The 127,894-nt window shown below is 40.0% G+C and overlaps 3 protein-coding genes across 7 annotated transcripts; all 3 read right to left on the bottom strand.

The window, feature by feature from the left end:
* Window positions 1-4,781: 4,781 nt before the first annotated feature.
* On the bottom strand, window positions 4,782-86,283 carry LOC136677102 (protein lava lamp-like). Of its 4 annotated transcripts, XM_066654513.1 has the most exons (14): window positions 86,144-86,283; window positions 72,554-72,670; window positions 71,459-71,508; window positions 71,250-71,349; window positions 70,720-70,808; window positions 68,915-69,026; window positions 53,582-53,704; window positions 47,056-47,286; window positions 35,287-35,445; window positions 33,620-33,767; window positions 30,942-31,076; window positions 23,707-24,250; window positions 6,504-6,546; window positions 4,782-4,859 (listed from the first exon to the last, which is right to left on the bottom strand). In XM_066654513.1, the coding sequence occupies exons 2-12, from the start codon at window positions 72,668-72,670 to the stop codon at window positions 23,709-23,711; spliced, it is 1,806 nt and encodes a 601-aa protein (XP_066510610.1). In that variant the 5' UTR covers window positions 86,144-86,283; the 3' UTR covers window positions 4,782-4,859; window positions 6,504-6,546; window positions 23,707-23,708. The 4 variants fall into 4 exon arrangements, with proteins under 4 accessions (XP_066510610.1, XP_066510609.1, XP_066510608.1 ...); XM_066654512.1 differs by lacking the exons at window positions 4,782-4,859; window positions 6,504-6,546 and adding an exon at window positions 16,922-18,606; XM_066654511.1 differs by lacking the exons at window positions 4,782-4,859; window positions 6,504-6,546 and having other exon boundaries at window positions 23,620-24,250.
* A 3,169-nt stretch (window positions 86,284-89,452) lies between these two features.
* On the bottom strand, window positions 89,453-97,444 carry LOC136676855 (myogenesis-regulating glycosidase-like). The gene is made up of 3 exons (XM_066654122.1): window positions 97,382-97,444; window positions 92,251-92,688; window positions 89,453-91,762 (listed from the first exon to the last, which is right to left on the bottom strand). The coding sequence occupies exons 2-3, from the start codon at window positions 92,559-92,561 to the stop codon at window positions 89,971-89,973; spliced, it is 2,103 nt and encodes a 700-aa protein (XP_066510219.1). The 5' UTR covers window positions 92,562-92,688; window positions 97,382-97,444; the 3' UTR covers window positions 89,453-89,970.
* A 1,354-nt stretch (window positions 97,445-98,798) lies between these two features.
* On the bottom strand, window positions 98,799-118,612 carry LOC136677250 (MAM domain-containing protein 2-like). 2 transcript variants are annotated; one of them, XM_066654735.1, is made up of 14 exons: window positions 118,484-118,612; window positions 118,073-118,198; window positions 111,765-112,015; window positions 110,605-110,689; window positions 110,249-110,386; window positions 109,270-109,526; window positions 107,377-107,470; window positions 106,410-106,556; window positions 105,181-105,446; window positions 104,389-104,485; window positions 102,786-102,941; window positions 102,136-102,395; window positions 101,869-101,953; window positions 98,799-99,295 (listed from the first exon to the last, which is right to left on the bottom strand). In XM_066654735.1, the coding sequence occupies exons 1-14, from the start codon at window positions 118,602-118,604 to the stop codon at window positions 99,234-99,236; spliced, it is 2,145 nt and encodes a 714-aa protein (XP_066510832.1). In that variant the 5' UTR covers window positions 118,605-118,612; the 3' UTR covers window positions 98,799-99,233. The 2 variants fall into 2 exon arrangements, with proteins under 2 accessions (XP_066510832.1, XP_066510833.1); XM_066654736.1 differs by lacking the exons at window positions 98,799-99,295; window positions 101,869-101,953 and having other exon boundaries at window positions 102,181-102,395; window positions 102,790-102,941.
* Between the last annotated feature and the right edge of the window lie 9,282 nt (window positions 118,613-127,894).

Here is a 127,894-nt window from a genome sequence, read left to right on the forward strand (position 1 = left end):
TGATCAGAAGATAGATGTGTTTAAAAGATGGGCCTCCTGTGTCCAGGCTTGAATTTGGTCTCCATTTGTCAGACAGAGCATATGGGATTAAGACAGGTCTTTTGTTCGTGTCAAAATGTCTGGCAAAGCAATTTCCCCCTGGTTTCCAAGCAGAGATGCCGGAGTGACCTCTGTGTGACGTCCAGTGTCTTCGTCTGCAAGGAGAGGGGGATCTCGGCTGTTCATCTGCCTTCTCTGCTCTTTGTCCTCAATTTCACCCACACAAAATGGCTAGGAAATTAGATTCATGTCACAAACATTGCATTTAAAAAAAGGCAGCCCATCCACGACAGACCATCCCAGAGAGCACTGCTTCATTATTCACTAGTCAATGAACTCTGCGGGACCTTCTTGTGGTGAGTGTGCATTCGTGTGTGTGTAAGTGTGTGTGTGTGTGTGTGTGCTGCAGGAAGCAGATGAATTATTCACCAACTACTTTTAAGGAAGCATTTATACCATCTCAAGAGTGGTTCTGGGTGCTTTACTCTTAACTCCTCCACCTTACCTCCATCATATCCAAGATTATTCTAAACACTTTAAAACTTCCAAAATATTTTCAAATTTTAAGGTGAACTAAAAGTAAAAATCAAAACTAAAATTAAAAAGTTACAAAACTTTCCCCAAACCTCAAAAGCAGTCAGTTAGACAGAGTCCCACATTTAATTAACGTTTTACACTGGAACTACAAAGCTAACGTAGCTAACAAGCAACGGAAACTTTTTTTTAAAATAATATTATTATTATTTTTAGCTACACTTAAAAATCAAAGGTGCTACAAAGGGTTATTTGAGCGATGCCATAGCAGAACCACTTTTTGTTCCATAAAGAACCATTTTTACTAATACGTTTAAATGGGTAAAGAACCTTAAGATTGAAGTGGTTCTTCTAAGGCATTGCTCGAAGAACCCTTTGTAGCACTTCTAATTTTAAAAATATATTCAACATAAATTTCCCATTTAGCAGAATGTTTTTCTTTAAAGGGGTCAGCCAGGTTTGCCTGTTGCTTGTAATATCAGAAAGTGCTGCAAAATAACTTTTTCTTTTACCATCAATGTCATTTCAGAGGCAAAATCAAGGAAAAAACTGACCACCTTGGAACATTTTTCCAAAAGTGATTACTACACTCCCCAGGATTCACAGCTCCACAGGAGCACGACAAGCACAGTTTATAGATTCTCCACCAATCCCTTCAAACCCTTCAAATCTACACACAGCAGAAATGATATTTACTCAACTATACACTAACACAACTCTTTCAAACAGCAGTCTTACCGGCTGGGAATATACTCCTGGCCACACAGCTTGAGCAGATTATATATTTACTTTTATGTGACCAGAGTCTGGGCTCAAACCCACAACCACAGGACCCTAGGGCTGTGTGACAGTGACACTACCTGTTGCACCACCATCTATTTACCGCAGTATGCTTTAGGTAAATCTACTAACCTGTTTCACACATTGTAATCTCAAGCAATCATGTTTTCCAGCAGCTAGGAATTAACAGTGTTAGCTCTGTTAAAGGAACACTATGTAATATTATTACCTTAAAATTACAGCTTCAAAATCATTATATACTATATACTATATACTATACTATGTACAGTTTTGAAAGCAGGTAGGAGACCATCCCAACTCGCTCCCCCTCCACACAGATTTTACTACAGTGCAACAAGAATTAATTACTATAGGAAGAGCCTAAGAAATCTAACCTAATGTTCCTGTTACATACTGATCTTTCTTTTTTCCAGTCTTGATTTTTTAAGAGGAAACAAAACAAAAAATAAAATTAATTTTGGGATTTGGAGCCTTCCAAACCACAGAATGTGAAATAAGACCACCCACTCAGTTTCTTGTAAGCTGACTAAGTCAGAAAACATGAGATAACATGAATAGTTATCTCATCTTATTACACAATCCTGGCCCTCGTGGGCCTCTGCCCTGCAGGTTGTAGTTTTCTCCATCACACCCACTTCAACCTTGGAAGGGATGGTTAATTAGCTCATTACTCTGCATCAGGTGTGTTGGGAAAAGAGAAATCCCTAAAATGAGCAGGCAGCAGCCCACCAGGACCAGGACTGAGAGCCACTGTATCACATAATAAGGGGGGTCTTTAGAATTGTACACAGTCACAACTTAGGACCTGTATTAATGCAAGTATGAAAAGGCTTCATGCTTTTTTCTTACTGCTGCTCGTTTAAGGCTGTAGTGAACTGTGAATGGCTCATTGTCATTTAAAGGAATAGGTGCTGAAACTGGTCATTCTGAACAGGGCTGTTTAAATCTGGGACAGTGGTGCTGTGATGCTTGATCTTTGTGGTATTTTGTTGTAAGAATTTATTTGGAGATCTAGGAACAACACAGAGGTCCAAAATGTTTAATTGACCAGGAATATAGTCCAAAATATGTATGGACATTCATTCATTGTCTGAAACCGCTTATCCTGTTCAGGATCCTGAGCCAGTCCGTCACAGGGTGACACACACACATTCACTCACACCTACGGACACTTTTGAGTCACCAATCCACCTACCAACATGTGTTTTTGGACCATGGGAGGAAATCGGAGCACCCGGAGGAAACCCACGCAGACACAGGGAGAACACACCAAACTCCTCAAAGACAGTCACTTGGAACAGGACTCGAACCCAAAACCTCCAGGTCCCTGAAGCTGTGTGACTGCGACACTACCTGCTGTGCCACTGTGCCGCCCATGTATGAACATGTATAGTCAAAAAAATGTAGAAATTTGCACAGCATATTCCACGGTCCTAATCTAAACAGTCTATGCTCTGTTTCTCTCATTTAGATTAAATACTGAGCAGCTTTTCATATAGATATTCTTGTTGAAAAAATGTTTGCTGTACCAAATATCCTGCCTATAAATTTCAAGAGTCACCTCATTAAAATGCTGACAGAAAATGTGGGGCAAAGATGCATTACCTTAAGAGCAAACACTCAGAGCCAAACACATTTGCAAAGAGATTAACATAAAGTTGAAGGCATGAAAAAAATACAGCTTTACTTTAATTAAGCTTCTTTTTAGACTCTGCATATCATGCTCCGGGCCTTTTGTTATGGAGGCATTAGGACTATTCAAGCAGAGGGCCAGAGTGGCTAATAAGCCGAATACATCTGCATGCATTTCCGAAAAGGCCCTCTCCCAGAAGCGGGGCTTACACACAGGATCAGCGCTGGAGCAGGACGATAATTCCACATCATCCCCACCGAGCTTTGAAGTTGAGTTCCTCTTCACTTGTTTTGCCTGCATTAGTGCTGTTTCAATGAAGCAAAGCCACCCAAATTACACTTGTGAGTGGCCAACACCTGGGTAGCACCTCCCTCCTTTGCACTAATTGGTCCATGGAGTAAAGCATAAGCTGTCTTAGACGTCCCATGGGACCACGGCAGCCAATCAGAAAGATCCTCCTCCGGGTTATGTGCACAGGCGAAGACGGCACTTTAGCTTTCTTTCTGCACCATTGGCACCAATTACCACAACATGGGACCCCACTGAGCCAGCAGGGTGTGAATTTTGATGGCATCAGCTTTGAAGTACCTTGAAGACGAATGTGGTGAAACTTATGGAAAGATGTGGCTAAGGTCAAAAAGTATGATAATAACTTATGTTCTCACTGTGGTAATCTGTATGCTTTCAAATATTTGAGGACAGAAGAGCATTATAACCATAGAATAACAAAATATAAGATTTGGAGCTTGTATTTGTAATAGGAAAAAATCCCTCAAAATCTTTTGAAGGTTCTCCTGTTTCTTAACATTCAAACATTTGCATTAAAAAACATTCTTTAACTGAAAGGTTCTTCAGGGTTCCTCAAGTTTTTCCGTGGTATTGCTCCTTAAAAGACTTCTGGCAACTTTTTTTTTCAAGGAGGTAGCTCTGCAGGTTCCACTTGTTCATAAACATAGACAATTCACTGGCCAAGTTCATGCAGAAGGGAAAGAAGTACTGTAGTTTGGGAATTGCGATAGCACCCTTGTGGACATCTGTATGTGAAAAACTTACAATGGACGAACAGGCTTTCCTCATGTAGCTGAGCAGAACTGATTCACATACTGGGAAGCCATTTGCATGCCTATTAAACAAAAGCCTTGGTAAATCTCCCTAAATCCTTTCTCACACCCTCGCCAAATGGCACCATGAAAACTGCTCAAGGAAAATATTTACAGAGGCTGCTGGGCCTGAAAGTCAAATCAGCACATTTTGGGCCTTTTCTCCAAGGGCTTTGGGGAGGCTGTTTGTCCATCTGTGCTCCCAGAAAACCCAGTTCAAGATCCCAAACACAAACTCACTCAACGGTTTAGCAGAGGAGTCCTGCTTGTCGAAGTCTGACGTAAAGTCAGAAACCCACAGGAGGGCTAGGTATAACGTAAAATCAGACATTTCTGCATTTGAACCATCCTTTGATTTTGTGCTGAACACTGGATTTGAAACTGCAATGCGTACACTTGTTCTCAAAGACAAAAAAAAAAAAAAACACAGCATAGCCCAGACTTGGAGGTGAAACAAGGATTATCTTATAAACAGCAGTTCTTTTGCTAATTCAGAAAGAGCACTAGTATTAATTCAAGTCAAATATAGAGTTTATTTAAAGTTGAAATTCACAATTTTAATAATAATAATAATAAAAACCTGTTTGTGCACTGGAAGCTGGTCTAATTTGTTTACGAAACCCTAATGTCCGTAAACAAATAAAAAACCAAAGGGGCTTGGTCCGATATGCTAGGCTTCCTCTCTCTCTGCTCACAGCAGAGAAACTAACTCTAGGTGGAACTAACTCTAAATTCCAGAGTTGGCTACCTGCCTGAAAGTAAACACAGATGGAAGTGGAGTTACAAAAGAGATTCCTTGGTAATTCAAACAGTGAAAACTTCAGATACGTATAAACAAGGCAATTTTTCTCATTAAACATACTTTCCCTAGAGCTGGATGATGTGGCTAAAATTTATTTCACAATATATTTCTTAATTTCGTTCAATAAGATAAAAGATTTTCTTATTTACAATAACAGCCTTTAAAATACACAAAGCTTCGGAATGTACACAAGAGAAGAGCGCTTCTCCAAAATTGTTGATGTTGCCTTTAACTGTTCATTTATTACCTGATGTCCTGATTCTCCTCGTTTATTTCATAAGGCAGGTAGTAGGAAAGCCTACTTACTAGAAACCCATCATTACCCAGGCCAAACAATGACATTTATGCCAAGGTCCTTTCTCCAGATACGCAGGTTAATCAATTTAACAGATGAAAAATAAAATATGTTCATTTTGGTGATGTTCATGGTAAAATTGCATGTGTCGATTCATTAATCACAGTGGAAAAATTCAATTATGCACATCCAGTTGAATGCAAATTGCTTTTGTTTCATTCATCTCCCTCCAATAAAGCAAAGCAGTAATTAATAAATTGCTTTAATTTCTGCCATGTTAATTAAATGATGAGAACTGATTGGTTCGGAGACTCATCTGGAGAGAAGCCCCTTCCATTGTCTTCTCTAGCCTATTTCCTTTGTCTTAGTGCTTTTGATAGACCACAGTAGCTCATTCATTACAGATGGATAGGGCTTTTTAGGCCGCTGATATCTTCGATGTGTGTCTATTTTACAAAGGCCTAGGCCCAGCTGAGCTGCTCCCACATTAATCCTCATCACAGCGGCAGATCTGTAAACACCTTCTTTCCATTTCAGCCGCAGATAGAGGGGCAATGCACATGCCAATCAATCCTTTCCACCGTCTTTGCTGTGTAAAGAACGCTGGCTCCAGACACCTACGTCACCACATCCCTGTTTACCAACCTTTCGGCAAAGTTGTTTGTTCGAAAATTAGTCCACCATTGAGCAAACCATTTAATGCCAACCCATCATTTTATGGATGAATTCATCTTCGTTCCTGAGAGCAAGAGAAAACAGCAGCTGCCAAAAGCAATCATTTAGTGCTTTAGCCGGGCACCCGTGAAGCAGGCCACCTCTCCAGACCAGTGTGCATTTTAAAACCATCACTGCTGCTTCATATTCAAATGGCGCTCACACCAGAGCCCACTCTAAACCATACCAGCTGTCCACTTCAGCTCACATAAGAGGCTCTATTGACCTCAGACCTTTACCTACAGAGCATGTCCACACGTCTGAAGAACAAGGCTCCAGCACCCTCTACACTGAGAACTGAAGAAAGGCCAGTAAAAACTCGTTCTGAGCTCAGAATTTGAAATCTGCTCCTCGAAAAACATTGTCCAGACATTAGACATGCTAATAACAATCGTGCCATTCAGACTGGATTGGCAAGTCACAGATTTAAAAATTGCATGTAATTACTCCGAGAGGGCCTCAAAATGTTAATTTCAGTTTCAAATGTCTTCCATTTTCAGCATTTGAATGACCACTACAGATTCAATAATTGAAAAACATACCTCTGTTTTGTATAGAGAGTGAAAGGCTCATAAATATTCTGACCTGTGTCTGGCTTATCCTTGGCATTTTAGAACAAGTCTTCTTCCTAAAAAGGAGAAAATGGAAGCACATTAAAGATATGGGAAAACTAACATTGCCTTCAACCAACCAATCTGCTCTAATTCAGTCCTTCATTCAGGAATGCCCTGTTGTCAGGGGAAACATCAGACCTACAATTTTAATTGCCATTTAACAACAAGACATATGTCAATGCTAATACATGGTTTTATAATCCATCCATTTGATTTGATTTTCAGTCAAAATAGCCTTTGTATACAAGCTATACATTGCCAGAGGATACAATTAACCTCATTTACAGTATGTTAGGGATGTTAGCGATACTGTGGGTGATTGAGAGCTCAGTGGTTCAATCTCACCTCCACATTTTTCACATCCCACACCTGCTTCAGCATTTAAAATCCCTTCTAATATTCACCTACTGCATTTGTACTGTTCATTTCATGCACAGACACATAGAGACACAGGAGCATGGTATTTACTTTATGAGAACTGTTTCTTGCTAAGCAGTTTAGTCAGACAGCTATTAGCATGAGTATGCAGGTTTTTTTAAAGTTTATATTAAAGGGAACATATTATACCTCTTTTTAAACAAGTTAGAATAGGTACATGTTCATGAAGTAATTTGCACAAAATCAGTTTCAAAGAGATATCACCCGCTCTATTTTTGCAAGTTTGTCACCAGTCAAGTTTCGGTGACCAGACGTCCTCATTTACCCGGACATGTCCTCTTTTTTAGACTTAAAAAAAAGTCCGGGCGGAATTTCACAAACGTCCGGGATTTTGTTTTTCTAGAGTTTAGATAAAACTTCGAGAAGCGTTTCGTTCACAAACTAGTCCCGCCCTCCCCTACTCCGATTGGTTCGCTTGAGTGAGAAGGGGGAGTGGTGAAGTAGCCTAAACTCTTCTGATTGGACGGTCTGACTGTAGAGCTACCGTTATTGGTCGATAATCTTCTCTCTAAACATTTAATTGGTCAGTCTGCACGTTAGGCAAAGCTCATGAACCTACACCCACCAACCCCCCCAATAACATCAGTATATGTTCATCTTCAAAGTTTGCTTCATGACACTGTGGTCTTTTAAGGTTGTGGAGAGAAGCTGCGCAGTGCACTCCACCTCTAAATATATTCACATGGCTATGTACGTAGACTATTATTTATTAACACTCCTACCTCAAGAAGAACAGTCACAGGTTTACCTGTTTTTCATTTCCTAAAGGATAGGTTCTCTTCATCTTCTGATTATACACAAACAACTCTCCCTAACTTCAGATGAGGAGGGTCTTCGTTAATTTGCATGGCCGTACCCAACATGTGTAGTGAGCGTATAGAGCGGTCTGGCCCTGCCTGCACAATGCCAGGGTGGAGTTATGCAAATTTCCTTAGTGTGACATTCCAATCCCTTCAGCTCGTAGAAGCCTATGATTCCTGACACCAAACTCTTTCAACTGACTCACAGAAAATGCATATGTTTTTTTTAGCACTTGGAGTGTTTAAAGGAGCAGTAGAGACCCAAGTGGAAATACAAAAGCACTCAAAAATTAAGTTTTGCATAATGTGTCCCCTTTAACATTTTAATATGGTTCTCCAGCGTGATCATAAATATGATATATTACCTGACAATAAATCATATTCTTCTTCTAATAAATATAGAGAAAACCAACACAGGATTTTTACAAAGCTAATGCTGGTGTCACCCTGTCCATAGCGTATAGGTAGTTAGCTGCTACATCTTATGACCTGCAATTAAAATGCCAATTTCAGCATGTGGTAACTACACTCCAGAATTAGATCAATCAGGAAGATATCAAGCTTACTGCTGTCCACCTGTTCCATCTGCAGACAGACCAGCAAAGTCTCAGAGAGACAAAAGAGCAATATATTCAGTGAAAAAGATAAATTTGGGTGTTATCCCCTACACTATTCAGTGTATTGACTCCTCCTCCTTTGTGATACCCCTGGAGCAGTGCTTATTTCAACAGCATCATGAATTAACACAAAACCCACACCCATTCCAACACTGCTGACTGGGCCCACTAGTCTGATATTGTTAGCAAAACATCCTTGCATTCCTGAAACATTGTGTGGGCCTGAGTGAATATTCTGGAATATCAGTGATGACAACTTAATCCAGGCCTCACAGCAGATAAAGTCAACATTTGGCAGATAGCAATAGACGGTATGACAATAGTTCCCACACCCTGTAAAACAGCAACAGGATGGAACTCTGTCTGCTTTTTCTCTCCACACCAAGCTGCGCTTATCTGTGCAAGCTACTAGGAATTTTCCAGCACGATCGGTGTGGTACACGGATAAATAAAGTTCCCCCTTTAGTGAGTCAGCCCACAGGAGGCAGGCAGAGGGTTCCATCCCTTCTACTCACAAGTCAAGCAATCTGAACCAGATGTGTGTTGCGGTTAGAGTGTTAATATAACTGTCTGACTTGAAAAGAACTGGATGAGAAGCGTCATATGAGTCAGGCTTCATTCCAGGGCCTGATGTTCTCTTGTTTGTGTATCAAGTGTGACGGGTTTGCATTTGTTGAGCTGCACTTCGAAGAAGCGGCCTATTCATACTCATGAATATTGTGCCATGTTGTGTATAATTGCATACACACTAGAGTAATCAGCATTTCACTCAGAGAGCAGTATTCAGAAATATAACCAAATATGACTGTAGAAACCTAACTCAATTACAGTGAATTAAATTCAGTCTGAGCTGTTGGAAGAACGACAACTGATGGCAAAAACTGAAAAAACTGAACACATGACGAGGAAAGGACCTTTTACTGGACTGATGTCTTTTCAGTCCGTCCTGTACGTTTCCATCCAGACCATTTAAACTGTGAGTGATGTCCACAACTGACTTTTATATGGCTACGAGCTCTGACATAAAGGTGCTCTAGAGGTTACAAGCTGTATTGAATAATAGAGCAATAAGTAAAACTTCACCTTGAGCACTCTGCTGCTGTATCCATCATAATGCAGTTCAGTGCAAGTGCCTTCAGTCAACACTGAGGAAAAAAGAGATCTGGTCCATGCCATGTGTGATATATGTCACCAGGTGAGAAAAGAAGGGGTCATTTAAATAGGTTTAAGAATGATTCCAGGGAGCTAATTATGGGCTAGCTTGTGCTACATGACTGCTGACCTTCCAATTAAATTAAAGAAGCCTGCGTCTTTCACTTAATTTGAAAGATGTCCTATGACAGCTGGTAACGTTTCCCTGACCTCAGCGTCTTAATCTGTCTCAGGCAACAGACATCCCATCACACCACTAAGCCACTGCTAGCGCTAACACAGATGACACTGCGCAGGATGATATTTAAAATAGCTGTGTGATATATGATGAGGCCGCGGGCCGTCAAAGGATTCCTCAACCGTGGTTTATAAATCCTGACGAGCCTGGCTCGGCATATCTGCAGATATAATACTCCCATAATGACATTCTCACCTTGACTCATTCTTTACACCTGACAGTGTAATAGAGGCTTCTATATGAAGCTGAAATATGCCGCATCACACCCAATGACTTATGAAAGTAGAGTCACAGGGAAAAGTCAGATGATACTGCGAAACTATCACACTTTCATCTGCCTGTCGGTGATGAAACAGCTTGCAGCTTCGTATCCTCAGTAGCAAGAGATGCAGAGCAAAACAATAAGAAAATATTCAAAATCCTAGCAAAACTTGTTTTATTTAGTACTGAAAAAATTATTCAGTAATAAAACCAAACTTTTTTATTAAGCAATAGAATATGAAAACATTAAAGAGACTATTGAATTCTTGTTAGAGCTGGGCAATTAATCGAAAATGAATCAACATTCAGATCTTCTAATCAACATACTCTTGTTTATATCGATTATATCAATTATTTTTATTCTGTTATGTCCTCACTGTGTGTTCATGCACTGTCCCTTTAAAACCACGCTACCAAGCTGAGGTCATGTGGTTCTGCCCCTGTGTGCCACATGGAAGCAACCTAAACACGGAACATGCGACTTGAGAAACAAGAGTGGAAGAAGCTCCTAGCAACATTAGAAAAAATATCCCATTTTTTACAGTACAAGCCTCGTCACTGAACTATGAGGGTCAAAAATATAAAACCAAAAACAATCGTTCATTAATCGTAATTGTGGTAAAATATACAATTATTTGTAATACTGATTTACGATCATATCGCCCAGCACTACTCCTTGTGTTAGGTTATTAGCCTTATAGCTCCAGATGTAACTACACAAGTACCTACAAAATTCAGAATGGAAAAATATATATAATAAGAATAATAATAATAAATAAATAAATAAAGTTGAAAAAAAAATAAGTTGGAAATTACTGGAAGCCTTCCTATTTTTTTCTGCATTTTCTCCATTTTTTTAAAAAGATACAGCTTTACCTGAAGTACGACTGTACTGAGCAGCTGTCACTGAGCCACTAATAACTCTTATTTTGGTCTTCTTTCTTTAACAATGTTCCTTCTATTCTTCATGTTTTTGTAAGTGCACACACTCATCTTCGCCTTTCCAGTCTTACCCCAAATAAATACCAAGATACTGAAAAAACTGGATAAATGAGGAGTTTTGTGATTGGCATGAGCTTAACTTGAAAGCTTCGCTAAACAAAGGGGGCATCTTTAACATGGCCTCTGCCCAAAAGGGATTAATTGCCCATGGTTATTTGACCTCTGCAATCCTCTATGGCTTTTTTAATCAGCCACAGCCTATTTCATCATGTGAGCCGTAGATCAATACAACTCAACTGCAATAAAAATGGTTTTGGTTTTGAGGATTGGGGGTGGGGTGTCTCCTTGAAATTCTCAGGTAGGTCAAAAGCCATCTCCTGTCTGGATGAAAATCCAGGGAATCCGTTTGGTGTCAGAGCTTTGGTGAAAGACGAATTGGTGGGTGATACGCTGGCTTTGTTCTTTTCTTTTACCTTTCATCATTAGTTTCCAAAACAGGAATGATAAAACAGTGGTTTCTAAAATGTGATTGGCCGAGCTAGTTTTTCACTTAGTGATACTTGAGAGTGGCTTAAAGAAAGGTCAAACTCTGTAATATTGATTAACAGTTTTGCCTCACTTGCTGGAATAATAAAAAACATAAATCATTTCATAGGAAAGTTAAAAACCATTACAATGATTACATTTAAATATCACACAAAAAGAATAATTCTGAACCAGGCTAATCTCAGTTTACAGTGACTATAAACAAAGAACTAGTGGAACTAGTAACATCTCATGAATTCACCCTGGCGTGAGTATGAACCTAGTTTATGATTGGAATTGGATGCGAGTGGTCCCTATAAGTTGCTTTGTCAAAATATGGACAGGTGAGTTTATTGCCATTATTTCTAATAAACAATTTAATTATATATTTAACACTGGTTTATTTAATTATAGTGTATTTTGCCTGCTTTTGAAGGACGTACGTGGCAATAACATGTAACACTGTTAAACCCCACCTCTGCTGTGTTACTGGTTAAAATTAATCACAGTTCAGTAGGTCCAAGGCCTCTGAAGCCTTGTTTTTGGTTCACAGTACAGCGACAAAGAAGTCAACGTTTCACAGGATGCAGGCAGCTCTGAAGCTTTAAGCGAGTTGTCACCGATTCATGTCTTTGTTAAAAGGAGACTGTACTGAGCGTCACAGACAAAGCTCTGAGTCTAGACAGCGCCAGGAAATGTGACACAATTTCAACAAAAATGGGTGGAAAAAAAAACTGTAAACCTCAGCAAAAAAATTCCATAAAAAGGGCACAACAGCAAGGTCAAACCAGGGAAAAAAGCCCATGGATTGTGTTAAAATCTGACAGTGCCATCATTAATTTGAACCAGGGTCCTGAGCACTCTTTTAATTGAGCATCAGCACTGACAGCATGACAGATCTGGTGTGGGCCTGATGCTGCTGGCTGGGGGTCTGACAGAAATGTGTGTGTGTAGGGGGGGTTGGTAATAGAGGTAGAGAAGGGGGTGGAGAGAGAGAGAGAGAGAGAGAGAATGTGCACAGTACGCCAATCATTCTCTGCCTATCAGTGCCAGCTTTTAGTTCAAAAATATAAAAATTCATCCCTCGTTCACTGAGGCTCTCTCCCCTTCCCCCTCTCTCTCATTTACACTTCACTGCCAGCATCAGGTTCTCTGGTCCTGCTACACAGAACTAGCTCTATTCCATGTGTGTATATGAGTGTGAATACTGTTCTGAGCAAAGCAGACTCGGAGCATCAGAACTGGTATTTTAGTTTAAGGGGCTGTCGACACATACACACTCTTCTGATTAACGAGCTGCAGGTATGAGGAGCCAAATGGTGGATTCTGAATAATTTTGCAGGTAATTGCTGAGGAGGATGAGAGAGGATGATTAATAGTTTATCCATAAAGAGGCTGTGGGCCATTGATTTTGCATGGCTCTAATTTGGAAAGATGGGGAGACATGTGTGGTGGTGGTGGGGGGGGGGTACTGATTATAATATTTTTAAAGTTAAGTTTTTAAAGGAGCACTCCCTCATATTTAAATATTTATTTTTCCTCTGAAATTAATTGTGTGATGTATTTGTGATGCCTGTAGGCATACAGACACTGGGCCTACTGTGTCTCTCTGTACTCTACATATGCAGAAATGTTTATCCTGTAAAGGCAGATGGAAGCTGGATCAAGGCATGTATCCCACTGGCAGTAAAGAGAGATATACAGATGAAAGCTGCTCACCTCAGCAACACTGCCAGGCCACTGCTGCATTTGTAGACTCTCTCTATTTCAGAAATAGTGCACTACATGGTGTCAGCTATTTCACAGAGATGTTCCAATTCTCAGTGGTCTGAAATCTTTATTTTCTCGCTCACTATCAAAGACCCACAACAAACAGCAAACAGTGGTGCACTACAATTCTGAATGCATACCACGATGCAATGTGGTTTAAAGATGGCACCAGTAGCAGTGGCTGAGGAAGAAAAACTAATAAATAAACAAATTACCTTTGTAATGGTCATATGGAGGTATAGAAATGTAGTGTTCAAAATCAGCGTAGTTAACATCATTGTTAACATTATGGCAGACTAGTGTTCAGTTCCCAGCTTATAACAATGAGATACATACTTAAGCAAAACTCCTTATACTGCAGTCTACATCTGTAACACAACTGGGGAAAAAACAAACAGTAAGTGACTTTGGATAACTCTTTATAACGAATGCCATACATGTAAAAGGCATTTAATTTTGAGTTAATTAAAATTAGTAATGAAATCACTTAAGCTAAAGTGCCTGGGATGATTTTACACTCTAAATCTGTCCAATAAAGTAGTGAACCACTCTACCACAGCAGCAGTTGCCCTGGCACCAAAAAACACAGCAACACCCGAGCCGTGGAGACTTTGAACTGTTGCTATTAATGGCAATTTGTACAGGTTTTCCTCAGAGAGCTGACATCTAAACACAGGGTTAATGATTGGCACCAACTGAACTGGTCTCAACTTAGAGACTGAGAACTGAGGAATTATATTGACAAATAAAAATATCAGTTACAGGAGACGGTCACTGGTAGATAGAATCACAAGGCCACAGTTTGAAATAAAAGAACGCAAAATTATGTGACAATACTGGTCCAAATTACACCAACATCAACAGCCAGGCTTTCATAAACGAGAATAGGAAAAAGCAAATGGCAGGGAAAAAGTGAGAATTTGATTCTAAAGAGAGAGCAAACTTGAATATTTCCATCTAACATATCTAAAGAAATCCCCTGAAGGGGGTGCCCTTTTGGACATTTGCTAACAGCTGTTGGCTGCAAAAGCCCACATACACTGCTTTACATTCAAACACACAAATACACTCTCATACACAATGCGCAGCTGCAGTGGCTCTAAAATTGGCAAATGAAGCATTTCCCCGGTGGACTGGAGGTCTGGAAGACCAGGCTGAATGCATTAAGGCTGAGTTGGTCTGGAGCAGTAGGTCATCACTCAGAGCCAAGCTGCTAAAGCTGCAGCTGAACACATAGGGCTTTGCATTTATGCTAATTTGTTTCACTCTCCAGCCCTGGCCAGGTCTATTAGAAGAGGAACTGTGAGACTAGAGACCTTTCATAATAAAGAAAAGATTTTCTATATTAATATATTTTTTTTATATTTCTGCTTACCGTATATTTGATCGAAAACTTCCAAGTCCTTAACGTAGAAAAATGAACCAAAATTTAAAAAAAGGCAGACAAAATTATTTTATCTGATCCTTAATTGATTGAGGAAAATGGTCCAGTATTACAATAGTTGGACCTTTGCTTTCAGTATGAGGTGTGACCCCCTTGTGTGGTATGTGTTGATTAATCCTGCACATCTGCTTGGAGGAATTTTTGCAGTTTCCTCCCATGAACTGCTTGCTCCAGATTCTTCCCCAACATTTCTATTGGATTAAGGTCAGGACTTTGACTTGGCCATTCCATTCCAAAACATTAACTTTATCTCCTTTAACCACTCTTTGGTGGAATGACCTGTGTGGGCTTAGGGTGGTTGTCTCTCTGCATGACCCACAATCTCTTTAGATTCAGCTCATGGACGGATGCCCTGAAATTTTTCTTTAAAATCCGCTGGTATAATTCAGAATTAGCAAACCTTCCAAACCATGATACTACCAGCACCATGTTTCACAGATGGGATGATGTTTATCCTGTTTCTCCAAACATGACACTTTTCATTTAAAACAATTTTGTTCATCCACAAACTTTGATCCTGTAGCCTCCTGGCTTGTCCATGTGATCTTTAGCAAATTGCAAGGTCTTTCTCCTTGCAACCCTGCCATGCACACTATTTTTGTTCATTGTTCTCCTAATGGTGGACTCCTGAACATTAACACTGGCCAATGTGAGGAAAGCCTTTAGTTGTTTAGACGTTACCTTGGGTTCCTTTGTGACCTTGCGCACTATTACATGTCTTGCTCTTGGAGTGAACTTGGCTGGTCAACTATTACTGGGCAGGGTTACAATGTTCTTGCATTTCCTCCATGTGTATGCAGTCTGTGGACTGGTGGAGTTAAAGACATGGTCAAAGAGATGGTATTGTGAACAGCCTGATCATCAACAACTCAGAAATCTCCTTTGTTTGTGTCATGCATTCCACAAACATGTACTGTGAAGATCAGATTTTGATAGATCCATGTTCTTTAAATAAAACAGGGCACCTACTCTCACCTGTTTGTCATCCCATTGATAGAAAAACACCTGAATAATTTCATCTTTAAATTATCTGCTAATCCTAATGAATCACATTCTTTGCCACTCACAGATATGTAACATTGGGTTATTTATTTCTCAATAAATAAATGACCAAGTTTAGTGTATTTTCCTCATTGGCATTATTTAGTTTTATCTAATATTAAGACTTACTGTATGTGAAAATCAGATTCATCTAAATTTTAAGTCAAATACATATGAGGAAATATGGAAAATTCAAAAGGGTTCACACCATTGTAAGGCAAGGCATGATAACCAACTTGCAAACTGCTGATTTTGGCCTGGTGCATTTTACTATCAATAATGAGAATACATTGGAGCAGCCTATGCATACCAATAACTATTTCCACTTAGCATTCCCAACTGTTTTTAAATGACACGATAGACATACAAGTCCATGTTAGATTATGACCTTGTTCTAGACTCGGAATTAAAAGATGATTATTAACAGAGAGAATTTAAAGTATTTAAGTGGAGACAAACTAGCTAGCTCGCTAAAGTGGCTTAGCAGGTCACATTATCATCATTCAGTTAGTTAATGATTAATTAATGATGAATACTAATCATTACACTGAGGAAAATAACAATGTGTTTGGGCTGTTTAGTTGTTTTTCAGTGTGCCAAAGCCATCTCAGAATAACTCAAAATGCAAGTTAGATACTCAAGAATTTTCACTTTTTTTGACATCAAAATGTAGCCAAGGCCTAAAGTTGTTTTTTTTCTTCACTAGAAAGTACAAAGAATAGCCACACTGCAGCTTGAATTTTGTCAATTGTTGTGCATGTACAAAACTAAGGTAAAGGTTATGCGACAAACTGTGAATAAATTCTGGGCCTAGTCTTTCTTCAGTATGTCTGACTCATCTCATCAGCTAATTCAGGCTACTGGGATTTGAGTTTAGTGTTCCTGAGAAGGTAAACAGGGCTGCTGCTCTTCAGGATCTGAGTCTGACTGACATGAGGTAGAGAAATCCGTCCTGGAAGAAGAGCAGCTGCTTCCCCGTGCTAAAACATGGTCCTCCTCCGCCTCCTCAGCAGATGCTAATGTCATGTCGTCCTGCACAGCTCACACTGCAGGGCATGAATGATGTAAACTGAGAGAAATCAGGACGCACAGCATAAAGCTACCAGTTCCCTGTTCAGTGTTTCCTTTTTATTTTTTTTCAAAGAAAAAGATAGACGGACATTCAACGTAAACGATTTAGAAATATCTAACCTTGAGTGAGAGAGAGAGAGAGAGGCACAGACAGACAGCTGTGGGAGTTTGCAACTTGTCATCTTTTCCACTCAGTACCATCTGGAATAACACTCACAATATGTTAAGGCCCTTCCTCTTCTTCGTATTTTTTTTTCCTCTCTCCAGCAGCTACACTGCTAGACTTTGTATTCTGACTTCAATTCGGACCACGGACAAAAACCACAGCCAGAGTAATGCCATTCTTCCTGTGAAACCACCTTCCAAACAAGCTAACACACCACTTTCTGGAAAAGTAAACCTACAAGGACCTTCTGGTCAAAAGCTGTGAAGTTCTACACTCAACCAAAACCCAACACATGCATAAAATATGGGCAAATTAAAACAGTTCCACACATTAGGCCTTATGTTTCAGCAGAAAGTTCTCCAAAGCTTCCCCAGACATGGCTAAGAATAGCCCAGACAGACTCCAAACCAAACAAACCGTTAAACATTTCTACTTCACTCAGGGGACGCCTTGGGTTTAAACACCTGCAAGGTGTCGAAAGCTCAATATTTTATTTGAGAAACTCATAATGCAAGATATAGCGCCATTCCACTAAAATTATTCCCCCATTGGCTAAATTACTAACTGCCTCGCAAGGTACTAACTTGTAGGAAATTTATGGCGTCCTGAAGAAAAGGCACACGTGAAGGATGGCCTGAGGCCCTGGGAAGATTTACACAGGCATTTTATTCCTGACAGAATTCTGAAGTGTAATGATTTTCCCCATTCCCTCAATTTTTCCCCCATTTTGATGTGATGACTTAATGAGACAATGACTCAAAGATGGCAACCCCAGCATCAGCAACATCATTTACCATCCAACTGAATGGCTTCTTGATAGCCTTGTGCAGTACTGCCTTGAGCCCAACACTGCCTGCTGTGTCAAACATAGCAATTACAACAGGAAAAAAAAGTAAAACACAGCATTATATGATCTTTGTTTTTGAGGCATTATCAGTTTGTTCAGTGGCAGAAGCATCAAACAGAATACTGCATTTATTTGCCTGGCCTCTTTCTTAAGGAAGAGAAGAATTCATTACTGTCCATACTAGAGCCTTCAGCTTTTCCGCACTATCCATGCCCCTTACTTAGGAAATATTCTTGAATTTCATATTAAGTGTTCCAAAGCTCCTCATATACACATCTAATGCCTATCCACAGCTTTTAAACTATACTCTTCATTTTCACTTACATTACTTTTAAGACCAAAATGTACATGAACCCTAACTCTGGAGGCAATGCAAGCAGCCGTTTTCTCTTCTGAGATTTCTCATACAAGGCAGAACTTATCTGGCTGTTCTTACTGTGTTCCAAACTTTCCTCAAGCTTTGCTGACCTCTTCTTATTATCCTCGTCTACAGAGGTCAGTTTGGCCTGCTTCTTGGGGGAGGGAGCTAGTCAGATTCATACCACAGTCTGAACAGAGTGCTGTCCACAAGGACCACACAGATCTTCACCAAGGTCTTGCTTCTCAGCTCCTTATTGTCAGAAGCATTGGAGACCACATCAAAGAACAGTGCAGCACTTCAAGCTCCAGAAGAAGATGCCCATGTGCTGCTTCAGGATGCTGTAGGTATAATTCTTCTTCATCCAGCCACCCTCACTCTGTGGAGTAGTGCAACCGTGTTCTCTGCAGTGATGGAGCACACAGAATAACTTTGGGATGAGTTCAAGTGGCTTTGATTCAGAACAAATCATGCAATATGACCTCACTGATATTCTTATGGCTAAAAGCAAACACATACTCACAGGAATGTCCCAGTATATTGTGTAAAGCCTTGTCAATAGAATAGAAGTTCTGGCAGCAAAGATGAGTAAAGGCATGATTTGAGAAAGGTATTATTTGCAAATATTAATATCTTTTAAAAACATATTACTGTTCGCCCATTTTCATGTTTATGAGTAGAGACTCTTTAGGCTCTTCCTTGGACTGGCAGCTGCTGCTGGACGTAACCCAGATTTGTTCCTTAGCAGACACTGAAACCCAAGCCCCAGAAGCTGCCCAGTACAAGAAATGAAATGAAGCACTTATTGCAGCTGTAATCACAGGTAATGAAACAGCTGCCAGTGAAACACTGAATTCACTGAAACCTTAAAGGAATAACCCAGCATTTTTCAAATGGATATGTTTGCTGCAGTTTAACTGTTACAGATGATGCATGTGTTGACCGTACAACACAAATGTGGGAGATAAAGAAACACTGGAATAATGCTTTAGCTTCTGAAGCAACATGAAAATATTTTATCTCTTAAGTTCTCAAAACTGTGTCAAGGAAATATAATTTTTTTTGTTAATTACTAGCAACATTTCCCCAAAACCAGAATTCATGCTCTGTAATCATTATGAGGATACCAGGTTCTCATAAAGATAGTAAAACTGATTACACATACAGATTTTAACAGAAATAATATCTGTAGGGTAAGCATTTCTGCTGCCGCTTCATGTCCCATAAAGCTCAATAATTAATACTGTGGATTTTTTAACCCTTGCACACATTTTTGGTAACGAGTCTGTGCCGGAGGATAAAGAGTGATGAGCCTGGTTAATTATCTGCTCCATTATTAAAACAGGAACGATGAGATCTAAGAGAGATTACAATAAGTATAATTATTACAAATGATTATTAACTCTGTAGTAGAATGTCGAACACAAGTTCTAAGGGTATGATACATAAGAAAAACTTCCCAGAGGCCTGTGGAATGCTAATGAAATCCCTCTCTCCATTGCCATACACTCGTATCTTATTTTCTCACTCTCAATTTATAATGGGTAATCTTTCTCGGCTCAATTTGTTGGGTCCATTTTCTCCCCCCCTTAGCTTCAAAAAAGAAATGAGCACGAAAGCTTGGAATCCCATTTCAGAAATTTGGGATCACTGACTTAATTTAATGAAAAAGGTTGCTAAAAATGTATAAAACAAGTCTATTACTACTGCACCACTTCACAGATCTGCAAATAACTGCAAATAATGAATGAAACAAGAATAAATTGCTCTAAAAACTCTTTGTTGCGATTAATTTTGTATTATCACGATGTCTTAAAGACAGGGCCAGCATTTTGACACTTGTGCCACAATCCTCCCTGCTTTCAGTCCCCCTCCACCAAGTTCAGTGGAGTGTAAATCCTGTACACTGAATATACCAATGATGCTTTGGGCCCTCGTAAATAAACCCTGCATACATCAGGCTGATTCAATCTGAGTCTCTAGTTCTGAATGCAGGATTAGTGGGACACTGCAGTAGACGGCGCTGATAAAGAGAAATCCCTCCACACCAAGCCAGAAACAATGAGAGCTGAAATTTGGTTTTGCGCTCAGCGATTATTTCTGAATATTATAGCTGATATAGTATCATATGGAATTCATCAGGGGGCTGACAACGAATTGTTTCATAATAGAAAGATACCAGATATCTGCAGCACATTGCTATGGGAGTTGAGTAAATAAATTAATTAGCTGGAACACGCATGTGCATAAAGAGCATGTTACAATCAGCTGCAACGCAGATGCCACGTTCACCTTGGTGCACACAAGTTATTAAAGAGCCCATGTCTAGCACTTTCTTTATAATGTTTTGTTTTGTATCAACTCCATTTGTGATATGTGTAGGTTCAAGTACCAAAAGCCATAGTTACAATTTAAGACTAAATGACTTAGGTGCCCTGTATTGCTTTACATTTCAAAAAGTATTCCAGGTTCAAACACTCCTTATATCTTCAGTCTAAATGGGCAATGCATTGGTTTTGGTGACCTTACAAAAACAGTCAAATCCAACTGGGTGGATTTTGCAGCTTAACACGACAGAGAATTGCAAGAAATTTTCAATGAGATGAGTAATATAAATTATGGTGCGTCACATCAGCCATTTTGAATCCAGCTTTCTCTGTGTCGCTAAAGTTCATCAAGTTCCACAACACTCAGAGCCATCCCCTGACCACACTGGCAGCATTTGCGTCAGATGTTTCAATACACTATTTTTTTTAAAATACTGAAAATATGTAATTAAAAATCGACTGTGGCAGGGGTAGCAGGGTGCTTTGGGCATTTTCCATTGATGGTGTGCTGGAGAGGTTTATTAAATGAATGCTTTCTTTCCGACAAATTTGTGTACAGGACAATGATACATAAAAGGAGGAAAAACAAAACAAGGGCGAGCACAAAAACAGAGTAATCAAGTTAGCGTTCGGAGAGGAAATGGCTCATGCTGTGCCATTTGTGCGCTCCTGCAGGGAGTAGGGACTGAGTGGAGGGGGAGAGACAGAGAGAGAGAGGGAGTGTGTGTGTGTGTGTGTGTGTGGTGTGAGTGAGAGAGAGAGAGAGAGAATATAGAGAAATGGAGAATGGAAAAGTGAGATGCGCTTACAGCGAAAGGATAAAAGCAAAAGCAGGGCCAAAGCGCAAAAGCGCACATGAGGGGGTGGGGCAACTCATGCATAATGCATGAGGGTGGAATTTTTTGGGGAAGAAAAAGAGAGAAAGAAGCTCCTTTTTCCCCTCCCTCTACCTAAAAGCTGCCGGGGCTCTGAATGAGAACAATGACTACACTTGCATTTTGGCTCGTCTTATCTCATCTCTTCTCTCCCTCTTTTTCTGCCTTTTGTTTTCAAATCTGAAGCTGTCGGAGAGGAAGACAGATGCAGGGAGGTGACTAATACATCCCCAGACTACTTTTGTCTGGAGAGAGAGAGCAAGAAAGAGAGAGAAAGAGAGATGGAATGAAAGAGAAGGAGGAGGGGAAGAAATTGTTTTCCAGTGCCACAGATGCCATACAGTATCTTACAACAACCGAGAAGACGACGGGTTCTCGGAGGGGCTTCTGTTATGAGCTCTGCTGCGGGTGTCTGGATTCATCCAGAAGAAATATGCTAATAGTGGTACTAATAAACATTCAAATGGCATGAATATGCAATGAATTCTCATGGCCTATTTTAAAGGCAACAAATCACACAAAGAAAGTGTTGAATAAACAAGAAAATACCACGGCTCAAAGACTATAACACGAATGTGAAGTTGTTGACATGTCGGGTGGATATTAATTTAGGCGTTTGTGGATCATTACCTGCTTTGAGAGATGACATTTTAGAACAAATCTATTCATTATCTTCACAAATACAATATATAGCCAAATGTTTGTGGACATGAAGGATATTACTGGGGAGTTTGTTCATCCTTTTACCGCGTCAATTGCCTGTACTCTTCCGGAATAGATTGATAATAGATGTTGACACATGGCTGTATGGATTTAATAGCATTCAGTCACAAGAGCAACAGTGAGCCCAGATACTGATGTAGGATTATTGGTTTTGGATCATAGAGGCACTCCAGCGCATCTCAGAATTATTGGACGTCCTAAAGCTCAAGCCAACAGCTGGTACTGAACATTGTGACCATCTCCTGCTCCAGAAAGTCTGATTTTGTTTCAGTTGAATATCTGTGTCCAACTCAAATTAGCTGAAAGGAAAGGGTGTTTACAAACCTTTGGTGAATCTTTGACGAAATAGTTCCTAAGCGTTGTACTTACTCAAAATAATAACAAAATAAACAAAATCAATTAAAAGAAAGCAGTCTTGAGGCTTTATATTAGGCTCAGGAAAAAAAAGCTCAGTGCACCTGCCTCTACAGCTTCTTTTGAAGAACTGCATAAACTCACAGTGTAATGGTGTCTGGTTTACCCAGCCATTCTTGTTTTGGGCTTCTCCTGCCACAACAGCAGGTCTGAAGCACAGAGAGCAGACAGGAATAGACATGGACTTTGCTTGACACCAGCAGAACAAGGCTCTCTAAGTGCTTTCATTTCCTCCAGGTCTGTGTGGCTGGAGAGGCTTCTCTATGGGCTATTAGCCCCCGCCCAAGCCCCCTAACCCACTCCTCCTCTGATCCACCTTTTCCCCCAAAACACTGGTCGTCCTCCCCACCCCACTTCTCAGTGGATGGTTCTACAGTGGATGGTTAAGTAGTACAAAAGGAGGGGTGTTGAAAAACATGCATACATTATTTTTCTCTTTCTCTCGACACTAAACCGAAAACCGATACAAAAAAAATATGGCTGGATTTAATTCTCATTTACTTTGCTGTTTGTGTTGCAGAATTATATAAACATACTTACTTACTGGTTTTTAAATAACAGATGTTAAACTGGTAATCTAAACCCTCTAAATGATGCATGTCTATATGATGTGCATATATTATGTAAGAAAGATTATATTTTAATTACACATTGTCTTAAAAAAGGGGAGGGAGCTGTGCACTACATTTTTTCAGAAAAATCGCACCTTTAAAGTTTGATTACTGTAGAGGGTGTGTTAATGAGGTTTCAGTAAAGGGGGAATTATGCTTTTGTGTTCAATGTGAAGTCTACACCATAGTGTTTATACTTGCGTGTTAATATGTCTGCCTCGCTCTGCAATTCACGCCAGGAAAGAAACAAATATCCTGGACCTTCTTAGAGAGTTTTTTTACGGATTCTTCCACAACATAGATATAATGAAGAAGCATAAACTGACTGTTACGTCACAGATTCAACATACTGTGCTCCCAAAGGGAAAAAATTAAAGAAATGTTCTCCCAAAGATTTAGTTATTTGTTTTTAATTTTAAATTTTTATATTCACTTAATTTCATATTATATTTTGTTAGAAGCTTGCCTTTATTATTGTCAATTTAAAAAAATGTAAAACACCTTGTACTGCCTTTGTTTTTAAAATGTGCTGTAAAAAACTTGCAATTCCTTACATCTAGCTCTGCCAGTCTGGTCTGGCTGCTACCTTGCTGCACTTGCCCAGGGGAGAACTCCTCCTTCTCAGCCTCTGGTTGACCCCGGCTGGTAGGGACGGACCATGTTTGGAGGGATCTGATGTGACATCCACTGTCAGGGCCTTTCTCAGGATTCTATGCCTCTGTTGGGCTGACAGTTGAGAGAGCTGTTTACCCTGAGCTCTGCTGTTGGGGTCTCCAGAGCCTCCAGACAGAGCCACAGCTTCAGGACTGTCCTTCTGAGTGCACTCAGGACAGGCTGGGTGGGGCTGGTCTGCAGCAATGTGGGGCTGGCCTGAAGGGCTGAGGGAACTGTCTGAAGGGGTATGGGCCTTATCTAAAAGGGTTTTGGTCTCCTTCCTCTGAGACCTGAGCTTGTTTAAGGTGTGAATGGCTTGCTGCTGCTCTTCCTGCAGGGAGTGAAGCTGACTGGACGCTTTCTCTCTCTTCTCTGCACAGTCTTTCAGGAGGGCTTCCACATTTTGGAGGAAATGGTGGCCATACTGTGCCAAGGCCTCATCACCTAAACACACACACATACACACACACAGAGAGTTCTTAGCATGTGATCGGCAGACACCACAGGAAGAATATGCACCTCAACATGCATCGCAATATGGGTTGAATTTGACATTTAAGTCCAACTAAAGCCTAATACAATTCAATCGAAATCCAAGTTGCCATGATATTATCATGTTTTCAGTCCAGGAAAAATGAATTCATTCATTGTCTGTAACTGCTTATCCAGTTCAAGGTCGTGGGGTCTGGAGCCTACCCGGAATTACTGGGGTGGACATTTATATATATTAAAAATATATTTAAAAATAAAATAAAATAAATAATTATTCTGTATGAACCAACCAGAACCAGTACCTTATCCCCAAGGTGCTGAGAAAAAAAACACTATGAAGCAACATTTATAACTGTCATTATGTCAAAAGAAAAAAAAAAGAAAAAACTATTTAAAAATCAGCCAATAAAACAATATAAATAACAATTAAATAACAATTTCCATGATTGTCAAACATCTTTAACACATTGTGATGTAACTCTAAACTAAGGTAAGGTAAAAAAAATACCTTACATACTAATAATCCATTACACAAATCATAAGTTTTACAGAAACTAAGACCTTGTGCTGGAGTGCTGTGTGGCTGCTGCTTTCAGCTGCAAAGCTTTATGGCATGTGTTTCTGGTGAAAAGTAAGCGCAGATACAAGATAGATGTAATACACTTCCATTACAGTTTCTATATAACTGCAGTTCTGCGAGGTAGCAGCAGAATACTCAATCACCTGACACCTTACATGTGACGGGGCGCAGTGTCTGTTATAATGCAGTGTAATAAACTAGACTTGGTGTTGGTTCCCTAAGGTCTTCTCCATGCATACAGGCCTCACCCTGAGTTTACATTAAACCCATAGATAACCAAGGCAGGTAGTGTGCACTGAGACTGCTACAGAATAGATTAAGCCCATTCCTTGTGGAGAGAAAGAGAGGGGGAGGCTGGAAAGGTAGGAGTGTGAAATGAAGGCAAGATTAATGAGGAGTGTGCTCTGATGGGGAGAGAGAGGTATGTGTCAGGAACGCTGCTGTAAATCTCAGATTTCAGGCCTCAGCACAGTCACCTGGCCAACAGAGGAAATACTTTCTCAGGGTTGCAGCTGTTGCAGTGAAACTGGCTCACTTTCATACCGTAATGCTTTAAAGGGGAAAATATCACCTGTGTCTAACAAACATTAAGTGTAAATTACAAGTACATAAATCTAATGATGATACTTGTACATAAGTATTGAACTACACTGTGAAGCCATTTAGCATTCCACAGTCTGTAAACACATCAGTCACGGGATATATAGTTGTGTACAATAAATAAAATGCCCCCCTCCAGAGTAGTATAAAATATGATCTTACAGCAAATGTAAATGTAAGCTCTATATTATCCTATGTTGTCGTTTTTGTGTCTGCACTTTTCTCCATGTTGTTACCATTATGAAGCAGGCTTGGGACTGACAAATAAACGCATATTTATTCATTCATTCATTGTCTGTAACCGCTGAACCAGATCAGGGTCGAGGTGAGTCTGGAGTCACTGGGCATTTTGAGTCACCAATCCATGTGTTTTTGGACCCTGGGAGTAAACCGGAGCACCCAGAGGAAACCCACCTGGACACAGGGAAAACAAACCAAACTCCTCACAGACAGTCAACCACTGCAGGACCCCAGGACCCTTGAGCTGTGTAACACCGACACTACCTGCTGCACCGTCTATGCACTTTTATTTTTACATTCCCCACCTCCCCCCCCAAGAGTTATAAAAATATATGAATATTTGGAAATATATGAAAAATATAAAAATGAAACATCAACAATAGGGGCTCACTTGGAGTCAGATAACATTCCTCCAGTCACTGTCGAGTGTAGGTACCCTGCCATATCATCACCTAACCATGGAGCAGTATGGTGGCAGGCAACAGTACCAATGTGAGATAAGAAGGTGCAGGGGCAGCTCCCCTGACATCCTCACCGACACACATAGATGTGGAGATTACTTGGCAAAGAAAACAAAAGGACAGCACAGCCTGATAACAAAGGCCAGTACTGTCACCTATGGCTAAAGAATAGGCTGTAGCACAATGCATTATATTAGAATGTCAGAGAGCCAGATAACAGACACTTGTAACAGGGAGACGGAAGGCACAAGACCTGGCATTATCTTGTTATGAAGTAAATTGTATTTTGTCAAGGTAACAAATGGGGATGGTTTCAACGGTCAGCACTGAAGAATGGCGCATTCCAAAGGTCAGCGATATATTGTGGCGAACTGGAGTGAACGTGGAGACATCTAATTCATCCCTAGTGTCACAAGTCAGACTTCTATCACTAGAGTGTCTAATGTGTTTTGTCGCCCAATGTGGCCACAAGCCATCTACTTTGACATGAAGAGGACATTTGACCGACAAGTAAAACAACCAACCACTAAGTATGTGTTTGGGAAAGTGATTGTGAAAGCGTTCTAAAATAGGAATCAAGAGGAGAGAAATTACACCATTAATTGCATCCAAAATTAGGAGGTTTCTTTGCACTTTCTGACTTCCTAGCATGTTTGTGGCAAAGTCAGAATTTAATGGTTCAGGAGATAGAGTGAACCCCTATTTCTACAGGCAAACACGCTTTGCCATAACTGCTGACACCCTTTTTGTGATATAATAAGAATATATTTCTGCCATTTGAATAAGGTCAACAGCTGAAAATCCTTAAAAAAAAGGCACACTACACATGATTAGCAAAACTGCTTTGCTCCGTGAGAATTATTATTTCTATGGTGTGATTTAATTCAAGCTAAAGGCAGCTCTGCACTAGGCATCATGCACTGCTTGGATTACATGCTTTGCCACTGTCAATGGCTGACCAAAGCACAACTAATGAGATAAACTGCTGGATGTGTACATTTTGATGATGTTGCACATTCCCAAAAGCAGTTCTAATCATCTGTACTGTGCCTTAAGTCTGGCAGTGAGCAAAGTACAGATCTTTTAAGGCTAAAACTTTCCAAACTTTGCAAGTCTGCGAGTGAAAGGCTGCATTCCACCCTTAGAGAAGAGAACAAAAAAAGCCTCTAGCGACAAGTGTGAAGGCAAACACATCTCTAACGGAATCATTTCCTTAATCACAGGCTCTTTTCCGCTCCCCTCCTCTGGTACAACTCAACCCTTCAGCTTCAGAGCAAATGAGCCTCTACACTTTTACAGATATTTGCCAGACAAAAGAGGAGATGGCTGGATAAGAGCATTTCCATATAATAAATGTCTCTGAGAGGAGGCGTCACACGGCTGATTGAACACAATGACGCGTTGCCACCACATCAAAAGAAACCTGCGACGGGTCCGAACACCTCCAGCTATTCTAACGATGGGACGCTGCTATGAAACCAAGGCATTCCACCAGCCCCTTGTGTAAATATTTGCCGTCGGCATCTCCAGCGAGAGCGTTTTTCGCAGGGAGAGAGTGCTTGGCATCCGGAGAGTGAGAGCGCTAGTGAGTAAAAGAGAGGGAGAGGCAAAGATACACTGGAAAGAGCTCAGGAAAGCCTCAGGGCGGGTGGTGGCTGCCCTGCTGAAGACCACACACGCGGAGGGCCTGGAGAAAGCAGGCCACCTAAGGAACGGCTGGAATGGCAAAGGAGAGAAGCAGACGTGTTTGAGTTGGAAAGGCGCAAGCAAATTCGACAAACATGAGGGAGATTATTCCAGCGTTTAGAGTGGAAGAAGGTGAAGCTGGTTTCTGGAGGGTGGGACAGAGATCACATTTCTGATGGCTTTTTAGCAGATATTACAGGCGGTGATGGAAAGCCAAAGAATGTGTTGTGTTTGGAAGGAAAGCACAGGGCCGGTGTGAAAGCTGAAGAGGGTCCATAGTAATACAAACAGGAATAGCAGATAAGACAGAGAGAGTAATAGGCAAAATATCTGCTTACCTGCTTTAAATAGGAATATAAAAAAGCATCAATGCATCATTAATTCCAAGTCACCAGTTGTCTATGGTTATAGTAATATTTTATAAGTATAATTTTTAAAATATAAGTAGTCTTTTCAGGTTAAAATAGAAAAAATGTTTAATAATCTGAGGAAAATGTATTTGTTTGGCTTTTACAGTCAATGCTGCACTACTTTGTTACATGTTATTCTATTAGCATTTATATATTAAGTTTATAACTGTGTTTAAATATGAGATCTAAGCACAAAATTCAATGAAACCACTTTTTCTTCTCTAATTCAAAATTTGAACCAATAAGCACCAGGTCATACCAATATCAGGGCACTGGATGCTCAAGTTTGTTTGGTGCTCTCTCGACTCAAACTCTGACTGGCCCCTCTCTTGTCTCTTGCCATCTCACTGACTGCATCGCTCATCATGGTGAACTGTGAGGACTGACAGCAGAGAGAAACCTGCAGGTGCTTTGTCACTCTTGGAGAGTTGCATGTCTGATTTTACTGTATCTGTCTATATCAGGAGAGTGGCTGCAGCTTGATGAAGTGTTCTAATTATAACAGATGCATTTGGATAATTATAGAACACTGAATATAAATTTTAAAAGGAGCTGGACAGGACCTATTTTGGCCTCACCTTTGAAAAAACTTAGAATTGCCAGTGTAATGAAGTCACAGATTTACACCACAGTTGGACAGTATTAACATATGCTCTGGTTTCAGTAGAGGCAAATAAAGGTGCAAGCTGGCATATGGAATGTGTGTGTGTCTGTGTGTTTCAAAATGTGTAAAGCAGGAGATTTGTGGCAGGTGCAGCCCCAATCAGTGCCACACTGCCCTGGGTGTCACATTTATTATCCCAGAGTGTGCAGTAATGGGGAGTGTGTGTGCGGTGAGGTGGTTATTAAGAGGCTGATGTCAACACTCAGTCTGCAGAGTGCAGTCTAATCAGACAGCACTGCTCCAAACACACACACACACACGCCTGGGCTGCAAGCCATGCCTGTCACACACATCACACACGCTCTCACATGCACACACAATTTTGCATAACCGCACACTACAGCAGAGTATGCTGTGCCCACACACACAAACCACACACTAATACAAACTTAGGCACAAACACAGGCTCACACTCACACGCACACACACAGACACACACACATATACCACACAAACACATTATACATCACCACACACTTGCAGATTGCCACACACTAACACAGGCTGCTTGTTTATATTCACACCACGTCACAGCTGCTCACACACTTGTGTTGGTTTTGTGTTGAGTCATTCCATTACGCCCGTCCTCCTCCACCTCCTTCAACGTCTTCTGGTGCACACTAGTATAAGTCTGCAATCTGTGCTTTCACTAAATACAAACTGTTTTACAAACATTCATAGGAGAGTGAAGTTTTGGGCTATAAAAATAAACCTGTAAGATTAGGCCTCTGCTGGTAACAGTTTTATTCTTCCGGTTATTGTTACCACATTGAAAATAATAGTGGTATATGGTATAAATGTTTGAGTGGGAGATTAATTAGAGGATATACACAAATTTAAAAATATAGTTATTAATAATAAAATATAATTGTTTAATTTAAATAACAAACAAACCAACATGGCTAGAAGGTGGGCTTGGGACTGGAAGGCTGCTTGTTTGATTCCCGTGACTGACAGGGAAAATGGGAGTGGTAGAAGTGAAGGAACAGTACTGTCCTCACACCTCAATCCAGAGCTGAGGTGTCTCTGAGCATGGCACACAACCCCAATTGCTCCTCGGGTGCCGTTTATGCTCCAGGTGTGTGTTCACTGCCTCTAGTGCAATAGTGTGAGTGTGTGTTAACTGTCACGTTTGTACAATGACAAATGATTGCACATTTGCATTTGGAACCTGAGACCCTGGAGCTGCCACTATGCAGCCAGTGCGGTAATCTAAGGGAGTGGTAGAATAAATAGAACATGAGCAAATATACAGCATTAAGGGTGTGTTCAGACTTGTAGTTCGGTTCTCTTAGTCCAAACCAAACAATAAAATAACACGTTGTTGCATTTTAGTTCTGGTTTGGTTCAAGTTCTCACTCAAAATTGAACCAAAGTAAGCAAAAAGTGACATATGATGCACCATTTAATGCACCTTAGACAGTGAAGTCATCAGCTGGGCTTAATGCACCTATTAGGGTTGTGTGTGTTTACCTGGAGGTAATTTTACCAGAGCGGCAACTCTGGTTTTACCAAGTGGAAACAAAGCAAGAGGTGGGGAAGTGGCACCAGGAATTCCAAGGGAAGCAACGCTACAGAAAGAAGACTTTAGGAGGTCTGTCCTTCGTAGGTTGTTTTAAACGCAATCTGTTCCCTCATGGTGCGATAATTTTTCACCTTGGGAAATCACATCCTGTGTTCGGTTAGTTTTGATGCCTTTGGTTCAAGTTGCATTCATACTTGAAACAAACTGAACCAGAGTTTAGAAATGGACCGAGGCTCATTTGTTCAGACGGCCTGTGTCCACTTGTTTGGTGCACACAAGAGTTTGTAAGGGAGCGATCACGTTTACTCTAACGAGCCAATCGCACCAAGGTTCGTTTTTAACAAATCTGAACACATCCTAAAAGATACAAATTGGGATCCAGACCAAAAAACTGGACAAAGACAACTCTAACAATGAGGTAATAGAGAGAGAGAGAGAGAGAGTGACAGAGAGGGTCTGAGAAAGGCATTGATCTACCTTGACTCTTTGAAGGGCCGAGGGCCTCCACTGCCTCACGTATCTGCGTCGAGCTACTCTTAAAAGCTGACAGGAAGCGGCGGAGAGCAGCCTCAGATGCAGAGGCCCTCAGATCCTCATAACATGAAAGGACATCTGCAAAAAGAAAGAAAGAGAGAGAGAGAGAGACTGCTGCATCAAAAAGGCCCTGTGGAGATGTTGGAGGCTCGTCTTTTTTAATCCGCGCAACGGAGCGTCTCGGGATGGCTCAGACGTTCGCTCACAGCCTAATTCATCTCAAAACACAGAGGAGCCAGGCATTTGCAATTCAATGTGAGGAGCAGATGATCAGAATAAAAATTACACACCAACCCTACTGAAGTAGGAAAATGGACACTAGAGACTTGCGTTTAGAGTTCTCTCTATATACACTGACACAGTTTGCATTTAAATCCCGCTGGATACAAATTTATTACAGAGGATTTTATTCCATTAAGGCACCCCACATATAGATGAACTTTGTGGGTTTACTATTACTGAGTGTCATCCAATTGTTGCTCCACAGTTTATCAAAAGACCACCTTTGATCAGATAGTATTTGGAAGAGTGGACTGACAGTTCTGTGTTTACAAGCTGGTATTAGTGTTCTGAGCAAAACAATGCTATTGAGATCTGTAAAAAGGAGTAACTCAGATTCATCCAAATTTCTTGAAAGAATAAAAACTTAGAACTTGAGAAATTCAGAATTGTTTGCACTGGTGATGGGAATCAATCTGAAATGCAGAGGGCTATCATATGAAATTGTTATAAATATCCTGCCTCGAATCATGGAAACGAATTCACAAATGACAGCCAAAGTGCATAGTATACAGTGGTGCCCACATCTGCACTTCAGGCGTCTCAAGCACAACTGATGAAACTAATCAAGGGCTTCATTTTTTGCATCAGGAAAAACACTTAAATTACTTGGACTGGCCAGAGGTTTGCTGACTGTGATGATTAGAAATATGGCTTTATTTCCCCACAAGAAATCATTACTGTGTTTGTGTCCTTTTCCTTATTCGTGCAAGCCAAAGGCACTGTGATACAGTTGGAAGCATAGTTTGCAAGTTCAAATTTAAAATACCCCTGGCTACACTACCCAGACATGGACAAAAGAGGAAACCAGCTGCCACCAGATTCCTGAGGAGTTGCTCCACTAAGCATTAAAAATGCTTGTCATGAAGGAATTGAATATTCTGAGACTGCAGTGCTCATTAAAAGTGACATTTAGTGTAGAATTTGGAAAGAATTCTTGTTGAGCTATTTAAATTGAAGTTATTTGACGGATTTCTGGGCGGCACGGTGGCACAGCTGGTAATGTCGCATTCACACAGCTGCAGGGACCTTGGGTGGTGGGTTCAAGTCCCACTCTGGGTGACTGTCTGTGAGGAGTTTGGTGTGTTCTCCCCGTGTTCATGTCAGTTTCCTGCCACAGCCCCTACGCTGGTAGGTGGATTGGCGACTCAAAAGTGTCCGTAGGTGTGTGTGTGTGCCACCCTGTGAAGGACTGGCGCCCCCTCCAGGGTGTGTTCCTGCCTAGCAACCAATGATTCTGGGTAGGCTCTGTGTCCACCGTGACCCTGAACTGGATAAGCAGTTACAGGAAATGAATGAATAAATGATTGGTTTATTGTAAACAGCTAAAGGTTTGTAAATTTTGCTGTATAATTAATTCAAAAATTTTGATACCACCTGTAACTGAAGCTAACGTTGTGAAGCCTTTACATTGTTGTAGAGGTGAAGTAATGTAATTGCTTTAAATGTGTCAAGATTCAAATAAGAGACTTCAGAGAATTTATTGTGTTGGATGATTTTTCATATACTGTCACCCATACTGTAATATAATCGTTTTTGGTTTATTACATGTATTTCACATATTTTGTTTTCATTTATTGTCCAATTTTTTTCTTTTTGTGGTGTTATATGGTAGTTTTTCCTCATAAAACAGCCAAATGAAAGAAGGTAGGTGTATTTTGTTTGTCTAATAAACAGCCATCTCAGAGTATAACACACATTAGCAGATAGCAGACCTGTGGCAACCTCATAAGTCCTCTAAAGTGCAAAGAGCAAAGTAGGTCAGCAAAGTAAGTCCAGCATTCAGCTTTTAATGAGGAGTTATGACTGCCAGTGAAATGGAGTGGAGAACGCACTGTTCGTGCTTTACTTGAAAATCAAACAAGTCTTCAGGTGCAAGGTTCAATTCAGAAGTCACAAACACTGGCCACACACACACACACACACACACACCCAACCATCAGCATAGTGCTTCCGCCATCACCTGAATGGCTTCACTAAGTGGTTGTTCTCAAAGAGCTCTCATACTGCAGCACACACACACACACACACACACACACCATTTGCTCGGGACCTGCACTGCATTCTGTCCCAGCTACGGATGAAAATGAGCTGACACTCTGCTGTGGCAGCAGAAAAGTAGAGCAACATCATGTACAGTCTAAATATTACACACTCCATCATACCGCTCTTACCCTTATATCCAATTACACATAAAAAAAAATAAAAACCTTGCTATTCTGCTTAAATTTGCAGGTCAGGGATCAGAAGCTTTGGATTATGTCTAGTGGAAATCTTATAGATGTACTGTATTAGCATGAAACTGATGTGCTGCTGTATGTTTTCATTTTTTGTTTTAATACCTTGCAATGGAGCACACAAACTGTGAAAGATATTCTCCTGGAAAGTGTGGTAAGCCTGACGGATTCCCTGCACCAGATCCTCTATGGTCCGCACTTGGAGGCTGTACAAGTTCCTGTGGAAATCCAACTCACTCTTCAGAGCTTCCACCTACACCACAGCAGAGATAAAAAAAAAAAAAAGATCCAAAACAAGCCAAAAGGTTAGCTCACATTCTGAGAAAAGCTGATTTCACTGGAGGTGCAGATGTTCAAAAAAGAAAAAAAAAACAATTTTCTAAGGTAAAGTTAAGAGGCCACTATACCGTATCAGATCTTGTCTTTATAAAAGGCAAGCACAACATTTCAAGAACACATTTAGTGAGTAATGAGGGAGAGAGGAGCACTCAGTCTCTCGAGTGTGTATTCCCTCATCCAGCGCCAGCAATGGTGGGTCTTTAAAAATGCATTATGGGCCCATAACCTGGAGTCAGGAGGTGCCTGGGCCATGCCGGCCCTGACTGTAGCGAGGCGTCACAACAAGTGTTGCATAAATCATTGTGTTTTTCCTGGCAGGGCGCAGTGTATCATGAATGATTCATGTCCTGGCCTCTCTCTGCCACCTCCTTGCGTCTGATCAGGGCTCTTTTCCTCAAATAACAGTGCAGATGACCCATGAGGCTGGAGTGGGAGGGTTAGACAGGAACACCCTGGCCGGGTTATTTTAGTATGAAATATTGATTGGCATTGACGGACCGTTAGCATACGGAACAAGATAGATTACCGCAAAGAGGAAGCATGAGCCTGGATATGTCTGTGGGAACAGGAAAAGGAGATGAGCAGGGGCCTATGGGGGGGGGGGGGGGGGGGGTGAGAGAGAGACAGACAGACAAACAGAGGACTTACAGGCTTTGAGGATCTGATTGCATTCAGATTGCATTGCATGATGCTTGATGATTAGGTCTACATCAACCTCCTCTCAAATGTACTGAACGGAGCTCTATTATAAAATGTAGTTTATAATCTTTTATACTTCTCTTCATGACATTTGGCATTAGACTCATGTGCAGCTGTTCCAGGGCACCCAATTCTATTGGCAAAGCTTTTCAATGCTACAGTACACAACTGAGCACTTGTTTCAGCAACAGATGCACCTTAACATACTGGAAATCACTCACTAGAAGAGGTGTCTATGGAATAGACTGGATGGGTGGAGACAAAACAGAGAGAAAACCAGACAAGGAAGATACAGGTAGACAGACACAGACTCACTGATCTTACTGATAAATATGCATTCACGATATTACTTACATACAGCAAGACATCACATAAATTGAGTGAGATAACCAGTGCAAACACAGATGCAGCACAGTGTGAATGAAATGGTGTGCATATAAACATCAACCAAGATACAAACCAGTACACAGAAGCCTGTTTATAATTTTATTACTGATACATAGATTCTGTCTGTATCCACATCCTGTTCTGAGAGAGAGCGCGGATAGAGGGAAGAGAGAGAGAGAGAGAGAGAGAGAGAGAGAGAGAGAGAGAGAGAAATATGATGCAGAAGCATGACCACTTCCTACTTGCTGAGGTTACAGTAGAGAGAAAGAGAGAGCAAGCAACAGTGGTGAGTCAGTCTCTTTCTCTCACTCATCTCTCTCTCCCACTCTCTGTCTCTCTCGACCCACCTGCTGCTGGGCCATTAGCAGTGAGTAATTGGCGGCTCGGCTGAGGGCGTGGGCGGCGCGTCTGGCTCGCTGGAGGGCTGCTCCCCGGGGGAAAGCGGGCAGCACTGCCAGAATGTTCTCCACCTCCAGCCCAGGCATCACCCGCTGCTCTGAGCCTGTCTGTAAAAAAAACACATACACACTTATAGAAGAAGATATTTCCCCCTGAAAATATTGATGCAGAACTGCACTCTTGGGAAATTAGAAGAATACAATTGCTCAACTAGTACATCATATGGAAACATTACACTCTACATATTCTACATAATAAACTCTATGCAACTGGACAGATCGACAATTCTGCTGAAAATAATGGAAATTGTAATATAAATGTAATGAATAAATACATTTAACAAAATATTTAATAAACTTAAAATTTCACCACAAATTTTAATATAAGGCAAGGTATATCGAAATGTTTAATTCAACCAGACATAGGAACAATATCACTGCATTATCACAAACATCCACTTTACACAAGTCCCAGAAACATCGTCTATCAACCAAGTTCCAGATAAATCTGCACCAGTCTTTATTTTTCGCTGACGTGATTCCAGCAGGCAGCAACATTCAAATGTGTCAAATGTGCACCAGCCATGTGGCTGTGGTCACATGCTCTTCTCTGAGCCAACCCAAGGACCACCCAGCCTGCCCCCCCCCAAAGTGGACCACCTCTGAAAGCATACACAGGGTCATGGCTAGGTGTAAAAAGACAACAGGGCTGTGGTGTGTGGCAGAACAAATTAGAGGCCACACTTACAACCAGGGCTCTAATCCCACTTTTCATCTGCTGGGCTTTGGTGTGACAACTGGCGAATGACGTCTTTAAAAGCCTAAACTCTACGCAAAACTATGCAAGCCCTTATTCATTTGGGTCACTTTATGTGGCTCCACAAACCAACGTGTTACTAGAGCTTGCTCTTGCTTTTAATACAGATTCACTACTATCTCCAATCTGTTGCAGGAACAAAACATTCGACTGCAGCAATTCCCTATATGTCATGATTTATGATTATTTATTCAGTTACTTGCACCTGCTATAACCCTACACTATCAACTGTGCACATCATTCTCTTTTAAAAAAATCACTAGCGACTAGGCTTTGTTCCATAGAGATATTTATCCATTGTTTTCATAGTAGTGTTACTAAATGCAGAGCATACAATGCTTCTCAGGCTTGAGCTGTGCTACTCATACCTAAAAATTGCACTAATGTTACAGGGAAAGTAGCTTTAAGTGGTCATGCTATGTCGTCACATCAATGTTATAAGTAGAGGGTGCAAAAACACCAGGTGGAAAATATAATTCTGCAAGTTTTAACATTTCACGTGTGTAAATATCTTTCTTGCCAGCAGAAATGTGAAACTGGTGAGCACAGAGAGAGGAACTGAGCATGCACTGATCATAATCTCAGTCTCAAACTGTATTTTACCTCATTCTTTAATGGTTTTTACCCTCTTGAGTTTAAAGATACCTTCACATGCCAAGCTCTTTCTGTGCTCAAGAGGATTTTCCACACATATTGATGGTATTGGCTGATGTGTCCTGCTTCTGTGGTTGCCAGTCTTAAAGTCTGTATACAGCCTGTCTACTAGGAGAAGCCTTTATGGTTCACAGAGCTACTGTTATCCCCAAGACAAAGAACCACTGATAAACAGGGTCAGGAGATGGTGGTAATCCACTGTTTATAGCGCATTCAAATCATAGAAATATATGACATACATGTGGAAATGACCTTCACTGCAAGAAGGTGTTACAAAGCTGAGACTGAGTCGACTCTGAAGTTTGACTCTCTGAATCATTTGCTAAGATGATCAAAGAATTAGTTTGTTCGGGAGTCGACCGATTTTCACAAGCTACGTTTACTTTTTATACCCACACCACTGTACAGAGATGCTGTGGGACGGCCTTGGAACATTCATTCATTCATTGTCTGTAACCGTTTATCCAGGTCAGGGTTGCGGTGGGTCCGGAATCATTGGGCGCAAGGCAAAAACACACCCTGGAGGCGGCGCCATGGGAAGAAACCAGAGCACCCAAAGGAAACCCATGTGGACATGTGGTACAACACACAAAACTCCTCACAGACGGTCACCTGGAGCAGGACTTGAACCTACAACCTCCAGCTGTGTGACTGCGACACTACTTTCTGCGCCACTGTGCCGCCCTGGCCATGGAACATTCATTCATTATCTGAAACCGCTTATCCAGTTCAGGGTCGCAGTGGGAATCATTGGGCGCAAGGCAGGAATACACCCTGGAGAGGGGCGCCAGTCCTTCACAGGGCAACACAGACACATTCACTCACACCTACGGACACTTTTGATTCGCCAATCCCCCTACCAACGTGTGTTTTTGGACTGTGGGAGGAAACCGGAGCACCCAGAGGAAACCCACGCGGACACAGGGAGAACACACCAACTCCTCACAGACAGTCACCCGGAGCGGGAATTGAACCCACAACCTCCAGGCCCCTGGAGCTGTGTGACTTTGACACTACCTGCTGCGCCACTGTGCCGGCCTGGCTATGGAACAATACTCTGAAAATAAATTTGGACACTGAACAGTAGACGGCTTCTCCTAGTAATAACTAGTTTAAAATGCTACGCTTACAAAGTGCATTATATTGTTTTAACTATTCAAAGCCAGATGGTTCAGAAGCGATCATGACTGAATTGGCCACAAAGCTAAAATTAACTTAATTAGAATCCATCCATAAAGGCTTTTGTTAGTTGTCTTGTTAAAGATTATCTGTTCATGTAATAAATTTCAGCAGCATAGTTACATACTTTGGAATGCATCTGTCAAATTTTACATCCCACTCCCCAGGCCCCAACCTGAGAACCTGCCCATGTGTCCAAGTGTTATTTTTCATCACTTTGGTCTTTAAGAACAAAACAGAGTAGGACCGAGGCACAATCCACATCCTCTCCAGCTCAGAAAGTTAAAAAAAATATGCAGAGGGGAAAAAAAAAGTGTCAGGAAACACTATATCTTTGGGCAAGTCAAGTGAATGTGCTTACTCTTTAGAAAAACGAGACAGTGGGCCGGTTCAGGTCTTCATCTGACATATTTACTATGATGAATTATTCAATGACGGAGAGAGGTGTGCTGTGAGCGGGCTCATCAGGCCTCGCTGATGCACATCACTGTGGCCATTCGGCAGAGACAGGCTCGCGAGAGTGCCGCACAAATGAATCCATCAAAACAGGGAGCCAACGGGAGCTTTTGGTGCTTATTATGGCACTTAACGCTTGGATGGGATTCATAAACCTACTGTCTTCCTTTGATGTAGTGTATAATACAATCTAGGGCTGTTAGGCTTTCTTGAATAAAGTCAATTATTTTATTTTAAAAAATGATATAAATATATTTATTTTAAAAATTTTAAAACTGATTCATTCATTTATTCATTGTCTGTAACCACTTATCCAATTTATGGTGGCGGTGGGTCCGAAGCCTACCCGGAATCATTGAGCGCAAGGTGGGAACAAACCCTGGAGGGTACTTAAAATTGATTATTCCTCAAAATAATGCATCAAGAGAAAAAATTATGTAAACTCAATGAGAGGATTTGTAGCAACAACGCTTGTGTCATAATATTAATTTTCACAAATGATTGCCACTATTTTAATCACTAGTGTGATTAAAATTTAACCCGAATCAAACTTCTGAGTATTACACAACTTTACACAAATGATCTGATTCGTCTGAAAATTCGGAAACCAAATCTTCAAGAACTCTTTTGTAAAGCTTAGGTTAATGGCTGCTTAATATTTTGCTTCAAGGCTGAAAGGTTTCTAGGTGGCTTGAGATACATTCGAATTTCAAAATAAAAGCATACTCCTCCAGCACTGAAGCAAGTTTAAAACTGACATTTGTAGAAAATGAGTAGAAGAAGAGGTTAACGAAACCAAACAGAAGAGTATTACAACTAGCTTGTTTCTTAGCTACATTTACCATACAAAGCCATATCTCACAACTACAACTGTTCTAACTGTTCCTATACATAAACTATACAAGTCCAAAGCACCATGGCTGAATTACTTACAAACAAAAAGTAAATAAAAGAGCAGGATCCAATGATCTTCACACATTCATACACAGTCTTCAGTCAAAACACATTACTTTCTCTCTGCAGTACATGGACACTTTACGATGGGCGTGTCAAAGAAACTGTTACAGGGTGGAACGTAACACCGAATGAATGAAAGATAAATAACATATCAGAATATCCTATAATATAGAATATCGTTCCAAGGCTAGTGGTGATATGAAGCAGAAGTTGTGAGATGTATCTGATATCTACTATCAAAAACCACCAGTGTATTTACACATTTGTCCTTTATGTGCTCAAATAAATCAATTAACACTAGCCAACTAACCATGAGTGCAGAATTGTCATGATATTAAAGCTTCAAACATACAGTTCTCTGTAAAAACAGTCCTCTGTTTTCCATGATGTGTGTTCAGAAGTGCCCAAATCCAATTTAAATCTCAATATTAATAACAAAATATTAATATTTTAACAGCTATATGATAGATAGGAGGCACCTATTTAAAGGAAGAGTTGAAGATAAAGTAGAGCTGCAATGTTTCACAGTGAAAGGTCTGTGCTCTTGCTGTAAATCAGCCTCAATGAGGGTCAGGCAAGTGGGGATCCGTCACTGAGGCGTTTCAGTAGTTTGATCACTGCTCAGGAATAATCTAGTGGAGGTGAGGGTTAAAAGCCTGCTCCTTCACTGTTTACAGTGAGCAGTGTACTACAGGGCCTGGAGCTATTTAGCAGCCATGAATAAACATCATCCATTGTCCTGACAAGGCTTAACGCAGACCAACCTTGCTGGCTGTACGTAGGCCAGGACTGCTTTGAAGCTTCACTTCTTTATTATGGTTTCCAATGGAAATATCACCTTTTGCATTGGCCAAGACGGCGCTTTGCTCAGCAAAAGTGGACAAAGGAAACTTTTATTTGGATTAGGCAGAGCCTTTCTTTTGTCGCTGTGTTTAGGAAGGGTTTGGCATGAATTCAATAATTCTCTCAAAAGTATCCTGGGAGAATGAGACACATTCCAGCTTCTGACTTGAGCAACAGCACAAGGCACACATATAAAACGAAATTCTGACTACCATCAATAATGGATTTAAGCGCCATATGTCTAGAATTTTAAATAAACAGAATAGTGAGGGATAAACTGCAGACAACTCTACTACAGAGACTTAGACAGAGAGAGCTGTCATGCGCATCTAGCAAAGAAAGTCTCACTGCTACTGAATAGTGCAGGAGTCAATGGTACGTCTCTGAAAAAAGTGTCTCTGAGGTCATTAAAATGATGATGCCACTGCAACTGCAATTCAGAATAAAAAAGTAGCCAAAACAGAAATAGGAATGCCTTCTAGTTTCGTAAGATTTATGTCTACTCCGTCCTCCTAAAATCATTTAACCTTCCGTCTCATGCTGCACCTGAAGAAATAAGTTTGCAACAGCTTTTAAAAATGCTTTCCTCAAGTTTCCCTACTTACAAATTCATTACTATAATTTCATCATCCCCTTCTAATACCAGCCAGTATTCGGCCTGCATTACTACCCACAGCTTGCTTTTTTTTCCCCCTGGAGGTTTCCCTGCTGGTGCGTGGATTGTATCCCGGCTTGTTTACACCTGCTCAGTGGGTCTGTTTAGCCGTGCGCCAATTAGGGCCTAATTAAATGCTGGGAGCCCCAGTCGAGCTCGCTTAGTTCTGATCCTAGGAGCTACTTTGATCTCCTCTGACAGATAAGGTGTCTGCTCCAGAGCCTAACCCTCCACTTGGAGTAAATCCAGTTCATTAAAACAAGGGGTTTTCAGGAACGGTGGAAGAAAACAACAGAGGGGCGAGGGAGGGGATATTTATGGTTAAAGAAGCTCAGGCGGTTTGGGATGTATAATGATCTTCTCATGTGAGTTTGGGGTGTTTTTTGGCCCAGTGAGCAGGGATGGCAGCAGGAGGATACAGCTGCTGCAGGATTACAGTCCAAAACCAATCCGCCCTTTGCTCGGCTCAACACCGTTGGATTCGGCTCTACAGAGGCAAAAAGCGACATAATCACAGCTTTTTTTTTATATATATATACCACTGCAGTAAAGACAGCCTCTTTACTGCAGAGCTGTGGCTTCTAACCAGAGGCAGTTAAAGCAGCCTAAACCCACACTCAAGTAAAACTACTGTTACTTTCTTTGAAATAATGGAAACAGCTTTTCACACTCATTTACACGTTAAAAGGTTTGATGTCAAATATAGGTTTTTATTTATGTTAAGCATAGCCTGTGTGTTTCTGTATAAAGTCACTGAGCATGATGACTTTAGGCAGCTTCTCCAGAGCGTCACAGGCTTATTGTTCATTTTTAATGGCAATTATACAACAAATGGATGCACCTTATATCAGCTATGTTCCCTCATCAGGAGTCTGTAAACTTTTAGACATATAGTGTACATGAGTGCTAGGAAAGGAATAACTGTTAAGGCAGAATACACCAGGAAAGGTACAAATCGAGCAGAATGGTGCATGTAGGTGATAAACAAACGTAGTCATTATTCACATCTTCTTCAAGCTCATGAAATATACAACACAGTGAAACGTTAAACAGTATCAAAGCCTCTCTTCTCACACCATCTTTGCTTTTGTAGAATACAACGCACAGGGCACCACTTCTTTGGTAAAACAGTAAGTAGACGTGGAACTCTGTCAGGAAGAATATCTAAGTCTTTTTGTCACCTCCAGCCTCAGTGTGAACCTGAAGGACACCTGCTGTGAGTCAATCACAATTTGTTTCCACTTCCGTCTTTTCCTCCCTCTCTCAACTTTGCTTTTCTCAACCTTTTTTTTTTGTGTCACGGCTCACAGCGGTAACTATTTGAATAATAAAGGCAGACCAGTGCCGTAGTGTTCACGGTCGTGTGTATGAAAAATGGCAATGACACACATCATTTGTTTAGCCTGATTCTCTCTAAGGCTTCCCACAGCTTCCCCAGAAAGGGAGATAGCTAATTTAGATGCCATGCAGAGGGAGCAGGTGTTTAAGCTTCAGGCTAGCTTAACATCAGCTAACGCACCTCAAAACTCCCGCAGGCAAAACCTTCCTAATATTCCACCAAAGAAACCCACCTTCACCAAGAGTAAAGCAAATGAACACAACTACACCACTCACAAGCTAAAAATCAATTTGCGCATGCTGTGAATATTCAAACCAATGTGCCTTTACAGCCCTCATTGAACAAAAACCTGTACTCACGTAGTTCTCTCCTCATAACTGTAGTGGTCCCTGACTAAGCAGATAAGAGCTGTTAAATATCACACAGCAAAAATAACAAAGATCTGCTACAAAATCTGAACTTCTGAATGTACTGTATGCAGCGATAGGCCCAAAGCAGAGGTAGTTCCTTTCCTTCACAGACAAATTTTAATATATATCTTTAAAAACAAAAAGGACTTCATTATTTTACATTATTGAGCTGCACATTGGCTCAATAATGACTTGCCTCTCACACCTATTTCTTTCTTGTACGGTTTCTCCTCAAATATTCATGAGGTTTAAAGAGCATGGTGTGTGAATAAAACATCAAAGCTACACTTACAGGGTCCTTCAAATTAAAATCGAGGGTTAGAGAGCCATGTTAGGGAAAGCACTGAAGATCAAACATGGATTGAGTCGGTGCATGTCAAGTCTTACATGACGATGAGGTCACAAAGTCTGTGAAAAGATGCAAGCATAAATCAGCTTATGCTAGTGTCTTAAATCCACATGTATTAGTGAATAAAGGAAGGTAAAATAAACCTTTTACCCACTGCCTGCACAAGGCTAAAGCACTAAAGCTTCAATACAGAAAATAAAAAGGTTTTGTGGCAAAATCCACAGACATCTTTGTGTGTCTTTCTACTTCAGCAGAGAATTTCTGCACTACACAAAAAAAAACAAAAAAAACAACGCTGACATCACATCTACTGGCAGAAAGATTAGAAAAAGATTATCGTAAACATTTCCGACACAAGAACAAAAGAGACCACACCATTCTTATCACCGAGCTCCTTCAGATTGTAGTTCAGACACCCACACAGATTTTGTTTCAGAAACCGGATGTGAACATTTAACCAATGTGTCTTGACACTTTTGAGATAAGCCTTGCCCCTTATACCAACAGTCTACAACCAACAGTGTACATTGAGTTTAACAGCACTGCTTTATTGAGGAAACATCAGCTAATAGATTTATTCACAAAAACCACATACAAATAATTACATATTACATGATTTCAGTAACATTTTGTGGATGTCAGCTGTCAAATTATTGATTGAAAATATGTATGAAGCATGGTTTGAGGGTAAATAAGCGTAGTTGGTGCTGGAAACTAAAACCAAGGGGCTATTACAGACAGTCTAAAATAATGATTAACAATAATCAGCTCACATCCAGGGCTTGCCTGTGGTGAAAAGCTCTAGGCTGTAACTAAATGTTAATAGGAGATGCACAGATCAATCAGGGCGCTACTCAGGGGGAGGAAAAACCCTGCCGCTGGTGGGCCCCAGCTGTTGGGCCTTTGGATCTGTTTTAATGGCAGGTACTTCAACCACTCCTGGAGTCTAAGCCCATTCTATTCCTACTGAGAGCACCAGGGAGTCCACAACAAAAAGTATTCCCTCCTGGCTCCACCATCCGAGACACCGGGGGGCTCCCTTTTTGATCCCACAGGAGCTTGCTGTGGAAATGGGCAGCTCCATTCAATCATTCCAGCAAAAAAGCCATTTATCTTCTATTTCAGACCCTGCTGCTCACTAGCTCTTAGTTGCACATTTGTTCTCGCTTGATGGCTAAAATCCCATAATTGAAATCCAGCACATGTAATTATGCAAATCAGGCACCTGGGACACCACCTAAACTCTTAGTACATTTCCATGTAAACCTGCTTGGTTGCGATTACGTACTTAGAGGGCTCAAGGTTTTGCGTAAGCACCGTGAGATCAATCATCACATACAGTCATTTAATACTGATTGCCTTTAGCTCCAGTGGAGCATACTTTCCAAATGGCTAATAACAGTTTGTGTACACACCTCTAAATATTAAAATAAATCACGCGGCCATGTCCTTATTCACAGCAGATGGGACACTTTGTCTGCGGTTTCTCAAAGGGCCACTGTACAAACTGGGGACATTTATCTTGTCCGAACGGTGGAGGCACATCATCAGGTGAGCTCCCTGGCTGGAGCTTTGCGATTCTGCAACATGGCTGAGAAAGTAATGGATGTCCTCCACTCTTGATGAAGTTCTCGGTATGTGCATCACTGCTCAAGCAGAAATTGGTGCCCCGCTTACAGGACTGAAGGGACTCTGTTGGGACTGAGGGGAACATATGGGTCCTTTTTCCTGATGCTCCTGGAGCACGTCTCCAGGCTAAACACCTCATTTACTGGCCATAGTTCCAACAACTTGTGCAATATGAAGTAGATAACTTTTTATATTTTACACATGTTTTGTACAAACTTTGTTTTGTTTGTGTGGTTAGTCAGTTCCTTAATTTAACCACTTCACATACTGCATTGTTGACAAGGAGAAAATAAGGAGACAACCTTTATTTATGGTATTTTTGGATGACACTAATATAATAAATATAAAATCTACGTGTATCTAACAAATTACAATTCAAGCTACATCTATTGTCATTCAGAAGTGACTCTGTAATGTTTTTTATTTAAAAATGACTATTAAGTAAAGTCATAACACAAAGGGAAATAAATAATTAAATTACAAAAATATGCTGGTCTTCTGCACTGGCTACTAATAGCTCAGACCTCAACAACATGGTTAGTGAGAAGCAGACAATTCACACAACTTCTATCTGAACTTCTGATGTGTAGGAAACCATCAGTGGCTATTTATTAATTTATTTATTTTAAACTTAAACGCAAATCTTTCAAAAAGAACGAAAGCTTTAGCAAAGGTGAACTTTAGACACCTTAAATACGGAAAAACTCATAATAGTTGGTTGTAAAGAGGTCTCTGTAATGTAGGTTAAATGACCTCTGCTTTGTTCCTGACACTGAAAAATAAACACATTACTGCCCTTATGATGTATAAATTTAAAGCTTGTTTTAATTATAAATGTAGTGAATAAATGGTGGTCTCTCACTGACTGTGAACATATATTTTGTAATTCCAGTGTAAATAGATTTTCATTCAAAATCATTGGTAATTAACGGCATGTACACATATTGTAGGCTGCATAACTAAAAAATTTGAGTGTGAGTATACAGTAAACTCTGCATTGCAGTGTACCTTACAAAATGGGAAACAAAAAAGGTGCAACAATTTCTCAAGCTCTGTCTCCTCTGCATTATTGCTGAGGCAAGTTGGAATTCTAAACAGCATCAGATTTCATTATACTCTGTCACAAGTGGATAGCATATAATTTCAATGAGGGATGAATAATGCACATCCTTAAAGCCCCTGGGTCCAGAGTGGGGTTAGAAATGATGGGGGAGAAAAGAGCTAATGTGGGTCTGGTTGTTCCATCCTAAGGGCCCCAGTTGAGCTGGTCCAAGGGGAGTCAAGAGTTGAGCAATGGCCCAAACACTTCCTGCGTTTCTCTCCAAATCACCCCAGGAGAAGTCAATATGTGCAGGGCCAGACACACGCTGAGGGCTCAGTGCCCCAGTGTGACTCATACAGATTAGGAGGAGGATGAGTTGAACTGGCTGCTAGTCAGAGGTGAGATGGAGGTGAAATGTTTGACATGAAACAGTTCTCTCCACACAGTAATAGGATAAAGGACATACTTTGAAATTGGAAGGCAGGTCTTGGAGCTGTTTTTTGAGGACTGCAGTAGATCACTTCCAATCTTCTATACCATGCACAAAAGATGAAAAACTATATAAAATTAGAATTTGATCACTGATGTGAGTTTGTCATAGGCTTGAGGCAGTTTAATTAAATAAATCAAATTGATTCAAATCATTAGGTGCCTAGAAACTCTCCATAGATTGCAATGATTACAATTCACGCTGATTATAACCCTACCTTGGTCTGACTCAATTTTCTAATGGCTGGCTGTCATTGCTAGGTTACGGGCGATTAAGAAAAAGTAATAATTAGAGAGATTCAGGAATAACTTTATGAACAGACATTGGCACTAGGAAAATGCCTCTCAACCAATCACATCACATGGTCAGAAGTGTGGGACAATACTTTAGGTTAATAATTTAGTTTCTATGAAATATTTCAAAAGTGCACTTTAGAGTAAACAACAGAGTATCACTATACTGATAATAATATGAAATGTATTTATAAAAGCTGTGTGTTAGTGAAGAGAGTCTTTTAATGGCATTCCAAGCACCTGCCTTGTTAGCATGTACAATAGACTCCTTGCTAACCGACTACAATTATACCTCAGTTACTGGTAGATGAGCAGGTTAATTACATGCTTGGTTAACAAGCTTCAACATCAGGAGCTGCATTTCAGTGTTTTGCATTCTTTCCTGTGTTCTTCCGCCATGCACATTCCACTGACTGGATTCTAAAGCCCTCATGCAGGCTAATTGTCAAGTACAAATGTATCAGTTTCCAAAACATGTACAACCTCTGTGTCACCACTAGCACCTGAAACATCCCAAAGCTTTGAGTTAACAATGGGAGTGCCATTGATGGATGTTCTTGCTGTCAAAAGGGACAGGGAGGGCCGGAGGGAGGCGATCTGCTTACCCAGGGTGCCGAGGGTATGATGAGAGACAGGGTCAAGAGGTCTAGGCAGCAGCGGTCCAGCTCTGTAAGGCAGAGGCCGGCCTGGTTCAGCAGCCGACCGTAGACAACTGCAGGAGCTGAGGGTGCCGTGACTTGCTGGGGATCTTGATGAGGGGCGAGGATGAAGCAGAGGGTCTGCCTCATTCCGTGCAGGTGTTTGAACAGCTGGCTGAGCCGGGACTCCAGAGCACTCTGCAGGAAACAGAAGAGGTAGAAAGCAACTGTCAACAGCCATCAAAGTGCAAAGGCTGGACGCAGGTGACTGGTAAAAAGAGGCTGCAGGGGCCTTGCACCTGTCTGGCACACACTGGTTAAGCTGGTCTGAGCTTGTAGAACGTTACTCAGAGCCGTCAACAGAATAGGGGGCCACTGTTTGTGGAATGCCACAAAGTAGCTCAAGGTGACAGGAAAAAAAAAAAAACAAAGTCAAATTGAGTCCAAAGAGCAGCCATAAGCACTGCACATTGTGAGAACACTATGTTATGGCAGGTTTATCCATTTAGTGCAAACATGAAAATCACGGGGATGTTGTTTGAAATCAGTTCAGAAAAATTGGGATTTTTTGCAAATGCAATAATCTGTGTATTAATTCTCTCAAAGCTTTTATTTAACTGACAAATATACAAAGAAATGATAACAACCTGATGATATTTCATAAATATTAAACATTTTGAATTGGAAACACTAAAACTCACTCCAAAAATTTGACACAGGGGCCAAATATAGGGAAACGTTTATAGAGTATTCAAGATACTGTTTCCAAACAGTTCCCTATGAGTAGGAGAATATAAAAGTTATAAAAGTAGCATCCTTTAAATGCTTAGTCTTAGCTGAATGTTTTGTGCCAAACTTCATTAGATAGTAAATATCAAAAGGCTGTTTAAGAACGTAAGGCAGGGTAAGTTTAAACACGGACTACCTTTCATATAAATATTTGTATGAAACATATAAATACTTTTCAGGAAATCCAGACACATTTCTGTCCACGTATGCAAAGCCCAGAAACCTCATTTGAATGGCAATATTGGTATGGTAAATACAGCCACATGGATTCTGAGGCATTTTGGAAACTTACCTTAAACTAACCAACTGACCTTTACATTGTCTGAAGCTGCATCAAGGAATGCAACCTGAAACACTAAAATATAAAGAGAAAGAACTATTATTAACTATTATTAATTTAAACTATTATTATTATTTTAATGAAAAATGGATGTTCAGTTCTCTGTGCCAAAGACAAAAGGGACAATCCAGATGGGGTACATCAGTGCCCAATGCATGGGTGATGTGCCAAGGTACCATTGATACCATTGACAAGTGTTGTATGAGTCAAGAATGGGTGAAAATTCCACTTGCAATACTTTAGTATCCTCAGTTGCCAAAATGATAACAGTGAAATTAACAGCATCGTAATAGGTAGTGTTTCTGACACAAAGCTTAAGGGCTCAGGGTTCAATCTCTGCCTTGGCTCACTGTCTGTAAGGAGCTTGGCATGTTCTCCCTGTGTCTGTGTAGGTCTCCTCCTGGTGTTCCCTTTACTTCCAACAATCCAAAAAGGTGAATTGGTTGTATGAAAGTGTCCATATGTGCGTGTTTGAGAGTCACTGGGCGAATGCGATGCTCTGTGATGGACTGGTGCCCCATCCATTGTGTGTTCGTGCATTGTGCCCAACTGATTCCAGGTAGGCACTGGACACATTGCAACCCAGAAGAGGATAAAGCAGTTAGAGAAAATCAACGTTGCCAAATAGTGGGTAACGCCTCAGTTCAGAGTGTGTTGCAAGTATCAGATTGAGAATTTTTATATTTACAATCAAGTTGGTCAGTTTTGAAACCTTTGAAATCTTTTTTTTTAGTAATTTGGTCAGTTTTAAAAAAAAAAAAAAAAGTTTTTTTCTGAAATGATATTTGTACATGAAAATGTACCTGGGATTTATAGATATCATTACATGATGGTAAGAACGATTATTGCATTTTGGAGGCTATGGGCCAGTTTGGGTCCAATTTTAATGCAGTATTTTTGTTTTCAAATTAATTTTGAATTAGAAAGCTTTTAGTGTCTGACAGGACCTTCTGGCTATAGTTGTGTTTGGGCCAAAACTTCAGGCCTGATTAAAGCTCAGCCATATGTACAGGCTGAGATATGTTGAAGAAGCTTTATTTAATAGTTTATATGGAGCAATTTCTCAGTCTCTAAAGTCAGCTGCACCTTTTCAGCTGTTCTCCTGGTGCAAACCACTTCGGTGTTGATTTGTTCCACAGTTCTTCTCCTGCTCCCAGTTGGCAGGCTTGCAAAAAGCCCCTTCATAAAACAACAGCGGTCTTGCCCCTTGACCACACTGTCAGTGCCAGGAGACTACACCTCATATGCTCTCCATTACAGTGGACTTATGACCAATTTGTAACGTGGGCAGGCAAAGGGCTTGATTTAGTGGGCACACATGGTGCTCCGGCATGGCTGGAATAGGTTTAAGTGTGAAATTACACCAGATGACATAGCTTACCTCTCTACGCTCAGCATATCTAACTGCCTTCTAAATGCTAACAGCTTTAAGCCTGAATGTGGGAGCCAGTGCAGAGGAAAAGGTAGGCCTAAAATACAATTGGTTATGGTTGGGAAAAGCTGTAAGAGGATTTACAGCAGGATATAGGAAAGCTAAATATTATGCTCTAATCTGCCACCTAAACCAGACAATGTCTACATCCAACACATGAGTGATAAACATAATTCAACTTCTCACCCCTTCTCATGTTCCACACATGGACTTGCATAGAACTCCACTGCTATTGAGCCCGTCCAACATTCCAGAGACGTGATGGAACGTGACAACATTGCTGAGAGACACTGTTCAGTACGGCTCTGAATGAACAATGCTGGCATATCTCTAAAGCTTACACTCTGTTTAGTTAATCCTGACCAGAAAAAAGTGTATTATCTGAGCTGAAATTCAAAGGGTATAAAGAATCCAGAGTTATTGGCAATATCCTCACTTCCCAGCTTTCCACACAGTAGCAGAGGCTGAGCTTGGCATGACAACAGTGAGGGGGAGGAGGAAGAAGAGCATGTAGCTTAGAGAGGTGAGATCAAATCCATCCATCTCTACAGCTTCTCGCCAGCAGTTCTGAGAGAGACACAACAGCATATGGCGGCTTCAGCCATGTAGGTGAAGGGTGAGGTGTGTGTGAGTGTGAGGCGAGGAGGAAGAGAGAGAGAGAGAGAAAGAGAAAGAGAGCGAGAGAGAGAGAGATGGGAGAGTCATTATGGAGCTCAGGCCTGTCCATCCACATGTGTTTCCCATCTGTCGTTCCACACACACTCATCCTTGTCTGCGTTCCACTCTCTAGATCTCTCTCTGCAAACAGGATCAAAAAGCTCACCTGAACAAATCATGTCAGTTCATTGCTTAAAGAGAAAATACTGAACTGTCCAAAATCCACTGAGGGCCAATGGACAACAAAGAAAAACCATTGACAAACAAAATAAGAAAAAAAAATATGGAGAAAAACAAAGATGGAAGGAAAACAGGGATTGAAGGAAGTAACAAACAAATGAAAGAAATAAAGAAAAACAAACAAAGACAGAAAAACAGAAATTTTAAATGAATGAAAGAATAAAGGAATGAATAAATGGTACAAGAAAGATAACCTAAACATTGAAGAAGAAAACAGAGTAAAAAGCAAAAGAAAGAAATGGAAGAAGGAAGAAAAGATGAATGGAAAGAAAATATAAAAACAGAAAAACTGAAATTATTAAAAGAATTAAAGAGTAAAATAATACGTCTAAAACTGATATATATATATATATATATATATATATATATATATATAAAGAATGAACGAAATAAGGAAGAAGGCAAAAAATATATCTTTTGTCTTCAGGGCACTTAGTTAATACGGAACTCTGAACTAAATGAAAGACTGCACTCAAATGAATCTTCTGTAAATGGAGCTAAGACAACGGCATCAATTACATTTACAAATCACTTTAATAATAATGAGCGGCCGTTAAGTGCTTTAACAGAATGAACAGAATGTTCTACAAATGCAGTTGAAGGGAATTAGGATGGATCAGATCAGTTAAGTGCCAGATGCGTGCTATCTATTATTTGAAAACCATTTCAAATGAGTTAACCCAAAACCGAGTCAAACGGCGGCAGCCTCTTCTGCCTTTTAATGACTTTAACATTGCACCATATGAGGCCTCATTATACACCAATGTCATTAGAGGTGTGGAGGTGCTGCTGAAAATCCCCCGTGTTACCCCCTCCCAGTCTGACTTGAATTAAACTCCCTAAGTGTTAAAGCATATTTTAACCTCAAATCAAGCAAAGTGAAAATACTACAGTGATTGGACCACTCCTCAAGCTCGGTTTGAGGTCTAATTTTCATGTCCACGGCAAGAGAGGCCCCATTAGGAAATCACATTTCTGCAATGTTCATTGGAAATAATGCACTCTCATTTTTAGAGTGTAAACTCCTTGGTGCACTATTGTGAGGCTACAGGCCTGCTGTCTATTATATGTGGAATTCTATTGTCAGATGTTCAAACTGCGAGTGTGCAGCTGGGCTGCAATTCTCCAGGGAAGCTGGTCAAAGGAAAATCCACTTTAAATTCAAATTGCTTCATGACATTCCCTGTTGTTATTTCGTCCACTGTGGAGAATGGGTGGGTGTCGAAATGGGAAAGAACCTGAGAGCGATTTAGGGTGAAATCTCTCGTGAAGCTCTACAAACACAGGCGAGAGGGCAAGGACAAACCACTTGAACAACACCTTGAGCCGAACATCCAGATTTGCAGAAAATATCTTCATACCATTTCCACAGCACTGAATGGCATACTATTTCCCTGTCCAATTACATAGAAGTGTCTCTATTTTAACATTCTTAGAGTATTTCAGTGACAAATGGCAACCTACATCGAGAACTCATAGGGCACTTCAGAAAACCCACACATTAACATGTGTATGATTTGTTATATATTTGAAGGGTATTATACAGAAAGGCAATTTTTAAAGGAGACACAGATGGTCTGTGAAAAAAGTTGACCTTCAGCAAATATAAGGAGCATCTCTTTCCATTTTCAGAGTTTACTATGTAATGGGCTTCTCCCTTTAACTCCATCTGTGAAGTCCATGGGACTAATGATATTCTACGACCTTCTACGTCTTTATAAATATTTCAGATGTGTGAAACATCTACAATATCTCTGGAGAAGTCAAGTGAGTAAACGTAATGCCTTACAGCACACCAGTATGTGTGTCTTTTAGAAATGCAAGCATGTTAGAGTCAGCCACCCCCCCCCCCTTTCAAATCTACTAGCTTTGTGCTTCATCCACAAGGCATTGCATTCCCTTGCAATTTTGGCAGCCTTCTAGATTGCTGCAAGATGATTCAAGTTACTGACTGCCTCAAGCCTTTTAACCAAGAGTAAAGTGCTTTGAGGTGGGCCCCAAGAGACCCAAAGAGAAATCAAGCCTGCCGTATGCCACCGCATTTTCAACAAGAACATGCTCAATTCTGGTGGGAGCACAGCAGGCAGTGTTTTCTTTGTGAACGAGATTACAAATTATAGTTTCAATACTATAACAGCCACCCGAGGACAACTGCAACTACAGCCAAATTGATATACAGACAATAAAATTACTATTGAGCAACAGAAAATGTTACACTCTATTACAGGAATAAATCAAGAAGAAGGAATAAAAACATTGATTATTAACAATATTTAAAGCATTCAACTTGCTATATGTGCAAATTTTATATACCTTCGACATTTGAAAATCTGCAGAAAGCTGATCTCTTGATGGATGGAAATTGTAAGGGGAACATACGCAACAGAAGAAAAATTTGGCAGTATATTTACCTGACGATTTTGTGCAAAATCATGTTAAATGTATTTTTTATTGTTTTTCTTGATGCTGAAAATGAATAACTTAATCTGACCGAATCTTAAATGAATAAAAAGTGGTCTCTGACTTTTTCATAGTCTTGATATTTCCATTTTATGAAACATATATGGGTTTATAGATGAAAATATAGTGTTTATAACTATCAGATAAATATATTGCAGCATGAATACGTCATGAAGAGGGCAAAACTGCTAGGCCTTGTTCTCCTTCACATCCATCGCTTTGTTTTGAACTAATGGGAGCAAGTATGGAATCTACTGGGAGTTAAATTGATCTGTCTTGCAGATGTCTCAGCTTAGTAATATCAAACAAAAGGAATGGTCACTATGTGAAAAACTTGCATCCAGGAAAGGAAATAAGAGCATATAGAATTCAGACTGGAGAAAGAAGCTAGGGTTAGATAAGACCGCAGAGGATGGCCTCAGTAAATAAAACAGACACGTTATTTTTGCTCTTTGCTCCACCCCCCAAAAAATAAATTGACTGTCATCACACTGGGGGTGCAGATGAAGGTCGCGTAGATAACTCCTTGACAAACAAAACATATTACCTGGGGGGCTTTGAATTAATTGACTTACCACTTGCTGAAGGTTTAGGTTGTTTGTCTTGCCATAGCAAAGATCCAGCAGGGTAGTGGGCTGCTTGGTCAGTTTTGACCCGTTCAGCAGCCAGGGCATGGCCAGGTCCTCCACTGCCGTCACCTAGAAACACACCAAAAGCTGATTAGCTTCACTCTTCCACCCTTGGTATCTGTCCAGCATTCGTTTTTTTTTTTTTGGTCTTCTTTCTACATTGTGACATCAAAGGAACAGGATTAATGGGACAATGCCCAAAGATGAAAGCTTCTTTACCTTCAATATAGAGGTGCACTTCAAAGGGCAATGCAACACTTTCTGAATAGAGCTTTAACACAGAAACAGGGAATATGAAAGCAAACGCACAATCTGAGGCCACGGCCAAGTGATAAATACAGGATCACCATTCCATCTTACATCTGCTTTCTAAGATCAATAGCAAATAAGGCATTACCAAAATTGGTTGTGAATCAGATTTCCAAAAATGTGCCAGGAATGCTACAAACAAACATGTGTTGATGAAACCACACTTATGTTTAATGCAAGAAAGTTACTGATATACTGAGAGAATAAAGAGAGCAGTTGCAAAGGAGAGAGAGAGAGAGAGAGAGAGAGAGAGAGAGAGAGAGAGAGAGAGAGAGAGAGAGAGAGAGAATAAAGATAGCAATTGAGAAAGAGAGACAAAGACAGCAGGAAAGGGGAGATAGATAGAGAGCGACAGAGAGAGAGAGAGAGAGAGAGAGAGAGAAAACACTAAATGAACTTGAAAGCTTGACAGTATTCCTTTGGGGGGAATATGCATATCTAATATTGAACCTGCTCCCTGCATGCCCTCTGCTGACCTCTGCTTATGTTGAGGATCAGGAAGGAAAACAGGCTATAAGCCCTGACATTTTCAACACTGATCACAATGAAGATTCTCAACATTTCGATAACCTTCTTCCACATTGTGATAACCTTCTTCTGAGGCAGTTTGTTAGCAATACAAAATCAGCAGTTAAGGCATCCGGAATGGTGCTTGTGCACTGTGTACAAACAAAAATCCATTAAAATTGAATGAAACTCAATATTAGTGAGTAATTCAAACAGAACCCAGGTCTGACCTGTGAACAGTGTACATCTAATTTGAGTGTAATAAATAAACGCCTGCTTGTCACTGCTGTAAATAAACAGAATTCATTTGCATTTACTAAAAAACAATATTCATTATAAATATCAGACCCAAAACTTTTTGTATGTACATTGCTGTGCAGAAGTCTGAGGCACCTAAGATAATTACATATATATATTTAAACTAATGCCTTCTCAGTAAGCATGGTGCTTGTATAAAGTTATATATAGTCAAAGTTAATAAAAAAAATAATAATATAAAACAAATAAAAAATATAATGTAGTAGGTGTGAGTGAGTTTGAAGAAAAATGTTTTGTCCAGATTATCCTTGATTTGCATGAATTTGTTAAATCAACAGCACACATTATTTAAAATCATTATTTATTAACCGCTAAAACTAGGTATTGGATGATAACCTCAAATAATACGGACTGCCACGAGGAGAGATTTGGAAAAATATCACACTCAATGTTATTTGGTTTTATTCTAATGTTGGGCATCATTTGTTGTTTGTTTGTTTGTTTGTTTAGCAAATAAACAATTACTGCTGAGCTTTTTAAATCTCATAATCTCTTGAGCCTAAAACTATTACACTGTATTGTATGTAGCTCATGTGTAACAACAGTAGCCACTCATGGCTACGGGCATTGGCATCACTGGTCAAATTACATGTTGATTTCTTATGTAAAAAAAAGACATTAAAATTCTACAAAACAATTAACAATAACAAATAAAATGTAACATTCAAATGCCAAAAATGAGCACACATTACCTGGCACAATTCATTCATTCATTTTCTGTAACCGCTTATCCAATTCAGGGTGGCGGTGGGTCCAGAGCCTACCTGGAAACACTGGGCGCAAGGCGGGAATACACCCTGGAGGGGGCGCCAGTCCTTCCTGGCACAATTTTTTTTATTAAATTTCAAACTAATAAAATAACACAAGCCACATCAAATCATCCAGCAGGAAAATCATATTAACCACCTAGCAACACCTTAGCAACCAACAGAAATACCATATCAACTACATAACAGTTTTGTCAACAAGGTGGTGTATCTTAGCAGCTTTCTAGGAAACCACTAGCAACCACCTGAAATACCAAACCTGCTTAGCAACACCCTAGCAACCACCACTTATACCACAGCAAACATCTTGGAACATCAGAGCAATCACTTAATAACATCATTGCAACCACAGGAAAAATACAAAATAGTGTAGTGATATCAGTATCAAATGGTACACAACGTTCAAGTGTCAGTAAAGAAAAAGTGATTTCTCACATTTTTATTTACCACTCTATCACATGATGGCTCCATTTGCAGTAAACAGTAAATATAAGCTTTTCAGGCAACATTGCTCAGTCTGTTTTTAATCTTTAGGTCGGGAAAACAATCTCCTTGGCCGTTGGCTTCGGAATGAGCAGAAAAACATTTGGTGAAGTGCAGTGTACGCTGATGATGCCTGAGGCAAGTACATTCTTCTGCAGCACGCTAGAGCAGAATTAATCAGACAGTTAGAGATATTGTCTTGCCAGAGACACAGCAGCTGCAAAACACTGATCTCAGTATTTCTGGACAAATCTGTGTCCACACACCTGTGAGACTCTATAGCAATACTACTTTATTCCTATAGTGTTTTTACTTTTAGTGTTCTTCACTTGAACACTGTATTCTCTTAAAAAATGTTAATATCATTAGAGAGCGCTTATATTATGTCAAGTAATAGGGAGAATAGAGCTTTGTCATGTATACTTCTGGCTCAGCACTGCAGAAACTACACTAAGTAACTTTTGGGGGAGGGTAGGATTTTTCAACATTTGGCTAAGACATTGTCTGTTATGTAGAGACAGTTCAATGGACTGTTGGATAACATGCATGGTATATGGGCAGGTGTTGAAAAAGCAGCTTTCTGGCAGCTGTAAATTATTTATGCTAAACATGACAATTTTCCTGTTCTCTTCGTGTCTGTGTGGGTTTCCTCCGGGATCTCCGGTTTCCTCCCACAGTCCAAAAACACACATTGGTAGGTCAATTAACAACTCAAGGAGTGTCCCTAGGTGTCAATGTGTGAGTGTGTGTCACGCTGCGAAGGACTGGTGCCCCCTCAAGGGTGTGTTCCCACCTTGTGCCCAGTGATTCCGGGTAGACTTTGGACCCACTGCGACCCTGAACTGGATAAGCAGTTACAGAAAATGAATGACAACTTTCCCTTGACTGTTCAGCCGCTTTGCTGGATCTATGAAATTTGTATCTGTATATGAAAAACTTGAAATGTGTAATTGGAAATTATGAAATGGTGCTATGACAATTTGATAAATGTTATCACCTTAATTATTAAATTAATGTTTTAATTTTGACAAATCTAGTTACCATTGATAAATATTTAAACTAGTCGTTTTTCAATGTTTTTTTTATTTTATATGATCAGATCTTTTTCTTTTACAGATGTATGCTCTGCAAAGCTAAAACGTTTGGACATTAATGAGTTGAACCACTGAATTTTACAGAAAATAAAAAGATGAGCAAACATCTGTTTTATGTTAATGAAAGTATTGTTTTTAGGGATGTCCTGATCCGATCTCAAAGCTCAGTCTTAAATTCAATCCTCCGTTTCCTCTAGGTGGCAAGCTCACACTCCCTCCCACCCTCCGGTATTTGGACACTAAAAGCAGTGTTATGTTTTGGACCCATATGGGACATGTTTAATCCCGTATTTTTGAGGTGAGACTTTTAAGACCATTATTTGTTTGAGATACGCTTCTCTCCCTTAACCGAAAGGGAGGGGCAGATACTCCGGGGCTCCTAAACAGAGAATGTGCTTGTCATTAGTCGTCACTTTTATTAAGCCAATCAGCAGCCAGAGTTAGCTGCACATCACTTAGTGTTGCTTCCAATGGAGTCACAGTCCCACCGACAGGGGTTTATGGTGCGGCTGCGCTGAGAGAATCAGGTCAGTGCTGAAAAAACATAACTTATTTTAGCAGTGTCTTGAAGAAACTACATTTAATTTCTCCCTCAACAGACATGATGACAATAAAGCTGACTGACATTTAGAATCAAAGTAATTTTTATACATAAAAAATAACAATTGATTTCAAGATTTTAAAATAATATTTAATTATTTATATGAGTTGTTTGTGAAGACACCATTTGTTTACTTTGTTATAAAAAAGCAGCATCTTGGATGCAAGCCATTTCTTTCTTAATGTGAGATATTCAGTGTCAAGCAGATACACTGGGCTGATTTTAATAACAGTAATGTACTTTAAGTGTGCACTGTGTAACAGTTCTATGTAGGAAAATCTAAGTATCAAATCGGGACTCAGTATTAGCAGATACACAATATTAAGACACTCGGATCAGGATAAAAAACTTGATCTGGAAATCCCTAATCATTTTCTTGTTTCACTGAAAAATAGCACATTTCAAAACAAGGCAAGATGTCTCCAAGCTCTTTGTGGATAGTGTATATGCAATGCTCAATCACACACACACACACAAATTTATATTTATAATAATAGCCTCCCAATGAGTAATAAACTGTTATCTACACCATCTCAATAACATCATAAAATATACATATATATGCACATTATACTTGCAGGCAAATATCAACCTGAATTGAACTGTCTAGTTGTACTTGCAAAGCAGTCCTTGTTTGTGGAGATATGGAAAAACTGTTTGAGTGTAAAAATGCAAACATAACCTGGAGCGTGCCAAATCCCCAGAGGAGGCTAGTAGCTGTCTGTATGCTAAGCTCAACACTTACGCACAGTTGGCCTTCATAGTAAACAACTCTTCCTCCACTACGCACAGCTAGTCTGTCAGGACCGCAGATCTACATACCAGGAATTTTTTAAACACAAACCACACACAAACAGTCTGTTCCCACCAGTAAACAAGCTGCCCAAAGACTACAGCTCTTCTGTGAGGCATTAGGTGAATGATATTAAGGTAATCACTCCAAGCACCATACTTACCAGGTACAAATCAATGGAGCACTGTTTGATCAATGCCTCCAGCGTGCTTCTGAAAAGTCTCTTTTAAAAGATTCAAAGATTATATATTTTTGAGATTAATGAGATTAAAATCACATTTAAAAAAATCCTTAGAAATCAAATGCTTAATTGAGATTATTTACGTTTTGAGAGCATTTACTTGATTGAACAAACCATAGCTGTGGGAGATTTTTGAAAGCAGCATCCATTTTCTGAAAGAGAAAACCGGCTTAGACACAGAGTTCCTAATATGGACATGGCTAAACCATTGACCTCTGATGTTGTGCCATGTACTAACTAGCAACTCATCACAGAATGAAGCACAGCAGTGATGATTTAGGCAAGCAGTTCGTGAAATAATACGCTGATGGCTAAAAAAATACATTATTTGTGTGCTACGTTAGCCTCTAGCCTCACAGCATATTTGGCCAGCATGGTTTGGATGATTGCAAACATTTAGGAAAAATATTTTATTGAACTGAATTACATCAACATTATGCCAATATGCCATATGCTACAACAATTTAACTGATGGTAAAAGACTTAAAGTACGCTAGCTTTGCTTTGGTTCACAAACAATGAGAAACTAAAGAAGCTCATCTCTCCAGCTCAGGTATACGCACTCGGCAGGTGGCCTCAGACACATAGCATGGGCAGTGGAGCGTTTTGGGAATGAAGGCCGCCATTCCCCTGCGTCCGTGTGGCTATGCCAAGCTCACCATCTGGTGCATTCCTCTGATCCGTGCGGGATGCTTGCTCATGGCTGGGGGAGACAGCCCTTTTCCAGGCCCTCTCCAGGCTCCAGGGCAGCCATCAAATTTTCAATCAGCCTTCACAGAGATGGCAGCCCCACTGGCCACCTTTGAGGCCACCTGGCCACTGCTGTCACAGAGATTGCGCATTAGCATAAAGCCAGCAGAGTGGTCAAAGGCAGATAAAGTTAAAAAAAAAAAAAAAAAAAACCTTTAAAACAAAGGGGATGAGGAGGTAGTGCCCAACGGTTCTGTTTGTCATGAGAGGTATTTATCAAGTACAGTGAGGGAGTTGAGGGAATATTGTCTCTACAGGACTACATCCATGGCAGTATCTTGTAAAAAGACAAATACAAGGAAAGGTGAAAGGACAGGTGAAAAGACACTCTGGCCTGGGGGTTAGTATGATTAGTATCATTATATTCATCATTCATTCATTCATTATCTGTAACCGCTTATCCAGTTCAGGGTTGCGGTGGGTCCAGAGCCTACCTGGAATCATTGGGCGCAAGGCGGGAATACACCCTGGAGGGGGCGCCAGTCCTTCATAGGGCAACGCAGACACACACACACACACACACACACACACACACACACACACACACCTATGGACACTTTTGAGTTGCCAATCCACCTACCAACGTGTGTTTTTTGGACTGTGGGAGGAAAACCGAGCACCCGGAGGAAACCCACGCGGTTATATTCATCATTGTTATTTTAAATTACACCAGAAAAACATGATATAGGTTTCATTACACAAATCCATTTTCATTACAACAACAGTGTAATTAATCTACATTCCATGTGGCTCCTAAGAGCTAAGATCTTATACTCTAGTTTTAACAACTAACTAGATTTAATGTAGTACTGTAGGCCAATAAGAAAAACAAAACAATCTCTTTAATATTTTTGACTATTTTTTTTTATATGTGGCGCTACTGGGGTATTTTTGTCTTTCTGAGCCTATCAAATCTGAGGGAAGACACACATTATAAAGGCTACAGACTGATTTAGTACATCTATTTGGATGGACTTTTCAAATAAACATACCTAGTTAACAATTAAACAATTAATTACTCTCCATGTTTTACGGCTAGCATCAACAGCCTTGGTTCTGCACATTAGACATTAATTTAGTTTACTTGCCAATCAAAAAATTTACTTAAAATTTGATTTATTATTCTGCAAAACACATAAATTAAACTGAATTGCCCCACACTTTAGTTACCAGCAGTGATGTCAGTGACTTCAAGATTTAACAAACAGCCTGAAAAAAAAAGTTGAAAAAAATCCAGGACATGCCCACCAAGCTACAGTGTTTGCATAGGAATTTTCCATCTAAAATCCTTTTTATTAGAGCAGGTGGGTCCACACAGCAACACCCAAGTCTGTGCTTCAGCTGCAAGCTGCAAAAGCATTCAAATTTAATGCACCCACATTTCGAAAGCCAACCATAAATAATGAATGCATTATGAGAGCCCCTGTCCTACTCATTGTATCAGTTGTGTGGATGCAAGACGAGAGAAGCTACTGCCTGCACTGAGACTCTCTATTTTAAATATGATCTATTCACCCTGCATACTTGTACATTTAATATTAGCATATTGACATAATTTAGCATCAAATAACCTTCTTAAACAAGACTGTAACTCTATGCCTTAGCAAAGATTTACTTCTTGATTATATATATTTATTTTATCCTAATATTCCTCCCAATATTTAGTCATGAACAATTCCACCATGATAGCTAGTAATCTGCCAATTAAACTTACAATCCCACGGACCTAGGAGGGTAAATGGAAGCACATAGTCACTCCAAGACACCACATCTTTTCAAACAGTTGCTAACACAATGCCACCGGACAGCTCAGTGCACTGGCGGAAAACAATGGCCCAGATCTGCCTGCTGAGCCTGACGATGCCCACGCTGGCTGGCACTGTGCATTTGTGATGAGGGGAGGAGGTGGTCATCTTGAAGAATCACTGGGGATCATATCAGCTTTAGCACCATCTATCAATTTAGTCTATCAGTACAGTCCGCTTCACTCAGTACACAGAGCTACTTTAACATGCACTTTATTAATTACTAATTTAGAGGCCAGCCTCAAATATATACTGTCCAGATTTATTAGGATCTGGTCAATTGTATTTTGAGAATTAGTTTGTACAAACTAACATCTGACCAGATGACCATTAGTGGCGTTTTGCCTTTGGACAACAAATATTACAAACCCACTCATTTTGCAACCTGTGGAAGGACTGGAAAATCTTAAACTTCAAAGCAGGCAAAAGACTGAAACAGAAACCTATCTCCTTTGTTTGCTCATAAGGAAGGCCGACCGCCCTTCACCCGCCGGAGAGGCAGCTTGGCAGAGGAAGATGAGTGACCTCTCAAGCTCTACGGCAAATTGGGTTTGATATACGCCCCTGACATTCCTTAAACTAATAACTGGCCCTGGCCTGCCCCGTAATTACAGTGATCCATGTGTCGGCTGTGGACTCTGAGCAGCAGCACACAGTAGATTCTGCTCAGCTCAATCCCAAGCTCGCTCGCTCGCTCTCTTTCTCTCTCTCTCTCTCTCTCTCTCTCCTGACAAAGGGCTTCTGCAGATGCTCAGTGCCAGTGATCCATCCAGATGGCCAGCGGCCATGGGGGTCATCGTCTTATCACAAGAGCACACTTCTTCAACATAAACACGTGATACCTCTAATTCTCAGGCTGTGTATGTAAATATGTTTAAGCTCTTTTCACACTAGGACTCCCAGATATGAACAGAATGCTAGTGCAGTAAAGGCTGTACCTTAGCCTATGTGTTATTGTTTCATTTTTATTGTTAAGCTTAAAAAAATGTATTGTAGGCTTTTGGTATAAGCTGCAAGTACTGTGATAATTATCAAACAATATACTGTGCAGCCCTATTTCACACCTTACCTAACCTCAGCTGGTTTTTCAGAACATCAAAGCATTGCCAAACAGTTCCTTAGTACTGGATGAAGAAAAAGCCCTGGGGTGGAGTGAGGATTTGCATGGAGGTTATGGTAGCAGATGATACTTCTTGGCTAATTAAGACTGAAAGTCCAAAGGCAATAGCTGCGGTTGTCCTCAGACTCATTCCAAGTCACAGAGACATAAATTTGCCACCAACATTAAGATCACAGACTTGATAGGCTATGCTTGGAATGTGCTCTCTTCCCTCGTCATCAATGAAGTCGTTTGTTGTTGCAGATGAAGTCTCAAGTGGCACGAACATGCTTCTCCGAGTCAGATAATGGCTCGCAGTCAATAAAGCCATCAGCCCCAAAAGATCACACCACACTGTGCAATACAACCTCCAATTTCACTCTACGGTAAGCAGCGAAGATCAGAATACCAAAATGGTCAAAGAAACTCATCTTATTCTACAAGCTTAAAAAGTAAATATTAGACCATACCCAGTCAGGAAAAGGGTACTCTTAAAGTGTCAACAGTGCAAAGAGTACCCTTATGGTTAAAAGACTCAAATACAGGGCTAGACAATATGGCCAAAATTGATATCACATTATACTTCTTACATTTGGTCGATACGGTATAATTCCAAGATTGATATGAACACTATAAAATCCACTGAAAAACTTCCAAAACAAGAAACATGGCATCACCATCAAACATAAACTTATTGACTTTGTCAATATTCATTCATTCATTCATTCATTATCTGAAGCCACTTATCCAGTTCAGGGTTGCGGTGGGTCCGGAGCCTACCCGGAATCACTGGGCGCAAGGCGGGAACACACCCTGGAGGGGGTGCCAGTCCTTCACAGAGACACACTCACACCTACGGACACGTCGCAAATCCCCCTACCAACATGTGTTTTTGGACGGTGACAGGAAACCGGAGCACCAGGAGAAAATCCACACGGACACGGCGAGAACACATCAAACTCCCCACAGACAGTCACCTGGAGCGGGACTCGAACCCACAACCTCCAGGTCCCTGGAGCTGTGTGACTTTGTCAATATTAATATTTTGAAATTAAATTTTAAATTAAGTGCACAGAACTGACGACAGCACCCTGTAATGAAAGTCAATCAATAATAGATATTGTAAATAATGTATATTAAAATATTGAAACTGTGTTTAATATTCATATCATTATTAAAGCATTCTATATTGTGATATATATATATATTGATACTGAATTATTGTCCAGTAATTGCATTTTTCTACCTTTTAAAATCCTAAACTCAATACATAATAAGCAAAAAATAAAAAGTGCATGGAACCAATACAACTTTAAAAAATTTTTAAATAAATAAAAAATAAAAGCTGATAAAGACATTCAGCAAACTCTTAAAAAGCTGACTGAACTGTTCACATGTTATGAAACGACAAAGAAGAAAACAAAGAAAGAAACTACAAATTGATGGACAGTGTAGACAAGTACATTTACAAAGAACCAATGAGTGCACACTGTGAGATATGTTTTCATATTTTACACTACAGCAGGCAATGAGGATCATAATACCAAAACACTCAAGAAACCTCATGTCGTCTGAGTTCTTCTGATGCACATCAGGGTCTTGCAGAGGCAGTGTGTGAGTGTAATGATGTGGAACGTTAATATGATGGAATCCAGATGCAGGACAGATGAGAATCCCAGCCATGGCCCTCGCACCAAATATGGCCTCACACACACACACACTTATATGAAACACGTCTGTCTCCCAGACTCAAGGCCAGGCCTACAGACTGCTCTTGTTAAGAAACTTATAATGCCTTTACTCCCTTCTGATAAATACAAAACCATCAGGAATTGGTCTGTTGAAAAGAGGAGGCAGAAAGCAAGACTGTTGCAATACCATTATTTTTCCCTACACGGATTAACATCAAGTAAATAAATGAAAACACAGTAAAACATCACTGGTCAGCAGTGATAGTGAAATTTTAGCCAATATAATTTTCCCTGATCCCAAGTAAAGTGCATCAGCCAAAACATGTTCAATGTCCAAAGCTTTCCTTTTTAATTCTACAACTTTGAGGCTAATGCTGCTAGCAAATAAAGCATATTGCCACAGCTTTAGCAAGTGCATTCCCAAATCATTCAAAACTTGCTTTACCCTATTTAAATAGATTGTTATTTGTTGTTTCTGATGCTGCACATTCTTCGTTGGCAGGATATAAGCTTGCATTAGTTGTTAGAATGATTGTAGTATGCTTTACTAGGTGCACTATTTGGATCTGAGCAATTAGAAGTATAATACTGCAAGATTGTTTCATTATTGCTATACAGAACACAAATTTAGCTTTTTTAATTTTTATTTTCTGTTACATTTATATAGCGCCTTTCTAGATACCCAAGGATTCTTTACAATCAACACTGCACAGAACTCCATTCCATTCAACACTCAATCCACACAAGCGGCAGCCAAACGCACACAGTGTACTCTCGACCAGGAACGACTGTCCACCTGGAAGACAGCATCGGGCACTAGGGTTTCACCCAGAATAGAGCACCAATCCATATCTAGACTCACACATACAGACATTCATTGACATACACAGTCATTCACTCACACACCAGGACATTTATTAGAGAAGCCAATTCACCTAACCTCCACGTTTTTGGACTGTGGGAGGAAACTGGAGACCACAGAGGAAACCCACGCAGACACGGGGAGAACATGGAAACTCCACCCACATGGGGCTTGAACCCAAGATCTCAGCGCTGAGAGGGGAACGTGCTAACCACAAAGCCACTGTGCCGCACTATCTGTAATCTGTAAGTATGATTCATAAACTCATAAGCAGCAGTTTGTTCATCAAACTCTTATAAACTGACAGGAATGGCTTTAAAATCATGACAAGACCACAAATTCAATTATAGGAAATTACAAAATTAGAGATCATTTTGAGAACGGAAGGGAAAGCATATTTTTCCCAAATGATTTCCCTCTCTCCACCATAATCTCCATTTGAGACGGCTGTGAGAGAGAGGAGAGGTAAACAGGAATGCTTTTATCGTAAGTGACAAAATTGCCCATCCACTCCTCGCCACGCGTAGTGAGTGAAAAGAAGCCTCATGATCGCATCTGAATTGCAAACCATGGAGATGTGTCACATTATGGGTTCTATTTTTTTCGGAATGCTTGAGACAGTGGAGAGAAGCACCCAGCAGTACTTGATCTAGCACTTGTCTCCCGTGATTTGCCTTGTAACAATGTTTACTGTGCATTGTTCAACACACAGCAGATGGAACCTGTAATTACTTCAATTACACGGCAGATCGTGAAAGCGCCTCTTAACAGCAATTCAACCTGTTCGGCTTCAATCAGGAAACAAATGACTCGGAAACCAAGCTGGGTAACTGGGGAGAGAAGAAGGCTCTTAAGGCCTTCATGATACATAGGCAACATTACAGATATTGTTTTTTTTTGTTTTTTTTTTAAGGAAGCATTGATGGTGGGACTATCACAAAAAAGCTTGAATCACCTATGTTCTAATTGTACTAATGAGAAATGAACATTACATATTACGACAATGACATTGGCATAAATCCTCCCACCTCCATTGATTATACTGCATTCTAACCTAATAAGAATAGTTAATTTACTTCTATGTAGAAATATTTAAGTTATTTAGGCCAGTGATAATAATAACAGCCTACAAGGCTCAATCATAATGTCACTTCCTTTGTGTGCTTCCTTTGCAATTCAGCAACATTAGTCTCCTATTTTTGGCGCAAAACTAAACAAGCAATCCGTAGACATCATATTTGTCTTGGCCAACGACATCTGAGATAAATGAGATACTTTTTCACATTCTTTTAAAGCCTTCAAATTGATTTCTGCGAAAAGAAACACACAATCATTCTCAGAGGTGCAGTGACACTGACGTGGTGGTGGTGTGTTAGTGTGGGTTGCGCTGGTAAGAGTGGATCAGACACAGCAGTGGTTTTTGAGATTTTAAACACTGTGTCCACTCACTGTCCAACACCTACCAGGTTGGTCCACCTTATAGATGTAAAGACAGAGATAGTAACTCATCTGTTTTGGCACAGTTTGTGTTGGTCATCCTTCATCAGTGAGTACAGGACACTGTTGGCTGGATACTTTTTGTTGGTGGTTGATACTCTGAGGGCTTTAAAAACGTCAGCAACCCTACCATGTCTGATCCACTCGCACCAGCACAACACACAATATCACACCACCAAAATCACTGTCACTGCAGCACTGACAATGATTCACCACCCAAATCATACCTGCTCTGTGATGGTACTGTGGGGGTCTTGGCCATTGAAGAGCAGGGGAAAATGGGGGTAAGAAAGTATGCAGAGGAACAGGTGGACTACAGACTGTATTTGCAGAACTCCAAAGTGCTCGTGTATGGTCATTGGAGCTGATAAAATGGACAATGAATGTAGATACAAGGTAGGTGTTCCAAATCCAGTGATCAATCAGTGTATATACACTCCTCCTAGACATAAATAAGATTCAGTTACACATTCTGCACTACTGAACAAAGGCAGATAGGCTTTCTGTAGTTGTCTCTGTACAGGAGCGACAGGCGCCCCCCCACCCCCTGTTCAGGAGCGATAGACGACCAGATTGTTCAAAAGCATTTGTTCTAGGCCTTTAATTTGCGACCAGACTGCTTGTTTCTGACTCCCCGGCTGAGCTGAAAATGGAAGGTAGAAATGAAAAGAAGCGGGAGAGGAATGAGAGGAGCTCCATCTCCACTCATGAGGCATTTACGACACGTGTGCAGCCTGGTACATCTACGGTAAAAAACCTAAGCCATTCAGCAGACAGCGTTCTTTCATTCTGGCAGGTATACAAAATCCCCCCAGAGCGCACAGATGACAGAGCATGTAATAACACCTTGCCTATTATTTAACAGGACTTTCTATCATTGTGGCATGTTATTATCTCCGGGTGGGAGACACAGAGAGAGAAATGGGCAATGTGTTGGTCTATATTCAGCAAAGGCAATGGAGTGTAATAGTGAAATACAGTGGTGAGAAAAGATAGCAAGAAGATGAACAGATCCTAGGTCAGTCAAGAGGACAAATCTACCTCTCAGAGTTACACACTATTAGAGCTTGTAAGAGATCCATCTACACGGGTAATGGGGGTGATAAGGTTATGTTCTCTAACCCGAGTTCTGTAGATGATAGATGCTTGCATCAGTGACGAGAATATAAAACCGGCTGGGAAACTTCTCTTATCATCCTGCAGTGTGAAGTTGGCTATAGGAGGAGTTAAATAAAAGATTAAGAGAACAAACTGGTGTGTTTCAACGTAATCTCTATCCACCACACTGTGCCACATGGTCAATTATCACAGAGAATAAATTACTTCTAAAATGAGAAGATAATCCCCACTGGCTTTAATTGTGGTTTTTCAGTAAATATTTGCACTTGGAAAAAAGAGATTTATAAACACAGTATATGGCCATTCACCCTCTTCCATGCTCTTCCAACATTTTTTTCTGAAATCAAGAGTATCAATAGGCAGTTTGTCCTCCTTTGCTGCAGTAACAGCCCCCACTCTTTTGGGAAATATTTGTCTAGATGGAACATTTTTGTGAGTACTTGACAGCATTCAGCCCCAAGGGTATTAGGTGAAGCCAGGTACGGATGTTAGAGAGCCCATATGGTGGAAAAATTAGTTTTCCAGACTTTGCTTGAAATCAGCTGGATTTTCAAAATACACTCAAACTTAAATACACTTAATATCAAAAATGTGATCATAAAACTGTTTCAGCCTACAGCACATACATTATGGGCCATATACATTTTTAAGGAACACAGATTTATGAAATGTCAGGTCACGTTAGTCTTATTTGACAGTATTTAGGCACCATAACCTCTTGTCAGGTATTAGATTGCATGCAAGTTTTTGACCCTTTGATATTTCAGATTCACAGTACTGTGCAAAAGTTTTAGGCACCAGGAAATTATATTTAAAAAGCTATTTATATGAGGAATATATGAGTTTATTTGGTCAAAACAAACAAACAAAAACCTCTAAAATAATCACATAACCAAATTACATTATTACAGTAAGCAGTGATATTGTGTGAATATGCTGGTTTAACCCTTTGGCAGTCCAGCATTATTTGTGGTTATCATCCAATACTTAGTTTTAGTGGTTTATAAATACTTTGCTATGTTAAATCAAGTAAAATCCTGATCAAGAAGAACATTTAGAAACTTTGTTCTTCACTATCGCTCACAATTCAAAATTTTTTTTTCTGTATTAATGTTTTTGTATTTATTTGAATTTATATGTTTTATAAAAACACTGCATATTGAGAAGATAAATTATATTAAATATTAATAATGACAATAATCTTAGGTGCTAAAGACTTTGCACACTACTGTATCTGTAATCTTTACATGCTGTCTCAGTACATTCAGGACATCACAGCAGTTCACACCAAAAAGAAGAGGGAGAACAGAGAAGGCATTAACTCTGACTACACTAGGATTTACCTTATTTTTCCTGTGGAGCTTCTGCTTCACATCCTCACATCTTTCCAAAAGCTGGGTCAGTTCTGATCGGGCAATTACCACATCTGCAGCTGCACCAGAGCTCAGCAACGTTCTGACGACAAACAAATTTTCATTTGTAAATAATCTGAAAGCATTATTTATGTCAAAGTGGAGTACACATCTTATTGCATCTTAGTATAATTCAGTATAAGTGAAGTCAATGTTACAAACTTCATCTGGTCCAATGGCCTTTTAAATAAATGTATTTTTATAAGCTCTGAAATTAATGCATCATTTGCACCAGAGTTAATCTGGAAAGCCTTCACCTGCCCTAGAGGTCACTCTGTAGCAGACGAGGAATTTGTCTTAGTGGAAATGATAAAGCAGGCATAACAATCCAGTGTCAGGAGAGAACAATGTTGAACATGTTAAAAGATAATCAGCATTGTCATCCTCTCAATTTTTCTAAGAGGCAATACCATTTCTCCAGCGCCACGCCCGTTTCTGCTGAACGTCGAGACGTCAGCAGGGAGCAACAATGTGAATGCGCTTTTGCGGGGTGTAACAAAATGAAATTATGTGGGAGCAAAGTGCCATAATCCTGGTCATTATTGGATCAGAGGCCCCAATAACAGGCACTTAGAGGCGGCAAGCTGAGCGGATTAACTGCAGCGTATCACTTCAGCCCACATCACACACATCCAGCAGGAGTACGGTGGCCCTAACTCTACCCAGAGGGGGCAGGAAAAGTTCCCTTTTTTTCACCTGATCTCAGAGCAGTTTCGTGTGGGATTTTTGCTGAAGTGGTAAAATAGATATTGGTAGTCTGATCTGATCTGAGCTCAGTCGAGGAGAAGCAAAGCCTGTTCAGTCTTTGAAGAGCCTGTATAGTCTCATGCCTCCGGCGGCTGTCAGTACAGCTCCTGCTAAAGAGCTGACACAGAGCAGGTGCAGGGCTGCCACGAGCGAGAGGAAGCCAAGGTGACGCTAAAGACACTAGGAGAACAATACAGAGGATATCTGAGCTGAACGCTGGGGAACTAGTAACAATTTTAAAGGGCCCATAGGAAAACAAAAATAACACCTCACACCCAAGTCCAATTATGTAAACTGAGCTAAAAAAATTACTGTTTTTATTTCATCATGATTATGATGTCACAAATTTTTTACACATTTACCTTGTTTCTCCAGCACAAACCAACCAGCTTTGTTCACATAATGATACATTTCTGACCAGAGTTGTGCCAGGGTTGGAAACTAAATTATGTGCATTTTTACATTTGAAAAAGATGCTTTTTATTTTTGCCCAAACTGACACCAAACAAAACACTAGAAAACAAATGTCCACCTGCTGGATACATCCTATTGTCTGAATCTCATCTAAGTGATGTCATTCATAAATATCAATCAATTTAATCGCAGACTTTTGTCTTTGTGGTTTATTAAAAACAGGGATAATAGTTTTTAATTTCATTGATTTCAGAGCCAAAATAAACAAAATGTGTTTAATTCTTTGAAATAAAGATATGTATTTCTATGAATATAAAACCAGGCAAAATATGTAAAATATGGCTTAAAATAAAATTTAGGACAAAAATTTAACATTACACTTTCATCCAACTAAAGTCTATTTTCCTTTTATTTTGGGCCAAAATGTTCCTTCACACTTTACCCTTGTTTACTTCAAAGACATATCTGAACTTGCATTTTGGCTTCTGTGGTAACGTGCCTGGAGGAGATAAATGGAGAGTATCATTTGCATTCAAACCACCATCCTGCACTACCAGTGCAATTCAGTAGCATACCTTAATCTCTGTGTTAGAGGATCAAGAGCTTTCTCCACATCCTGACTGCGGCAAAGCTGCGAGCTCAAGCCCTCAGAAAGTAAAATCACCTGCAAAACAGACACCATGCATTCTGAATACTTAACCACGGTTAGAGCATGAAAAACAACATAAAGTACTCCATATGTTGTGGCACTGTTTTGCTGTATGGTTTTACAGCATGCTCCACATTTGGCCAGTTTAGCAGGTTCTGTCAGTTATACTGCAATAAAATCAGAACTCATATAAAAGCTCATATGAAGCAAAACGTTTAATGAGGAACACATCAAGGACAAGGAACACTTTAAATCTATTCTTGTTTCCATAAAGAATTCAGTTGAATTATGCACAAATAAGTGTGTAAATAGTGTTATAACATTCAGATTTCAGAAAGTATCAATTATACTTTGATGGCTTGTGCTATTGATTGTAAGCTTGTGTGAACTAATAATACGAATTGGCCAGAAAACAAGGTGAATAACTGGTCAAAATGAAAAGAGGGTGCAGTGAACCTGTCTCTCCAGCTGCAACACTTGAGCCTTGAGGAGATTAATTCTCCTTTCCTCAAACTTCTCCTCCTTTGCCTCCTCCAGCAGCTGCATATACTGGCTTCTGAATAACAAGAGAAAAAGGAGGTGATATAAAAGAAATTAGTTAAAAATCAGTTTTAAAACAAAATGAAAGGTTTTGCAGATCAAGAAGGTGAAGTTCTGGCAGTTACCTTAGATCTTCATACTGCATCTTCAACTTAGCATTTTCCTTTTCTAGTTTCTGAAGCAAAGATTAAGTTCATAGACAAATGAAAAAAAATCGAAAGAATAAGGAGAAACAGTGAAGTGTAAAATATCACTAGAATGTCCATTTCACACATGCAGGGTAACTGAGAACTTTTATGGACATTACCTGGAGGAGCTGTATGTGTGAATGCGAATGTCCTTAACATAAGTACCGCACATTACCTGGATGTCATCTAATCAGAACTGTAGTACAAAATCCGGGTAATGTCAGAGTAAGCCCATGTTTGAACAGAGCCGGTAATATTCCGGAGAATTCACCTACACATGCACATGCTACACAGGTGCCTCCGAACCATGAACATGCATCTGACACACCCACACCTCATGTGTCTGACACAGAAAACATCCAGCTGTACACTTCATGTCCAGAGAATCACATCCGACACAATGAAAAAAAAAATTTTGTTTCTCTTTTCTGCTATACAAAAATAGAACAACTCAATGAACATAGGACTCATTCAAATATTCAACAGAAAATTGAAGAGCTTTATTCTTTTAAATACTTTTGCTTTTGTATTTTACGATGGTTTTACATTAAAACCTCTATGAGAGAAAAAACTGAAGAGAAATGAAGAACTGAAAAGTGCTCATTGTAAAGAATTAAAGTTATTCCAAGCATTTCTGATGCATTACTTTAAATGAATAAAGGGGTTGTATTTGTATGTAGCAAATATGGTCTTGTTCAAATCGCCACAATTATAAATAGATCAGAGTCAGTAAGTTTTTCTATAATGAAACATTCCACATCAAAGCCACTGTGAATCTCTCACTGACTCAATTATGCAGCGATTTATGAACTCACTGGAAGTCTCATTTAATGATTTATTTCATTACATTTTTGTTCCGGCAAATCTTTTCATGTTTTTAAGTAGTATTGTGTTGATATCCAGAATTGTGACAGAACTTGTGGTACTGAGTGTATCATGTATCACCATATCAATGTATCACGCCACTTGAAAGGTCAGTTCAGTAACTGTGCTTTTGAGTTATTTTTCATGCTCCAGTTGACTCTCAGTTACCTCCACAGTGACTCTGCTCCTGTGCTCCCCAGCGTCTGTGTGCAGAGAACATCTCTCCAGATCACTGCTGATGGATGACTTTCTGTCCAACAACATTTTGTCCCTGTTCAGCATCATCTGGGGGAAGTGAAGAGAGTAAGCCTCAAAATGAACATGACAGAGGAATCCAGAAAGCACTGATTGAGCGGATTTATTCTTAAATGGGGTCTCTTCAAATTTTCAACAATAAAAGTGACAATATTTACATTGTGACAATAAGGCTGCACAGAATTGTGTATCATTCTTATGATATAATTTATTTAGTATCAACCCAAATTTAGTTTGGAATGAATGGGTTGTCTGTAAGCGCTTATCCAGTTCAGGGTTGTGGTGGATCCGGAGCCTACCCGGAATCACCGGGCGCAAGGCAGGAACACACCCTGGAGTGGGGACATTCACACCTACTGACATTTTGAGTCACCAATCCAACATGTGTTTTTGGACCGTGGGAGGAAACCAGAGCACCTGTACATACCCCAGTATATGTCCCAAAGTTTTTCTGCACTGCCATCCTTTTCATTGGTAATTCATACAAAGCTGCAACTACATATTGAACACAACAAAATAAAGAGACAAGTTCTTCTAAAGTGACATCAATCGGGTTCTTCAAATTGATGGAGAATGATCCAGAAATGGTTCTTCTATTGTTAAATGCTTAACATCATAACAATAGACGAACCCTTTGTTGGTGTCATACTAAACCTTCTCTAGAAGGTGATATACAGAACCATCTTAGAAGAAGAATCTTAGAACCATAATATTTAAGAGGATACATATTAAATGTAGTAATTTCAGGTCACGTTTGCTTGTTGAGATATCATATCAGCATCAGACACTAATACTGTGGTAGGAAAACTTACATAACATTGAAGTCATTCCACTTACTGACATACATGATCTTAGGCCATGTATTAAAACAAACAAATATTTAAATAAACAAAGCAAAACTTTTAATTTATGAAAATATTGCACTATGCTTAATCTAGGTCAAGCTGTTTCATATTAATAAACACAGGGCATGTGTCTGATAAGCGAGGCTGAGCTTATCACACCCCTGGCTGCTGGCCATACCCCTGGCTGCTAGCTGTTTGAACTGAGCACAAAATGAAAGGTCGAAAACTTCACACTTAAGTTTCACACTCGATATTGATTCTGAAAACACAACATCAAAGCAAGGACCACCTAAAACTATCCTCTACTGCAACTGCCCCCTACCTGTCAATAAGGCCAAAGAGGGTCAGAGCTCCAGCTGCACCAGGAGTGACCAGGTCAATGTTTATTTTAACAAAGTCAAAGAAATTGAAAGAGGTATTCTGACACAGACAGAGAGAAAAAGACAAGAGTTATAGCAATAAGATAGAAAAGTTACAGAATTAAACAAATAAATACAGACGAAGAAATACAGAAAAAAGAAAATAAAAGGTTAAAAGACAGACAAAGAAAACGGGAGAGACAAAGAAGTGGATACTGATTTTACAAATAAATGTAAATAAAATGACAGACAGGAAGGTCAATACAGAAAGAGATACAGACAGAATGCAAAGGACAAAGAAACATGGGGGATGGGAGAGAGAATGCGCTGGACAACGATATTAATGTTAATTTATGAGCCGAACATCCTGTAATGACTTCAGCCCTTTCGACTTCCCATCCTTTAACACCCCACCAAAGGCAGACACACATGCACAGACATATATATATACACATATATATATATATATACATATATATATATACACACATATACACACACACACACACACATACACACACACAGGAGAGATGAAGAAAAAAAAGGTGGGTAAAGAAGAGAGACAGTTGGAGTGTTACCAATACTTCTCACACTCACATCTGGCCAAGGCACGCTCTGAGGTGTGGAAATATTCTGGACAGGCTTTAAGGAATAGTTTGGCAAAATTCTTATATCCCTAAATCCCAAATGTCATCTATCAGACAAGACATGATTTGCATTGGAGCTTTGAGGCTAATTTACCTAAAGGGTAATGTACTCTATACCATCCATCCATCCATCCATTATCTGTAACCGCTTATCCAATTTAGGGTCGCGTGGGGTCCAGAGCCTACCTGGAATCATCGGGCGCAAGGCGGGAATACACCCTGGAGGGGACGCCAGTCCTTCACAGGGCAACACAGACACACACACATTCACTCACACCTACGGACACTTTCGAGTCGCCAATCCACCTGCAACGTGTGTTTTTGGACTGTGGGAGGAAACCGGAGCACCCAGAGGAAACCCACGCGGACACGGGGAGAACACACCAACTCCTCACAGACAGTCAACTGGAGCTGGAATCGAACCCACAACCTCCAGGCCCCTGGAGCTGTGTGACTGCGACACTACCTGCTGCGCCACCATGCCGCCCTGTACTCTATACCATTTATGATAAAGCTTCCAGTCTAAATAATAACACACCTGCCACACTAAGTTCTTAACTGAGTTAAATGAATTACAACTCACACAGAATTTACACAGAAGTCTCATTTTAGCAGCTTTTGCAATTTATATATAGGTCCAGGTTCTTCGTACTTCGTAACAACAAGAGTGGGATGGAGCCTTTGGTTTATAGTGTTTTCGTCTCTTTAAAAAAAGTTAAAATACACTAGCGCTACTTAAAAAAAAAAACTATTTTGTGCTAAAACATAAATAATAAAAGAAGATGACACAGCATTTCTACTGGGTTCACCAAATGCCTGAAATATAAAAAAACAAATAAATACAATAAACAGCATGTGTAATAAATAAAGCAAAATGTCAATATTAACATAAACAAATTAAAAGAAATATCCCAATATAGTAGGACATTTCATTATAAAAACCTCAAACTTTCTTTACAATTTATTTTCTTTTTATCTTTAATGTGTAATTATATTTGTATGTTGTGTTCTAAACTCTTCCATATGGTGAATGACTTATACGTGAATGACTGTACCGTTTGTTTATGAAGGACAAACCAAGCTGATTGACCAGTGTATTATTGGATTTTTTCCATTCCACCTTAAATGCCACCTCTGAACAACAAGTATTTATTTTGTGTATATTTATAGATTAGCAGCAGTGCTTCACAGGGCAACACAGACACACACACATTCACTCACACACTCACACCTACGGACACTTTCGAGTCGCCAATCCACCTGCAACGTGTGTTTTTGGACTGTGGGAGGAAACCGGAGCACCCAGAGGAAACCCACGCGGACACGGGGAGAACACACCAACTCCTCACAGACAGTCACCTGGAGCTGGAATCGAACCCACAACCTCCAGGCCCCTGGAGCTGTGTGACTGCGACACTACCTGCTGCGCCACCATGCCGCCCTGTACTCTATACCATTTATGATAAAGCTTCCAGTCTAAATAATAACACACCTGCCACACTAAGTTCTTAACTGAGTTAAATGAATTACAACTCACACAGAATTTACACAGAAGTCTCATTTTAGCAGCTTTTGCAATTTATATATAGGTCCAGGTTCTTCGTACTTTCTGGGGTACTGAAAGTGGCCTCCCTAAGTAGCAGCTATGTTGGAGCTTGTGTTTTGTCTGCAGCGTGTCATACATCGGTAAAAAACAGTTCTTTTATTTTGGATTACTTCTCATTTGAATGTGTTGACAGGAAGTGAATGCTCACTCGGCCATGCAGTTTGCACACTGCTAATTGCTGTAGCATAAACTCCCATTCTTTGCAACATTAACCTCATAACTCCAATGCAAATATAATGACAGAACAGTTAGACACTGATTGAATTCTTTTAGGCTAAAAAAAATTGTAAAACATTACCAGGATATTTCTTCAATCTATGCAGGAGCTGGGAGTGTTTCTACTGAGTAGTGAGTTTACACAAGGCCTTGAGCAGGAACCGCCCTGGACGAGTTAGGGGTCAACGACTGGTTTCCTGCCACTGTGCTCACCACACCTGACCGCCAGGGGAGAGAAGCAGAGAGGCAGAGAGGCAGAAAACTATAGCACGTCGTCCAATTTGCATACGACGGAGACAATTGGGAGGAGGGAGACTGAAGGGAGCACTGAAGCTAAAAGCTGATGCAAGAGCAGGCACTCGTTGTCTGGGTTTGTTCTTGAATTCCCAGCGACTATTGTCAGAATTCACAGCATACATCCTTTTTTCAGAGGGAGGACAGCAGTTTGAATGCATGTCTGTCAGTGTAACAAGATAACACTGGCGTGCCACAGAATGGTGTTAAAAAAAGATGTGGAACTTTAGCAGTAGAATATTGTACTGCTAAAAACAGAAGACTTTAAGGAAACTTCAAGGCTTTAAGTTGGAAATTGTGTTTGTCCTGCGTCCGACACAATGCCTGGACAGGCACCTATTAGTTCTCCTGTCAAAGTAAAACGGTGGATAGTGGCTTTCCACTTTCCAGTGCTAATAAATAATATCATGAGCTCAAGTACATGTCTAAGAAAATACTTTGAATTTCATTATTTTCACAGCATCGCCATGTGACATTGTAGCTAAGAGCAGAAAGTCTGGCCTCTAAATGAACTTCATGCCTTTTGTGCACAATGCCAAACTGGTGTTTAACAACAAAGGAAATGTATGCTATAGAATAACATGCAAATACAGATAAGTGCAGTTACATTATCTAATACTGCTTAGCACTACTCAGTCACCAGTGAATGAGAATATAACACCCCTTCTCTTTTTCAAGACACTGCCAAGGTATCCTTTATCACCTCAGTGAAAAAGGAAGTCTGCTGCACGTCTCATGTAAAGGACTGGGACATTTGTTCTGTAAAGTGTCCCCGTCACTGCACTCAGGCATTGGGACCCACACAAACCACAGGGAGAGAGCCCTCTATTGGCCCAACCAACACCACTTTCAGCCTGGAGGTCTAACATCCAAGTATCTTACAGTCTCCCCAACCACCAGCATTGTGCAGCATCCACCTGGACGAAGCGATGCAGCCTATTCATGCCAGTACACTCACCACACGATCTCATAGACATGAGACATTGGAAAGTATGAAACTAACCCCAGACAGGGCACTAGTCCATTGCAGGGCATCACACTGATCCTGTCACATATGCCTTTATATTTTCAATGATTATATGTTGCTTAGAACAGACTACATTCTTTTTTTTTATTTTTGTCTTTAACAACAAGAGTGGGATGGAGCCTTTGGTTTATAGTGTTTTCGTCTCTTTAAAAAAAGTTAAAATACACTAGCGCTACTTAAAAAAAAAAAAACTATTTTGTGCTAAACATAAATAATAAAAGAAGATGACACAGCATTTCTACTGGGTTCACCAAATGCCTGAAATATAAAAAAACAAATAAATACAATAAACAGCATGTGTAATAAATAAAGCAAAATGTCAATATTAACATAAACAAATTAAAAGAAATATCCCAATATAGTAGGACATTTCATTATAAAAACCTCAAACTTTCTTTACAATTTATTTTCTTTTTATCTTTAATGTGTAATTATATTTGTATGTTGTGTTCTAAACTCTTCCATATGGTGAATGACTTATACGTGAATGACTGTACCGTTTGTTTATGAAGGACAAACCAAGCTGATTGACCAGTGTATTATTGGATTTTTTCCATTCCACCTTAAATGCCACCTCTGAACAACAAGTATTTATTTGGTGTATATTTATAGATTAGCAGCAGTGCTGCACTAAAGCTATTGAGATGTTTTTCTGCTTTTAAAAGTCTTTTTTCTGTCAACAGTCTCTAACGACTGCAGGAGATTGACTTTAGTTATAAAGTGTAGTTATAAATGACAATATAATGACTAACCCTTCGCCATCATAACTCCACAGTGCTGACAGCAGACATAAACAACTTAATAATGTAATTCAGCTTATAACCCTCGCCACGTTTATGACTTTATTATTGATAGTAGCGAGATCACTAGCTGGCTAACAACTATGGTAGCTCACTGGTTAAAATATTTCCACATATTCCTCCACTAATGCAACAGTTCTTCACTCTTTATCCACCACAAGTCAGTGTGCAGGTAGGTTGTAGGTTCAAGGGTGACTGTCTGTGAGGAGTGTGTTCTCCCTGTGTCCGTGTGGGTTTCCTCCGGGTGTTCCGGTTTTCTCCCACAAACACACATTGATTGGTGGCTCAAAAATCTCTGTAGAAGAGTGAATGTGTGTCGCCCTGTGAGGTGTGTTCCCAACTTGTAACCGATGATTCCGGGTAGGCTCCGGACCCACCGCAACCCTGAATTGGATAAGCGGTTACAGACAATGAATGAATGAAAGTCAGTGTGCAGCTGAGGTCCACCAGAATTGAATTAAACACTGTACATTTTTATTAGTTAGCTTGCTATCACTAATAATGAAGAAATCACAACCTCCTGTATATGACTGAATATTTATCTACCTTCAGTGCCCTAAAAAACAAGTACCAACTTGTTTTTAGAATTTTGGAGTCAATGTCATTCAGTTCTTATGACACACATAAATACGTTTAAATAATATTTGTCTTGACAGGCTGCCTGTGTTGTGCCTTATTTAAAAGCAGTCCCGTCTGAACACCACTTATAACTTTAATGTAAATAGTGGGAGCTATGCTGCTGTAGGCTGATAAAGGAGTGTTGGTTTTCATGACATCACAAAAACAATTAATTCAATTCATTTTCGCAGCCCAGTTTCCCCATATGTATCTAAGGGCGCAAGGTTTCCACAACAAAAGCTCTTTAACAAACTGTGCTTGGCTTTCTCCTGTCCAGAACAAAGTAGAATACAAAGACCAATTAGCGAAGAATATGGGGAAAGAGTGCCATCTAGGCAAGAAAACCGACACTACACTCTAGAGCCTGCTGCTTTTATATTAAATTAATAAAATGTATGGCATATCTTTGTCTCCACTTCCTGTTCTTTGTAAACTGCCTGACATTGTAAAGCCATAACAGGCTACAAGTGAAAAACAACAAACCGCCAAGGTATTTAGGCAAGTAGACCTGAATTGTATGCTTACATTACAAGGCAATTTCACAGATGGATCAAGAACTGAACAGCAAGGCCAGTGATACAGTACCATTACTGCATGGTGCATACTTATGCGACATTTATATGATGCCTTATTATTTGCAAGGCATGATGCAATACAAGCGCAAGGTACTGCTCAGGGATGGTTTAATACGTCTGACAAGTACATGGACACAAGAATATTCAGTAATGGATTTACAGAGCATAAAACAAAGTCAAAACATAGAAACCATTTAAAAACACAGAAAAAGCAAAAATATGATTCATTATTTCCTAAATTTCACAGATTTTTTCAATCATTTTGGATTAGTTACAGACTTAAATCTTGATTGGTTGCCTGTGATAATGTGTTGTTTTACTGGTGGGCCAAGTTAAGAATTTAAACTTTTATATTTAAAATGTAAACGCGTGTGACAGAGGGGTGCTTTGCGGTCATTGTACACACTATTCAGACAAAAATAAACAGAAGTGAATGTGAGTTTGAAAAGAAGCCATTTTGACATCCCATTATGCTTTTATACTTTTGGTGTACTCAAGTGGTCCTCTTTTAACTCATAACATTGCAAAATTGCCATGTCACCGTGTTTATTTTTGGGTGGTTCTAACAAGTGGTAGATGCATCACAGGAACAATACGTATGGACCTCTGCCAGACCGAACTAGTGCAGTGGCCACCAAAACTGCTCTCGGAGCTGTATCTTCTATCAACTCTAATAAATCATGGTACTTTCAGAGGTCTATGATTAGCTGAATGAGACGTATAAGTTTTGGGTTCGAAATAAAACCTGAAAAATGGTAGATCTCAAAGAAAAGGTTGGTACTGGTTTATTGTGCTCATGTGGTCTAAGGCTGTTCTGGTTGGTGAAATGCCATGACTCAAACTCAGGTAAGACAGAACCTGCTGTATTTTACCACTTGGGGGATGTCCTTGCGGTGAAATCGAAAATCCTCAGGTTTATGAGCATGTAATCTGGGAAACTTGCCCTAAGCGTCAAAGATGTAGGATTATTTCATCTCTGGACGTATGCTGCATTCATTACAGTACGCAGAACCAAAACGAATCCAAGAACACCACTCTTGCCCTGATATACACAGCTGCTGTCCGAGTCTAAGCTTTAAAACCCGATCATCTCAGTTGAATGGTAAGCTCTGCTTGTTTCTTTGATAAGATTACATGACCATTTGGATGTTGCTAGAGGTCTGCTAACCCCTGGCAGGAAATTAAACACAGCACTGTAATCCCTGACCAGGCAGATTTTGGGAAACACATAGCATTTTCCAAATCCTTTAATCAGCCATTCCCAATGACCGGCTGTTATCTAGCCACAGCAGCTGGGCTGAAGTTCTGCATCTCACAGCACTGCTGGAGAAGAATGCAGAAAGGATCATGCCAGTAGTCTGTAGAGGAGATGCAGGGTGGGCTTTGTAATCACCGTGTAATGAACAATAGCTGCTCTACATATGGCATCCACAGTGCAGGATCCTCTACATCCTTCTTATGGCTTTAGAGTGTGCTGGGCATTCCCAGAGCAATCTGCAAACGATTTGTAACACAGCTTAATTCGATGATCTAATACTTCTAGGACATATTGTGTGCCTCATATTGGACACTGGACATTTGGTAACTTGTACACAATTCGGGCCACGATCTGGTGGAGCATGACTTTCACACAGATACAGAGGGAGGGGAGCATCTTACGGAGGGAGAGAGAGAGAGAGAGAGAGAGAGAGAGAGAGAGAAATACAGATGCGATCAATAAAAGGATACATTAGAAGATGCCATGGGACACATTGGGCATGCGCATATGGGACAGCTGTCATTAGCCACCACAGGCCCAAGCAAGAACAGCACATTTCCTTCCTTCAACTCTGAACACAGTATAGAAACATTAAGGCCAAATTGTTCTGAAATAATACCATTCTTACCTAGAGCATGGCAAACTCAAAATGGTAATATGCCAAATACATAACTTATTCTTGAGGTGTCTTGTTAAAAATCAGAGCAAAATATTATTCTAATGTCATGGACAACAAAATAAACAGATAATAAGCATATTACTGGAAAATAAAAACTGGTCTCCAAATACAAAATGTAACTGATGGATTGTTAGGGCTTCTTTAGTTTCTTTTTCTTTCTCAAGTAAATTTTATTTCAAAATTATAGTGATGTTTCACTGACATGTAATTCGGAGAAGCCTCTGTTAATGCTACTCTGAGTTCAGCACTGCAGAAACTGCACATTGTAACTTTTCGCGTAGGCCACTGTAATTTAAGTGTGTGTGTGTGTGTTACTGTGCACTGTAAGCTGCTGTGTAATCAAATACTTATTCATTGTATGTGCAAACATAAATGGCCAACAAAGTCTGATTCTATAGCCCCGTCCACACAGATCAGTTTACTTTTAAAAACGGAAGTTTCTGTCTGCGTTTTGGCAGTCCACACGTAAACAGCGTTTGGGGTCACTGAAAATTGAAGTTTTCAAAAACGCTTTTTTGAAAAGACCGATTTTGAAAAGACCGTTGTCACCGTTCTTCTGTGGACGAAAAAGAAAACTGATATTTTCGGAAACGCTGACGTCACACAGCGTGCCTGTCTCTGGCTGAAATGCAAATACCTCCTCACTCCCTACATAGCGAAGTCCCTTAGTCAGTAAACTACAAGGTACATGCCACTAGCACTAGATTTCAGATTCCCACATATAAATAAATATACATATTGCTTTATTATAAATATTTAATGCACTATTAAAACCGAAATTCAGTCATTTCGTGACTTGCATAGTGCACTACATAGGGAGTATGGAGTGATTTGGGATTAAACCTGTTTCTCTCGTGCGCGTTATTTTGGTGTCTCTCTTTAAGATGTACTATGGCCCCCTACTGGACTGGCATGATAGCGCAGCCGTTTTCAAAAACGGAGAGGAATTTTTCACATTTTAAAAATAAACGGATGTCTTTGCTCATGAATGTCTCCATAAAACTTAAAAGAACAAAATACTGCATATCTTTAAAAAAATGACTTAAAATGAACAAAGACATATTTCTGAGCATAACGCCCACTTTTAGCTTAGCCCAAGCACAACAACCGCAGGGCTTCAGGGTTCGGATGTGCTGGATCAGCCCCCCGTCCCACAGCTTTATGAAAAGTGAACAGGGGCAGCGTTAATCCCAGTAGGAAGTCCTACAGACACGACACGTCCAGTGCCAAAGCAGCGCACTTAATTAGTGAGCAGGTTCCGGTCGGCCAGTCAAGGCCACGACCTTCCTGGGGGGAATAATGAGCCAGGCAATGTTTGGGGCCTCGAGAAGCAGCTTCGGCGCGGGAGCAGGGCGCTGATTGCTGCCTTAGACGTGCTAAACTGACAGATTCAGGTGACCGGACAGTGAACCGTACACTTGGCACAGCCCAGCTGAAATATTTGCCGCCCGAGCCGCGGTTTGGTCTAACCAAACTTGTTTTGTGTCCCTTTTTGTTTCCACTCAGAGAGGCGAGATGAGTTTCAGGGGGTTGGGGGTTAAATTGGGGGCCCCTATATAAAGGGAGTGGGTCAGAGAGCGAGAGCGAGAGAGAGGGGTCATCATTTCACATTCATTTCCACAGGCGGTGGTTTATGGGTGGGTCGGGGATAAGGGGCCAGTTGAAAAGCAAACGCAAAAGTGCATGGGCCCCCTTGGAAAAGGGGATGTTCACCGTTTGCAGCACAAGCTGAGAGAAGCTATCTAAATCTGTTGGGGAGCTGCTCTGAAATTAAATGGACTGTGAGATTGCCTTAGCTGCAGGGACTGCAGAACATTTCAAACGACGCCGCTTTGTTGTGGAGGGAATACGTGACGGGAAAAACAGGGAAAAACAGGGAAAAACAAGTGGGAGCAATTTTATTTGACTCTCGACATCAAACGAGATTTGAATAAAACCAGATATAAACCACCACTAGCCTATAGAGACGACCTTAAAAATAAATGTTCTTATTTTAAACAGGCAGTTCTTGGGAAAACTTTTAGCCAATAGAGACCTTAACACATTTAAAATTTAAAAACTTCCCCACTCTCATATTCCTCATTTTCAGATACCATATCTTTACAGAACTATAAACTAAAGGGTTATTCATAGGACTATGAGTTGTTCTTGTGTGATATCTTCCCCAGGAACCCTTTGTGGCTGCTTTACCTTTAAGAGGGGAATGGAAATTAGGATTGATATTTAGTTTTTATTTTCCATATTCAACTAACATTAATTTATATTCCACCACTTGCACAATACAGCACTCTGTTTTTTTAAAAAAAGGCTTTCTAGAAACCACAAATGTTGTTGTTTTGTCACAAACAAACTACAGTAGCACTGTGAGGGGGACCAGTATAAACAGTAGCACAGATACAGCCTGCTGACCACTGCTTTAAACAACAATTATTTGTGAGGGCCTGGTGATCACATGACGGCACGATGTCCAGGTTGTTGTTGTGGGTCAGCGCTGCCACCTGGTGGTAGCTGCTGTGAACTGTGACTATTCGGGCCTCTCTTTACTGTGGGCGGTGACCCATGCACATATTAAGCGACAGGTCAGCTGTAAAGCAGGCCCCTCTGTGAACAAGGGTGCCCCCCTGGACTAATAACTACAGTCAGATATACTCCATCCATAGCTCCATTATATCAAATTTGCTTTATCATGCTGTTGTCAGGTCAAAAATGCTACAACGTATTCTAAACAACCCTGCTGTCAAGCCCTAACTAATTTATACCAATATTGTGTGTTTGTGCAGTCTATTACACTGCAATATTGAAGGGGCATCACTCTGCTGAACAAAAGGTTTTAATATTACACTCCACAAATGGCATCTATTTTGATTTGTATCATTTTATTAACTGCGTCTTAGAAAAGTATTGTTCTGCTTTTGTTCCAGACCTGAGAGCCTTCTCAGCACGGAGAATTATTCAAGGTTTACACTCAAACTCAGTATTAAAATACTAATGAAGATATTTCACAATGCTATCCCAGTAAACAAGGAACGTCCCTGGACGTTCAAAATAGGTCTAAAAGTAGTCTGTTCGTCAAGGACATATTTTAAACGTCAATGGACGTAAGTGGTGACCAATCGATAACGTCAGTGGACGTCCAAAACGCGTTTTATACAAGTAATTTATTTCGGGACCAATTAATAACGTCAATGGACGCCCAAAATACGTCTAATAGTCGTCTTTTCAATGTCTGTGTTTGGACGTCTTTTTCATTTTCAACCTTAAGAGAACGTTGATTAGACGGCAGTCATTACGTTATTTCAACGTTGAATCAACGGCTAAATGTTTACTGGGACACCACTAATCCTGATGTAACACTGTTTGATAAGCATACATGTATGAGACAAATTTCCAAATACTGCCTTCTTTGAAACCAATTATATATGTTTAAATAATACTCATGAAATATCATCTTTTAAAAGATATAAACATTGGTACCAGGCCCACAAAATCTACAAGTGAGAAAGTGAGACTTGCATGCACAGCCACTAAACCTAAAAGATACCACACCTCAATAACCATGCAATTCCATAAAAACTGCAGAGATTAACGGGGTATTTAATCTCTGACTAAAACTACCATTAAATATCTCATTGGTTATATTACGTAATACTCTGTAATGCCACATGACATCTCTTAACACAGTTTAATTGGATGTAATTTGTGAAAAACAATCTAAACTGATTTGTTCTATGTTTTGATAGAGTCATAAATATTGATAGGTTTTTCTAGTCCAGTGCAGTGAGCAGCTGTCACTGTGGTCTGGGTGATAAAGGCAGGGGAAGCATGTTCTGTGTGGAATAGCTCATTAACAACATTTACAGAGCTAAATATTTTGAAATTAGAAAGGCCATATAAAATGTGCAGCCAGAATACAGAAAGGCTGTTTCAGGGTTGGTCTGGCTCATCGTACTTCTGGCCAAGCCACACCACCGCTTCCCTCAGGATACAGCTGAATAAATGAGTGGAGGGTTTTCCAGCAGAACCCACAGTAACAGGCCTTGGGCAGGAGTCACACCATGTCTGGTGTGTAACAGCTGGTGAAATCTACACATAACACAAGTGACTTGTAGACTGACAGATCCCTGATATGACCAGGTCAGGAATCACTAACAAATCAGGTAAATTCAGACAGCCAGGTATAGCCGTGATAAATGGTGCTGTGGGGGGTTCCCAGGACAGGGGTTCAGAACCACTGTAGGTAAGTGGCACACGGAAGGAGTTGGTGGGAGGTGGGTGTTGAGCGTTTATATCAAGACCTCCATGTTGTGTGAGCTCTGCTGGGCACACGGTGGCGCTGATAATCTTCACTTTAGTCAAGATCAGTCTTTCCTTAGGTACTACTACCCTCGCTGTCGTGTTTATCACAGTGGAAATATTAACTTCTAACTTTGCTGAAATATGTCCAAACACACTAACTCAAAATAAAAGTGAATACTGTTTTTTAAATTGTAAAAAAAACAGCTAATTTTTATGTTACGAACAAAAGGAAACAGACCAGTCACAATTAAAATGGCATCGCTTGACTGTAAGTCATATTTACCGGGGTGAAATGATGAATAGCAGTAGGTCCTGAGCGTGAAGGAGGGTTTGACGGTTATATATGTGTGTGTGTGTGTGTGTGTGTGTGTGTGTGTGTGTAGCCGCTGCATCTCTTTGGAAACCGCCGCCACTAGTCAAACCGCCCACTCAGTTTTTCAAAATAAAAGACTGAGCTGCTGTAATAGGATATATGCTACATCAATAAGGGGGGGGGGTGATGAGGTCACGCCCCTCGCTGCCGTTGTATGCTTAGCTGAACCTAAGTGTGCTTTTAGGTCCTTTATACCTTTATTTGCTACACAAAACATGGGAATTTCTTTTTTAATTCATCCGAGAACTTACATTTACGTTTCGGCATAGCTGCTCGAGATGAGGGTGGGTACATGAGCTTTGCTTTGACGTAAACAAGGACTACTGACGTGCAGACTGACCAATTAAATGTTTATAGAGAAAGTTAACGACCAATAACGGTAGCTCTACAGTCAGACCGTCCAATCAGAAGATTTTAGGCTACTTCACCACGCCCCCTTCTCACTCACGCGAACCAATCGGAGTAGGGGAGGGCGGGAATAGTTTGTGAACGAAACGCTTCTCGAAATTCTATGTAAGCTCTAGAAAAACAAAATCCTGGACGTTTGTGAAATTCCGCCCGGAATTTTTTTTTAAGTCTAAAAAAGAGGACATGTCCAGGTAAAAGAGGACGTCTGGTCACCCTATCAATAAGTCGTCTAACTTTCTACAGTCACTGCCCATTCTCTAAGCTCCAGTGACAACAGAGTATTTTGAAAATCTATCATTACAGACTGACCTTCATATTTCACCATGCTGTTCAGTGTTCAGGACCACCACAGTCGGTATGACTCGGTTGGTGGATCATTCTCAGCGCTGCAGTGACACTGAGGTGGTGGTGGTTAGTGTGCTGTGTTGGTACGAGCGGATCAGACACAACAGTACTGCTGTCCACACTGTTAGAGAACTCCTCATTGATCCAACTTGTAGATGTACAGTATGAGACAGTAGCTCGTCTTTTGCTATACGGTTTGGGTGGCCATCCTACCGCTGGCTGGATATTTTTAGTTGAACTATTCTCAGTCCAGCAGTGGCATAAGCCATTAAAATTGGCATATACATATACTTCTCTATGCTTATGCCATCAAATGTCACCTACCCTAATGGTCTGTAATTGAACCACAATGTGCCTGTTTGAGCCATGCAAACATCGGAACAAAATATAATTGAGATCATTGGTCTGCTAGGCATTTTTACACATGCCATAAAGTATGGTAGAATGTCATAAACATGGCACTAAATAGATTTATCCACTCTTTGTTTCAGGCTTTCCTGGTTGGTGTATTCCTCACAGTATTCACTCTCTTGCATTGAAACAGATCAGGACTCAGGTTTACTGGTGTCTCCTGCATCTCAAGCCAATAATCAGTACTCACACCTAATTCTATATGATTGCTTCCATTTGGCACTGATATGAATTTAAGCAGCTTCATGCAATATGTCGGTGTTTCTCAGCCCTAGTCCTGGCACTTTGCCCTGCACATTTATTGCTTTCCCTTCTCCCAACACACCTGCCTGTTAATAAAGAAGTCCTTTCAGAGTTGCAGTGGGTGTGGTAAAGCAGGGAAACCACTAAAATGTGTAGGGCATGGTGCCTCCAGGACCAGGACACTGCAATAACAGACAAGCACAGGATTTTGTGAAAGGTTAAGTGCAATGATTTTTTTAAATGTATAATTGCGAGGTTTATGTTTTTACTTTATTTTATTTTTTAAATAGTGCATAAACAACAAGAAAAAGGCCATAAAGTGGTTCACTAAAATGTGTTATTTCAAAAAACAAAAATACATTTTTGTTACATTTTATTTATAACAACCAACTGATGTTTGTTGAAAGTATGAAACAACTTTTTTAAACATTTTAAAAATAAAACATTAAATACATGGCTTCCTTTTTTTATTTAAATGTGAAATTTGAATAATTCATGAACACACAATTTCAGAATAATTATAACAAACAAACAAAACTAAATCAGAGAAGTTCCCTTTTCTGGCCTTTTTTTGTTTCAAGCTTAAGAACCATTTGAGTATCAGCAGGAATACACATCTAACAGTTCTAATAAAAATTGAAATAAATTGTTATTATTAAATTAATATTTCTAACTCTTGTTCCAATAAAGTTAGATTTTACCAAGACTTTTTTTTAAACACACTGGAAAACAATCCCTGACCAGTGTATTGGATATGTACATCATGTTCATAGTAGCACTATCAAAACATACCAAGAAAATGGCACTATGAGCAAAGTGGCATTGTCCAAAACCTGTGGCACAGATTCAGTTAGAAAAGGCAGGAACGATTTAAAAAACATAAAAATACTAAATGGCATAGGCAGCACATATCACCATAAATTAATGTATATTTTCTATTGTGCTTTTATCTGAATACAGATACATTAAACAAATAATGCAATATATTTCAAAATTTCAGTGTCAGACTACAACATTCACATACTCTCTTAATGAGGAGACAAAGCAATAGCTGGCATTTTATTTACTTACAAACCAACAGGTCAAAATATCACTTCTTTTTAACTGTTTACCTCCCAACTTCCAAATACATTTCCAAACCAATACATAATAACACACACTGTGGGCTCTCCATAAAAATTAAGAGGTAAAAAGTTATGTCACATGATACTTTTAAATTAATTAATGAATTCATTCATTCATCTGTAACCCTTATCCAGTTCAGGGTCGCGGTGGATCCAGAGCCTACCTGGAATCATTGGGCGCAAGGTGTGAATACACCCTGGAGGGGGCACCAGTCCTTCACAGGGCAACACACACACACACACTTTTGAAATCACTATATGAAAATACATTATTAACTGAAAAAGATGCTGAGTATCAAAGTCATCTACATGCACAAAACATATATAGAAACATACTCCCAAGGCACATAGGTTTGAAAAATCTTGTGCACGACAGCTTATTGCTCAAAGATAACCGCTAAATGCTCTTGTTGCACTTTTCCACTGCATGGCACCTACTCTACTTGACTTTTTTGCTTTCTAGCTGTTTGTAAAATCTCCAAGCTACAACAGAGATTCATTCATTCATTCATTCATTATCTGTAACCGCTTATCCAGTTCAGGGTCGCGGTGGGTCCAGAGCCTACCTGGAATCATTGGGCGCAAGGCGGGAATACACCCTGGAGGGGTGCCAGTCCTTCACAGGGCAACAAACAAACAAACAAACTCACTCACTCCCTCCCTCCCTCCCTCCCTCCTACGGACACTTTTTGAGTCGCCAATCCACCTACCAACGTGTGTTTTTGGACTGTGGTAGAAAACCGGAGCACCCGGAGGAAACCAACGCGGACACGGGGAGAACACACCAACTCCTCACAGACAGTCACCCGGAGCAGCAATCGAACCCACAACCTCCAGGTCCCTGGAGCTGTGTGACTGCGACACTATCTGCTGCACCACCGTGCCGCCCTACAGCAGAGATCATATTTGTTTTTACCCAACTCACAACAGCAGCATGTAAAACTACACTGTCATATTTTGAAGAGGTTAATATGTTTCTTGGATTGTCTAACATATGCACGGACATAACCATGTTCAGTCTCAAAAAACAACAACACACAAATACAGGATGAGTAAACAAGTCTTAAAGATACATTGCTTTTGTTGTGGTTTACAAAGCGTGTTGGAGACCCTCGTGTTTTGCAACATTACCAGCTACATTTCCGGGAGAGCCAGTATTGTTGATACCATGCAATGGAAAAACAACACTGGTGTCTTAATCCCTTATCATCCTGACCATACAAAGTAGGCAATTTCATCCAAATCTACTGGGTAGTCAGTAAGGTAAATTGGTCCTTTATCAAAATGTTCACCTTTGTAGCTCCTCCATCTACCAGCTGGGAGGTAAATATCTCTCTCCTGTTTGCCTGGCTCAAGCACTGGTGCTACCATAAGGTCATCCCCTATGAGAAACTGGGAGTCAATTTTGTAGGCAGCTTCATCTTCTGTAGCAATCCACCAAAGAGGACGGATGATAGGATCTCCGGTGTCCAACACTTCACTGGCAAGTTCAAGAACTCGAGGAGCCACCAGGGTTTCATGAATTGCTGTGAACTTTTTGGCTATCTCAACAACCTCATCATCATAGACCCACGGAGGGATTGAGAACTCCATAGCTGGCATAAACGCTGAAAGTTCCAGCCAGCGGATGTAAAGTTCCCGATCAGGCAGTCCTTGGTGACCTTCAGTACGGTTTGGGTAAGCATTTCCTCCAATCATGTCCGGTAGAACGAACTGGTAGCCGAGAATACTTACCGTTAGCACAGTAGGGATGATAGATTTGAGTCCCAGGTCATAGCCCCAAAGTGAATCCCGGTCAACAATCCGAAAGAAGCAGGAGATATTCTGGGATTGGTAGCCTGAACGCAGTTCTGCACGGTCATTGAAGGGTATAGCCATCTCAGTATAGCGACGGGTGAACACGCTGGGATCCTGCAAGGGCATTAAGGTGCTGAATTGTTGAGGTAAATAGCTAGTCTCTCCAGCATCAAATTTAAAGGAAGCTATTCCATATTTGTTCTTCATGGTGCGAAGGTGTGAAGCATACCAGTCACGAGTTTCTGGATTGGTGTAATCCAAGATGCCTCCAATACCATTCCACCAGCGGATCAAAGCAGGTAACTCACCACTAGGTTCTCGCACAAAAAGCCCTTTCTCCACTCCGATACCAAAGTTAGTAGAGTTGTAGTTTACAAAAGGATGTGTCCACAGGGTCACTTTGAAACCATCATCCTTAAGTTTCTGAAACATCTCAGATGCATTTGGAAACTTCTCTGGATCAAACTCAAACTCCCCATAGCTGCTCGTATATCTATCATCTAACTCTAGATGACTCCAGTTGAAGCCATGTTTTTTTATCTCTGATGCATACTTCAGCAGCTTCTCCTGATTCACTGCTGTCTTGTGCAAGGCCCAGGTGGACCAAATGGGCTGTCTGAAAACAACTTCAGATGGAACTTTATTGGGTTTGTTAAAATAACGACGGACCATGTATTTATGTATGGAAGTGACATCGTACCCAACACAGACACGGTAGCTCAATTCAGCACGGAGAGGCTGTCCAAGATCTGGCTTGTAAGGGCTGTTGTCGTACCTCGCCTGAAATCTCAGAGTCTTGCTGTTATCATCCCAGCCCAGATGGAAAGGGACGGAGTCATTGATTTTGATAGCTGTTGCATTGGAAGACAGCCAGTAGCGCTCCAGGATTCCTCCAAATGCTTGTGGATTCGAATAAATATCGCTTGTGATAAACGGCTTAGGTTCTTGGTTCCCAGCAAAAACAATTGGCCAATGCTGAGACCATGTTTCTGCCCCACCATACCAGTGTGAACTGTTGTAGGACATGGCATGTTCTACAGCACGGTAAGCTTCAAGTTCTTCCCAACGCACACGATAACACATCACTGTATCCTTGGGTTTCACGGTCTCAATGAAGAAATTAAGCTGTCCTGCACTGGATCGACTGCAGCTGAGTTTTCTGCCCTCCTGTGAGCAGGAATCCAAATCAAGAGAGCCTGATCTAAAATAAAGAATGAAAAAAGAATTTACAGTCTAAAACAAGCACATTGGACTTAAAGTTACACCTAGAACCAACATTTATTTCATTGTAGAATTGCATTTATTTTGTTAAGCTCTGTTTTACAGCTGTGATATTTGTAGTCATGACTAGCTGCACAGAAATATCACATACTGACAGTTTTTGTTCCTCAAAATGTATTTCTTGTTGCAAGCAGGAAAAAAAAAACATTTTTCCAGACTTAATGCCTATTCTGAACATAAAACAAATGCACACCTTCATTTCCAAGTTATTTTCTTAAATCAGTATTGCTGATTTGTATTCAATTTGAAATATTAAATCCATGTTTCCGGTTCTTATAAAATGTTTTATTTAAATAACTACAGAAACCTTATGAACTGTGAAGTTATTAGCAAAGAAAACTCACTTATCATCGCAGTTATAGCATTCAAAAAAAAAAAAAAAAAAAAAAAAAAAAAGAGTGTACATACCTAAAAGCCATTTGGAACACAACAGCTCCAGCTTGGTTGTGGATGATAAAGCCATTTTTACGGAGGTCTAACAGTTCAGTCTTCAGTAAGTCTGCCTTGCTTAATGAGGCAGAGTAATAACACCAGGACGCCACAGCTGCGATGACCAACACTGCACCTATCAAGCTTGCTGCGATCATACGCCTTCCCTGTCGATCCACTCGCTTCTTCTTTGGAGGCGTGTAATGGCGCATGGCACTAAGGCCAACATCGCCAACAGTGACTGGGACAATTTGGTACATCTTTACAACCTCCTGGATACACTCTGGCATTCAATCAACAATGTAATCATCTGTATCATCTGCAGAGCAGCAGGAGTGCAAGCTTGTACTGTACATTATTGAAAGGGATTCTGCTCACTTGGCAGTTTCAGTTCCACATTTGGCCATCTGCATATACCTGGAAGATACAAAAAAGCTTATTAAGTCAGACTATATTTATACTTTTCTTTTTAAAGTTTAATAATTTATAGGAAAACAATGACATTTACCAACAGAATGCTGTAAATATTAACCAAGACCTTTTGAAGGCTTGGAAGAATATGATGCCTTATTTCAAAGATTCAGGCAAATATTAATATTAAACAATCTTTTGCAAATAATAATAATTATACATTCAATTTATATAGCACCTTTCACAAACCCAAGGATGCTTTACAGAGCATTAAGGGGAGGGGGAAAATTAATAATAATTAATATGGATGAACAGAAGATAAGAGGAAAGTTTTAAGCAGAGATTTAAAGAAAGACCGTGATGAACAGAGATGGCGAGATTGAGGCAAAATGTTCCAAAGACTAGGAGCAACTGCACTAAAGGATCTGCCACCCATGGTTGAGTGTCTGATATGAGGGACAGTAAGTTCAGTGTTGGTAGATTCAAGTGTGCGAGAGGGACGATAAGGGAGAAAGAAAGATAAAAAGGAGCCATGTAAAGCGTTAAAGGTTAGAAGAAGAATTTTATATCTTATCCAAAAATGACAGGGAGCCAGTGCAGCTGCTGGGGGCCAGGTGTAATATGTGAAGTGCACTTGGTAGACGTAAGAACTCTAGCAGCAGAGATTTGGATTTACTGGAGACGGCTTATTAATTTGAGAGGAAGGCCATAGAAAAGGGAGGTATTGATCAACATTTTAGAGTCAGTATTTCTATCGTGTTTCCCCGATAGTAAGACACCCCCGATAGTAAGACGCAGTGTGGGTTTTAGGGGGGTCGGCTAATGTAAGACGTACCCCGAAAGTAAGACATAGTAAACTGTACGTTGGAAAAATATAAGCCATAGTACCGGTACCTTTTGCTGCATTAACTGCGGGATGCGGACGCTTAGAGCGGGATGCGGACGGATCTGGAGCGGAACGAGCGGAGGGATGTGGAGGCCGCGGGAGCAGCAGTAATGTTGTCCGTGGTCCAAGACCCAGCCTCAGTGCCCTCATGTGCAGCCGCTGGTGGCCGCTCTGATTGGCATGGCCATGGTTGTCATGGAATAAATCTGTTTCATCTTCCAGTATTACATATTCAAACTGTTCGTTCCTACCGTTTTTCATTGTTTTACATGTTATACATGGAAATACCGTCATGATACAGTTGTAACAAGATATTCTTGGCACTTGCTTTTATAAAACTGTTTTATGGTGAATACCATACTGTTCAGGTTGTTAATAAATGTTAATTTTATGGTTAAAACGAAAATCGACATTTTTTACCAATATAAGACATACCCCGAAAGTAAGACATAGTGGGACTTTTGGGGGTAAAAAGAATGTATGACACTGTTTTACTTTCGGGAAAACACGGTAAGCATCATTGTGGCGTAATTGTGCAATATTGCGCAAATGGAAAAACGCAGTTTTAGTGACAGTAAATAGAAATGTAGTTGATCATTAAAGACATGTCTGGTGTTAAGTAACAAAACCCAATTCCAGATCTAAAAATGCAGTAACAACAGAACTCTACCTTGTTCTTTCACTTGAAATTGAACAGACTAAAATAGATTTATTACCAAGTTAATAATACATATGTAGAATTTATTAAACTAATTTGGAAATTGATATCTGAAAACAAAGGCATTTACCACTGGGACACCTCTACTAAAGTTAAGATATGAATTATTGTAGGTTTGCAAGTGGAATTTTGCTCATTTTTGCTGTAAACTGTACTTAAGCTGCTCAAATGTCTGTGGTTGCTATTGTATGGTTCTCCCTTTCATGATGCACCATACATTTTCAACAGAAGACAGATCTGAACTGCAGACAGCCCAGTCAAGCACATGCACTCTGTCTACAAAGTCACTATGTTGTAACTCATGCTGAACAAGGCCTGGCATTGTGCTGCTGAAATAGACATGGAGCCCCTGGAAAAAGATGTCAGTCTGACAGCAGACTGTGTTTCTACAGTATAGGTACTGATGCACCCACATGACATCACAGATGCAGTTGCAAGAATCAAATGTTATGTTTACGAAACACAATCAAGTTATTCACTGGAAATTTTTTTCTTTGTAATTTTGTTCATTAAAAAAAAGGCTCAAGAGAATTAACAAATCACAGATTCAGGTTTTTATTGCATTTTATAAAATGTCCAAACTTTTCAGGAAATGGGGCTGTCGATACGTTTGTAGATAAGTTTTTGAAGCTTATATTAAAGATAGCCCTGTGCAACCTGGCCCACAGTTACATCTATTTTGAGATGTTAAGTGGTCTCAAATGGCTTTTTCAACACTGCATAACATCCCTGTATTGAAGAATCCACATTGGTATGTAGGTAGCATGTCTAAACACAAGGACCACAAACAGTTAGCAAGAATGCTTATTGGGTAAACTGTGTAAATATAGTTTTTGGCCTGGAAATATTGAAAATTACAAATTTCCTTTCATTTGTGTGCACAATCTTTGTAGTATTTGCATTGACCTTGGGGCATATTGAGCTTTTCCATTTCCAACACAAGCACATGATGGAAACTCATTGATTTATAGGCATCTGACACGAAATGCTCCCATGTGCAGTGGCAGTTAGTTGGCCTAGACAGTATATTATTTAGAAGAGCACAGAGACACCACTATAAGCTTGTACTTTGTACACTGTACTTTGTAATTATGAGTGTTAACTGTACAGGAGCTTGTGAATCTGTGGAAAGATTACAGGTGAGTTTGGCAGACGCCACATTTACAGACACCTTTATCATCGCATTTCTGCGAAGTCAGCACAGTAAACATTAAGTCAGCATGTTTCACAGGAGACTTTCTTTTTCACAGTAGCAACTTGCACAAACCTGCACTTGAACAAACACCACGTAAGCAAGATAAGTCATACCTCTCCTGGCATAATCAAAGGTTTCAAACATCTACCGAGATTAAAATCTGACTTTGGATAGATTTGTAATTTACAGAATGTTCTAAAAGTACATTTGTTTTACTTGCTGTTAAAGGCTAAGCACCAGCTCTATGAAAGTGTCAAACAAATAAATACAGTGGAATTTGAGTTCCTAACTTGTGTTTAGTGATAGTGAGAAAACATGTTATTTCTGACTAATTCAAGGAATAATGTTTAAAAGACCCCCCCCCCCAACGGTGTTCGGAAACTCTAATAGGAGTCTCGCCTGTGACGTAGATGGTGGACAACAACTCTAGAAGTTGCACTTAATTTAATACAAAATGACGAAAAGGTTTGTTGTTTTCGGCTGCAATAATTCAATGTACAGTGGGACATCTGTGCACAAATGGCCCAAAGATCCCAAAATATCCAGAAAATGGACTAAATTTGTCAACTTTAAACGGGCACTTTGGAAAGGACCATCCCCTCCGTTATCTGTAGCTCATTTCACTGGCGCTTTTCCAACAATATGGGCATGTAAGGACACCAACGAAAGGTGTTCAAGAGCCTCTGTAACATGGAGGTAAACAGGGTAAGGACACACACTTCGCCTGTTTTAGTTGGTGTTAGTTAACGTTAGCTTGACTCGCTAAACTCGGTGGCTCAGATTATACTCGGCTACGTAGCTGCATTACGGAGGTTTATAGTGTCGGATGAATTCGAGTTCGACTTCGATCACATTTACAAGAATAACGGTTCCTCTAAATTTGAGTTTAGCTTATTGCTAGGCTATTGTCATGAATAATGTTGGTTATTTAGCTAGATAGATACTGTCATAACAGTGTTTTACCGCGGCGTTGTTCAGCTGTTGTCCACCAGTGACGTCACGGCTGCGTTCAAGAATTTCCGTAGAAAACAGAACAAGATATTACCCAACATTCTTCAGTTCCTGGATGTATCCAGCTCCACTGCTGATCCTCAATGCTTCAGCTATTTTTAACCAATAACTTCACTATCAAAAAGTTCTCACGTTATCTTTTATTTTGCTGTTGTTATTTCACTGAACTAAAAATACTTGCACTTGAAAACGGATTTAGGCTCCTATACAAGCCTCTGGTCAAAAACCAAACCACATAATATTCATTTGGATTAGGGCTAGCCTTAGGCTTTGGTCTGAGGTAAAGTAATGAGGCAGCTAAGAACAAGTCACGACACGGTTTTAGACGATGCTGTGCAAAGTGTTGCTGTGGAATAAAGCAGCTGTAACCACGAGAACCACCAGCATTTATCTACCTGGGTTTCCTATTGATCTAGATACATTCAGAAAACTGTCAGAAAGGTGTTCTGACAAGAAGCATAATAAAAATGAGTTAAAATCAATTACACAAAAAGGTACCATGGTCTTTGTTTGTTAATCATTAACGTTATATTAACATTCAAAGGTCCCCGTGGCTGTGGTATTTCAAGAGATACAGCTGTCGACACCTTTAGACCCCGGACTATGACCTTTGTGCTCAGAGCTATGAGAATGTAGCGGTACCGTACAAGGACAGCAAAGACTGGGTTTGACCAAAGTTTAGACACCCAGGATTATAGAAAATATACAGCTGAACGCAAACAAATAGGAGAGAGAGAACTAGTTATCCTAAGTCTAGTTCACTCGCTGTCTCAGTCGGTTTTTTTCCTGCTCCCAGCCACTCAATCAACTATAAAGAAACGACTAGCATATTTAAAACGCGTGAGAACAGAGACACTAACTTCGAAAGAGTGAGGAACACCAGACTCACCTCTCACTTCGCCTCCTCTAAACGCCGAACTGAAGCACTCTGGGTGAACAAAGTTTGAGAATCACCACGTGACAAAACGCTGTGCCAACGTACCTTCTGTGCTGTGCCTTCTGGGAAATGTAGTCTCCTACGACAGCCTAAGGTTTCAATCACTCCTTAAATGGAAAACTGAATTGTTGCCCTCTTTTGGAAATAAAGGTTAATGATAAAATTGTTCAAAAATGATTACGTAAAATCAATTATTTGACTATCACAGAAAACCCCACATACACTATAAGAGGAGTCAAAGGAAAAAATATTAAGTACAATTTAAACATAGGCCAGGGAGACGAATGAACTTAAAGCACACAGTTGGATTTCATGTACTTGCAGTTTGCATAGTGATTCTATCCTAATATTTAGTCATTTTTACTTTTCTGAAATCTTCCAAAACGTTCTTCTGGAAAACAAGAAGCTCTTCCCATAGGGTGGCAGCATCCTACCATTAACCAGTTTAACTAGGGTGACCAGATCTGAGATGCAGAAAAAGAGGACGGTGGGGTGATGAGCTCTCGCCTCTCGTTGTATGCTTAGCTGAACCTATGTGTGCTTTTAGGTCCTTTATACCTTTATTTGCTACACAAAACATGGGGATTTCTTTTTTAATTCATCCGAGAACTTACATTTACGTTTCGGCATAGCTGCTCGAGATGAGGGTGGGTACATGAGCTTTGCCTGACGTAAACAAGGACTACTGACGTGCAGACTGACCAATTAAATGTTTACAGAGAAAGTCATCAACCAATAACGGTAGCTCTACAGTCAGACCGTCCAATCAGAAGATTTTAGGCTACTTCACCACTCCCCCTTCTCACTCAAGCAAACCAATCGGAGTAGGGGAGGGCGGGACTAGTTTGTGAACGAAACGCTTCTCGAAGTTCTATGTAAGCTCTAGAAAAACAAAATCCCGGACGTTTGTGAAATTCCGCCCGGACATTTTTTAAGTCTAAAAAAGAGGACATGCTCGGGTAAAACTGTACGCCTGGTCACCCTAGTTAACAAGACTGAGCTCAAAATAACACATTTACTACCTATTCATCTTTGTTCATGAGAGTGTAGTCATTTTTTTCTGGCCTAGAAAACAAGAATCCACTTTTGATTACATCACCATGCACCAGAGGGATGTAAAATATAACATTAACCTATAACCCAAAGGCCATAGTTTGCACCACAACAGTTTTTGACCATCTATAATTTTGAATATTTTTTTTACTTTATTTTGTAAGCAAACAAATGTTTTAAAAGCACTGTCATCCCAAGACACAAGTTTATTTTATATGTTTTATTGAGGAAATTGGTCTTTGCTTGATTGCATTTTAATATAATTGTACAAATATTCCACAAAAAAACATTACCTGACTGAAACAGTGAGCCCATAAAAATTAAAAAATATTAATTTTTGTACTGCATAAATACAAAGTGTCCATTCTCTTTGGGTGTTTGTGATATTCAAACATAACAACACAACTTTTACCTCAGCAATTATATACCTTTAAGAGTCACATTGATCAGATAAAGGAAATATGCTGGGTAACGTCATTAGAGAAAATAAAACCAAGCTTTTTGAATGCTCCATAACTGATATGCTAGCTGTATAAAACAAGACAGTTCCCAAGCTGTCTGTGTGACCTCAAAGAAAATCTGGCTACATTATCATCTAGACACTATCTATCTCCCACTAGAGAAGAATGAAAAAGGTGTGTCTCTCAGCTTAGTCATGCATAGTAAAAATACATTTCTCCACACCACCCAACACAAATCCACCCCAAAACAAAAACATATACAAACACACATCAATATTCCAGTGCCTTGTTCAGTACTCAATTTCATTGAAGTTTTCAGAGAATCCTGAGTATGAGATGCTGTCTCCGGGATCTATGGCAAACAGAGAGAAAAAGATAGAAAGAGAGATTTTTCCTTCTCTCTCAGTCTTTACATGCTCAAACAATATTCCCATTCATATAGCAATAACCAGTTTAGTAGTGTAAATGTGCATGAGCCAGACACTGCATCTTTTTGAGTGTTTCAGTGTGGTGGGAATATGTCAGATGTTGCCCAGTTGACTACTGGCAAAATCCTGTCGAGCCTGTCTCTCTTAGTTTTGTTGATATGTCTGGCAAAAATTCAGCTCCTTCTGCCTTGCATTTTTAACACTTGTGCTAACAGACAAATGATTGACAGGGGGAAGGAGGGTCATCCAACTTACCCAAAGGGAGAGAAGCCAATTCGATACCATTTAGATATAGTAACTCACCTCTTTCTTTATGTAGGACAAAAAAAATCTTAGCCCTGGAACATTTCACTGGCAGCTCCAACTCAAGTAGCTACAGTAACAAAACTCTGTGAGCTTAACAGGGAGCCCCAGGCTTGCACAAGTTCCAGGGCATGAAATCCCTCCTCTACTCCTATGTCTGCTACAACTTAGCATCTGTGCATCATCCTAACTCAGCTCAGACTGGATATTGTACTATGCCTCAGTGAAAGAAGTTATTGTATCAGCTATGGAAAAGGACATAACCTAAGACATTAGTAACCACACATCCTGTTGTGAATCTAAAAGCAGAAGACTGCACAACCCATGTAAATCATAGAAAAGGATTCAATATGGTGAATCAATTATAGTGTCTTCTAAGCAGAAGACTTGACTGGAGCAAAAAACTAACATTAACCTGACACTTAGGTTTCTATACCAGGCAACTTAGAGATGTTAAAGCTTCAGCCTCAAAGCTGCAAACCACCATATGAAAATAGGCCTGTTATGTTTTTTTGTTCCATGTGTTATCATTAAAATATATGAACTAAATATTTATATATTTTTGTATATATTATGATTTATTGTAAACAGATTTTCTTGACTGAAAATAAAGAAGTCTACATGTATTTGTTTATATGTGGAAATATATATATATATATATATATATATATATATATATATATATATATATATTTTATGCATTGCTATCACGCCCTCGTCCTGTCATGCCTGTTTTCCCCGCCATGTGCTCTTTCTGCACATGGCTCTGTCTGTTATTGTCCTTGCCTCCACCCTTGTCCCACCTTTATTCCGCCTCCTTGTCCGCAGTCCTCGTTATCTGTTTCAGGTGTGTCTCGTCAGTTCATGTATTTAAGCTCCCTTGTGTCACTTCCGTTTATTGGTCATTTGTTTTGCTATGTTCCTAGTCATGTCGTGTTGTTTCTTTTTCTCTCCTAGTCAAGTCATTTTGTTTCCAAAGTCATGTCATGTCATGTTGTGTTGTTTTGTTTCCTAGTCATGTCTTTTTTTTGGGTCATTCTCGTTCTCGTTCCTATTCTCAGTCTGGTTGTTTTGCTTCCGTTATTATGTTGCTCAGTCCAGTTTGTCTGTCCCTCGCTTCGGTTTGTTCTGTCTGTTTTCTTCCTTGTACCTCTCTAGTTTGTTTCTCTGGTCTGTTAGTGTTTCCTCTCCTGTGCTTTTGTACTTTTGTGGTTTCTGTCTGTCGTCTACTAGCTCTCTCTGTATAAGCTCCCTTTGTCTAGGTTTTTCTGTCTGTCTAGTTCCCTCGGTTTAGGTTTAGTCAGTATCTGTCTCTTTAGTCTAGGTATCTGTTTAAGTCTTTCTGTCCAAGTCTGCCTGTCTTTATTTTAAACCAAAGAAAACAAAAACAAAGTATTCTGTGCCTCCGTCAGTCCACCCCGTGAAACGTGACAATTGCAAACACTAAAATATATTTAACAAAAACATTTTTTGCCATTTAGAAAATACGCTGTTCATATCATCACTGTAAGACTGGGCAATTATCAAAAATGAATCGAAATCAACATTCAGAACTTCTCATTGACATAATCTTGTCTATATCAATTATTTTTATTCTGTTATGTACCCACTGTGTGTTCATGTACTGTCCCTTTAAAACCATGCTTCCAAGCTGTAGATTCTGCCCCTATCTGCCACAGGGAAGCAACCTCAACACAGAGGCTGACCGAGCGAATCAAGCCGCTCGTACCAAAGAAAAGCACAGCGTCTGTGGTTTGAATTGCTGCGTTTGACTATAGTTAATACGACAATGAACAAAAATAAGTCAAATGTAAACACTGAGAGAAAATGAGAGGAACAATTATGAGGGTCAAAAATACAAAATCAAACTAATTGTTCATTAATCGTAATCGTGGTATTGATTTGTGCTCTTATCGCCCAGAACTACGTCAGGGTCAAAAGAAAAACGTCTCATACTCTAGTTTTCTACCTCATAGGAGCATATGTCCTTCACACTGTGTGAAAAGCTCATAATGAATAGCCCAATAGTAATGCTTCAAAATTACTTGAATTAAAAAATGCTACATTGACTTCCACTGATTCCACAGTTTTTTCCTTCTCATATAAATTTATTGTTGTGGAGATGCATGTTTTTCTTTGAACAGCAATTAAATATTTATTTTCTGTGTGAGCACATTCTGCAGAACATACGTACCATTGCATGGTCCTTTTGTGAATACAATGTCATCAATAGCAATGTCGCTTCTTATTGAAGGGCCTCTGATAGCTTCAAATATTATCTGACAAAAAAAAGAAAAAAGAATTAAGTGACCTAAAATGGCTTGTGAAACACTCAGGGAACATTGCTTGAAAACATTAGTTTGCCCCTTCTGTCTTTGATCTTTTAAAATGTGACCACTTTAAAGTCCAGCGTGATCAATGAACTAAGTGTTTCTGATTTTAGATGTGTCCGTGCTCTCACTTTGTGCCTGGTTGAAGAATCATAATCTACTGTGGCCTTCATCCATGAGATGCTCTGTTCCCATTGTCTCTTCCAGAGCAATTTCTCCTTCAGACTATCACCTCGTCGCAGAAGAATGCTCAACGTTCCTGTACCTGAGCCGTACATGTGATAGTAGAAGGTGAGGCACTGAGGTGTTACTGACCCTCGCAGCTCTGGAGACAGCAGCCTTGCTGACTGACCGTGCAACATGTAGGACGCCTCAATGTACATGTAGTACCCTTAGAGACACAGTAACCATAGAACAAAATGTTAATTAGCGGGCTAATAAGAATATAAGGTAAAAAATTTATGGTGCTAGTAAAAAATGACCAAATGTGAAATTTAGTGTATGGCTTTGTGGTTGTTGTTTAAAGCTTAAAATATACAGAAGAAAATGTGTGCTGAGAAGTTATAGATGTATTTTAAAAACAGGAAGCAGGAATGGGACACTTGAGAAATGTTTAGAGTGATATAACATGTGGTGACATGTTGTGGTGACTATACATGTAGTTTATTAACTAATAAACTAAATAAATGTAGCTGTTATTAAATTAAAACACCAATTTAAAGATATAAGAGTGCTTGCTAATACACAGCAGAAGTTTTATGCAGGTATGTTGTTGACTCACCTACCCCTAAGGTGTGATCCCCCTTGGGCCCTGTGTAAGAGGTGGGCGTGTTTCCTCTAATGCGTAACCAGTGTATTTTCTTACTACTTTTCTCCTCAGTGTAACCACAGTCTCCTGTCTCGAAGTAGCAGTGTCCGGGTGGTGGTCGCATCGGCCCTGAAACCACAGCACACGGGTTCTGCCTTTAAAAAAGAGACTCTTCTGTAAAGAAAAGGATTATAGGAATATCTTGGACAACCACATTGTAACCTGTCTTGAATTTTGGGGTTGCTCACAAAAGCTCTTCCATTTGCTTTCTTATGTCTCCTTCAGAGAGCTGAGTGGTTAAACATCTATTTCTGTTTTTGCCTGCTGAATGGGCACTGCCCATTTAATTTCTATGTTCACATAAGTAGATGTTTTTTTGCAGCTACAGCGCATATAAGTCTAAAACCAGCAGTTATTTAAAAATTGACAAGGTCCCTGCCTGGTTTGCACCCTATTATCATTCTTGCAAAAAAGTGTAACAACTGAAACAACTTTTTTGAGACAGGTTTGCAGAGAAATGTGCATATTTCTTAATAAAACGTTTACTTACTGCAGGTTTAATTCACTAGACCAAGACTGTTGTGTCTATAACCATGTACTCTTTAAGACCACGCTCCCAAACAGAACTTTTTTTATAGAGCTATAAACAATGAGGGTTATTTGACACTTGTACTCCCCACTTAGGCCTGGTCTGAAAGCAAACAGCACTTGTGATCTATTTTTATCATCAAATGGCAAAACAGTGCCGTCCAATCCAGTTTAACCCTAGAAATTATCAACTTCTTTTTTCCAAAACCTCTATAATGTATAGTACAACATTGTAAAATACAAATGTAATATTGATACCATAATGTCCTTTTGGACATTATAATTCATTCATTCATCATCTGTAAGCACTTATCTAGTTCAGGGTCGCGGTGGGTCCAGAGCCTACCTGGAATCATTTGGCGCAAGGCGGGAATACACCCTGGAGGGGGCGCCAGTCCTTCACAGGGCAACACAGACACACACACACACACACACACACACACACACACCTTTACTAACACACTCACACCTACGGACACTTTTGAGTCGCCAATCCATCTATCAACGTGTGTTTTTGGACTGTGGGAGGAAACCGGAGCACCCGGAGGAAACCCACGCGGACACGGGGAGAACACACCAACTCCTCACAGACAGTCACCCGGAGGAAACCCTCACAGACACAGGGAGAACACACCAACTCCTCACAGACAGTCACCCGGAGTGGGAATCGAACCCACAACCTCCAGGCTCCTGGAGCTGTGTGACTGCGACACTACCTGCTGTATTTTAATTGAGTTACTTAATTACATATTTGATTTATGCTCATACAAACAAGCAACATGATGTACTGAATGTCTGTTGTGATACATTGTGTATAAACTCTCACTTATGACCTTTCTTTTAAAACACAACTTTTTAAATGACTAAAAGTGACTGGATGTTGGATTTACTCTTTTCCCATTGGTTCATTATGGTACTGACAATTTTGAGATAGGGATAGGAGAATATCTTCAGGAGTTTTCAGGAGTGCGAGCTTAGGCCGTTTTACCTGCAGTCATGCGGCAGTCTCCAAGCGTCACCGTGATATCATCAAGGGATACAAGCCCACAATCCCAGAAGTTTCTGCAAATGCTGACAAACACTATCTGAAAAAAGAGGACATGAAATGTTTGTCAAGCAAATGGGTGTTGAATGAAGTATGAGCAGCAATGTGGTTCAAATACTGTAAGTACAAAGGTTGTCACTGAAGAGTTATGAACATATACACACCATGAATTACACCTATGGTTAAACCTTTTTTGTAGACATAAGAACTCAGCAAAGCTATTTTTCTTCCTACGCAAAGCCTGGGCCGTAGACAGCATGAGAACTGTGCTGTTTTATTTGATCCTTGTAGTATTTTGACCAAAGCATGTTAAAGATGTTTCATTAAGTCCTCAGGACTGTATTAACTTCTTAATAAAGTGGTATAATACATTCAGACTTTACATTCTTACATTCTTCACTTTACATTCAGATTCAACAGCTTAAAAAAGTTTTAAATTATACAATTTGTATTGTTTACCGTGGATCAACCAAAATTCCTAGCAATTTAGATGGTTTCAGTTGCTCAGTTCTTATTTTTATGTGAATATTAATTTTGTTAGAAAGATTTTACATTTTTCAAAGAAAAAGCACATCATGGAACTGGCTATATCTCACTCATTCACTCACTCACTCACTCACCCAGTCATGTTTAACAAAATGCTCCACACGAGGCAGAGAACTCAAGATAAAGCAAATCCATCACATTCTTTACTTACGTTTTTAAAATTCTTTGCTTATATTCTCTTTAAATTACCTTAGTAGACATGGGTTTATGGTAGGTAACCTCCACCTCCGTCCACACACCTCTAGAGCTCTCTGACACTGTCCAAATCTTCTCCTGAGCTATGTCCTTCTCATCATAGACATAAAGGGCCAGAGCGTTGTCAATTTTCTTGAAGCCATGCAGGGCATAGTAGAATCTAAGACAATACTTGTGGTTGCCGGGCAGATAGGGTCCATGCAGACGCCCCACATAGCTCGGACGAAAGGTAAAACGAGAGTTAGCCATTAGGAAGGACCCTAAGGCATGAGGAGACAAAGTTGAAAATGAGAGAATAATCTCCACTCTCAACATCTTAATACTAATTAATTGCAGAATTAGAATATGTTACACTTTCAAGATCCATTTGCAACTGAATATTTTTCTAGCCTGGAAAAGTATCCATAAAATCCTATTATGTATTCTGTTTCCCTGAAAAATGCAGATTCACTGCCCTTGGGTGAAGCATTTGAATTTAAGCCATTAATATAAAATGAGTTCCATCAAAGCATTTTGAAAGAGTTAAAGGATTTACTTGTGGAAACTACCCACTGGTCATTTTGATATTAATTTTATATGTATGTCCATAAAAGATGTATAGGAAAACATAAATTATGTATGAATCTGGCTAGAATGTTCTTCACAGAGCCAATATTTGTCATAATTTTGGAAACCATTGATTGAATTTATGGAAAACGCTTGTCACAGAGCCATAAAATACTATTTACCTGTGGAAAATCAGTGTAGTGCACAGTCTCAGTGCTTGCTGACTTAAAATAATCATTTGTAATTACATTATGTACTGAGAGATTCAAATCTGCCATTCAGACTATCAAAAAAGGCCAAATTATGGCAAACATTCATATGACATAAACAGCAACTCCACTGAACCATGCTAGTGACAGAACTATTCATAATTCAACTAATGCAAAACAAACCAAAACAATAAAATAGAAAGCAGAAGAAGACAGTAGAAATCAGTGATGAAAACTGGAAACTCTAACTTATTTTCAATTCATTCTGAACATTTTGGGTAATGCATGAATTCTGGTGGAAACTTCATGTCCTCTCATAGCTAAAAATGTATTTATTCTTTTATTTATATATTTATTTTTTGCATCAAATTACTCTGAATTAACGACAGCACTATTGTGATTAATCAAACTGGCAATGCATTTCCAACATATAATAAAATGTGATACTGAGTATTATTAGACACATACCTGATCCTGTAGTGTGGTCTCCAATCCTGTAGACATTTGGTTTTACAGAGACTCTGCTCCAGACGGCTCCTCCAATATGCTCCTGGTAGTACTGACACAAACTCTCCTCAAAGTCACAATTAGCTATGGAGGGGTCAAAGGTGGGCTCTGAGGGATGGCCACAGAGACACAGAAACAAAACACAACATTAACATCAGCCGGAAAATTCTTTGGGTTTAGGATCTGTCAAAATGTGCTGAGCAGTAGGAATTTCCCATTGTGGCTAATGAAAAAAAGAAAAAAAAACGAAAAAAGAATTTTTCCATATATTCTACATACGCTGGCTACATTTTGTTTACATAGTTCAATGTGCAGACAATTTGTCTCCGTCTAATAAGTTTTAAAATCAGAGACAGACAGAGAGAACAGTACTGGCAAAGGAACAAAAAACAACAGCAAAACACAGACTCATCTAAAGATAAACCAATATTTCTGACCAGGGTAATGAAGCTGACTGTGTAGATAGATTAACACTCTTATCTGAAGATAAATAGTAAAAGGAGGGAAAGTATAAGCTGTTCATTTCTGTGGTAAGAGCTCATTTGAGATAATAAATAATACTCTTGTAATTCATTCCTTACAGTGAAACAGAATAAGCACTACTAACAGAAAGTCTCATTTCAGTCTTACTTGCACAACCTGAAAGACACACTCCAGCTCCACCCGACCAAACAAAACATTCACTTCAATATTCTTACTAAACCAACATTTTTCTTGCTTTGTTTTCCCTGTATTTGGATTGTGTGTTGTTTCAATATTGTGGTGTTTCAGATGTCCTTCCTGTCTTTTTTTTTTTTTTTTTACAGTCACAAGAAGATGAGAAATTAAACAGGAAAGCTGCATTCAGAGAGCAGCACTGTGGTGTATTGGATGGGGAAGAGTTGCGTAAGTCATGTTATTGCTCCTTATGAAACACAACTACACTGACCTGTTTCAGTGTGGCAGAACTGGGGAGAAAAGCTGATGTCATCCACAGCCACAAAGCCACCACGAGGACTGTTGAAGGCTACCTCATATACCACCTACACACACAAGAAACAAAAGCCTCTCTTAATGAAACCTCAGCTTAATGAATTCCAGCACAAACTCTATCACAAGTGGACATCGCTCACTGCCATAAAACTGGGTCACAAAGCTTCCAGTGAACTGTTTACAGAGTACAGACAAACTTATGATTTATATTTTGAGAAATGGACACAGAATACTGTACAACAGAGCAATCCACTGGGACTGATCTGGGGAAGCTAACCAACTCCTCCCCCCCACCACCCAAATCTTTTGGAAATGTTGTTCTGGCTGAATACTCTAGCGTTCTTCTATCAAAACAATGTTACAGAGAGCTAAAGACCCCAAACACGATGTGCATGAGGTGATATCCGGACCCTCTCATGCACTTTCAGTCTCTTTATTTACACGGTACTAAAGAAGCGGCTGCAGAACTTCAAACAAAGCGGTCTCAGAGCCTGTACAAATCTATCCCTCTTCAGCATGTTTACGTGAATGGGGCTGGCAAAAAACACTTTTTCCTTAAACTTACGTAAGACTGCACATGCTCCATATTTGAAACTGTAGTACAATTAATTTTACTGTATTTGTCAAGGGCACGTTATGAAAAGGCCAAAACAGAGGCCACTGTGTTTGAGGGGCTACAGCAAAATAAAAAAAATTAAAAATCAACTGCTGGTAAATTATATTTCTGCATAAGTGCAACTTTGGGAGTAACCGACTCCCAACTAACAAAGAAAAATCTGTAAATCTACTATTTCCCAAAACTAAAATGTTTACTGGTGACTTGAGATATTCTGCTGGTGTCCAAACATCTGTATCCACAAATTCATGAAACACTTCTTCTGAAACTGAGAAGGGTATTAACAGGGAGTTTGTCCCCATTTGCTGCATTAAAGCCTCTACTCTTCTGGGATGGCTGCAGTCGATGTTGAAATTTTGCTTTAGGATTCTGAAAGGAATTCAGCCATTAGAGTATTACTCAGATAAGGTCATGATTTTGAATTATGATTGGGGTCACCAACATCACTCTACCTCATTTTAGACGTTTTAGAATATGATCCATTACTACAGGGAATACAGATTATCTGCACCAGAGTGACAGCTAAGGAAATATGTTAAACTTAATAATAAAATAATGAATATTAGTACAAATTAGGTGTTTTATAGTAAAAATTAGGAATTAAAGCACCATATTACAGTGCGTCCCAACACCATGCCAAAGTTTTTCAGTTCCTAAGTCTCAAAGACAAAAGTACATTTAAACACTAAGAGATTAAATGCATCCCAAACTGAATGCGACAGTTGTTTATAACTTTGCTGTGCAACATCGAGAAACAATGCTGAGAACCCTGCAACCAGGAGACATCTGAAGCTTCTTGCTTACTCTGACACTATGTTTCCGTGCAGTGCAGCCTCACGGGGTGATTAATGGGCAGTCGATGGTGCTGCCCTACATTTCAGTGCCCGCTTTGGCCGGATTTAATTAAGAATATTCAGATAAAAAAACTGAATAAAACAATATCTCAGTCAAGGCATTAAATTCAATTGCAGATTTTAGCCTGCTTATGCTATTAATTTTAACATTATTATTATTATATAACATTATTATTCAGGTTATTTTGAAACCAAGTTTTGCAATTACGTAAAGTCCACTTACAACCAAAACAGTCAAAAACGGTATGCGTATTTCATATATCCAAACCAACTTCTTTTTTTGGAAGTTTGAGCTGCATGTTTAAATCAAGCACTGTGTAAAGCTTCAAAATCTTTTCACAAACTAGTACTAAATGTTACATAATCTACTTGTACTGACCTCCAAAGGATGGGGCGCCTTTATATCTATTTGGACTAGTTTCCAGGTGGTAGTTGCGTAAACCTCAGGCCTCCAGATCTCTTCATAGTGACCCAGCTGGTCCCTTGTGAAGACAGAGAAGAAGTTGCCCCTGGCCTGGTTTCTCTGGTAGTAGAAGGACAAGCAGCCGGCCATAGGTGTGTTTGTCATCGGTGACACAAGCTTAGCCACTTCTTGGAACCCCTTGGCATACACCGAGTCCACATACATGTAGTGACCTAGTTCAGAGTTTTATTAAAACAAGGCATATTCAGAAATATGTGAACCTTTCTTCTTTTTGATTCAACTTTAAAGGGGCATTTGGAATAAAACTAATATTTAATGTTTTTAGCCAGGCTAAATATTATTTTTGAATCACATCATTACACCCCTTTCCATCATCAGATTATGAGAAAAATATTAAGAATGCCTTCAAGTTGACTTAACCCAAGAAATGTTATTTTAAATGTTTAATGTTAAAGGTGCAATGTTTAATGTTAAAGGTAAAGGTTTAATGGAAGACTGCAACCAGCTGAATACCTCTCCCTCAACGCACCATTTCCAAACTGCTGCTTTAACTTTAAAATGCAAAAGGCAATCTCTAGAACCAGTGTTTTGTTGATCCGTCCTAGATAACCATAGATATTTGGCTACCCAATGTGACAACATGGCAGAGAGTATAATGAGGACTCTCAGAGTTTGTGTGAATATGAAATGTGTATTCTAATCTCTAAGACACAATACAGTTTGACTGGTAAGAACACAGAATTAGCAATGTAGCTCATGTCTCACTCAGTAGAGTCCTTACACAAAGGATGGACTGAGTCAGCATATTGAGTAGAAAGCAATCAGACAAGGGTGCTGGGAAGAGGCTGAAGAAACTACAAAGTGTTTGAAAGCTTGTGTCAGCAGCCTGTGCTGAATTAATGAAGCTTGAAGATGTTAATGTGTTCATTCATACCTCTTTGGTTATTCATGGTGTGGTCGTCAGGGAGATTGGACTGAGGATCTCGGGTAAGGCTGCCTCCCACATACCAGTTCACATTAGGGTTCCACTGGTTACTGTAGCCACACAAGTGATGCTCCTCAAAGCTACATTCTAAGGCAGAGTAATAAATGTGCTTATGTTTAGGTAATCTTGTAAAGGTTCATGCACCTTTATGCAGCAACAGAACTGCAGTTGCTCAGAAGTTCAGCACATATGTGCATGTCAATGCCATCATTTCTTTATTCCTCAAGTCCAAAACACTAGTGAATCAGCAAAATCAAAGAAGATAACTTTCTGTATAAAACAATGTAAGAAATCAATAGACCTACCTATACAGAAGCCTGGAATAATGTGAATTTCAAAGATAGCAATACTGCATCCTGGTTCTTGGTTGGGACGAGCTTCCATTAAAAGCTGCATCAAATAAAAAAAAAAAACGGGACAATGTTTGATTTGGTCATCATTATCATGATATCAGTCTTGGAAATACATTTCAATCCTGATGTTTACAATACACAATCCGACTACTGTATAGACATTTCACATACGAACTCTGGGGAAACTCTGGAGAATGTTGTGTGTGCTTTCGGCATGGAGCTGTGCCTGTGCAGCGCGTGCAGTTCATACTATACATCGCAATTCTTCAATTATTTGGAGCATTACCGGCTTAATTCACACATGCACTCACTCAGACTTTACCTGGAGTTTGTGCTAGGGTGATTTATTTTGATTTATCATGTGCTGTGGCCATTCTGACCAATCCCAGACGTTCTGTGGGGTGTTTGGATTAATCAAAGCATTCACATGGCCTGACAAATGTAATGCTTTTAAGTGTGAAAACAGCCACAGTATATTAGTATGTCAAAGCTCTTATTTCTGTGGCTCTTAAATCTAAGAAGCTAGACCAATACGGCTATACGGTGCAGTTTATAAACAACAATCCAAAATATATAGGGCTGTGCTTTTCAATGTGTGTGTGTGTGTATATATATATATATATATATATATATCAGTGTAAATATGGCATATGGTTAGGCCATTTAAGTGACGTATGCGCATGAACTGAAAATAAGTTGCACGGATTTACTCGCTATGTGATCATTATTCATGGGGCACATTAAACACAGTCAACTTCAGTTCAGTCGTTTACACTGATTCCATCTTACACTCAATCTGTGGCCTCTATTATATGTAATTCCCAGCAATACTTAACCAAAATGAATGGTCTTAGAGTAAATAATGACTTCTTAAACTGTCGCCAAAAAGTCAAAGCTGAGGCTCTAAGGCATGTTAAGCAACAATGCTTTTTGTTTCAGACTCAGAGCTCCAATACATTTTTTGTTTTTTAAAGCCTTCTCTGGAACTCTGAAAACCCTAGATACATTAGGTTACAGTGCACACAGTCTGTGGGAGTATCTGCTTTTTTACTTTTTCTCTTCCTTTCCTTCCTTTCTGACACACACAGAGATCACTGTTCCATGTCTGCTACCTGGTAGGCTCCAGAAATATTGTGGAGATCTATGCTGGCAATGAGCCAGCTGTCAGAAGGTTTGTCTGCCCTCCACAGCATGTAGTCAAAGCTCTCTCCATGGGGGCGCAGATGAACCCCAAGGGAACCTGCCCCTGTGATTTGGTAGACCAGACGCAAACAGCTCCACTCAGCTTGTTCAAGCTCAGGACTGACCAGCACAGCCCTGTCAGCTTCCCCCAGGAACGAGGAGTCTGCTGATATAAAGCGACCTGCAAGAATAACACAATATGTATTAATTGTACTTGTTAATGTGCCTGCATACAAACTGGACATCAAAAGTGATCAACTCCTAGCTTTTCAAAATGTTTCTGTTGCTGACTAAAAGCAATTATGTTTTTTTAACTGTAAATGAAATCAAAGAATAGAAACATAACTATCAAATCCATCCATCCATTATCTGTAAGTGCTTATCCATTTCAGGGTCACGGTGGGTCCAGAGCCTACCTGGAATCATTGGGCACCAGGCAGGAATACACCCTGAAGGGGGCGCCAGTCCTTCACAGGGCAACACACACACACACCTACGGACACTTTTGAGTCATCAATCCACCAACGTGTGTTTTTGGACTGTGGGAGGGAACCGGAGCACCCGGAGGAAACCCACGCGGACAAGGGGAGAACACAGCAACTCCTCACAGACAGTCACCCGGAGCGGGAATCAAACCCACAACCTCCAGGTCCCTGGAGCTGTGTGACTGCGATACTACCTGCAGCACCACCGTGCCGCCCAAACTATCAAATCATCTCTAAAATAAAATTAAACTACATCTCTAACCTTTGGAACATAAACGTTACAGGTGTACAAGTGTGCATTGACAATTTCACTCAAATGTTTGACAGAAGACCCACATCTGTTTCTATAAAACAGATGGAGGTCTAAATCAACACCCTGACATGAGTTGATATCATTGGCAGGTTGATGAATAATTTCATTCTACTGTTTATGCACCAAGTTCTAAAAGACCACTAATACAGGGTCCTTTCTCACTTTCTGCCAATACAAGACTTTCCACTTAAACAAAAAGCTCATTTCACTAAATCAAAGTCAAATAATGCATACAGTGTATGTTATCAACATCACGCACAATGAGACAACGCATTTGCAATGACAATACAATTAAGGATTAATTCCAGTGCAGAGACTAAATGAAATGAATGGGTGGTCCATGGTGCCTGCCCACCATTAACATAGAGTCTATGGGTCAAAAAACATGTGTGATCTATATCACCACTTTTCCCCAATTGGGGTTTTGGAAATAAAGGATCAAAATGGATAGAACTGATGTTCATCTTAGCACTGCAGTCCAAGTAGACTGTTTAGAGCATATGTAACAGGCTTCATTTGGATTTAAACAGTTTAATTTGAAAACAGGACAGAAATATCACTTGTTCAGAATAAAGTAATCATTGTTGACATATATGCATCCAAATTGGTACATTCTCAAAAAGTATCAGACATAAGAGAGCTGTTTGGGTGCAGTTAACTTTACAGCCTTCTCTGATACCTCCAGATGTGCTCATAGTGAGGGTGATTCATTCCAGATGTCACTGATGTCTATTCCTCTGTCTCTTCTTCCTTTTTTGTTTTATAAAAACATGCTCCTCTCCTACACCTTGGCTTGGCTCTTGCCATCATTTTTATTTAGTCCATGAGCAAATACCGAAGCTTTAGACGGAACTGTGTAAGCCAAAAGTAATAACTACCTCAGTATGTGGTGTTTCACTGGTGAAACCGCGGTTTTAGACCATTCCATGGGTGGTAGAGTTAATTTTGGGTATGTTCTGAAGTAACAGTAACTCAAAAACAGAAGGTGTTTCGGGTCTATGAGATGCTTTAAATCTAAAGGGTTTTTCTTGCACTTTTCATTCATTGTCTGTAATCGCTCGTCCAGTTCAGGGTGAAGGTGAATCCAGAACCTACCCAGAATCACTGGATGCAAGGCAGACACATAACGTGGATGCATGCCAGTAAATCACAAGGCATCACACACTCACTCAGTCACACTCACAACTGTAAACACTGTACATAGAGAAAAGTGGAGCACTCAGAGGAAACCTACACATACACAGTGAGAACACGCTACACTCTGCACAGACTCAAACCCTGGAGTTGTATGGCAGTCACACTACCTGTTGCACCATGCCACTTTTCTTGCACTCTTAAGTTTTCTGCATTAGCTCATTATGTAGTTTAAACCCTGAAATATTCACCAGAGGATTCTTCTGCACCATCATTTAAAAAAACGATGAAGTGGGATGAAGGTGAAAGTCAATAACCTATCAGTGTACAACTCTATAAACCTTCAAATCAAATCAGGAACTGCTGTGGTAAACCAATTGTTTTTTGATGTCTGAGACCACAGTAAACACATAAAGACTGTGTCATTCCTTGAGGCTCTGAATCTGTTTTTTGCAAAATTCAAAAGGAAAACCTCATTTTCCTTTCTGAGTGCCAGCAAAGTTTCCTCTTCAACTAGTGGCTCTAATCACTAGTCTAGACACATGCAAGCAAGTGGTGATGTCATTCACGGATGGAGTTCAATTAAATGTACAGCTGACTCAGTAAAACCCAGATCTAGAAGACTGTAGTTCAGTGACTACAGCATGGTGTAACTCCCACCTGAGCTTCGTCGCAGCGAGCAAAACTTTAACCCAGAAATCCCCCTAGAATTTCCCACTTAGTGCAGCTGCTCTACTTCACAGACTGTGCAATGATGAAGATTATTTCCAAATCAGCCTGCTTGTATATTTCTCCATTTGGAAAAGAATAGATGTTGAACAGAAGCCCATCTAAGTCTGCTTTACATCTCAAAACACTTACAAATGCTTTCTGCAGCTGTTTTTAAAGCCTTGAGAGACCAGGACATTAGGGTCAGTGCTGAGTTCTTGTTCAGCTCTGGAACAAAAATGAGCCCTTCCTCTTCTCAGACACACTGCCATGTAACATCGATGACTGTAAAAGCTCAAGTCACTGTAAAAGGTCAAGGTCATTCCTCCACACAGAAAATCACTTAGGAATTACTAATAAACATCCAGCAGGATATGTAGCATTGTGTTAATTCCAGCAGAAAGTATGAATAAATTAATAAGTCCTAAAACAAATCTTAGAATTACTTGTTGAGCATTTTATAAACCAAAGTAAAGAAGGGAGCATGTGTTTCTGTGAATGTGAAGGTTTGGCTGATGTTTATCTCTGTGAATCTGAATAATCTTCAAGCATACAGTGTCCAGACCAAAATGGATAGAAAATGAACATGTGTTTGTAGCATTCTGAAAAGAAGTGATGTAAATATTTGCATCATCAAACTGCTTCTGTCACTTGATTTTGGGCCAAGTATTGTTTAGGCCTTGAGCTGTCCCCAAATGTACTGGACAGCCAGCCAGTGTTAATGTGAAGCATATGATCTTCATGACACATAGCTGAGATAAACACTAGCAGGTGGTAAACTCTATGAGCAAGATTTGGGCACAGATAAATTTGTTTGTGCTTATACATATATATATACACAGGGGTTAGACAATGAAACTGAAACACCTGTCATTTTAGTGTGGGAGGTTTCATGGCTAAATTGGAGCAGCCTGGTGGCCAATCTTCATTAATTGTACATTGCACCAGTAAGACCGTGTGCATCCAATGGTTCAAACATTGTATCTTGAAGGCGGTGCCGTGTATCAGGACGACAATGCACCAATACACACAGCAAGACTGGTGAAAGTTTAGTTTGATGAACATGAAAGTGAAGTTGAACATCTCCCATGGCCTGCACAGTCACCAGATCTAAATATTATTGAGCCACTTTGGGGTGTGTTGGAGGAGCGAGTCAGGAAACGTTTTCCTCCACCAGCATCACGTAGTATCCTGCAAGAAGAATGGCTTAAAATCCCTCTGACCGCTGTGCAGGACTTGTATATGTCACTCCCAAGATGAACTGACGCTGTATTGGCCGCAAAAGGAGGCCCTACACCATACTAATAAATTATTGTGGTCTATATATATATATATATATATATATATATATATATATATATATATATATAAAGTCATGCCATATTGTCTTAAATGATTTAAATATACAATTTTCTAAGGATCCCCTCATGTTTAACAATATTATAAACAAAATATATACAGCAACAACTTAAGCATCTGTATTCAACAATAATTATGGTTTCCGTGTCAGTTTTTTTAAAAGAAATATGAATTATCTGGTCATCTCTATTATGAAAAAAAAAAACTTGTCGTTTTCTTTTCATGCTACAGGACTGTCAACTGCACTCCAAGCAAGCAACGGGGCACTCAACTGTGTTTCCACCATGGAGACTGGCCTGAGGTTGCCAGGGAAACCAAACAGAGACACGGTCAAGGCACAGTCTGGGTTTATGCTGCTTTTTAATGACCCTTTGGAGGAAATCTGGTGCAACCACATTCAAAGTGCCGATTCATGGGTGAGATTTTTGGCAATCCTGGCAGCCCTCAATGCGGCCAAATTACCTGCTTTGGTTTGATTCTGAGCCAGCTGCAGTGCACATGTCCCAGTCCTGTCTACTTTCTCCTCTAGTAAAATCTGTTGCATAACAGTCAAGGCCACACAGCTTTCCAACGGCTACTGTTGACAATATCGATTTAAGGCATGCTAACAATGATAGCAAAACCTATTTTTGGGATCATACACAAATAAACACTCCTAATTTATTAAGAATAGTCTGATGCTAGTTACAAGACTGAGATTAAATTGTAGATTTTAGGAATTAGAATTAAACTACTGGATTAAATACAACTACCTTGTATCTACACTCATTGCCCATTTTATCATCACCATTGACTATACAGGGGCACTTTGTAGTTCTACAATTGCAGATTGTAGTCCACCTGTTTTTGTGCATACATTCTTATCCCCATTTCACCCTGCTCCTCAATGGTCAGGACCCCCAGAAGACCACCACAGAGCAGGTATCATATTCAGAGCTGCATTGACATTGACATTGTGGTGGTGTGTTAGTGGGTGTTGTGCTGGTACAAGTGGATCAGAAACAGCAAGGCTGCTAGAATTGAGAATAATCAACCAAACCAAACATATCCAGACAACAGTGCAGTGTGGGCAGCGTCCTGTGTCCACTTTTGAAGGACTAGAGGACGACCAACATCAACTGGGCAGCAACAGATGAGCCACTGTCTCTGTCTTTACATCTACAAGGTGGACCAACGATGTAAGTGTGTCTAACACAGTGGACAGTGAGTGGACACTGTTTAAGAATTCCAGCAGCCCTGCTGTGTCTGATCTCTTTGTACCAGCACAGCAAACACAAACACACCATCACCATGTCACTGCCACTGCAGCGCTGAGAATGATCCACCACCCTAATCATACCTTACAGGGGGGCTACAGTCTGTAATTGTATGGTCAGTGGAGCTGATAAGACGAACAATGAATGCAGAAACAAGGTTCCTAATCCGGTGACTCATCAGTGTATAACCCTTATAATTAATAACTGCATGTTAAAACCTTTGGGGGTCAGTAATGTGTTCAAGAGCCTGAATCCATTTGTCAGGGTGAAAATCTGTAACTGCAAGGCTACATGGAAAAACAAAAACAGTACATCCTCTTTAACAGTTTACAGCTTCTGGGACCACAGTAAATATGAACAGAGTTTTGCCTTTAGTGAGATATTTAAATGCAAAACTGTTCCTGTGGGTGCAGGCTGAGACCATAAAAAATCTCCGTATGTCAGCAACTTCAGAGAACAAAGGGTTCCTAAGTTAACCACTGCTTTGTGCTTCTCAGATCCAGACACCAGTTCTCGACGCATGGACCCATGTCATTTGCTGACAAAGCTCAAGCACATCTGCACTATCTATATGTCCAAAGGTTTGCAGACAACTGTTCACTCAGTTGAGAAATGAAGGGCATTTTGTTTGCCTCTTTAACAGCCTCCATTCTTCTGAGGACACTTCACTAGCAGATGGAAAGTTGCTGTGAGGATTAGTCAGATACAGAAAAGATGTTTTATTCATCCACTCACAGCAAAAGATATGGAACTCCATCACTTCAAGGAACACAGGTCCACTACACCTCAGCCTATGGTTTACACCCTTCTAACCGTGTTTACTTTTTTTATTGTATTAAAACCTGCAGAGCGAACGTTTGTTTCTTATTCATGTTGATTCATTGACTCATTTTCACTCAAGAAATAGACAAAGCGTTTGTTGCTACTTTGAAAGGCGGCTGTATGAGCTGATAATTTGTGTCGGAGCAGGGCGCTGTGTTCACCTTCGTCGTTGACGATCCATGAGGCGAATTCTGGGTCCGAGGTGTAGCCGCATGTGCCCTGGTCAAAGCTGCAGGAACCGGGAAGCAGCTGGAGCTGAGCCTCCGCCAGCAGCACCACCACAGCAGCTGAATGACACACAAACACACACACACCACACTCATCAGCCCCAGTTTACACGGCTCCTGACAGGAGTTCGAGAATATTCCGCGCTTCTTTGAAGTTGGCACGAGCGCGAAGAAAAAAAAACTCTGAGGAACAAGAACCACAAATTGTTTCCTAAACAACGTCCACGCCGACAAAGAGCGGCTCTGTAACACGCTGCTTCATCCGAGTCTGGAGAGAAAAGTGTCCACAAAAATGCTCTTTACTAATGTTCTGTTTAGTTTTAAAAGAAAAAAACGACGCCTCACCTAAAAGAGCAGAAAGATGTAGAGCAGTCATGGCAGACTGGCAGATATTACAGTTAGATCTCTTCTCGGTCATTGATGTGCTGGAAAAGACCGTAGACACTCCTTTAATCGCCCCCAGCATCAAGTCCCCATGCTTTCAGCAGTGGTGGAGTCTCGGCGCTGGAAGCTGTCCACAGCTGAAGTAGGAGGGTCAGTGTATGATAACTGAGAGCATGTAGCCACTGATGGACATGCCCAGCTCCTTCTCTTCACGCTGGAGGATTTTCTTGGTCACTGCATGACCACAGTGAAATCATGATCCTAGTTTGCACTTCAGCTGCAGCAGGCTACTTGTCCCATCATGTGTGATACAAAATACACCAGTCAAAATCTTGGACATGTTTGTGGTATCTGGATGATGCTCTTATCCAGAATAACGTACAGTTTAAATTATGTTACAGATGCAGGCTATTGCAGTGTTGGGAGACTCAAGTTTTATTACTGGTATAATATGATGTTCCTGACCAGGCTGGAATTTTAACCCAGTTTTGCCAAGTGAAGGGCAGCTGTGATATATTATTTGCTGCATTATAAACTATGAAATAGCACAAGAAATAATGCACTAATATAGTGGAAGTCTGTGCCATGCAGAAAGTTTTAGGGTGATGTAGTCTAAAATTTCTTTCAATCAGTATTATTTTATGCTTGTGGTGAGGGTAACATGTACTAATTTGAATTTTAATTAAACAGTTTAAAAAATATAATCCACCCATTATCTGTAAGCGTTTTATCCAGTTCAGGGTCGCAGTGTGTCCAGAGCCTACCTTGAATCACTGGGCACAAGGCAGGAATACACCAAGGAGGGGGCGCCAGTCCTTCACAGGGCAACACTCACACCTACGGTCACTTTTGAGTCGTCAATCCACCTACCAACGTGTGTTTTTGGACGGTGGAAGGAAACCGGAGCACCCAGAGGAAACCCACGCGGACACAGGGAGAACACACCAAACTCCTCAAAGACAGTCACCCGCAGCAGGAATTGAACCCACAACCTCCAGGTCCCTGGAGCTGTGTGATTGCGACACTACCTGCTGCGCCACCGTGCCGCCTAAAAATATATAATTAAAATTTAATGTAAAAGTATTTCAAAGGTGACTCAACACCGGATTTCAATTATAGCATAATATCGGTCCTAAACACATCTTGCGAACAACCATGTGATGTGCTTGAATTATATTTAGAACTGGAAATAATGATGTAATCAAACAAGAATTATTTAAATATAATGTCTCTAGCTCTGCTTTGTCAGTTTCCAGGAGCTGTTCTCTCTTTCTGCTGGTTATTTGATTGTTTTTTTTTTTTCTCTTTGTTAAATCTGTGTCATTGGAATCAAAATGCTTTAAGTCCTAACTGCTTTCATTTACTTACAAGTCAGTAAAATTTCTGATGAGATCATGGAACAAACCACAGCATTTGGTTTTTACAGGGCGTTAAAGCTCCCAGTTGGCAGGGTCTTGGGGAACAACCGCAGGAGATGCTTCCTTAAGTGGCCTTGTGCAAAAATCCAACAGTTAGCATGTTTCAGATATGTTACATGAGCTAACAGGAAATGTTTTTTATCTCTTGCCTAAACCTCAATTGTTAACTCCACATAAACAGCACATAAACCATAACAACATCCTTTCCTTCCTACTTGTACCTTCAGGGAGAAAATTGTTATCCCATGGACCCATATAAAAGTTTACTAACCTTTAAAAAAATGAAGGAAAAGATGGAGCAGTGGCATACATTAACCACCTTTGGTTCCCTATAGTATTTTTTAAATAAAATGTCCAAGTGTGAAGAAGAATCTCCTTGCAACATTATGGTTCTCTCAAAATTAAAGTGAATATGTGTTTCTTATTTAACTGAAGTGCGTGAGGTTCTGTCTAAAAACACCCACATTCCACAGGCCCTGTTTGCTTTCAAGTGTAAAAGTGTTGCATTATTAATGGATTTTGCTTAAGTGAGCTAGGCCATTCTTCCAGAATGTAAACATATCGGTGGGTCCAGTGAAGACAGGCTTTAAACAAACCATGTTGATGTGAAGAGCTCATGGCCTCAGGACCTTCAGAGCTAGGTGATGGGAATTTGGAGTGTTGCTCCAAAACATTCCCAGTAAATGTGGTCAAGGCTGTGTGGGCATTTACCTCAGAAAGTTTTGGTGAGTTAATTTGTCCAAATGTGGGCAGAAATGTTCACAAGAGTCTCATTGGAAAGTTGTGCCACAGTAATTCTGAGCTTTGGTGTGTTCCCATAACAAAAAATTATTTGTCTTTTACTCTTCGCGGCTATGCAATACATATATACATATATATACAGAGGGTGGACAATAAAACTGAAACACCTGGTTTTAGACCACAATGATTTATTTTTATGGTGTAGGGCCTCCTTTTGCGGCCAATACAGCGTCAGTTCATATTGGGAACAACATATACAAGTCCTGCACAGTGGTCAGAGGGATTTTAAGCCATTCTTCTTGCAGGATAGTGGCCAGGTCACTACGTGATGCTGGTGGAGGAAAACGTTTCCTGACTAGCTCCCCCAAAACACCCCAAAGTGGCTCAATAATATTTAGATCTGGTGACTGTGCAGGCCATGGGAGATGTTCAACTTCACTTTCATGTTCATCAAACCAATCTTTCACCAGTCTTATTGTGTGTATTGGTGCATTGTCGTCCTGATACACGGCACCGCCTTCAGGACACAATGTTTGAACTATTGGATGCACATGGTCTTACTGGTGCAATGTACAATTAATGAAGATTGGCCACCAGGCTGCTCCAATTTAGCTTTAGAATTTTACAAGTTTACATACACTTTGTATTTGGTGGCTATTAAAATGATTGAATTTGAAACCACTCCTACTGACAGAAGAAATATACTGTAGTCAAGTCAAGGCCTCTTTGCTTGAACACACTTTCTCAGCTCAGCTCACAAAGGTTCTATATTATTTAGATTGAATGGCAACTGTCACTCCCATATATTTGTCACAACTTTAGAGAAATGCTTAGGATCATTGACAGCTTTCTGACTGTTGAAGTGTTTTGAACAAAAATTAAATCTGCTCTAATACTTGAATTGTGTCTTATGTCACTGTTGTTTAAAATGTCTTTCAAAGAGGAGCCTATTTCTTTGGAGGTCCATATTTATTCTTGGATTTCTCAATGTAGTATCAAGAGAGAATAAATCAACAGAACCAATAATTAACTCTTAAGTTGGCAGTTGGCATATCAAATGCTTCTAAAAATAGCACATAATTTTCAGGAATCTTGGACTGTTTATGCAACAGCTTGTCTTGATCTACGATATTTAAATTTGTAGTTTTTTCAATTATGAAAAAAATTATGATATTACATTTGTAGTTCAAATTTACAACTAACAGTAGCTCTGAAAAATGTCTGCATGATTGTATGTCATTTTCTGCTTAATTTAGAGCAGCTACGGCTGCACCAGTCCAAGATCAATTGAGTCTTTGTCTCCCTGGTCAGACATGCGCACCTGTTTTGATGTTGATATTGGAGATTGAATCCATCATCCCACAGAGCTTCTTTCCATTTCAGTTTGCAGATTGCAGGGGGGGTAACTGATTTACTGTGTCAGATTAGAATGTGTAAATCAGGGTAGTTTCCTTTCTGTGCTTCAGCAGATAGTTTCCATGACTCATCCACCACATTGAAACCACTAAAATGCATTTTTTTATGGTCAAATTCTCTTTCTGCCTGGATTGAAATGGCCACCACAGTGAGAAACCTCCTTTCATCTCATAAATTACTTAGATCATTGGAATATGAAGATAAAAACAAATCTCAGTTGTGAGGAAAACGTTTCATTTTTTTTCTATTTTTCCCAATTAAATGATCTCAGTAAAAGCCCCCAAGAGGGAGAGCGTGCCGTTTTATGGATGTATCATAGATGTGTCAGTGTAATTTCCCTCTGAGTAAGATGTGTGATTGTATTGTTCTGCTTTAGATTTCTGTAGACAGTGGGGCACAGATGTTATGCCTCAGAGTGCCTTGAGCATCTATTCCATTGGTGACAAGCTTTATGCTCATATAGCTTTTAGGCCTTTGAGTGTACATGTGCAGCTGGTGTGAAGCTGTGATCATGGAACATTTTGTGGAAACATTAGGTGAAGTATTAGACATGCTGATTTACAAAATATTAAATGGTCTATATCATACATTAATATTTGTTCAATGTTAGACCATGTCAGAACTAAACATTTTATTTTTGCTACTGTGTCTTTAAGGTGAAATGCAAATTAAGGAAAAATTAGTTTTCCATAATATCATTCATTATCTGTAACCCTTATCCAATTCAGGGTCGCGGTGGGTCCAGAGCCGACCTGGAATCATTGGGTGCAAGGTGGGAATACACCCTTGAGGGGGCGCCAGGGCAACCCAGACACATTCACTCACACCTATGAGTCGCCAATCCACCTACCAACGTGTGTTTTTGGACTGTGGGAGGAAACCCACGCGGAGACGGGAAGAACACACTAAATCCTCACAGACAGTCACCCAGAGCGGGAATCGAACCCACAACCTCCAGGCCCCTGGAGCTGTGTGATTGCGACACTACCTGCTGCGCCACCGTGCCGCCCTCCATAATACTTTCACACATTACACATTACACATAGAAACAATCAGTAAAATCCCTCCATCCATTTATAATTCACCCATAATTAAGACAATTACTATCCACTGAAAATGTCCACTATATGTGGCCTTTAGGTCAATGTTATTGACACTCTAATTCATAAATAGATTTCTACAAGGGATATGACGTATATTATATTGCACTAGATCATAACCTGTCACTGTATTAGTATCAGGGTGTAGCTAAAAACTATTGTTGTATTTGATACATAAAACCACATACAGCTGATCAACCTCCTTAGATATTAGCAAATTATGAAATATACTGAAAAACCTAAACTGCTTTAATAATCCAATACAGTAAACAGAATCACAGTTGTACAGATGACTAAAGGACATTGACATGGTTCCATAGCTACTCTAGAAAACACAGTGTACACAGACAGAAAGAAGTAACTGGGTCTCATTTATTACAAATAGTGTTGATGTGTAGTCAAATAAAAACATGTGTCATGCTCTCTCTCTCTCTCTCTCTCTCTCTCTCTCTCTCTCTCTCTCTCTCTCTCTGCCATGTGCAGGCTATGTTTGGATGGTGTTCTGTAAATTTCCCCTGTCAGTAAGCTCTCTCTTAAGCAGTTCTCGGTGAGGAGTTTAGCCCTGCAGTTAGCATGTGTTTAGTTTGGATGCCTTGGGGCTGTGAGAGCTGGGATGGAGGGATTGGTGGATGACGGATAGTGCAGAAGCCCAGCCCCAAGCCTCACATCTATTAAGTCACATCAAACAGGATATGAAGAAATTGCTCTTCTACAGCCCAAGAGTAAGCTCTCATAACTTGCTAGTGGCTAAAGCTTACTGATTGGTTAGAAAATACCCCCTTCATCATTTTTACTGCTATAGCACACTGTTTTTGTGTCTGAGTTACGTAAGTCGTAATTACTAGAAACATGTGGAACCTTTGGAATATTTATAATGAATCTTGGTGTCACTGGCTAGGACTGAAAAACATTTTTGTGAAGATCTTAGGCACAAAAATGGAGAATACTTAACTGATATATTATTTTGGATGGTATCTGAAGTATTAATGATATTTAATGACGTTAAATACTTGTACTATTACAAATTTACATCTCCAAGAAAAAGCAAACTCCCTGCTTCTTACTTTCCTAGATCATTTCTTAGACCAAGTGTTCATAATGAATCTGAGAAAACATTTTTCTATTTGCCTCAGACCAGTCAGTTTCTCTGTAGAAAACCTTTACCCAGAAAAGTTGGGATTGTTGTATAATGCTGTGATCTGTTAATCTCTTGAAATTTTCAGTGTTTTCACAGATTACTTGACTATATTTTGTATACATTAAACTATTTATACTCTCATCCCTGCAACACACTTTCTTTGCTCCGAGTGCTTCCCCCGCGACCCGGACCCGGATAAGCGGTGGATGCCTGCAACACACTTGAAAGTAGTTGACAATTTTTTACAAGTTTACAAGTTAGTCCACTAACCAATGAATATAAACGTTCTTGAATGAGGTGTCGTTGCTTACAATATTATGTTAAACTTTGTGAGAGATTTTTCAAACAGTTCAAAAAATATTTTTCAATACTCTGCAAAGACTGCAAAGAATGTATATCTTTTACTATATTTTACTTTATATAATACTGTGAAAGATTAATGAACTCAAGAGAAATATCAGTCCATGTAGACAGAGTTCAAAACCCACTGTTGTATGTCCATGACATTTGAGCCCTCAGACGGCATTGCATGAGAAACCATGGGCCCTGAATGCACCTACATGGGCATCAAGCAACCCGAATCTTCATTATCCAAGGAGAAAGCCTATGTAGAAACACCACCAAATTCTCAGGGGTGAGCTAAGTCCATGTTTCTGCTTGTTTTCAGGAAAAACAGACATTGAATTGTCCGTGCCAAAGACATCAGGCACCATCCACATTGTTGTCAGCAAAATGATACAAAGCCAACATTTGTCACAGTAGGAGATGATTCAGTGCCCACAGCATAGGTGAAAGGCATATGTGTTAATTTCCACAGATGCTGAGGCATATAATGGAATGTTTAAGAGACATATTCTTCCTGCTGTCCAAATCTATCTCCTATGACACATTAAGAAGAGAAGAATAAGAAAATGATAAACATGGACTGTTATCTGAAGTCTTGTATGAAGAATAAATGGACATGAAAATGTATTTATGTACTTGATCCACCACAACACACCACAGTACACTTGTTGTGGTCTTGGAAAACATTTAAAGTAGTTTTAAAGTGGTTTTACTTGGTGCTTTGGATAATGTCAGAATCAGGAAAAACCCAGATGAGGTGTCATTATAAAAATGAAAGGAGATGGAGAGTGTGTCACTGTATTATTTATAAGTGAAAGTTGAAATCTTGAGCAGATGTCCCTCTTCTCTTTTTTATCTGCTCTAGCTGGCAGCACTTCACAGCAGTGTGCCAGGGGGTTGTGGGCAGGGCGGTCCACCCAGCACTAGGCATGGCTGTAATGTGTGTAGACCTGCTGCATAATAACAAGCCTCGCAGATCTGGCCTGTGGTGACCTCACTGTGAGATGCAGAATGGACAATTCTGGATTAAGAAGGGGATTTGGTTATTAAAGCATGTAGCATGATAGTCTGACTTGAGTAGATTCATCTTTTTGAAAGAAAGCCAAAGGTGTGTGTGTGCTATAAACCTACCTTGATATACACTGACTGAGTGGTGGTGGGTTACACAGGATATTTCTCAGTGGTCCAACGGATAATGTGGCTGTCACACAGCTCCTGGTTCATTGGGTCATGGGTTTGAGCTGCACCTTTGGTCATTCTCTGCGAGGAATTTGATGCGTTCTGTATGGGTTTCCTCTGGGTGCTCTAGTTTCCTTACACAGTCCAAGTAACACATGTTAGTAGGTGGAATGTTCATGTAAAAGTCCCCATAGCTGTGAGTATGTGTATGAGTGATGCTGTGTGATGGCCTGGTGCCCCATCCTGGGCGTCTTGCACCCAGTGACTTTCCAGGTACACCACAACCCTGAACTGGATAACAGTTACAGACAATTAAGTAATGAATGCAAACACAGAGGTGCTGGATCCATCTTACTTTGTCTTCTCCATTAGTCAACATTAAACCTGTCAGCTTCAGCATTTGTTAATACATTGAACCATTTAACAAACAAGTTTAATCAATTAACGACTAATTAAAAGGCCTCTTTAGGCAGCAGTGGGTCCGGAGAATCACTGGGAGCAAGGCAGGAATACATCCTGAAGGGGCCGCCAGTCTTTCACAGAGCAACACACACTCACACATTCACTCGCACCTAGGGACACTTTGTAGTTGACCTACCAACGTGCACCCAGAGGAAACCCACAAGGACAACACACCACCTCCTCACAGATAGTCACCCGGAACGAGACTTGAATCCACAACCTGGGTCCCTGGAGCTGTGTGACTGCGACACTACCTGCTGTACCACTTTGCCACCCTCTGAAACTTGCAGCATTTAATAAAAAAGGTAGGTCACTTTTCTTTATATCTCTGTGTTATAAATTATTATTAATGAACTTTATGGTGTTTACAACCTAATTAACAACCATGTAACGAACAGAAATGAAACCATTTATAAACCTTTATAAGTGTGGTCATACTTTAAAATAGTACAGACTTGATTGATTCAAAGGAAATGACACAGAAATGTAAGTAGCAGAGAATGATTTAGATCCAGTAACTATCCAGTATCCACTGCTATTCTGACACCCAAATTGGACTTGAGTCTACAGTCCTTGGCTTAGGATTACAGTGCTTTTTCATTTTGTCATTCTATCATTCTGTTAAAGAGTAGCATGTCTAAACATTGGTTTTATGTGACCGGAAAAAATGTAACGGACAAGATAAAAACTATCATTTAGCCATACAGTGTCGCAGTCACACAGCTCCAGGAACCTGGAGGTTGTGGGTTCGATTCCCGCTCCGGGTGACTGTCTGTGAGGAGTTGGTGTGTTCTCCCCGTGTCCGCGTGGGTTTCCTCCGGGTGCTCCGGTTTCCTCCCACAGTCCAAAAACACACGTTGCAGATGGATTGGCGACTCGAAAGTGTCCATAGGTGTGAGTGTGTGTGTGTGTCTGTGTTGCCCTGTGAAGGACTGGCGCCCCCTCCAGGGTGTATTCCCGCCTTGCGCCCGATGATTCCAGGTAGGCTCTGGACCCCCCGCGACCCTAAATTGGATAAGCGGTTACAGATAATGGATGGATGGATTTCAGTAAGCTCAGACAACATATGAACCAAGTTTAAACCATAGCCCCTGGAGGAAACCCACATGGACAACACACCAAGCACCTTTTTTAAGAGTGTACTGTATGGCCTCAAGATTTTAAGAATTCATGGGTCAGTTACCCAGACCCAAATTAAGCCTAGTTATATGCTAAAAATGTTCCTATTGTGATTCAGAATTTCCACTGCAAATTGGTCTAGACTAGGTTTAATAATGCATGAAAAACAAGTCCCAAAACTTTAAGAATTTATCATCATTGAGTGACATGCAGCAAAAGTACTGAAAAATTAAATATATGAATATATCGGGCGCAATGACAGAGCACACAAACTAGTTTGGGCATGAATCCGCACCTCTGGGTTATATCATACTCCAAAGTACAATTTAGTACATTATCTGTGAAGTCAGGTCAATTCAGGATATGAACTGAAGAACAAAAACCACAAATGAAGCCAAAGTTGCGGATCACTGAGGATAGTTTTGAGGATACAGAGAAATGATAGTCAGCTTTA

Source organism: Hoplias malabaricus, chromosome X2 (assembly GCF_029633855.1).
Source record: "Hoplias malabaricus isolate fHopMal1 chromosome X2, fHopMal1.hap1, whole genome shotgun sequence".
NCBI lineage: Eukaryota > Metazoa > Chordata > Actinopteri > Characiformes > Erythrinidae > Hoplias > Hoplias malabaricus.

What these genes read in the sequence shown, in the direction of transcription:
- LOC136677102 (XM_066654513.1), bottom strand. Translation starts at nt 72,670, where the DNA reads ATGATGCTGAACAGGGACAAAATGTTGTTGGACAGAAAGTCATCCATC. An exon ending in TGTTGCAGCTGGAGAGACAG is followed by an intron (nt 70,809 to 71,249) that starts GTTCACTGCACC and finishes TCTGTTTTGCAG; the next exon opens with GTGATTTTACTTTCTGAGGG. An exon ending in ACCTAAACCTTCAGCAAGTG is followed by an intron (nt 47,287 to 53,581) that starts GTAAGTCAATTA and finishes TGTTTCCTGCAG; the next exon opens with AGTGCTCTGGAGTCCCGGCT.
- LOC136676855 (XM_066654122.1), bottom strand. Translation starts at nt 92,561, where the DNA reads ATGCCAGAGTGTATCCAGGAGGTTGTAAAGATGTACCAAATTGTCCCA. An exon ending in GTGTTCCAAATGGCTTTTAG is followed by an intron (nt 91,763 to 92,250) that starts GTATGTACACTC and finishes TCTTTATTTTAG; the next exon opens with ATCAGGCTCTCTTGATTTGG.
- LOC136677250 (XM_066654735.1), bottom strand. Translation starts at nt 118,604, where the DNA reads ATGCTGGGGGCGATTAAAGGAGTGTCTACGGTCTTTTCCAGCACATCA. An exon ending in TATTCCAGGCTTCTGTATAG is followed by an intron (nt 110,387 to 110,604) that starts GTAGGTCTATTG and finishes ACTCTGCCTTAG; the next exon opens with AATGTAGCTTTGAGGAGCAT. An exon ending in GGATCACACCTTAGGGGTAG is followed by an intron (nt 102,396 to 102,785) that starts GTGAGTCAACAA and finishes TGTGTCTCTAAG; the next exon opens with GGTACTACATGTACATTGAG.